Source organism: Salmo salar, chromosome 28, assembly GCF_965601325.2.
Source record: "Salmo salar chromosome 28, fSalSal1, whole genome shotgun sequence".
Classification (NCBI taxonomy): domain Eukaryota; kingdom Metazoa; phylum Chordata; class Actinopteri; order Salmoniformes; family Salmonidae; genus Salmo; species Salmo salar.
In genome coordinates this window covers 28056863-28200676 of record NC_138318.1, presented here as the reverse complement: position 1 = coordinate 28200676, position 143814 = coordinate 28056863, and the positions used below count along the sequence as shown (strand labels likewise).

The 143814-nt window shown below is 43.7% G+C and overlaps 6 protein-coding genes and 1 long non-coding RNA gene across 14 annotated transcripts; 2 read left to right on the top strand and 5 right to left on the bottom strand.

Annotated features, from left to right (window-relative positions):
* Nucleotides 1-2101: 2101 nt before the first annotated feature.
* Nucleotides 2102-16608, bottom strand: LOC106589760 (mitoferrin-2). Its single transcript, XM_014180087.3, has 4 exons — nt 16039-16608; nt 9468-9696; nt 7974-8030; nt 2102-4806 (listed from the first exon to the last, which is right to left on the bottom strand). The coding sequence occupies exons 1-4, from the start codon at nt 16378-16380 to the stop codon at nt 4247-4249; spliced, it is 1188 nt and encodes a 395-aa protein (XP_014035562.1). The 5' UTR covers nt 16381-16608; the 3' UTR covers nt 2102-4246.
* Nucleotides 16609-25290: 8682 nt separating this feature from the next.
* On the bottom strand, nt 25291-75904 carry LOC106589757 (uncharacterized). Of its 6 annotated transcripts, none has more exons than XM_082970546.1 (18): nt 75650-75900; nt 66907-66951; nt 66673-66756; nt 58668-59142; nt 58084-58389; nt 57128-57185; nt 56488-56644; nt 54706-56152; nt 54213-54292; nt 51568-51678; nt 47833-48000; nt 42222-42324; nt 41709-41938; nt 41340-41604; nt 32351-32671; nt 30692-30856; nt 30419-30487; nt 25291-28652 (listed from the first exon to the last, which is right to left on the bottom strand). In XM_082970546.1, exons 4-18 carry the CDS (start codon nt 59067-59069, stop codon nt 28161-28163), a joined length of 4374 nt encoding a protein of 1457 aa, XP_082826672.1. In that variant the 5' UTR covers nt 59070-59142; nt 66673-66756; nt 66907-66951; nt 75650-75900; the 3' UTR covers nt 25291-28160. The 6 variants fall into 6 exon arrangements, with proteins under 6 accessions (XP_082826672.1, XP_082826673.1, XP_082826670.1 ...); XM_082970547.1 differs by lacking the exon at nt 75650-75900 and adding an exon at nt 74685-75641; XM_082970544.1 differs by lacking the exon at nt 66673-66756.
* Nucleotides 75905-76040: 136 nt separating this feature from the next.
* Nucleotides 76041-87394, bottom strand: LOC106589759 (phosphoglycerate mutase 1). The gene is made up of 4 exons (XM_014180086.3): nt 87093-87394; nt 84470-84744; nt 78989-79169; nt 76041-78483 (listed from the first exon to the last, which is right to left on the bottom strand). Exons 1-4 carry the CDS (start codon nt 87229-87231, stop codon nt 78314-78316), a joined length of 765 nt encoding a protein of 254 aa, XP_014035561.1. The 5' UTR covers nt 87232-87394; the 3' UTR covers nt 76041-78313.
* Nucleotides 87395-90474: 3080 nt separating this feature from the next.
* Nucleotides 90475-105001, top strand: LOC106589758 (phosphatidylinositol 4-kinase type 2-alpha). Its single transcript, XM_014180084.3, has 9 exons — nt 90475-91030; nt 94138-94338; nt 94523-94654; nt 98641-98794; nt 98926-98987; nt 99354-99453; nt 101171-101304; nt 101511-101570; nt 102891-105001. The coding sequence occupies exons 1-9, from the start codon at nt 90707-90709 to the stop codon at nt 103050-103052; spliced, it is 1329 nt and encodes a 442-aa protein (XP_014035559.1). The 5' UTR covers nt 90475-90706; the 3' UTR covers nt 103053-105001.
* Nucleotides 105002-106682: 1681 nt separating this feature from the next.
* Nucleotides 106683-118574, bottom strand: LOC145865616 (uncharacterized). Its single transcript, XR_014383045.1, has 2 exons — nt 118421-118574; nt 106683-111690 (listed from the first exon to the last, which is right to left on the bottom strand). It is a non-coding gene; the product is annotated as an uncharacterized LOC145865616 (long non-coding RNA).
* Nucleotides 118575-120590: 2016 nt separating this feature from the next.
* LOC106589755 (MARVEL domain-containing protein 1) lies at nt 120591-121918 on the top strand. Its single transcript, XM_014180073.3, has one exon. It carries the CDS (start codon nt 120844-120846, stop codon nt 121330-121332), a length of 489 nt encoding a protein of 162 aa, XP_014035548.1. The 5' UTR covers nt 120591-120843; the 3' UTR covers nt 121333-121918.
* Nucleotides 121919-132803: 10885 nt separating this feature from the next.
* LOC106589754 (ZP domain-containing protein) lies at nt 132804-142769 on the bottom strand. Of its 3 annotated transcripts, none has more exons than XM_045710235.2 (9): nt 142559-142769; nt 139653-139698; nt 139213-139485; nt 138896-139080; nt 137437-137697; nt 136731-136870; nt 135021-135117; nt 134592-134781; nt 132804-134382 (listed from the first exon to the last, which is right to left on the bottom strand). In XM_045710235.2, the coding sequence occupies exons 2-9, from the start codon at nt 139687-139689 to the stop codon at nt 134258-134260; spliced, it is 1308 nt and encodes a 435-aa protein (XP_045566191.2). In that variant the 5' UTR covers nt 139690-139698; nt 142559-142769; the 3' UTR covers nt 132804-134257. The 3 variants fall into 3 exon arrangements, with proteins under 3 accessions (XP_045566191.2, XP_014035547.3, XP_045566192.2); XM_014180072.3 differs by having other exon boundaries at nt 139210-139485; nt 142559-142767; XM_045710236.2 differs by having other exon boundaries at nt 139210-139470; nt 142559-142767.
* Between the last annotated feature and the right edge of the window lie 1045 nt (nt 142770-143814).

Sequence of the window (143814 nt, the reverse complement as noted above, 5' to 3'; positions counted from 1 at the left end):
AGGAAGGGGGAAAACCATGATCATCACAAGTATAGTGGCTGAACTTTAATGCACATTCCTCAATCATTTCATCAATAATGTTATTGTCCAGGATGAGAAATTCATGAATTGATTGACTACATTGGTAATATTCTATTGTTCTGAATGTGGTCTGTTACCAGTCACACACTCCAGTATAGGCTGCTGAGGGGAGAACGGCGAATAATGGCTGGAACGCAGTGGGGTAAAGTACTTAAGTAAAAATACTTTATAGTACTACGTAAGTCGTTTTGGGGGGTATCTGTATTTTACTATTTATAATTTAGACATTTTTTACTTTTACTTCACTACATTCCTAAAGAAAATAATGTACTTTTTACTCCATACATTTTCCCTGACACCCAAAAGTACCAAAAATTACATTTTGAATGCTTAGCAGAACAGGAAAATGGTCTAATTCACTCACTTATCAAGAGAACATCCCTGGTCATCTCTACTGCCTCTGATCTGGCGGACTCACTAAACACACGTTTCATTTGTAAATTATGTCTTAGTGTTGGAGTGTGCCCCTGGCTATCTGTAAATAAAAAATAAAAATAAAAATGGTGCCGTCTGGTTTGCTTAAGGCATTTGAAATTATTTATACTTTTACTTTTGATACTTTTACTTATAGTATATTTGAGTAACTACATGTGCTTTTGATAGTTAAGTGTATTTAAAACCAAATAATTTTAGACTTTTACTCAAGTAGTATATTACTTGGTGACTTTCACTTTTACTTGAGTCATTTTCTATTTAGGTATCTTTACTTTTACTTTTAAGTATGACAATTGGGTACTTTTTCCACCACTGCTGGAACGGAAGAAATGGAATGGCATCAAACACATGGAAACCATGTGTTTGATGTATTTGATACCATTCCACCTATTCCGCTCCAGCCATTACCACGAGCCCATCCTCCCCAATTAAGGTGCCACCAACCTCCTGTGATACACTCACAGGTTAATGGAGACCCAGTTGCGTGTGGGTGTGTGAGCGATGCGGTTATGTTTTGGGTCGCAGGGTGAAAGTTCAGATCTGCACCTGTGCCTCAGCCTAAACAAAATACCTGTCACCAACAGACAGCCTTTAGAGCTGGTGTGTGTGTGTGTGTGTGAGACAGGGGAGCAAATACCTGAGCCGCGTGCAAGTCCACACACAAACACACACATTATTTTTTTACATAATAGCAACTGACCTGAATTATAATAAAGATAAATATCAGAGACACAAGCCTAGTTGCTAGACAGCCAGCCAGCCAGCCAGCCAGCCAGCCAGCCAGACACATCTCATGGGTGGCATGCATCAGACCCTTCATCCTCTTGACACGGACAAATAAACCCTACACACACATCAAATAACCTTACAATGGAAAACACAGGGGGAGATCCCTCTCTAACATCATCTAACTACTAATGGATTTATTTTCTTATCAGCAGGCTATCCAGGAAGTACTAAAAACGTTCTGCATTCCCCTGCCATATGTCTTACTATGACAGTAGAGATATATAGGTGACACAAAGTCAAAATTCTGTCAATCCTGTGTTTTGTATCATATTGTAAAGCTGATGTATATAACACTGTAAAAGTGTGAAAACATTTAATCAGTGTTATTTCCTGCTAGTTTCTGGTTGAAACTAGAATCTGTAATGGACCTTCTAATTGGCGGGTTTTGCAAGAGTGTAGTTTCAGCTTGCCTGGGACATCACCAAGCAGTACATTAGTTAATAGACCAATAACAAAGAGTTCCAAACCTCTGCCAATAACAGATCGTTTTCCCATCCCTAATCTGACCACTCCCAGCTAAATTCTTGCTTGAGGAATATTACATTTCTTTGTTGCAAATGTATAATTTTTTTTCTTCTTTTGAACCATTTTGATGTAAAACTATTACAGTTAGGTACATAATTGTTACCCAGAAATGATTTGATATCGATATAAAAACGGCCTTTAAGCTTTTGATCGCAGTATGTGAGATTCTACTGCATTGTTTTGTTGTTGCTTAGAGAGGAACGGTATATGTGTCTGTGTGTATGAAAACAAACAATGCAAACAGGTGTAACAGCACCTTTGGGCAACCTGAGGGAGTCTACTGCTTGATTTATTGATCAGACAGGATTACAGGGGACAGTCAGCCAGAGGTCATGAAGACTGATCAGCTGCATTCATCATCCACACACACACAGCTGAGGCCACATTGGCTACGTTTACACAGACAGCCCAATTCTGACCTTGTGCCCAATTATTGGCAAAAGATCTGATCCGATTGGTAAAAATACTAATTATTGTAAAGAGATCAGAATTGGGCTGCCTGTATAAACACAGCCATACACACTGAGTGTCATGGATAAGTCCCTTAATCAATTAAGATAGTTAATACACAACAGTATAATGACGTTACACCCCTAGCCACTGATCTAAGGCCAGTTTAACATTCTCTCTAATGGTTAAGTTAGTATTTCGGGAGAGGAAGCTGATCCTAGATCTGTGTCTAAGGGTTACTTCTACCTGAAGTCTTTAGAACAGCTTATTACACAAACGGATGACTTGTGCAGAAACCTTTCAACGGAAGTTCCCCTGAAACATGAGCTCTTTCCTTCTTGACCCTTTCGAGTCAAGGCCAGACCGTAACATTCCCATGATGTAAACATGTTTCTGTAGTGTGGATTTGACTCCATATTCTGTGCGTGTGCCAGTCGGCCTCTGTTGTTTTAGCCAACCTGTCCTGTCTAAACCTTCATGTGTTGTTTTTAATACAGGAACAGCCAGTCAGTCTAGGTAAAACAAGGGTGTGACTGTAAACTGAAGTGTGTTTACATTTGAGTTATTTTAGTCAAATGCAGAGCGACATACAGGAGCAATCAGGATTAAGTGCGTCGCTCAAGGGCTCATCAGTATATGTTTAACCTGGTCGGCTCGTGGATTTGAATCAGCAACCTTTCGGTTACTGGCCAAACGCTCTTAAGCGCTAGGCTACCTGCCGCCTGTGTAGGCTAACCCATCCAAGAATTTCCTCTACTCAAAGCAAAAGTACAAAGTGAGATTTGGGCAAACAACACCCACCCACGATCTCCTTACATCAGTGCAAATAAGGCAAGATGGAATGTATCTTCCAATGAAATGTCCATGGTGATTATTTCTATACACCAATCATATCGCTTTGGCTCTAAAGCAGTGAAAGCCAACCAGGGTTAGTGCTGTAGGGGGTCAGGAATCACTAGTTTTGACTCAGTAGTTCCTCTCACAATATATTTACTGTACTTTACAGCTTACTGGCAGCAATATATATATATATGTAAGTCTATATTTTGAGAGAAATTCCTGATTTCAAATCTCAAGAAGAGGACTCCCAGTGCGCCTCGACCAGTTCACGAAATTACAAACTGATACTAGATCTGGGGTTAAGGCGAACTTGTACCTGAAGCCTATAAACAATTGTCTGGGTTTACACAAATGCCCCCTAAAGGTCCACTGTCACTCACACCTGGTGAAATGATATTACTCAAAAGCTTTATTGGGATGGTCACAGTGCCCCCTGGTGGGGCTTACAGTGAACAACATTCTCATCCAGATACATTAAAACGCAAGAATTAACACTACAGGTAGACTCCGTAATAGAACATCATACAAAGCTGGGCGACTTCCTGCTAACACATAATAACAGCATCCAAATCTGCCAAGGTGACCACCACTTCTGGCTATTTCCAATCTGCGCCTCAATTAGGCGATCTTGTTGTTAATTTCCGAAAGCAGGAAGTGGCCAACTGTCTGTGTATGATGAGGTCATAGTCTGCCTTTAAGAACACTGACAGAACAGCTGTCGTCAAATTCATCCCAACAATAATCTATGAAAGGTGCTGGAAACTTCACAACAAAATCTGCTGGAGATTAGTAAAACAGAAGCATCTTTTTCAGGTTGACGTTTATGTGCGTTATATGGGTATAATACATCACGTATTCACTTCCATAGTTTATTGTAAATTCTCCGTTTCAAACAGTTTAGCAGGGATGTTGATGGTTGAGCCACTGATGGAAGTGTCTTATTGGCAGTCTGAACGGGGGGTAAATAACACGTGGGTATTGGTTGGTTTATGTGCGTATCGATTCTTCCTCATTTCTCCCTCGCTCTGAACACCTGCATGCTCCAAAGGAAAAGGAAGGAGGTTGATAGATTAAAAAAAAAGAAGAGATGGTGAAGAGAAATGGCTGAAAGAAAAAAGGACATTATTTATTTTTCCTCCCGCTGCTGCGCGACCCTCTTCTCGTGCTGGTGCTTGGTGATTCCGTACTTGAAGAACTCATAGACGGACCAGCTGATGGCTGTGGAGGGCATCTGATAGATCACCCTGGCCTGGACTCCTTTAAAGAACCCAGGCAGTCCGCCCAGCCTGTACACCGTCCGGAAGGCATGGGCCAGGCCTGTGATGTGTCTGTGTCCCGGCACCTGACCTCCACCCTGGCCTGCAGCGGGGACACCCACCAGGGACTCCTGGGTGTTGAGCAGGGTCTTGCAGACATCCAGAGGGGTGGTGGCTGCAGCAGCGATGGCCCCGGCCAGGCCCCCAGACACCATGTGTGAGGAGGGGTTGTACTGTCTGTGGGGGTTGAGCAACTCCTGGAGGTACTCGTAGGTCATGAAGTGGAGAGCCTGGAAGGGGACGTTCATTGTGAGCTGGGTGGTGTAGGAGCGGTAAAAGGCCCCAGGGCCCTCGCTCTGCCACACGGCACGCACACAGTCCATCACGCCGCGGTACGGAGAGTTATACATCTGCAAACGCTGCTTCACCACTGCACACGGAGAAAAAGAGGGAGGGAGGGAGGGAGGGATAGGTGAGTAGAGGGGAGGGAGGGAGGGATAGGTGAGTAGAGGGGAGGGAGGAAGGGATAGGTGAGTAGAGGGGAGGGAGGAAGGGAGGGATAGGTGAGTAGAGGGGAGGGAGGGAGGGAGGGATAGGTGAGTAGAGGGGAGGGAGGGAGGGAGGGATAGGTGAGTAGAGGGGAGGGAGGGAGGGAGGGATAGGTGAGTAGAGGGGAGGGAGGGAGGGATAGGTGAGTAGAGGGGAGGGAGGGAGGGATAGGTGAGTAGAGGCGAGGGAGGGAGGGATAGGTGAGTAGAGGCGAGGGAGGGAGAGATAGGTGAGTAGAGGGGAGGAAGGGAGGGATAGGTGAGTAGAGGGGAGGGAGGAAGGGAGGGATAGGTGAGTAGAGGGGAGGGAGGGAGGGATAGGTGAGTAGAGGGGAGGGAGGGAGGGAGGGATAGGTGAGTAGAGGGGAGGGAGGGAGGGAGGGATAGGTGAGTAGAGGGGAGGGAGGGAGGGATAGGTGAGTAGAGGCGAGGGAGGGAGAGATAGGTGAGTAGAGGGGAGGGAGGAAGGGAGGGATAGGTGAGTAGAGGGGAGGGAGGAAGGGAGGGATAGGTGAGTAGAGGGGAGGGAGGGAGGGATAGGTGAGTAGAGGGGAGGGAGGGAGGGATAGGTGAGTAGAGGGGAGGGAGGGAGAGATAGGTGAGTAGAGGGGAGGGAGGGAGGGATAGGTGAGTAGAGGGGAGGGAGGGAGAGATAGGTGAGTAGAGGGGAGGGAGGGAGAGATAGGTGAGTAGAGGGGAGGGAGGGAGGAAGGGATAGGTGAGTAGAGGGGAGGGAGGGAGGGAGGGATAGGTGAGTAGAGGGGAGGGAGGGATAGGTGAGTAGAGGGGAGGGAGGAAGAGATAGGTGAGTAGAGGGGAGGGAGGGGGGGAGGGAGGGATAGGTGAGTGGAGGGGAGGGAGGGAGGGATAGGTGAGTAGAGGGGAGGGAGGGAGGGATAGGTGAGTAGAGGGGAGGGAGGGAGGGATAGGTGAGTAGAGGGGAGGGAGGGAGGGATAGGTGAGTAGAGGGGAGGGAGGGAGGGATAGGTGAGTAGAGGGGAGGGAGGGAGGTGAGTAGAGGGGAGGGAGGGAGGTGAGTAGAGGGGAGGGATAGGTGAGTAGAGGGGAGGGAGGGAGGGATAGGTGAGTAGAGGGGAGGGAGGGAGGGAGAGGTGAGTAGAGGGGAGGGAGGGAGGGAGGGAGAGGTGAGTAGAGGGGAGGGAGGAAGACATAGGTGAGTAGAGGGGAGGGAGGAAGAGATAGGTGAGTAGAGGGGAGGGAGGGAGAGATAGGTGAGTAGAGGGGAGGGAGGGAGGGATAGGTGAGTAGAGGGGAGGGAGGGAGGGAGGTGAGTAGAGGGGAGGGAGGGAGGTGAGTAGAGGGGAGGGATAGGTGAGTAGAGGGGAGGGAGGGAGGGATAGGTGAGTAGAGGGGAGGGAGGGAGGGAGAGGTGAGTAGAGGGGAGGGAGGGAGGGAGGGAGAGGTGAGTAGAGGGGAGGGAGGAAGAGATAGGTGAGTAGAGGGGAGGGAGGGAGGGAGAGGTGAGTAGAGGGGAGGGAGGGAGAGATAGGTGAGTAGAGGGGAGGGAGGAAGAGATAGGTGAGTAGAGGGGAGGGAGGAAGAGATAGGTGAGTAGAGGGGAGGGAGGAAGAGATAGGTGAGTAGAGGGGAGGGAGGAAGAGAGAGGTGAGTAGAGGGGAGGGAGGGAGGGAGAGGTGAGTAGAGGGGAGGGAGGAAGAGATAGGTGAGTAGAGGGGAGGGAGGAAGAGATAGGTGAGTAGAGGGGAGGGAGGGAGGGAGAGGTGAGTAGAGGGGAGGGAGGGAGGGAGAGGTGAGTAGAGGGGAGGGAGGGAGGGAGAGGTGAGTAGAGGGGAGGGAGGAAGAGATAGGTGAGTAGAGGGGAGGGAGGAAGAGATAGGTGAGTAGAGGGGAGGGAGGGAGGGAGAGGTGAGTAGAGGGGAGGGAGGGAGGGAGAGGTGAGTAGAGGGGAGGGAGGAAGGGAGGGATAGGTGAGTAGAGGGGAGGGAGGAAGAGATAGGTGAGTAGAGGGGAGGGAGGGAGGGATAGGTGAGTAGAGGGGAGGGAGGGAGAGATAGGTGAGTAGAGGGGAGGGAGGAAGAGATAGGTGAGTAGAGGGGAGGGAGGAAGAGATAGGTGAGTAGAGGGGAGGGAGGGAGGGAGAGGTGAGTAGAGGGGAGGGAGGAAGAGATAGGTGAGTAGAGGGGAGGGAGGAAGAGATAGGTGAGTAGAGGGGAGGGAGGGAGGGAGAGGTGAGTAGAGGGGAGGGAGGGAGGGAGAGGTGAGTAGAGGGGAGGGAGGGAGGGAGAGGTGAGTAGAGGGGAGGGAGGAAGAGATAGGTGAGTAGAGGGGAGGGAGGGGGGGAGGGAGGGATAGGTGAGTGGAGGGGAGGGAGGGAGGGATAGGTGAGTAGAGGGGAGGGAGGGAGGGATAGGTGAGTAGAGGGGAGGGAGGGAGGGAGAGGTGAGTAGAGGGGAGGGAGGGAGGGATAGGTGAGTAGAGGGGAGGGAGGAAGAGATAGGTGAGTAGAGGGGAGGGAGGAAGAGATAGGTGAGTAGAGGGGAGGGAGGGAGAGATAGGTGAGTAGAGGGGAGGGAGGGAGGGAGAGGTGAGTAGAGGGGAGGGAGGGAGGGATAGGTGAGTAGAGGGGAGGGAGGAAGAGATAGGTGAGTAGAGGGAGCATTAGAAAGACAGAAGGATTGCCAGGTGTTTTTCCATCATCAGGGACCAGGAACACAGTCCAGAGAAAGAAAAATGAAATACCAAAATGATTGACCAAATAACAAAACTGCACAGTCATAACTTCCTTGAAGGCTTTAACAGATGTATTAAGGCTGTTCCAGTTAGAACCTGCCCCCCCCCCCCCCCCCCCCTTCTCTCAGTCTCCACCTAGCTAGCAGGGTAGAGTAAACAGGCTAGGCCCTAGAGGTACAAGGCGTGACACCTGCAGAGGGAGCTCTGACACAGTGCAGCAAACATCTCAGTCTCCTTTATACACCCCATGCGTCAGAAGGAGAAAAGCAGGTTGAAAGCACCTGTGTCCCTGGCCTTCACCCAGGGAAAGAGATTATTTATAGATGGAGAAATGTACCTTCAGATGGGTTCATGGCTGCGTCATGAAGCAATGTGGCTACACACCCTGCCGTACCTGCAACACACACACACACACACACACACCTCAACGGTGAACAACAACAACGAGAGAGAGAGAGAGATTGCAGAGAATGAACGAAAGAGCAGAGGAGAAATCCTCTAGTTCTCTCTAGTGGTAAAACAGGACATCATCACTGCTGATGGACCAGAGTCACAGACGTCTCTTCCTCTACTGGGCACGTCTGCAATCTCTTACCCTGCCGCTCCCCTGACCTGGGAAGAAGAGAGAATTTGAAAAAAGAAATAAAAGGAGGAAGGGAGAGACAGCTGACCTGGGAAGAAGAGAAAGAGCAGAGAACAGGGATAAATAGAGCAGGATTCTCTAGTACTTGCTTTGTCTGAACAAACTGTTTCAACTTTCTTGTCCTGCAAATTAGAACTGTGTGTGGACAGACCTTGATGGTAGCTACTTAGTTAACTCAGAGGACTGTTAGTCTGGTTCTAACTAGTCTGCTTTCCTTTGACATGCTCTCTAATAAAGCTAGTTAAAGCTCTATGGGTGACAAAGAATTTCTGCAGTAATAATAGTGTCTTTCTTTACCCTCTGAAGGTCTCTGACGAGTGGTGGACCCGGCCAGGGTAACATGACGTACAGTCAGTCTGAATCTGGCTGACTCGGCAGAATGCTGACCATTCAAACACGGTCATATCAGCCCCGTGGCCAGATAGATACCACTCCTACTGGTCTGTTGGGCCAGAGTTAGCACCCACCACCAGCTGATCAACCGCCAGAATGGCTGCTGATGTTTTCATCACACTGGTGGGTGGACCAACAAGTTAGTTTCAGGCCAATCAATCAATTCAAATGTATTTTATAAAGCTCTTTTTACATCAGCAGTTACACAGATACCCGACCTAAAACCCCAAACAGCAAGCGATGCAGAAGCACGGTAGCTAGGGAAAAACTCCCTAGAAAGGCCGGAACCAAGAGAGAAACCAGGGCCTGCTTGCTGTCTGGGTATGAGAGAGCCTGGAGTACAGCTCAAGCAGTAGCCCTGTCTACTGTCCACAGAATGGGGCTATAGGAACAATGTAGCACCACTCCTCAGCCACTCTGCTCCTGGTGGCAGGCTGACTCACTTACCCACCCACCCAACTCAGTGTCTGAGAGCAAGGTTCATCTAGGTTAGTCCAAGCAGCATCTGCTTAATGCCCAGGGTAGAAAAGAGCCTCTCCCTCTCTGCAGTGTGAACCAACATTAACTCTACAGGACTACACAACAAAAAGAATTCACTACTTGCTTGAGTTGCTAAAAATAATATCGGAAACATCAAATTAACTGAGTGTTTACAAGAAAAAAACAAGGTGATTTACTGTAGGTTGCATAGGAGAAGTACAGGCTTGGTATGCACACATGCATTTTGTGCGAGTGCTTTGCATGTATATGCCTTGTGTGTGCGGTGTTTGTGTGTGCGGTGTTTTCCCAGTATACCGTTGGCCAGATGGCTGTTAGCCCCGGGGTGGATGATGTCACCCAGACTCTTCTTCAGTTTCTCGTAGCAGGCGAAGTAGAGAGCATGCGCCGGTCCTGCCCCCACGGCCGTGGCATTCAGCCCTCTCATTGGTCGCCAGACACCCTCGGTGGTTATGATTCGCCGAAGCGCGTCCATCACATTCCGGTAGCGGGCGGCAGGCTCAGGCTGTAGGCTCTGCATTCGTGTCTACACAGGGGAGAGGTTAGAGGTCACACACCTACTGGTTTCCCAAGTCATAACCTAACCACACACTTCTCGCCATACCTTAATCCAACCAGAATGTTTAAATTACATTTGAGAAACTTCCATGTTAGAATTCAATCTTAGCAGAGGTGGGATGAATACACTAGTTGTAATATATTAAAAAAGCCAAGTCATGATACTGGCAGTGCTTCCACTTGCTAAATAGTTGCATGTGTGAACATTTTGAGTAGTGCCCATCCCTAGTGTTAAACAGAAGGAAGTGTTGAATAACGAGACCCAAGATCAGAGGGACATAAGCTGCCTTCCTGTAAGCTGCTTTCCCCCCAGCAGCACTCACACGCCCTGCCCTCACACACACTCCTTAGCACTGGGCCAGTGTCAAGGTTCAGGGTTCATCCTCTGTGAGGCTTAGGGTTGCACATTTTGGGGAATATTCAGAGGTGGAAACTTCTGTGAGAATTAACGGAAATATATGCTAATTAATATTAATACCATTTAAACTGTTGATTTTTTTGCATTGGATATATATACCATATCATATGGAGACATACACATAAACCTTTTACCTTATCATAAGTAGACATAATTACAAATTATTAAATCCTTCCAATAGAAATAAAAAAAACAATTTAGTTACGAATTGAACTTTAATTAAATGACTTGACTCTTCACATGGGATGATTTCACTGAACAACAAAAGAAAGGGAATATTGAATGATCCATTGCATCTCCCAAAAACGTTTTCAACATACATCTGTAAAATTCTAGTCTAGAAACTAAGGCTTTGGTTGTCTTCCTCTCAGGCTTCCATGTCTTCTCCCTGGACCTCCTCAGTCCACCTCTTGAACATCAGACTCTGAAGCCTCAACTTCACTGTCACTTTCCAACCTTGTTGAGGATGGCTCGTTGTCAGGCTCAAAAAGCCTCAAATTTACCCGGATCGCCACCAATTATTCAACCCTTGTATTGGTCAGCCTGTTGCGTGCTTTGGTGTGTGTTCCCATACAAGGACCAGTTGCGCTCTGAGGCGGCTGATGTTGGTGGGATTTGGAGGATGATGGAGGCAACAGGTGAAAGAGCCTCAGATCCACAAAGTCCCTTCCACCAGGTGGCTGATGAGATATGTTGGTACGACTGCCATATTGCATCGCCACCCCAAAGCCCTTGCTTGGAAGTGTACTTCGTACTGCCAAGAACCATCCAGGTCAAGGTGGCGAGACACGGTAGTGATGACACCGTAGGCCTTGTTGATCTCTACACCAGACAGGACGCTCTTGCCAGCATACTTGGTGTCCAACATGTACGCTGCGGTGTATATGGGCTTCAGGCAGAAGGATTCACGCTTTTTGATGCATTTCAGAACTGCAGTTTCCTCTGCTTGGAGCAACAGTGAAGTGGGCAGGGCAGTACGGATTTATTATATTACATCTGCAAGCAGAGTCTGAACATCAGACAGGATGGCATTGTCTCCCTCAATCCATGCAATGTCTACTGCTATAGGTTTCAGGCTGCTTACCACTCTCTCCCAAAATACATCATCCAGGAGGACCCTCTTGATGGGGCTGTCCATATCAGCGGACTGTGATATGGCCGTTTCTTGGAGAGACTCCTTCCCCTCCAGAAGACTGTCAAAGATGATGATAAAACCACTCCAAGGGTTGTTACTGTGCAGCTTCAATGTGGTGCTCTTATTCTTCTCACTTTGCTTGGTGAGGTAGATTGCTGCTATAACTTGATGACCCTTCACATACCTAACCATTTCCTTGGCTCTCTTGTAGAGTGTATCCATTGTTTTCAGTGCAATGATGTCCTTGAGGAGCAGATTCAATGCATGAGCATCACAGCCAATGGGTGTGATGTGAGGGTAGGACTCGTCCACTTTAGACCAAGCAGCCTTCATGTTCGCAGCATTCTGTCACCAGTGCAAATACCTTCTGTGGTCCAAGGTCATTGATGACTGCCTTCAGCTCACCTGCAATGTAGAGACCGGTGGGTCTGTTGGCCCTTGTGTCTGTGCTCTTGTAGAATACTGGCTGAGTGGTGATGTAGTTAATTATTCCTTGCCCACGAACATTCGACCACCCATCAGAGATGATTGCAATACAGTCTGCTTTCTCTATGATTTGCTTGACCTTCACTTGAACTCTGTTGAACTCTGCATCCAGAAAATTAGTAGATAAAGCATATCTGGTTGGAGGGGTGTATGCTGGGTGAAGAACTTTCAGAAATCTCTTCCAATACACATTGCCTGTGAGCATCAGAGGTGAACCAGTTGCATACACAGCTCGAGCAAGACATTCATCAGCATTTCTCTGACTACGTTCCTCCATTGAGTCAAAAAAACGTCTGATTCCAGGAGGACCATGAGCTGTTGCTATCGATAAGGTGTCTGATTCATAATTTTCACCTCGAATAGAAGTAGAGGGACTTTTGTCAGAGGTTGCTTGTTGTGAGCGCTGAGGGAACTTTATGCACTTGGCCAGATGATTCTGCATCTTTGTTGCATTCTTCACATATGATTTGGCAGTACTTGCAAATGTACACAGCTTTTCCTTCTACATTAGCTGCAGTGAAATGTCTCCACACATCAGATAGTGCCCATGGCATTTTCCTGTAAAGATTAGATTAAACAACTCCTTTGTAAGATACATGTTTTAAAATGAAACATGTATGGAAACAGATGAATTAACACTCCTCAGTTAGCAGGCTCAAGCAAGCTAAAACCCACATGGTAGCAAAAACTAACTAGCAGAAATTGTTAAAAAGTTAGAAATGATTTAAACACTTTGCTGTAGGCTACTATTTACTAGTTACCAAAAAATCATGTATGTTATATAAAATATATTCACCCCACCCAGTATTGTAATCAAAACTTACCATAAAGCATGTAGTCCTTGGCTCAGACAGTGTAGCTCTATAGCATCTCATTAGTGTGCAAGATCTTGAGAATCAGCTGTACATGTGATGGACGAGTGCACTACACATGATGGAAGAATGCCCTGTGCATGCAGAGGGTTGCAATACCATTGAATTTGGGATAGTTTAACCAAAATATGCCTCAAGACCTAGAATTGCGTTGTGTATCCCACGAAGGTTAACTGTTATAAGCTAACTTTTTTTCGATGAATTTAAGCAAAATTCCCCAAATTCCAGGGCTTAACTTCCCATGGAAAATGTCCAACCCTTTGCAACCCTAGTGGACAGTGTCAAGGTTCAACCTCTCTCTGTGAGGCTAGGGGCCAGTTTCAAGGTTCATCCTCTCTATGTGAGGCTAGGGGCCAGTGTCAAGGTTCATCCTCTCTCTGAGGCTAGGGGCCAGTGTCAAGGTTCATCCTCTCTCTGTGAGGCTAGGGGCCAGTGTCAAGGTTCATCCTCTCTCTGTGAGGCTAGGGGCCAGTGTCAAGGTTCATCCTCTCTCTGTGAGGCTAGGGGCCAGTGTCAAGGTTCATCCTCTCTATGTGAGGCTAGGGACCAGTGTCAAGGTTCAGGGTTCATCCTCTCTAGGTGAGGCTAGGTGCCAGTGTCAAGGTTAAGGGTTCATCCTCTCACTGTGAGGCTAGGGGCCAGCTAGTGCTGTGAAAAGCATAGAGGGTCTTCTAATAACATCCAAAGGAGAGGCCTGGGCTACAGCTGAATGGACAACACATGCTGATTGCTTGCTGCACTGTGTGTATGTCAGTGTGTTACAGGAACTGCAAAGCACTGTGGAATGCCGGGCCTGTAAGAGAGAGCAGACTCCTACACGTCAACCAACCATAATGTAGCAGTACCTGGATTGGTTTGAAACCTTCAGAACATCGCCATCTTTTAAGAGAATTGATGTCAATGTTTAAATGAGACTTCGGTATGAATCAATGTTAAAGGAAATGAGAACAGTTCTCTCAGCCACGACACACGGGTATATGTAGCCTATGGTTGTGTATTGCAGAGAGCTTAGCTTGTCTGGAAAGAGCCTTTCTAACCTCAACCTTTGGAATGAGTGTAAACAACGAGCTGACATGATCTCTACTGTGCAATCTGTGTGACAACCACTGCAAGCTATTTTCCAAGGATTATTAACTGTGTGTGTGTGTGTCAGTGTTAGTCCACTGGGGTCAGCTGTCAGCTTGAGCTAGGTCCCCTCTGTGGAGATCTGCTAATGTGTTTATAAGTAGAGACCGTCAATGCCATGTTGTTTGACAGTGACATGATTTATAGATCAGTGAGTCTGTGTCTCAGGCTGCCCTTCCTGTGCAAGCAGACCGTTTCACTGTCTGGGCTGCACCTCAATACTCTAAAGAAACATCCTTTCCTAGTCTCCTTTACTTTGTCTGCGCGCACTTGAAAACGCAGTATATGTGAAAGAAACACGGTGGCTGGATGCCAACTGGGAACATGCTTTGTTTCGACTGTCCTGTTCTTTCATGTCGGTGAAAAGAGAGGAGACGGGGGGAGGAAGCCATTTTAGACTACTGAGACGAAGCCGTGTGAGCAGCACCTGGATCAGAGGTAGGAAATACAGCTGGGAAAGACAGATGAATCTCCTCTTTGTTCTGAGAGAGCCCTGCTCTCCCACCTGACACTAACAGCTGACTCGTCTCCCTACCTGACCGCTCTGACTCCGTTGCTCTGTCTCTGCTAACTGCATAGTTGTACACAATGATCGCGGTCGACATTGCAGCTGTCTACAAATCTCCCTGAATCATAAATAACCACTCAATATTATTTGTAGATCAGTCAGTCACAATTTACCCATGATACATCACAGTTTTGATGCTCGCGTACGCCACCAATCATTTCCATCAGTGACCAACTCATGACTCTCTCTACAGGGACCACATAATATACCAGACAAAACGCTTGGCTCTCATGTGCTACAGCTCTTTGCAGAGCAGACCTAAATCAGTGAGTGGGCTGTCAAAACAGCATAGGCCAATGTAATTTAACACATCTTGTTTACATAACGCCCAAGTCATCCAGGCTAAGCACTTCAACACGAATTTAAAGTCTTATAACAATAAACAGAACTATGGTTCTAAGAGTGTGCAGTGGTAGAGCCAACCTGTCAGCCTAATTCTGCATAATGAGCACAACATAGAAGCATTGTGCTCTTAATCCCAGAACATCCAGCCCTGTATTTTCTGTAAACAAAGAACAGTTCCACCCCATCTAAATGCTGCCAGGTAGCAATTAGCATTGCAAGAGTTCGTTTTGCATGGCCCGATGCCCCGGGTGTGCGGAGATTCCACATTGTACACCATTGGCTTCTACTGATCTCCTTCCAACCGGGGAACCGGGCCATGCAAAACGAACTCGCCCATTGACAATCTCAGACAGACTATTTGCCAGAATCCAGGGTGCCTGTACTAACCTATCGGTTCTCTTCTTGAATACAGGGACAGTTTGGAAATACAGGGAGTTACACCTAGAAGCCATATGCATGCTAAACGCAGTTTGGAACGTTTTCAAATGTAACGTTAACTACTAATCGATCACATACTCGTCACCGAGCCAGCTAGTGGGTGACGGTGGTGGGCAACAGTGCGCGGTTCATGTGATGTGTATACATGTACAGGAAATGGGGCACACGTGCGGCTTCATTCTACCTAACTGTCTCCTTTCTCAAAGCGAATTATAACTTTGCGTGTTATTAGTATGAAAAACTACCTGGGGAGGTGCACACTAATGGCAATAGGGAATATAGTCAATTGCATTAGGAAAATGTTCAGCCTAAACCCATTATATCAGACGCCAACTAAATAGCTGGCTACAGTACAAGATAATCATCATTCACCTCTAGGCTCCAGCCGATGCACAGCCAGAGGCCGACCTTGCTGTTTTGGTTAGCTAACAGCTAAAATGGCTAACGTTAGATAGCAACGGCAATATACACTTCCTAAAAGTTTACCTTTCAATTTTATTGAAATTCTGTATGGCAAAGTTAGGTTAATGAATATGGCGATTCATTATGTGACAAATCTAACTTGTGTGCACTGCAGTAACTAACTAGCTAGGTACCGTTACCTAATCTAGCAAGTAGAGTAGGCGCGATCCACTGAAATTCGCAGTGGATGGAAGTTAGCTCGTTAGCATGCTAAGTTAGCGTCCTAGCTGAAATGTTAGCCTGTCTGTTTTCGACCTTGCCTCATATGTGCTGTGACTGACAAACTTATTGACAAGGTGGCCACCAATCGGATTCGCATGATTGCTGAAGCCACATCATGACGAGCAAAGTAATTTCCAACCCTCCAATGCAATGTGCCCAAACTCCAAGACCAGTCGGTTAACTATCTAACGTTAACTAGTTAGCGGCTAACGCTAGCCCAACATAGCCTACCACGTTACCTTGACACAGTCGATGGGGAACATCAGGCAATGCTCCATGATCCCAGCCACTGCTCCTGCAAACATGTGGGTGCTGGTGGAAGCGCCTTGCGGCAAACCCTCGTACTCCGGCTCCGAAGCATCTGCTATTTCAGGAGGGCCGTCGCTAAACTGAACAGTCTGGATCTCTGTCTCGCCTCCGATCCGGGGAGACAAATTCCCAACGAGGCTCTCCGACACTCCCCAGATCCTTCCACTGAACCATCGGACCTCTGCGCCGGCTGAGGCTCCAGCAACCCCGGCGTTCCCGCCTGCTGTCTCCGCTGTCATCCGATGCCTTCTCGGGAAACCATCCGCTTCCATTGGAATCTCGATGGACAGTCTTTACTTTATGCCCCGATGGCACTCCGTCTAAGGCGGTTTCGTGTTCGCGTACCGTTGATCGTTTTTTACATTCCCGTCCCAGATGTTTACCGGTTGTACACCGTTTCCACGCCCCGCCTCCCTCAGTCCCCACAGCGGACAAGTCCACGCAGTGTTTGGGAAAATGCTAGCCTCTGCCGAAACCCCAACAACCGGATGTTCCGGTTTTCATGGGAAGTGGAAAGAGAGCCTGTGACGCGACGGCCGCTTTTGGACGTTAACATAATGTGGTTGGTTGTCTGGTATAGCTAGTTGTCTGGTAGAGCGACTTGCACTAACTGTAAGTCGCTCTGGATAAGAGTGTCTGCTAAGTGACTAAAATATAAATGCAGGCTAAACGTTAAAGAATCAGTAATTTGGGTATATATATTTGGGCACTTTTTCGCCACTTTTCTACAAAATCTTTAAAGGATACATAAATATGGCATACTTGGGCCATTTTGTTGTGTTTTCCAGACCCCTTCAAACATTTTAAAAACTGGCCCTTTAGAGTATAATATGTTAAATCTGCAATGGAGCTATACATTTACATTTACGTCATTTAGCAGACACTCTTATCCAGAGCGACTTACAAATTGGATATAGCTAGACATCTTTATTTAGACTCTTACTTACTTTGTGTAAAGGCTGAAAGGTCTCATCATAAAAGCGTTTAGTTCAAATGGGTTACCTGTCTCTCTCTGCTGGACATAATGCATTCCTATGAGATTTTACCCAAAGTGACATGTACAGGGTAGGTTTTCTGTCACATTTCTAGAACCTTTTCATAAACGACTTCTTTAGACATGCCCTAGCTGTGTGTCAAATTTGGTGGACTATCACAGTTTAAACAAATTCACGTAGCTGCTGGGCTATAGTCGAAAGGACCTCAATATGACCTCCATGAAATGAAGGGCTTAAGAGTACTTTATGATCAGAAGTATTTTCTATGGCCTCCCGAGTGGCACAGCGGTCTAAGTCACTGCATTGCAGTGTTGCGGCGTCACTGTAGCCTGGGGTTCAATCCCAGGCTGTGTCACAACCGTTCGGGACCGGGAGTCCCAAAGGGCAGTGCACAATTGGCCGAGTGTTGTCCGTGTTAGGGGAGGCTTTACTTGGCTCATTGCGCTCTAGCGACTCCTCGTGGCGTGCCAGGCGACTGCAGGATGACCTCGGTCATCAGTAAAACAGTGTTTCCTCCTACACATTGGTGCTTCTGGGTTCAGTGAGCAGGTGTCTCTGGGGTATGTGGGACGCTAGCACCCGCGGGACACACTATTCAACAGCCAGTGAAATAGCAGGGCGGCAAATTCAAAACAACAAAAATCTCATCATTCAAATTTCTCAAACATACAACTATTATATCCCATTTTAAAGATACACTTCTCGTTAATCCAACCACATTGTTAAAAAAGGCTTTACGGCGAAAGCATAACCAGGGGCGAAAATCTGATATCAACTTTGGAGGGGACAATTACGTTAAATTTTCTCAATGAGGGGGACACCAAAAGTAGTGCTGTAACACATAGCCTACGTTTAATATGGTAAATGTATATTGAGGAACCAAAGAAATAAGGTGTTTGCCGTACTCCTAACTACCGGTACCCAAAACTACACAACTAATCACAACAGCAATACCATTGCCTTTAACAAATCTTAGTTCAGTCACCAGTTTAAGTTGAGAGTGGGGGTATCCATGGCATTTTCCAATTATGTTCCTATTTTACAAGTCAAAAAAATTGGGAACCTTTCATAATGTTGCCAAACAAAGACTCAACAAACTTACCTGAGACTCCCTGTCTCTGCCAGTCTGTCCCTGCATATCTGTCCCCAACTCTGCTGTCTGTGTGCCATCTGTTGCCTGCTCTGCCTAATGACATCATTGTGAAACATTTCCATTAGAATTTCATTTCTTTCTTATGAACATTTTATCAACTAGTCTTTGAGATATTAGGCTACTAGGGTTCTTGCTTTGCGTTTTGGTGTACTGAAAAATACTCTGATGTCCGTCTTTTTTCTGCCATTTTTCTACCTGGTTGGCTACACACACACAATATGTAGGTTATTTACAGTAGGAGATGGGCTTCTATCATCTTATCTTCTATCATTCTATATGGGCTTCGATCTAAAAGGTAGCTAGCAAATGTGAAACGGATTGCAGTGACAAGAGTTGACAGCTGTATGAGTTCACCATTTACACAACATATGCTGCAACCTTTTGTAATTTTAATAGTTTGTTTCATATTGGCTGGCTTCCAACAATAGCTGAATTTGCAAAGCAAGCGAGCACCAATTCAGTGGTGTTTGCTATAATCTTTGCTACCCGTGTTAAATAAAGGTGAAATAAAATATATAAATAAAAGTTCCCTTGCGACAATTTAGCTTTTGCAACGAGACCATTAAATATATTTAAAACAATGGTAGAAGAGAGTGTAGTTCTGTTCAGTTTATCGCTAACCTTATCACAGGGACTTTGAAGCACTAACTTACATGCATGCTGATCTTGGAATAAACTGACGATAGCAAAGATTCCATCTTTGACGAGGCCACATAAATGGAATAGGTACTAGCTAGCTTAATAGTTAATATTTGCGCGCTAGCTCTGCATATTCAGCTAGTGTGTGTGCGCGATTGACTGGATTAACCTCACGTCAGTTACGTGCATTGAGTGCCTTTCAGACAGTAGATACGACCTCTACGTTACCTCGCAAGCTAAGGAACTGGCAGTGGATCAAACCATTGTGAGGCAAAGGGTGGGGGGGTTGCAATCTTTTGAAACTTAAAAACGCGCTATTAAGTGTCTATAATCAGCACAATTGCTTTCATTGCGTATTATTAATATTATTTAAATTACATAGTTATGTTTCAGTGATATATTGGGGGGGACAAATCATATTTTTCCCAGGATGGGGGGTCGTGTCCCCCCCGCCCCCCCCGTGATTTCCGCCCCTGAGCATAACATTAGATTATGTTAGGACAGCGCTGAGACAAGAAAAACCACACAGCCATTTTCCAAGCAAGGAGAGGCGTCACAAAAACCAGAAATACAGCTAAGATTAATCACTAACCTTTGACGATCTTCATCAGATGACACTCCCAGGACTCAATGTTACACAATACATGTATGTTTTGTTCGATAAAGTTCATATTTATATCCAAAAACCCCATTTTACGTTGGCGCGTGATGTTCAGAAAATGTTTTGCCTCAAACTTCCGGTGAATGAGCACATCAATTTACAAAAATACTCATCATAAACGTTGATACAATTTACAACAGTTATTGAAAGAATTATAGATACACTTCTCCTTAATTGGGGCTAGGTGGGACGCTAGCGTGCCACCCGTGGTGCACTCCATCAACAGCAGGTGCATTTCAAGAGCGGCAAATTTGAATCCAAATAAATGTCCAAATTCAAATTTTTCAAAAATACAACTATGTTACACCATTTGAAAGATAAACATCTCCTTAATCTAACCACGTTTTACGATTTCAAAAAGGTTTTACGGCGAAAGCATAAATTTAGAGTATGTTAGGACAGTACATTTACAAGAGTTGTGTGTAATGTTTTGTCAAGTCAAAGACAGGGTCACCAAAACCATAAAACCAGCTAAAATGATGCACTAACCTTTTACAATCTCCATCAGATGACACTCCTAGGACATTATGTTAGACAATGCATGCATTTTTAGTTCTATCAAGTTCATTTTTATATCCAAAAACAGCGTTTTACTATGGCATTGATGTTGAGGAAATCGTTTCCCTCCAATAACCGGCAGTCAAGTCAGCGTCAGAAATTAAATAATTAAAATTAGAAAACATTGGTAAAATATTATATTGTCATTTAAAGAATTATAGATTTACATCTCTTGAACGCAATCAACTTGCCAGATTTAAAAATAACCTTACTGGGAAATCACACTTTGCAATAATCTGAGCACTGCGCCCAGAAAAATACGCGTTGCGATACAGACTAGACGTCATGTTGGGGAGATCTAAAATCGAAAATACTATGTAAATAATCCATTACCTTTGATTCTCTTCATCAGATGTCACTTCCAGGTATCACAGGTCCATAACGAATGTAGTTTTGTTCAAAAAAGCTCATCATTTATGTCCAAAAATCTCCGTCTCGTTAGCACATGATGTAAGCCAGCCGGACTTCTCGTCATGAACGAGGGGAAAAAATATATTTCCGTTCGTTCAAACATGTCAAACGTTGTATAGCATAAATCATTAGGGCCTTTTTTAACCAGAACATGAATAATATTCAAGGTGGACGAATGCATACTCTTTTATAACGTATTGGAACGAGGGTACCCAACATGAACTAGCGCGCCAGGTGTCTAATGGGACATCACCGTTCCATGGCTCTTGTTCGGTCAGATCTCCCTCCAGAAGACTCAAAACACTTTGTAAAGGCTGGTGACATCTAGTGGAAGCAATAGGAAGTGCCAAAATATTCCTAAACCCCTGTGTTTTTCAATGGGATAGGTTTAAAGTCAATACAACACATCAGGTATCCACTTCCTGTCAGAAAATGTCTCAGGGTTTTGCCTGCCAAATGAGTTCTGTTATACTCACAGACACCATTCAAACAGTTTTGGAAACTTTAGAGTGTTTTCTATCCATATATAATAAGTATATGCATATTCTAGTTACTGGGTAGGATTAGTAACCAGATTAAATCGGGTACATTTTTTTTATCCAGACGTGCAAATGCTGCCCCCTAGACCCAACAGGTTAATGCAACCGCTGTGTCAGATTTCAAAATAGCTTTATGGCGAAAGCACATTGTTCAATATTCTGAGTACAGAGCTCAGCCATCAAAGCAAGCTACCCAGCAATCAAAGCAAGATACCCACCAAGTTCTGGGGTCAACTAAACTCAGAATTAGTATTTTAAATATTCTCTTACCTTTGCTGATCTTCGCCAGAATGCACTCCCAGGACTCCCACAAGAAATGTTCATTTTGTTTGATAAACTCCATATTTATGTCCAAATACCTCCGTTTTGTTCACGCGTTCAGATCACTATTCCAAAGGCACAATGCGCGAGCGCAAAAAAAGTAAAAAAGTTCCATTACCATTCATAGAAACATGTGAAACGATGTTTACAATCAATCCTTAGGGTCTTTTTATCATAAATATTCGATAATATTCCAACCGGACAATAGCGTATTCATTACAGAGGAAAAAGGAGGAACGGCGTGCCTGCGTGACCGCTCAGTAAACAACTCATTGGTCTCAGGCAGTCTACTTGTTGAGTCAGCTCTTATTCTCTCCCCAGTAACAGTAGAAGCATGAAACAAGGTTCTAAAGACTGTTGACATCTAGTGGAAGCCTTAGGAAGTGCAAAATGAACCCTAAGTCACTGTTTACTGTATAGGCAATCACTTGAAAAACTACAAACCTCAGATTTCCACACTTCCTGGTTGGATTTTTATCAGGTTTTTGCCTGCCATATGAGTTCTGTTATACTCACAGACATCATTCAAACAATTTTAGAAACTTCGGAGTGTTTTCTATCCAAATCTATTAATAATATGCATATCCTACCTTCTGAGCCTGAGTAGCAGGCAGTTTACTATGGGCACGCCTTTCATCCGGACGTCAAAATACTGCCCCCTACCCTAGAGAAGTTAAGAAGCTCAGTTTGGCGAGTCATGTTTCAGAGGACGCATGACTCGACCTTCGCCTCTCCCGAGCCCATTGGGGAATTGCAGCGATGAGACAAGATTGTAATATTGCAAAAAGGGGGTAAAATTACAATAAAGAACTATTGTCTATATTATATGTGGGGTTTATTTAGTGGGTAGATAACACTACAAAGTCATTTTGATATTGTTTGGAATGATTTTACCCTATTTTCGTCTAGAATGTGGCTGCAAATACAGATTTCACCCCCTCAAGCCCCCCCGGAAACTGCTTTCTCAAAGCTAAGGATCCGGATCACGTTCTGCGCTTTTGTTATTTTATGCACACTGCATAGCTGCTGCTCACACTCCCCCTCTTACGTTTCTCTTTACTCACCAGCCTCTCTGAACCATAATGAAGTAGCCTATCTCTACCTCATATTTCTGAACAGTTGAAAAAAAGATACTGCCGATTTGAATGAACATTCCAAAAAATATTTGAAGGCTATACAACCTTCTCTGTCAGTTGTAACGGATATTGCATTTGCACAATAATTGCTGCAAAGAAACCACTACTAAAGGACACCAATAATAAGAAGAGACTTGCTTGGGTCAAGAAACATGAGCAATGGATATTAGACCGGTGGAAATCGGTCTTTTGTGAGACAAGCTAAAACTAAAGTAGGAAGTAGCAGTGACTCACTCAATACGGAAGTGGTCAGATGACACGGACACTACGCTACAGGACTGTTTTGCTAGCACAGACTGGAATATGTTCCAGGATTCATCCAATGGCATTGAGGAGTATACCACCTTAGTCACCAGCTTCATCAATAAGTGCATCGATGACATTGTCCCCACAGTTACCGCATGTACATATCCCAAACAGAAGCCATTCATTACAGGCAACATATGCACTGAGCTAAAGGCTAGAGCTACCGCTTTCAAGGAGCGGGACACTAATCCGGACGCTTATAAGAAATCCAGCTATGCCCTCAGACGAGCAATGAAACAGGCAAAGCGTCAATACAGGATTAAGATTGAATCCTACTACACCGGCTCTGACGCTCGTCGGATGTGGCAGGGCTTGCAAACTATTTACGTAAACCCAGCCGTGAGCTGCCAAGGGACGCGAGCCTAACAGACATGATAAATGCCTTTCATGCTCGCTTCGAGGCAAGCAACACTGAACAGTGGGTTAACTGGCTGCAGCTCACTGTTCAACACCATAGTGCCCACAAAGCTCATCACTAAGCTAAGGACCCTGGAACTAAACACCTACCTCAGCAACTGGATCTTGGACTTCCTGACGGGCCACCACCAGGTGGTAAGGCTAGGCAATAACACTTCCGCCACACTGATCCTCAACATGGGGGCCCCTCAGGGGTGTGTGCTTAGTTCCTTCCTGTACTCCCCGTTCACCCATGACTGTCTGGCCAAGCACGACTCCATCACCATCATTAAGTTTGCTGATGACAAGATTTGGCACTATGCATTCAGGTAGGTAGCAATCTCTTGGCATCCTCCAAACCGAGATTCGTCAATCGGACTGCCAGATGGTGAAGCTTGATTCATCACTCCAGAGAATGCATTTCCAAAGTGTTATGAAATGTAATGTCATATCATATTTTTTATTGTATGTACCTGCCTTAATGTTGCTGGATCCCAGGAAAGGTAGCTGCTACCTTGGCAGGAGCCAATGGGGACCCTTAATAAACACCAGGAAGATTACCTGCTGCCTTGATCAATAGCTAACGGCCACATAATCATCTCCTCCACCAGACTTCTCTCTGCCAACATGGAAACAGAGCTGCTTTAACTTAACACTATTATCTCCTCTAGTCCCTGAGAGGACCTTCAAGGCAGTGCAGTGTTGAATCTCTGCCGACCAAGGGGAATGAAGTGTTAATTTCTGCTTACAAGAACAAAAACCACTGGTTCTGATCAAGTTAGAGTTGATTGTGTGTTGTCCAAAGGCACTCCTTAAAGGAATACCAAGCCGGAGAAGGGTCATCATTCTCCATTGACCCTAATGTCTCTCTAACACACTAACATGTCCTGGGAGAGTAATGTTACAGGAGACTAGTGGGAAACCTTAGATCGCTTAGACCCCCCCCCCCAGGACGACAGGAGTTATTTTACACAGCATAAGCAAAACAAGACAGAAAATTCACATTACACTGCCTGAAAATTAGACGATAACCTGTTTACGTCCTGCTGTTTGGTTGTTTTTGCACATTCAGTGAACACTTCCTTGAGTTACAGAACAGATACCTTCCGCGTGGGTTCTCTGTATTCCCTTGGCTGCTGCATTGTTAGCTGGCATCTTACCTATTATTGTATTGAACACAGGCGTTGGACTACTGAAGATGCTGATGGAGCTCAATGTGACACATTAAGAAACCATCTTCTATTATGGAGACTCTCGAGGTGGGCCCTTCACTTAAGATGGTTTCCTTTAGTGCTCTTATGGAAGATGTCTGTCAGGGCTGTCATGATTTTATGTGGTCCTGGATGGCTCAGTTGCAACGAGATTATTGTGTATTCCTGGGACCACCCATAGTTGAAATGTAGACACACTTGACTGGAGGTCGCTTCGGATAAAAGCCTGCTAAATGTTATATTATGTGCATGATTTGACGTCTGGCAACTTCAGGCCCCTGAATTTTTCCACTGTTAACGAAAGCGCTTTAGATATGCTAAATACGACTAAAATAGGTCATAGAAATGGTTAGAATGGAGTCAAGGCTTACTGGAAAATACTTATCTTACTAACAAAAATATGTCACCAACATTTCTGCATCAACATGCCGTTCACCTGAAAATATATTTATTTAAACCTATTTTCAACATTGTGAAATCTTCTTCTTTAACTGGAATTAAAAGTTGAAATCGCTCAGTCTACTGGTTTGTCTAGTCACTGGCTGATTCAGAATCAGAAACAAATACTGTCATTCAAAACTATTTATAGGATTGTGTCAGTGTTATACGAAGCTAAACATTGAAATCACACCATGATATACAGTAGGTCAGTGAAATTGTTGAGTGAATAATGTGGATTTGGCCTACGTTCATTCCAACTGCAGTAAAGCGTTCCATGTGTAGACTATGCCCATTTGCTTATCGGTCTGAGATGCCGTCTGTGTATTCGGGGCCTGTATTGAAGTGGAGGACATCGTTGGTTTTATGTAACAGCTGCACCACCATGTGGAAAATAATAAAATGGCAAACAAGGATATATATTTTTTAAACTGTACACCTATTATTTATAGCCTTTATAGCCATGGATATCAATCACATTTTATTTGTTTGTCTCCTTTTGCAAATACCTTTATTACAAAGTGCAACCCGGTCCTATACCCAACACAGAGCGAACAGAAAGAAGCGACACCTTGCAGGAGTTGAACAACCCAAACACACACACCAAAAGTTGTGGCTACAAAATAGGATGACAGCAATCTTGAAGATGTTGCAGCACAGATGACAGGTGAGATATGTAGAATCCATAAAGGACTCATCTTTGTATCTGGCCATTGAGGCCATCTCCATTTTGAAGTCGTACATTTTCTTCACGATAGGCTGATACAGTGCCTTGCAAAAGTATTCACCCTCCTTGGCATTTTTCCTATTTTGTTGCATTACAACCTGTAATTTAAATAGATTTTAATTTGGATTTCATGTAATGGACATAAACAAAATAGTCCAAATTGATGAAGTGAAATTAAAAAAAATAACTTTAAATTTAAATGGAAAAGTGGTGTGTGCATATGTATTCACCCCCTTTGCTATGAAGCCCCTAAATAAGATATGGTGCAACCAATTACCTTCAGAAGTCACATAATTAGTTAAATAAAGTCCGCCTGTGTGCAATCTAAGTGTCACATGATCTGTCACATGATCTCAGTATAAATACACCTGTTATGAAAGGCCCCAGAGTCTGCAACACCACCAAGCAAGCGGCACCATGAAGACCAAGGAGCTCTCCAAACAGGTTAGGGACAAAGTTGTGGAGAAGTACAGATCAATGTTGGGTTAATTTTGTTTATATCTGAAACCTTGAACATCCCACAGAGCACCATTAAATCCATTATTAAAAAATATAAAGATTATGGCACCACAACAAATCTGCCAAGAGAGGGCTGCCCACAAAAACTCATGGACCATGCAAGGTGGGCATTAATCAGAGAGGCAACAAAGAGACCAAAGATAACCCTGAAAGAGCTGCAAAGCTCCACTGCAGAGATTGGAGTATCTGTCCATAGGACAATTTTCAGCTGTACACTCCACAGAGCTGGGCTTTATGGAAGAGTGGCCAGAAAAAAATAAGCAAACACATTTGGTGTTCACTAAAAGGCATGTGGGAGACTCCCCAAACATATGGAAGAAGGTATTCTGGTTAGATGAGACTAAAAGTAAGCTTTTTGGCCATCAAGGAAAATGCTATGTCTGGCGCAAACCCAACACCTCATCACCCCGAGAACACCATCCCCACAGTGAAGCATGGTGGCGGCAGCATCATGCTGTAGGTATATTTTTCATTGGCAGGGGCTGGGAAACTGGTCAGAATTGAAGGAATGATGGATGGCGCTAAATACAGGGATATTCTTGAGGGAAACCTGTTTGTCTTCAAGAGATTTGAAACTGGGAGGGAGGTTCACCTTCCAGCAGGACAATGACCCTAAGCATACTGCTAAAGCAAAACTCGAGTGGTTTAAGGAGAAACATTTAAATGTCTTGGAATGGCCTAGTTAAAGTCCAGACCTCAATCCAATTGAGAATCTGTCGTATGACTTAAAGATTGCAGTATACCAGCAGAACCCATCCAACTTAAAGAAGCTGAAGCAGTTTTGCCTTGGATAATGGGCAAAAATCCCAGTGGCTAGATGTGCCAATCTTAGAGACATACCCCAAGAGACTTGCAGCTGTAATTGCTGCAAAAGGTGGCTCTACAAGGTATTGACTTTGGGGGGGTGAATAGTTATGCAGGTTCAAGTTCAGTTTTGTCTTAATTTCTTGTCTGTTTCACAAAGAATATTTTGTATTCAAAGTGTTAGGCATGTTGTGTAAATCAAATGATACAAACATCCCAAAAAAATCTATTTTAATTCCAGGTTGTAAGGCAACAAAATACGAAAATTGCCAAGGGGGGTGAATACTTTTGCAAGCCACTGTAACTCTTGATGACCCGGTTGGACATGACTCCAACAGGGTCACCATGAGGGATTAGCCAGTGAAGTTGGAAGGCCCACCCAGTTGACTGCATTAAAATGGTGGAAGCGAATACTGCCTTTTGGCCACTAAAGGCCTCTATCATCCTCTATGGGAGCCTCTCAACTGAATACCCCTTGCACACCCTCTCTCCTCGCATTCTCAAAACCCATTGGAGGAAAAGGTCAGAGGGGAGGGACCTCTGGCTTTCTCATTCAATGGGTTTTGAGAAGGTGAGGAGATGCTAACATAGTCAAGGGCCGATAGCCGATAGACTAGGAATGGGCTAATATCAGCCCCAAATACCATCCCAACCGATTGTCGGTCAGTCTTTAGTTGGCAGCACTTTTTACTATTTTCTTCACATTCATCATCCCTATTTGGCATGGTCAAGTTCCTTATTCTATACAGGTGTGAAGAGAAACTATTTCTACTCCATAACAACGGAAGTGATACATGTGTGTGTACATGTCTTTTGCATTGTTCAACAAAGTACCTGAAAGAAATCACGTGATGTTTGTTCACTTGAAGTGATTTACCTGAGAAAGTGGAACATGTAGACAGTTGAGTCCCAAATGGCACCCTGCTCCCTATATCATGCCCAAAAGTAGTGCACTACACACACAGGGAATAGGCTGGGGTGCCATTTTGGATGCAATCTTGGTCCAGAGTCTAGACGACAGGCAGTGGGTCTAGACAGGCACAATTCTATATGGAAGCAGCCAGGTTATCTTCCATTGCATTCTTCTTTGGTTTCTCTCTGCCTCCTTCCTTCATATAATCTTCATCTTTCCTTTCTGTGCTTCTCCCAGTCGCTTCCTTCTGTTCTGTGCTTCTCTCTGCTTCCCTTGATTCTCCACCTCTTTGCCCCATCTCTGAATCTTTCTGTAAATTGCCTCCTCAGTCTCTCCCTTCCGTCTGTTCTTTCCTTCTCTCCTCCACCGCTGCTTCCCTCTTTTCTGTGACCCTCTCCTCCGTCTCTACTTCTGTCCGTTCTGCCTCCATGTCTTCCATATTTGATTCCTCATCTGAATCCTCTAGCGTAAGTTCCAACCTCTCCACCATCTCATCCATCTTTAGGAATGCATCTTCCTCCTCTCCCTGAATGTCCTTTTCTTCCTCAGCTTCCTCCATGACAAAGTGCTTTTCTGGTGTCTTCTCTTTCTCTTCGTTCTCATCCTCCATTGCCAAATTCTTCACAACAATCCTCTCCACCTTGTCTTGTCCCTCTCCGTCCACCACCTCGTCCCCCTCATCTTCTCCTTCCACCTCCATGACCCTGTCCTCCTCTCTCTCTTCCTCCCCTTCTCTCCCCCTGTGGGAGTGTTGGCTCTCCTGGCTGCTGCTCACAGCATCCTCAGGCGGAGGCTGCCAGAAGTCATACAGTTTATCCTGGAGGCAATACACACATTACTATAAAACATATCACATTGCTATCAAAGACATCACTACAGCTTACCCTGTAGGGAATAATCATAACATTATTCTAACACTTTTACTCTGCAATAATAAACACACAGCTCTGCGATACTATAGTTACTTCCCCGAACTAACTAACTACACACATACAGTATCAGTCATAAGTATGGACACACCTACTCATTCAAGGGTTTTTCTTTATTTTACTATTTTCTACATTGTAGAATAGTGGTGAAGACATCAAAACTATGAAATAACACATGGAATCATGTAGTAACCAAAAAAAGTAAACTTTTTTATATATATATATTTTAGATTCTTCAAAGTAGCCACCCTTTGCCGTGATGACAGCTTTGCACACTCTTGGCATTCTCTCAACTAGCTTCACGAGGAATGCTTTTCCAACAGTCTTGAAGGAGTTCCCACATATGCTGAGCACTTGCTGGCTCCTTTTTCTTCACTCTGCGCTCCAACTCATCCAAAACCATCTCAATTTGGTTGAGGTCGGGTGATTGTGTAGGCCAGATCATCTGATGCAGCACTCCATTACTCTCATTGGTCAAATAGCCCTTACACAGCCTGGAGGTGTTTTGGGTCATTGTCCTGTTGAAAAACAAATGATAGTCCCACTAAGCACAAACCAGATGGGATGGCATATCGCTGCAGAATGCTGTGGTAGCCATACTGGTTAAGTGTGCCTTGAATTCTAAATAAATCACTGACAGTGTCACCAGCAAAGCATCCCCACACCATCACACCTCCTCCTCCTCCATGCTTCACGGTCGGAACCACACATGCGGAGATAATCCGTTCATCTACTCGGTTGGAACCAAAAATCTAAAATTTGGACTCATCAGACCAAAGGACAGATTTCCACTGGTCTAATGTCCACTGCTCATGTTTCTTGGCCGAAGCAAGTCTCTTCTTATTATTGGTGTCCTTTAGTAGTGTTTCCTTTGCAGCAATTAGACCATGAAGGCCTGATTCACACAGTCTCCTCTGAACAGTTCATGAGATGTGTCTGTCACTTGACCTCTGTGAAACATTTATTTGGGCTGCAATTTCTGAGGCTGGTAACTCGAATGAACTTATCATCTGCAGCAGAGGTAACTCTGGGTCTTCCTTTCCTGTGGCGGTCCTCATGAGAGCCAGTTTCATCATAGCGCTTGATGGTTTTTGCGACTGCACTTGAAGAAACTTTAAATTCTCGAAATGTTCTGGATTGACTGACCATGTCTTAAAGTAACGATGGACTGTCATTTCTCTTTGCTTCTTTGAGCAGTTCTTGCCATAATATGGACTTGGTCTTTTACCAAATCGGGCTACCTTCTGTATATCCCCCTACCATGTCACAACACAACTGATTGGCTAAACCACATTAAGGAAAGATATTCCACAAATTAACAAGGCACACCTGTTAATTGAAATGTATTCCAGGTGACTACCTCATGAAGCTGGTTGAGAGAATGCCAAGAGTGTGAAAAGCTGTCATCAAGGCAAAGGGTGGCTATTTTGAAGAATCTAAAATGTTAAATATGTTTTGATTTGTTTAACACGGTTGGCTACTACATGATTCCATATGTGTTATTTCATAGTTTTGATATCTTCACTATTATTCTACAATGTAGAAAATAGTACAAATAAATACAGATTGATTCCAGGCTTTATCTATACACACACACAATCTAGCTATGGCTTTATGTACTGTAGCTGTACTGTATCTATCTATGCATGTCTACCTGGAGAGGCCTGGTTCTCTGGACCAGCACCTGCCACTTGGTGTAGATCCTGGCCACAAGGTCCTTCACCTGGAGGGAGAAAGAGTGAGCGATGAGGAAGAGAGAGCGAGAGGTGGAGTGGATGAGGAAGAGTGCGGAGAGAGAGGAAGAAGAGGAGAGAGAGAAAACGAGGGGGGTTAAGAGCTGTTTAACTAGAGATAATATCACCATTAATGCATTTATGTGGGTTACAGTTCCCATAGAAATGTTGCCTATATGGAAGTGACTACATACCTTGCTCCTGTAAAGCATCTTCTCACTTTCCCTGATGTCACTTTTGATGTGTTTCTCCAGCTCAGCACTTAGCAACAACAACTGGTTCTTTTGCTCCGAAGGGAAGAACTCAAAGTTGGTGGCTTCGTTGGCCAAGGCCAGGAGGCTGTAGCATAGGTAGTAGGCCTGAAAACAACAATGTGTTCATTAGACACCAAACGGAAGAAAACAGGGATGACTTTGACTATTGGTCTCATATTATATATATATATATATATATATATATATATATAGTTGAAGTCGGAAGTTCACATACACCTTAGCCAAATACATTTAAACTCAGTATTTCACAATTCATGACATTTAATCCAAGTAAAAATTACTTGTCTTAGGTTAGATAGGATCACCACTTTAGTTTTAAGAAAGTGAAATGTCAGAATAATAATGATTTATTTCAGCTATTATTTCTTTCATCACATTCCCAGTGGGTCAGAAGTTTACATATACTCAATTAGTATTTGGTAGCATTGCCTTTAAATTGTTTAACTTGGGTCAAACGTTTCGGGTAGCCTTCCACAAGCTTCCCACAATAAGTTGGGTGAATTTGGCCCATTCCTCCTGACAGAGCTGGTTGTAAATGAGTCAGGTTTGTAGGCCTCCTTGCTCGCACACGCTTTTTCAGTTCTGCCCACAAATATTCCATAGGATTGAGGTCAGGGCTTTGTGATGGCCACTCCAATACCTTGACTTTTCTGTCCTTAAGCCATTTTTTCACAACTTTGGAAGTATGCTTGGGGTCATTGTCCATTTGGAAGACCCATTTGCAACCAAGCTTTAACTTCCTGACTGATGTCTTGAGATATTGCTTCAATATATCTACATAATTTTCCAACCTCATGATGCCATCTATTTTGTGAAGTGCACCAGTCCCTCCTGCAGCAAAGCACCCCCACAACATGATGCTGCCACCCGCGTCCTTCACGGTTGGGATGATGTCCTTCGGCTTGCAAGCCTCCCCCTTTTTCCTCCAAACATAACGATGGTCATTATGGCCAAACAGTTCTATTTTTGTTTCATCAGACCAGAGGCATTTCTCCAAAAAGTACGATCTTTGTCCCCGTGTGCAGTTGCAAACCATAGTCTGGCTTTTAGCCTATCAGAAGCTTCTAAAGCCATGACATAATTTTCTGGAATTTTCCAAGCTGTTTAAAGGCACAGTCAACTTAGTGTATGTAAACTTCTGACTCACTGGAATTGTGATAGAGTGAATTATATGTGAAATAATCTGTTTTTAAACAATTGTTGGAAAAATTACTTGTGTCATGCACAATGTAAATGTCCTAACCGACTTGCCAAAACTATAGTTTGCTACAAGAAATTTGTGGAGTGGTTGAAAAACAAGTTTTAATGACTCCGACCTAAGTGTATGTAAACTTCCGACTTCAACTGTATATGCACTTCCCTTACAAACCACTGTCGGTTGTGTGACCTAATGAACACAACCCTAGTTCTCCTGATTTAACCGGACAACGGGTGTAGTCACTTGGAACCAAGCAAACAAACCTATGCTGGGAGGGACTAGCTGCTGCTCTTGTCTAAAAATAAACTCTTATTTTGTTGCAAAACAAATTCTGTTGCAAAATGACCCTTATATACCCTGGTAAATAACCCTTTGTTGACCTGCTGGTCCAGGGAGGCACAGTCCTCTTCCTCCCGCTCTCTGTGTGTGTGGTGAATCCTCCTGTAGCGGGAGGTGGCCAGCCCCCGGAGGAGTGAGGAGGGCCGCATTCGGGAGAGATATGGACGCAGGTCTGACAGCTGGAACTCTGTGTTGGAGGGAATGTAAGTGCATCTGTTGTTCAGCAGCTTGGAGATGGCCGACACACTGAGGTGTCTCCTGAGTTGCTTGCCGCGCATGCTGTCTGGCAGGAGCTCAACCAGCCAGCGAAGGTTGTGGTGGTCCTCAGTCAGGGCAATCAGTGACATGCAGATCCTGGGCAGCTACAGGACAGGACAGGAGATGAATCAACATCAACAATCAGACAGGAGAAACACACACAGTGAGATGAGTTTACCTAACAAAGGAAAGAAATGGTGACAAGCACCATACCAGTGTCTACATAGTGAGCTCTAAAAGTATTGGGACAGCAGCTAGGTTTCCATCCAATTTGTGACAGATTTTCATGGGAATATAAAAAAAATCTGCATAGAATAACATGCTCATTTTCCACCAGAGATGTGTTTCCATCAAACTAACCTTTTGCGGATAAAAGGCTGTGCGCGATGACGTAGTGCACATAAAAATGACTTTTGCAGTTAAATTACAAGTGAAATGGGTTTCCATAGGGCCTCCCGAGTGGCGCAGCGGTCTAAGGCACTGCATCGCAGTGCTTCTGGGTTAAGTGAGCAGTGTGTCCAGAAGCAGTGTGGCTTGGCGGGGTCATGTTTCAGAGGATGCATGGCTCTCCACCTTCGCCTCTCCCGAGTCCGCACGGGAGTTGCAGCAATGGGACTGTAAATACCAATTGGATCCCACGAAATTGAGGAGAAAAAAAAGGGGTAAAAAGTAACATTTTATTTTTATATAAAATAAACAAATGAGTTTTCATTGCATTTTCAACTTTACTGATGGTTTTGTAACAAAAACTGTTGCATTATATTGCAAATGTGCCCACTCTAGTCTTGGCACATGCACTTTAACCAACAGCTCGCAGATGCAGTGCGGGCCTTCATGCATGATGAGAATATTATGGACACAAGAGCAAGATTATTTGTATTTGTCAAACGGCAGCTAAGCATTGACGATCATGTCACCAGAATAAGACCCTCGATATTCAGTGGAAAAGAGCATCAAGCTCATCACCTTGCACTTTCACCTAACTTAGTTCATCTGTAGCCTAATAAACAGCATGGTTTACAGATTGGTAGTGGGAGGACCACACAACATCACGTGACTCCAAGTTTACTTAAATATGATGGTTATATTAATATTTGCTCATAAAAGCACTGCCATTTCTCACAATTTATTTTAGACACAAAAAGATCCCACCATGTCAAACAAACAAATTGTCTGTTGGCATTTATAAAATTGTACTGGCATTTCCTGTTTCCATCAGCCCGGTCGTGACTGACTTTTCCATGCGTCAGGTAATTCATCCGCATGAAATGGTTGGATGGAAGCCTGGTTAGTGACACATTTTGCGGGTTTTGGCTCTGGTCTACAGCACTTTGGATTTGAAATGATACAAAGTTAAAGGCACAAATATCATATCCACTAAAAAATGCTAACCTCTCCTGTTCTTGTAATGGTGAGAGGTAAGCATGTCTTGGGGGGATGCTATAAAATGCTAACCTCTCCTGTTCTTGTAATGGTGAGAGGTTAGCATGTCTTGGGGGATGATATAAAATGCTAACCTCTCCTGTTCTTGTAATGGTAAGAGGTTAGCATGTCTTGGGGGGATGCTATAAAATGCTAACCTCTCCTGTTCTTGTAATGGTGAGAGGTTAGCATGTCTTGGGGGATGAATTTTGTGCATCTGTAACTTTCTCACTCATCATTATTCACGATTCAATCAAGACTATCCGTAATCATGGTAGCATCCACATTAATGTAGAAGTGTTTAGAAACATATTCTATTCTTATTTAGAATAAAAGTGACTCCAAAATGTCACAATACATTATTTACCATTAATTTCTATTGGAAACAAAATAATCTCAAACACAAACAAAACAAACAGCAAATGTATCCAACAAGTTTGCAGTCAAGCTTGATGTAAATCATTGTGCGCTATGAATATGGGACCAAATATTACACTTTTGACTACTTTAATACACAAGAGAATTTGTCCCAATGCGTATGGTCCCTGAAAATGGAGGGGGGGGGGACTATGTACAAAAAGTATTATAATTTCTAAATGGTTCATCCAATATGAATGATAATACCCTCAAATGAAAGCTGACAGTCTGACCTTTAACCTCATCCAAAGTGCTAGAGTACAGAAACAAAAAACATGTAAAAACGGTGCATGTCTACATTCTGTCGTTAAAAAGGTCCTATTCCAAGACATAGAGATGGATTAAAAGTTAAACTTTTTTTTAAATCCCATAGAGATCCTCTTAAATTACTATTGTAATTCCTAATTCAATGTCAAAATCTGTAATGAGTTTCTATCCAGGGGGAGGGCATTCCCACGCCCCGTCATCATCAGTTTAAATGTTTTTACTTTAGATTACATCGAATTGCACTTTTTAACGTTATCTTTTTTTACTACAAAACTTAGAAATTTGCCATTTTCATGTACTGTATGTAGACACTGGTATGGTACCAGAGATAATGAATATGATGTTGAAAAGTGGTGGACTGTCCCCTTTAAAGGCCTTCTAAACCTGCATGGTTCTCGGCCCCTGGCTAAAACAGGCCCTGGGCTTATCTCGAATTAACACAAGCATTTGTTACCCCTGTGCTAAGGACTCACACTTGTTTTACATAGACCTGGGCTAACGTACAAACAATACGCGACAAATACATCCTATCTCCGACATGCGTCCAATGTTACGTTCTATCTAGAGTCCTTTTGTTTTGTTTTACCTCTTCAGTGGCCACAATGTCAGTGGTGACATCACTGTGTCCTCTGGTGTAGGGCTAAATTGATCACATGTGCAAAGAAAGCCATCTGTGGCCCCAGTCCAGGCTCTAGCACTGCATTTACTTGGTTCTTGGCATTCTCTGTGGTGGTTGGGATATTGCTATTGGGCCTCTCTAGCTTCCACTCTGCTACTGCTCCTAGCAGTACCTGCGCCAGATTTGTGTTTCTCTCATAGTCTGTGGAGCACCGGACTTCACATCTCCCACTCCTCTGGTGTAGTGAGCAGTCACAATCACGTAGCTTTCTGTTACCCTGGAGGTCCACTCCTCTGGTGTAGTGAGCAGTCAGTCACATAGCTTTCCTTTACCCTGGAGGTCCACCCGTCTGGGGTGAGGGCAACAGAGGATGCCTTGGATAATTCATCGACAATTTTAATATTTTCTTGTTCATAAAGATCTGGCATGATTTTCATGCTGAAGTGGGTGCGGCAGGGGATTTCGTAGAATGGCTCAAGCACTTTCACCATATTTTTAAACCCTTTGTTTTCCACAACAGAGTATGGCCTCATGTCTGCAGTGATAAACATCCCAATAGATTTGGTGATGGCTTTAACCAGGTCTGATTCTGCAGCAAAGGGCTGCTTAAATGTCGCGGTGAGAAATTGTCTCTTGGCTGAGTTGGCTCCTGTCACTGACACACCAGGGTGATGACGCTTTAAGTGTGGCCATGCTCAATCTATTTCCATGATCATACGGCTTTCTTGTGACACAATGCCTACACTAGAAGTCGACCGATTAAATCGGCATGGCCGATTAATTAGGCCCGATTTCAAGTTTGCATAACAATTGGTAATCTGCATTTTTGGACGCCGATTATGGCCGATTAGATTGCATTCCACGAGGAGACTGCTTGGCAGGCTGACCACCTGTTACGCGAGTGCAGCAAGGAGCCAAGGTAAGTTGCTAGCTAGCATTGAACTTATCTTATAAAAAAACTAATAAATTTTTACATAATCACTAGTTAACTACACATGGTTGATGATATTACTAGTTTAACTAGCTTGTCCTGCGTTGCAAATAATCAATGCGGTGCCTGTTAATTTATCATCGAATCACAGCCTACTTCGTCAAACGGGTGATGATTTAACAAGCGCATTCGTGAAAAAAGCACTGTCGTTGCCCAAACCTGCATATTTAGTTAAAAGAAATTCATGTTTGCAGGCAATATTAACTAGGGAAATTGTGTCACTTCTCTTGCGTTCAGTGCAAGCAGAGTCAGGGTATATGCAGCAGTTTGGGCCACCTGGCTAGTTGCAAACTGTGTGAATAATATTTCTTCCAAAAAAGACCGTAATTCATTTGCCAGAATTTTACATAATTATGACATAACATTGAAGGTTGTGCAATGTAACAGCAATATTTAGACTTATGGATGCGGTTCCATATTTCACTGAAAGAATAAACGTTTTGTTTCCAAAATGATAAAATGTTTCCGGATTTGACAATATTAAACGGGTATGTGGGACGAAATCGTCCCACCTAGTCAACAGCCAGTGGAATCGAGTGGCGCGATATTCAAATACCTTAGAAATGCTATTACTTCAATTTCTCAAAACATATGACTATTTTACACCATTTTAAAGACAAGACTCTCGTTAATCTAACCACATTAATCTAACCACATAACCGATTTCAAAAAGGCTTTACAACGAAAGCGAAACATTAGATTATGTCAGGAGAGTACCCAGCCAGAAATAATCACACACCCATTTTTCAAGCTAGCATATAATGTCACAAAAACCAAAACCACAGCTAAATGCAGCACTAACCTTTGATGATCTTCATCAGATGACACTCCTAGGACATTATGTTATACAATACATGCATGTTTTGTTCAATCAAGTTCATATTTATATCAAAAAACAGCTTTTTTCATTAGCATGTGACGTTCAGAACTAGCAAACATACCGAAAACTTCCGGTGAATTTACTAAATTACTCACGATAAACGTTCACAAAAAACATAACAATTATTTAAAGAATTATAGATACAGAACTCCTTTATGCAATCGCTATGTCCGATTTTAAAATAGCTTTTCGGTGAAAGCACATTTTGCAATATTCTGAGTAGATAGCCCGGCAATCACGGCTAGCTATTTTGACACCCACCAAGTTTAGCCCTCACTAAACTCAGAATTACTATTAGAAAAATTGGATTACCTTTGCTGTTCTTCGTCAGAATGCACTCCCAGGACTTCTACTTCATCCACAAATGTTGTTTTGGTTCAAAATAATCCATAGTTATGTTCAAATATCCTCTGTTTTGTTCTTGCGTTCCAGACACTATCCGAACGGTGACTCGCGGACGCGTATCGTGACAAAACATTTCAAAATATTCCATTACCGTACTTCGAAGCATGTCAAACGCTGTTTAAAATACATTTTTATGCGATTTTTCTCGTAAAATAGCGATAATATTCCGACCGGGAGACGTCTTTTTCGTTCAAAGACTGAAAATGTAAAATGGCCTCTTCACGTGCACGCGCACACCCGTCTCATTGTTCTCAGATCGACCACTATCCAAATGCGCTACTGTTTTTCAGGCAGGGGCTGCAAAGTCATCATTCAACGTTCTGGTGGCTTCTGAGAGCCTATGGGAGCCTTAGAAAGTGTCAAGTTACAGCAGAGATCCTCTGTTTTCGATAAAGAGAGTATAGAAGGCCAAGAAATGGTCAGAGAGGGCACTTCCTGTTTGGAATCTTCTCAGGTTTTGGCCTGCCATATGAGTTCTGTTATACTCACAGACACCATTCAAACAGTTTTAGAAACTTTAGGGTATTTTCTATCCAAATCAAACAATTATATGCATATTCTAGTTTCTGGGCAGTAGTAATAACCAGATTAAATCGGGTACGTTTTTTATCCGGATGTGAAAATACTGCCCCCTACCCTAGCGAGGTTAATGACCCAAGGCTCATATTTCTGTGTGTTTATTATATTATCATTAAGTCTATGATTTGATAGAGCAGTCTGACTGAGCGGTGGTAGGCAGCAGCAAGCTCGTAAGCATTCATTCAAACAGCACTTTCCTGCTTTGCCAGCAGCTCTTCGCAATGCTTGAAGCACAGCGCTGTTTATGACTTCAAGCCTATTAACTCCGAGATTAGGCTGGCAATACTATAGTTCCTATTAGAACATCCAATAGTCAAAGGTATATGAAATACAAATGGTATAGAGAGAAACAGTCCTATAATTCCTATAATAACTACAACCTAAAACTTCTTAACTGGGAATATTGAAGACTCATGTTAAAAAGGAACCACCAGCTTTAATACACTGCTCAAAAAAATAAAGGGAACACTTAAATAACACAATGTAACTCCAAGTCAATCACACTTCTGTGAAATCAAACTGTCCACTTAGGAAGCAACACTGATTGACAATACATTTCACATGCTGTTGTGCAAATGGAATAGACAACAGGTGGAAATTATAGGCAATTATCAAGACACCCCCAATAAAGGAGTGGTTCTGCAGGTGGTGACCACAGACCATTTCTCAGTTCTTATGCTTCCTGGCTGACGTTTTGGTCACTTTTGAATGCTGGCGGTGCTTTCACTCTAGTGGTAGCATGAGACGGAGTCTACAACCCACACAAGTGGCTCAGGTAGTGCAGCTCATCCAGGATGGCACATCAATGCGAGCTGTGGCAAGAAGGTTTGCCCGGTCTGTCAGCGTAGTGTCCAGAGCATGGAGGCGCTACCAGGAGAAAGGCCAGTACATCAGGAGACGTGGAGGAGGCCGTAGGAGGGCAACAACCCAGCAGCAGGACCGCTACCTCCGCCTTTGTGCAAGGAGGAGCAGGAGGAGCACTGCCAGAGCCCTGCAAAATGACCTCCAGCAGGCCACAAATGTGCATGTGTCTGCTCAAACGGTCAGAAACAGACTCCATGAGGGTGGTATGAGGGCCCGACGTCCACAGGTGAGGGTTGTGCTTACAGCCCAACACCGTGGAGGACGTTTGGCATTTGACAGAGAACACCAAGATTGGCAAATTCGCCACTGGCGCCCTGTGCTCTTCACAGATGAAAGCAGGTTCACACTGAGCACGTGACAGACGTGACAGAGTCTGGAGACGCCGTGGAGAACGTTCTGCAACATCCTCCAGCATGACCGGTTTGGCGGTGGGTCAGTCATGGTGTGGGGTGGCATTTCTTTGGGGGGCCGCACAGCCCTCCATATGCTCGCCAGAGGTAGCCTGACTGCCATTAGGTACCGAGATGAGATCCTCAGACCCCTTGTGAGACCATATGCTGGTGCGGTTGGCCCTGGGTTCCTCCTAATGCAAGACAATGCTAGACCTCATGTGGCTGGAGTGTGTCAGCAGTTCCTGCAAGAGGAAGGCATTGATGCTATGGACTGGTCCGCCCGTTCCCTAGACCTGAATCCAATTGAGCACATCTGGGACATCATGTCTCGCTCCATCCACCAACGCCACGTTGCACCACAGACTGTCCAGGAGTTGGCGGATGCTTTTGTCCAGGTCTGGGAGGAGATCCCTCAGGAGACCATCTGCCACCTCATCAGGAGCATGCCCAGGCGTTGTAGGGAGGTCATACAGGCACGTGGAGGCCACACACACTACTGAGCCTCATTTTGACTTGTTTTAAGGACATTACATCAAAGTTGGATCAGCCTGTAGTGTGGTTTTCCACTTTAATTTTGAGTGTGACTCCAAATCCAGACCTCCATGTGTTGATAAAATGGATTTCCATTGATTATTTGTGTGTGATTTTGTTGTCAGCACATTCAACTATGTAAAGAAAAAAGTATTTAATAAGATTATTTCATTCATTCAGATCTAGGATGTGTTATTTTAGTGTTCCCTTTATTTTTTTGAGCAGTGTATGTTCTCATGTTCTGAGCACATATTGCACTTTTACTTTCTTCTCCAACACTGTTTTTATTTATGTATTATATTAAGTTAAAATAAAAGTGTTCATTAAGTATTGTTGTAATTGTCATTATTACAAATATATATATAAAAATCGTCCGATTAATCGGTAGCGGCTTTTTTTGGTCCTCCAATAATCGGTATCGGCGTTGAAAAATCATAAATCGGCCGACCTCTAGTCTACACACCGTAATGGTATTGTCCACCACCCTTCTTCCGTCATCATATTTGACAGGGAAGCCTAAATGCTCCCATAAATGAGACTAAAATGAAGCGGGAGGCTTTTCCAGTTCCAGCCATAGCTGTCACTGGTCTTTTTTTCTTCTTTGCTTTTTGCAACGTGAGCATCCAGGATTGAGTCGTTGGGATTCAACATGCCCCGTTCACGTGAACAGTAAACACAACTGCTTTAAAAAAATATATCAAAATCAACCTTTAGGCTTCAGAGTAAAACACAACATCGAGATTTAGCCAACTATTACTTTAGAAAGTAACAGCAGCAGTAAAACTGTATTTCACACTATGATGGTTCAACTTTGCAATTGATCTGCGGTTCACATGCGTGCTGAGCCGTGGGGGGTGATCCGTATGGATCACGGATCATCTACGGTCCGTTACACCACTAGTCATGGTTCACATGCGTGCTGAGCCGTGGGGGGTGATCCGTACGGATCAACTACGGTCCGTTACACCACTAGTCATGAGCATATGTAGATTAAGTGAAAGTGCAGCTTTTGTGATTGGACCTAGAAAATTCTTGACCCTGTTTCATACGGGCTATTTTGGCACCGTGTTTTAAAAAAAGTCAGTGCTAACCCTGCTCCGGAGCAGAGCCAGCTAGCCCTGGGCTAAGGATGGTGCTAGCCCTGGGCTAAGGATGGTGCTAGCCCTGGGCTAAGGATGGTGCTAGCCCACTTTACAATGTGTAAGAGTGAACACTCCCTTAGCCCTGGGCTTATTTAGACAGCAAATAATTGGATGGTGGAGACAAGCAAGTAGGAGATGAAGTTAGAAACTCTTGAGGCGGGGATTGAACCCACAACCATTGGGGTTGAACATGTACACGTTTTACTACGGCACCACGCAGAAGCCACAGAAGAAGAAAGAAATGAAACGGTTGACTGACTGACCATGATGTCCATGTCCCTTATGCTGTTGACCAGGTTGTGCAGTAGGGAGCGGAGGTGCTCAGTGGGCTGGAGGGCGAGCTGCGTGTCCAGGCCCACTCTGCTCACCACCGTCAGGAGTAACAGCAGGTCTCGGTCACTGTAGGCCCGCGGGCACAACGACGTACAATGACCCATGTACTTGATGACATTGTCAAAGTTGTGTTCAGGGAAAGTTCTGAGCTCCTTCTTGCTGGACAGGCTCTCTGTGCTGATCTGGAGGCCCTCTCTACATATACACACAGGTGGTTATTATTTGTCTATCAGAAAAACAGTATGAACAAAGTAGTTATTGACACACACACACACACACACACACACACACACACTAACATCAGGTCTCCCTCAGTGAAGGGGGGTTGTAGGTTCTCCAGGGGGAAAAGGAAGACGAAGGGAATCCCCATGTTCATGAAGACCAGGGTCATGTCTCCAATACTGGGCACCCACACCTCAAACCTCTCACTCTGATTCAGCACCATGTGTTCAGCAGCAGAGCAGGCAATATCTTCAAGGGCCTTTAGTACCTGATGACAGGTCAGCCTGTCTGAGTGGACTGACATCATCTACAGGAGGAGGGAGGGAGAGAGAAAGAGAGAGGCTGACTTTTTGTCTGTCTTTAATGAGCCATCCTCATTTGATTAAAAACACTTTAGTACCCCCCTGTTAGTCCTCCCTCCTATGTTAGTCCCCCCCCACACAAAATAAAGAGTTGCGTACCACCAAACCACCAGAGAGAGAGAGCGACATCAATACATTGATCAATTAAAATGAAGCAATTATACAAACAAATCAATCAATTTGATTAGTATAGCGCAGGGACAGGTAAAAGGGGGTGTAGAGTAGTACCTGGAAGAGCCAGCGGGTCACCTGGGGAGGGCAGGGGGAGGAGCAGTAGGCTCTCTGGAACAGCTGGGAACTGACCTGGGTCCTGAACTGCTCTGGAGAGGACCTGAGAGACACAGAGGGAACGAGAGATGGGAGAGAGAGAGGGGAAAAAACACACCAGAAAGAGATGAGAGAGAGATGGGAGAGAGAGAGAGAGATTTGACTAGTGTAATGTTAGCTAGCTACATAGTTGTCTTTGTATCAAAATAAAGGCGTAGTACAGAGTAACTATCGAGGTTAGCTAGCCAGCTACATTTTCTAACAGTCTACAACGCGCCCACTGCTAGCTAGCTAACCCTACCAGCTAGCTGTATCATTTTTAGTCAATAAGATTTTTGCAACGTAAGCTTAACTTTCTGAACATTTGAGATGTGTAGTCCACTTGTGTAGCTAGCAGGACTGACTTTGTGTTAGCTAGCCAACGTTTAATTACTTCTGCGTTATGAACTAGACACGGACACGAATGATCCATTGGTAGCTTGTTGTTACCAAGTATTGGTGCTAACCGTGTGTTATAGGATGCTAGCATGCTAGTTAGCTACGGCGTCATAGGACACGGTGCACTAGGTGGGTTTTCACGGAAGAATACTGTACCAAGTTATCTAGCGGAATAAACTAAGTTTGAGCCTATTCCTGGAAACATTGAACCACTGTAGTTTACATCAATTTGAATTTGTAGTGGTAGCTAGAAAAGTTATATTTTAGCGTTTTAGTGCTTCAGTGAATTGTTAGTGAGGGAGGCCCTGCTCTCTCGCTTCCCCAGTTGTTTAGTTAATTTTATGCCAATCTCGTTTGCATTAGCGTAGCCTATCAACCATGTGTTGGTCTATCCCTGTTCTCTCCTCTCTGCACAGGCCATACAAACGCTTCACATTGCGTGGCCGCTGCCACTCTAACCTGGTGGTCCCAGCGCGCACGACCCACGTGGAGTTCCAGGTCTCCGGCAGCCTCTGGAACTGCCGGTCTGTGGCCAACAAGGCAGAGTTCATCTCAGCCTATGCTACCCTCCAGTCCCTCGACTTCTTGGCGCTGACGGAAACATGGATTACCACAGAAAACACTGCTACTCCTACTGCTCTCTCCTCGTCTGACCACGTGTTCTCGCACACCCCGAGAGCATCTGGTCAGCGGGGTGGTGGCACTGGAATCCTCATCTCTCCCAAGTGGACATCCTCTCTTTCTCCCCTGACCCATCTGTCTATCTCCTCATTTGAATTCCATGCTGTCACAATCACTAGCCCATTCAAGCTTAACATCCTTACCATTTATTGCCCTCCAGGTTCCCTTGGAGAGTTCATCAATGAGCTTGACGCCTTGATAAGTTCCTTTCCTGAGGATGGCTCACCCCTCACAGTTCTGGGTGACTTTAACCTCCCTACGTCTACCTTTGACTCATTTCTCTCTGCCTCCTTCTTTCCACTCCTCTCCTCTTTTGACCTCACCCTCTCACCGTCTCCCCCTACTCACAAGGCAGGCAATATGCTTGACCTCATCTTCACTAGATGCTGTTCTTCTACTAATCTCACTGCAATTCCCTCCAAGTCTCCGATCACTACCTTGTATCCTTTTCCCTCTCGCTCTCCTCCAACACTACTCACTCTGCCCCACTCAGATGGTATTGCGCCGTCGCAACCTTCGCTCTCTCTCTCCTGCTACTCTCTCCTCTTCCATCCTATCATCTCTTCCCTCTGCTCAATTCTTCTCCAACCAATCTCCTGATTCTGCCTCCTCAACCCTCCTCTATTCCCATTCTGCATCCTTTGACTCTCTATGTCCCCTATCCTCCCGACCGGCTCGGTCCTCCCCTCCTGCTCCATGGCTTGACCACTCATTGCGAGCTCACTGAACAGGGCTCCGGGCAGCCGAGCGGAAATGGAGGAAAACTAGCCTCCCTGCGGACCTGGCATCTTTTCACTCCCTCCTCTCTACATGTTCCTCCTCGGTTTCTGCTGCTAAAGCCACTTTCTACCACTCTAACTTCCAAGCATCTGCCTCTAACCCTAGGAAGCTCTTTGCCACCTTCTCATCCCTCCCCCTCCCCCCCCTCCTCCCTCTCTGCGGATGACTTCGTCAACCATTTTGAAAAGAAGGTCAACGACATCCGATCCTCGTTTGTTAAGTCAAACGACACCGCTGGTCCTGCTCACATTGCCCTACCCTATGCTTTGACCTCTTTCTCCCCTCTCTCTCCAGATGAAATCTTGCGTCTTGTGACGGCCGGCCGCCCAACAACCTGCCCGCTTGAACCCATCCCCTCCTCTCTTCTCCAGACCATTTCTGGAGACCTTCTCCCTTAACTCACCTCGCTCATCAACTCATCCTTGACCGCTGGCTACGGCCCTTCCGTCTTCAAGAGACCGAGAGTTGCACCCCTTCTCAAAAAACCTACACTAGATCCCTCCGATGTCAACAACTACAGACCAGTATCCTTTCTTTCTTTTCTCTCCAAAACGCTTGAACGTGCCATCCTTGGCCAGCTCTCCTGCTATCTCTCTCAGAATGACCTTCTCGATCCAAATCAGTCAGGTTTCAAGGCTGGTCATTCAACTGAAACTGCTCTTCTCTGTGTCACGGAGGCTCTCCGCACTGCTAAAGCTAACTCTCTCTCCTCTGCTCTCATCCTTCTAGACCTATCTGCTGCCTTTGATACTGTGAACCATCAGATCCTCCTCTCCACCCTCTCCGAGTTGGGTATCTCCGGCGCGGCTCACTCTTGGATTGCGTCTTACCTGACAGGTCGCTCCTCCCAGGTGGCGTGGCGAGAATCCATCTCCGCACCACGTGCTCTCACCACTGGTGTCCCCCCCAGGGCTCAGTTCTAGGCCCTCTCCTATTCTCGCTATACACCAAGTCACTTGGCTCTGTCATATCCTCACATGGTCTCTCCTATCATTGCTACGCAGACGACACACAATTAATCTTCTCCTTTCCCCCTTCTGATAACCAGGTAGCGAATCGCATCTCTGCATGTCTGGCAGACATATCAGTGTGGATGACGGATCACCACCTCAAGCTGAACCTCGGCAAGACGGAGCTGCTCTTCCTCCCGGGGAAGGACTGCCCTTTCCATGATCTCGCCATCACGGTTGACAACTCCATTGTGTCCTCCTCCCAGAGTGCTAAGAGCCTCGGCGTGACCCTGGACAACACCGCTAACATCAAGGCGGTGACCCGATCCTGTAGGTTCATGCTATACAACATTCGCAGAGTACGACCCTGCCTTACACAGGAAGCGGCGTAGGTCCTAATCCAGGCACTTGTCATCTCCCGTCTGGATTACTGCAACTCCCTGTTGGCGGGGCTCCTGCCTGTGCCATTAAACCCCTACAACTCATCCAGAACGCCGCAGCCCGTCTGGTGTTCAACCTTCCCAAGTTCTCTCACGTCACCCCGCTCCTCCGCACACTCCACTGGCTTCCAGTTGAAGCTCGCATCTGCTACAAGACCATGGTGCTTGCCTACGGAGCTGTGAGGGGAACGGCACCTCCGTACCTTCAGGCTCTGATCAGGCCCTACACCCAAACAAGGGCACTGCGTTCATCCACCTCTGGCCTGCTGGCCCCCCTACCTCTGCGGAAGCACAGTTCCCGCTCAGCCCAGTCAAAACTGTTCGCTGCTCTGGCACCCCAATGGTGGAACAAGCTCCCTCACGACGCCAGGACAGCGGAGTCAATCACCACCTTCCGTAGACACCTGAAACCCCACCTCTTTAACCTGTTGGGGCTAGGGGGCAGTATTTGCACGGCCGGATAAAAAAACGTACCCGATTTAATCTGGTTACTACTCCTGCCCAGTAACTAGAATATGCATATAATTATTGGCTTTGGATAGAAAACACCCTAAAGTTTCTAAAACTGTTTGAATGGTGTCTGTGAGTATAACAGAACTCATTTGGCAGGCCAAAACCTGAGAAGATTCCTTACAGGAAGTGGCCTGTCTGACAATTTCTTGCCCTCCTTGATCATCTCTAACAAATACAGGGGATCTCTGGCATGACGTGACACTTCCTACGGCTCCCATGGGCTCTCAGAAGGCGGGAAAAAGCTGAACGATGTAATTCCATCCCCAGGCTGAAACACATTAGCGCGTTTGGCAAGTGCTCTATCAGAGGGCCATTAGACTGAGGCTCGTGCATGAGGGGATAGCATGCTTTTACTTTCACTCTCTTTGTAATAAAAAACGATTTCCCGGTCGGAATATTATCGCTTTTTTACGAGAAAAATTGCATAAAATTGATTTTAAACAGCGGTTGACATGCTTCGAAGTACGGTAATGGAATATTTAGAAATATTTTGTCACGAAATGCGCCGTGCTCGTAACCCTTTACCCTTTCGGATAGTGTCTTGAACGCACAAACAAAACGCCGCTATTTGGATATAATAATGGATTATTTGGGACCAAACCAACATTTGTTATTGAAGTAGAAGTCCTGGGAGTGCATTCTGACGAAGACAGCAAAGGTAATAACATTTTTCTTATAGTAAATCTGACTTTGGTGAATGCTAAACCTGCTGGGTGTCTAAATAGCTAGCCCTGTGATGCCGGGCTATCTACTGAGAATATTGCAAAATGTGCTTTCACCGAAAAGCTATTTTAAAATCGGACATAGCGAGTGCATAGAGGAGTTCTGTATCTATAATTCTTAAAATAATTGTTATGTTTTTTGTGAATGTTTATCGTGAGTAATTTAGTAAATTCACCGGCAGTGTTCGGTGGGAATGCTAGTCACATGCTAATGTAAAAAGCTGGTTTTTGATATAAATATGAACTTGATTGAACAAAACATGCATGTATTGTATAACATAATGTCCTAGGGTTGTCATCTGATGAAGATCATCAAAGGTTAGTGCTGCATTTAGCTGTGGTTTGGGTTTATGTGACATTATATGCTAGCTTGCAAAATGGGTGTGTGATTATTTCTGGCTGGGTACTCTGCTGACATAATCTAATGTTTTGCTTTCGTTGTAAAGCCTTTTTGAAATCGGACAGTGTGGTTAGATTAACGAGCGTCCCACCTAGCCCATAGAGGTTAAGGAATACCTGGGATAGGATATAGTAATCCTAACTTCTAACCCCCCCCCCCCCCCCCCCCCCCCGCGAGAGCGAGAGAGAGAGAGAGAGAGAGAAACACCAGAGAGATGGGAGAGAGAGGGGGGGGGGGAACACCAGAGATGGGAGAGAGAGGGGGGGGGGGAACACCAGAGATGGGAGAGAGAGGGGGGGGGGAAACACCAGAGATGGGAGAGAGAGGGGGGGGGGAAACACCAGAGATGGGAGAGAGAGGGGGGGGGGGAAACACCAGAGATGGGAGAGAGAGGAGGAAAAAACACACCAGAGAGATATGAGAGAGAGAGAGAGAGAGAGAGAGAGAGAGAGAGAGAGAGAGAGGGGAAAAACACACCAGAGAGATGGGGGAGAGAGAGAGAGAGGGGAAAAACACACCAGAGAGATGAGAAAAACACACCAGAGAGATGAGAGCGAGAGAGCGGAGGAAAACAACAGAGATGGGGTGATGGGGCAAGAGAGGAGAGGACTGAACATTTCCTCTCAGTCACACACACACACACCTTACCAGAGGATTGTTTTCTGTGTGGTGTCACACGGGGTGACGTTAGAGCGTCTCAGCTGCAGTGTGTGTTGGCTGAAGAGACGGCCAAAGTTATCCAGGCTGAACACCGCTTCCCCGGGGTGCAGGTCCTGGATGGCACTAGACAACACCGAAAAACGCTGCAGGAAATCCCTGGGGTTGACAAGAGATACACACATAGAAGTGTGGGATTGTGGTTATTAGTCCTCCTCTTGTGTGTGTGTGTGTGTAGTTACCTCTGCTCCTAGGATAAAGGGAAATTACATTTACATTTTAGTCATTTAGCAGACGCTCTTATCCGGAGCGACTTACAGTAGTGAATGCATACATTTCATTTCATGCATTTTTTTGTATTTTTTTTGTACTGGCCCCCCGTGGGAATCGAACCCACAACCCTGGCGTTGCACACACCATGCTGGCGTTGCAAACACCATGCTCTACCAACTGAGCCACAGGGAAATGGGGAACCTAGACAGTGGGGATACCTAGACAGTTCAAACGAAGATGTCCGCTGCATTTTTCTGCCTTAATCGACGTCATCGGCGCCCGTAGAGCAGTTGTTGTTAAGTGCCTTGCTCACGGACAGAACAGCAGATTTTTCCACATTGCCCGGCTCAGGGATTCAAACCAGCGACCTTTCGCTGTTAAAACCTCTTAGGGGTAGGGGGCAGTATTTTCACGGCCGGATGAAAAACGTACCCAAATTAAACTGCCTGCTACTCTGGCCCAGGAGGTAGGATATGCATTATTATTAGTATTATTAGTAGATTTGGATAGAAAACACTCTGAAGTTTCTAAAACTGTTTTAATGATGTCTGTGAGTATAACAGAACTCATATGGCAGGCAAAAACCTGAGAAAAATCCAACCAGGAAGTGGGAAATCTGAGGTTGTAGTTTTTTCAAGTGATTGCCTTTACATATACATATACATTATTTATACAGTGACTTAGGGTTCATTTTGCACTTCCTAAGGCTTCCACTAGATGTCAACAGTCTTTAGAACCTTGTTTGAGGATTCTATGGTGAATTTGAAGGGAATAACAGACCAAGGAAGTAGGTGTCCCATTATAAGGCATGGGTTCAGTCACGCGCGTCGCCTTGGGAGCGAGCTGAGTTCATATTCACTCCTAAAGAGAACGGATTTGTCCAGTTGGAATTTTATTGAAGATATATGTTAAAAACAACATAAAGATTGATTCTATACATCGTTTGACATGTTTCTACAAACTGTAGTATAACTTTTTTGACTTTTCGTCTGGACTAAGTAAGCACGTGTGTTGTGGATTTGGATAGTGAACCTAACGTGCGAACAAAATGGATGTATTTGGACATAAAGATAAACTTTATCGAACATTTATTGTGGAGCTGGGATTCCTGGGAGTGCATTCTGATGAAGATAATCAAAGGTAAGTGAATATTTATAATGTAATGTCTTAGTTTTATTGACTCCAAGATGGCGGGTTTCTGCTTGCTTGTTGTTGGTGTCTTCTGGGCTGTACTCAGATTATTGCAAATTGTGCTTTCGACGTGAACCTTTTTTGAAATCTGACTAAGCGGTTGCATTTAGGAGAAGTGTATCTATAATTCTGTGCATAACACTTGTATATTGATCAAAGTTTATGATGAGTATTTCTGTAATATGTGTGCTCATTCACCGGCAGGTTTGGAGGGAAAACATTTCTAAACATTACGCGCCAAAGTAAAATGGGGTTTTTGGATATAAATATGAACTTTATCGAGCAAAACATACATGTATTGTGTAACATGAAGTCCTATGAGTGCCATCTGATGAAGATCATCAAAGGTTAGGGCTTAATTTTAGCTGTATTTCTGGTTTTGTGACATCTCTTCTTGCTAGGAAAATGGCTGTGTGGCTTTTCTTGTTTAGGTGGTGTCCTAACATAATCTAATGTTTTGCTTTCGCCGTAAAGCCTTTTTGAAATCGGACAATGTGGTTAGATTAAGGAGAATCTTATCTTTAAAATTGTGTATAATACTTGTATGTGTGAGAAATTCTAATTATGAGATTTTTGCTGTTTTGAATTTGGCGCTCTGATTTTTCACTGGCTGTTGTCAAATCGATCCCACTAACGGGATCCGCCTGTTAAGGGGTCACTAAGAGGCTACCTGCACTCTGTTTTCTGTACGCTCCACTTTTGTGTTTATATGGATGTACAGTACCAGTCAAAAGTACTGGGTTGACTTAATTTGTACTATTATGTACATTATAGAATAATAGTGAAGACATCAAAACTATGAAATAACACATATGGAATCATGTAGTAACCCCAAAAAAGTGTTAAACAAATCTAAATATATTTTATATTTGAGATTCTTTAAAGTAGCCACCCTTTGCCTTGACAGCTTCGCACACTCCTGGCATTCTCTCAACCAGATTCATGAGGTAGTCAACTGGAATGCATTTCAATTAACAGGTGTGCCTTCTTAAAAGTTAATTTGTGGAATTTCTTTCCTTCTTAATGCGTTTGAGCCAAATCAGTGTGACAAGATTGGGCTATCTTCTGTATACCACCCCTATTTGATAAAAGACCAAGTCCATATTATGGCAAGAACAGCTCAAATAAGCAAAGAGAAACGACAGTCCATCATTACTTTAAGACATGGAAGGTCAGTCAATCCAGAAAATGTCAAGCACTTCAAATGAAGTCGCAAAAACTATCAAGCGCTATGATGAAATTGGCTCTCATGAGGACCGACACAGGAAAGGAAGACCCCGAGTTACCTCTGCTGCAGAGGATAAGTTCATTAGTTACCATGCTCAGAATTTGCAGCCCAAATAAATGCTTCAGAGTTCAAGTAAGAGACACATCTCAACATCAACTGTTCAGAGGAGACTGTGTGAATCAGGCCTTCATGGTCAAATTGCTGCAAAGGAAACCACTACTAAAGGACACCAATAAGAAGAAGAGACTTGCTTGGGTAAAGAAACACGAGCAATGGACATTAGACCAGTAGAAATCTGTCCTTTGGTTATATGAGTCCAAATTTGAGATTTTTGGTTCCAACCGCCGTGTCTTTGTGAGACGCAGAGTAGGTGAACGGATGATCTCCGCATGTGTGGTTCCGACCGTGAAGCATGGAGGAGGAGGTGGGATGGGGCTAAATCCAACCAGCATGGCTACCACAGCATTCTGCAGCAAAATATGCCATTCCATCTGGTTTGCGCTTAGTGGGACTATCATTTGTTTGTCAACAGGACAATGACCCAAAACACACCTCCAAGCTGTGTAAGGGCCATTTGACCAAGAAGGAGAGTGATGGAGTGCTGCATCAGATGATCTGGCCTCCACAATCACCCAACCTCAAACCAATTGAGATGGTTTGGGATGAGTTGGACTGCGGAGTGAAGGAAAAGCAGCTAACAAGTGCTCATCATATGTGGAAACTCATTCAAGACTGTTGGAAAAGCATTCCAGGTGAAGCTGGTTGAGAGAATGCCAAGAAGGTGCAAAGCTGTCATCAATGCAAAGGGTGCCTACTTTGAAGAATCTAAAAATATTTAAAGATTTTTTTAACACTTTGTTTTGGTTACTACATGATTCCATATGTGTTATTTCATAGTTTTTATGTCTTCACTACTCTTTTACAATGTAGAAAATAGTTTAAAAATTAAAATAAAATAAAAACCTTGAATGAGGTGTGTCCAAACCTTTGACTGGTACTGTATGTTTTAAGTGTATGTGTGTGTGTGTAGTTACTTTTGCTGCTGTGAGATAGCCTCCTCAATGTTATCCTCCTCCTCTTCCTCAGCCAATCTCAGCAGTTTCTCCTTACAGGAGAGTTGCAGCTTGGCTTCTATCTCCTTAGACCTAGGGAGAATAACCACGACATAGCACACATTGTTATGACATAGAACTTGTTTAATTCTTAATCCTGGCCGTTGGGGGGGGTTTCTAAGCTGACATATGGAATTGTTTTAAGATGGTCATACTATGGATCATTTAGCTATTTGATTTAGAATTTTTAGGTAAATAACAAAATATATATATTTGATAAAATATTGAATTTGGCATTTACTACTATAGCCCAGAGAAAAGGCATTGAAAAACACATTCATAAATGGGGGGAAAAAATACAGTCAAAAACTAAATCATGAGAAACAAGGTTTTGAAGTGTTTGTTCTATATCTAAGAGACATAAGAAAGCTCAGGAAATATATCGATTTTTTACACATATTTAACCCCTTTTGGGGTAGGCACAAAACTACCTTCATCCTCCCATTCCTTTTTTAAAACGGTACAGGTTACCTTCAGACGACACTTGTGGGGGTCATAGAACAAAACGGCGAACACCATCGTGTTAGTGAAAGTCTCCCCTTTCCACAGTGGGGTCACATTAGTATTTAGCCCAAACGGTTTGGACGCTACAAACAGAAGTTGGCACATCGACTGTAACGACTTCAGACCCCTGACACTTGTGGGCGTCGTAAAGCAAAACTGATACAATCATCATGTTTGTGAGAGTCTCCCCTTTCCATAGTCATCATAGTTTTAGGTCAAACAGTTCAGACGCTCCAGACATTATTGTGATAAGACGGATTTTTGGGATGTCTCATGGTCTGACAAACACCTCTCTAGCTCTGTCACCTTTCACCACAGATGTCTTCTGGTCTGAAACACCTCTCTAGCTCTGTCACCTTTCACCACAGATGTCTTCTGGTCTGAAACACCTCTCTAGCTCTGTCACCTTTCACCACAGATGTCTTCTGGTCTGAAACACCTCTCTAGCTCTGTCACCTTTCACCACAGATGTCTTCTGGTCTGAAACACCTCTCTAGCTCTGTCACCTTTCACCGCAGATGCAGAAGTGCAACATCGGCGGATGCGGTGAATTGAGATGCATCCAATGTAAAAAAACTGATCTCTCCAGTTTAACAGATCTCTCCAGTTTAACAGATCCCTCCAGTTTAGCAGATCTCTATCTAAACTGACTGATTTTGATGGAGATTGTGTTTATTATGTTACTTAGACTGATGTAGCATAATAAACTCAGGTGCATCAATCGACTCTAGGCGGTTAAGCAATGAGGAGACCTCTCCATCACCTTAGACCTGGGGGGAATAACCACGACAGTGTTGTGACATAGTACTCATACAATATGATATACAACTCTTGTTTAAGTAATGCAGAGACCTCTCCATTACCTTAGACCTGGGGGGAAACAATAAGGACAGAACAAAGTCACGTTTCACAGCAATGTGTCATCTCACAACGATGATACTGTTATTTATTGTTGTGCCTCGTCTCTCACAAAAGCTTTCCAGAACTTGAAAAACGTATTTTTATACTGTTCAACATACCTTGTGTCAATTGAAGCTTATCCCCAATACTGACAAAACTAAACTAAAGGTGTTTTCTAAAACAAGAAATAGACCTCTGAACATTTGACCTATTACTACCTGTCAGGGCAAGGAGATTGAGACTAACTTCATATAAATATCTTGGAATTTTAATTGATGACGGCCTCTCTTTTAAATTGCATAGTCAACAACTTCCAAAAAAATTGAAGCTGAAGTTGGGATTTTATTTTAGGAATAAGGCCTGTTTTTCTATTGAAGCCAGAAGGAGGCTAGTATCAGCTACATTTATGCCTTTACTAGACTATGGGGATATTTTATATATGAATGCTTCCGCTCAGTGTTTGAGATCAATTGACACCCTTTATTATGGCACTTTGAGATTTATTTTAAACTGCAAAACCCTTACGCACCACAGCACTTTATATACCAGGGTTGGCTGGCCTGCTCTAGTCACTCGTAGGCTCAGTCACTGGTATACTTTTATTTATAAAGCCATTTTGGGTTTACTACCATTTAATTTGAGCATTTTTACTGTTCAGAAATGTGGTGGGTACTCTCTTCGTTCGCTGGACTTTATCCTGCTAACTGTTCCAAATGTCCGAACTGAATTTGGTAAAAGGGCTTTTATGTACTCTGCGCCATCGGCTTGGAACGCAATGCAAAACACTTTTAAACTGGAAGAACTTGTCCTGATTGGTGTTTTTAAATCACTGATGAAGGACTTTGAGACTGATTCCCTGACCTGTCAATTTTTTTTATGTGCTGTTTTATGATTTCTTTTATACACTTGTGAATTCTATGGTTTTTACTAGATTACTTGCAGTTTTTCATGTTGTCTGTCTGTAATTGTGTAATGACTTGGTGCTGCCTATCTTGGCCAGGACGCTCTTGAAAAAGAGATTTCAAATCTCAATGAGCCCTTCCTGGTTAAATAAAAATACAAAAATGGCACGTTGTCATTTTAAAGCAATGCAGTGATTTCTCTATCTCCAAGACCCACATGGAGAAAATAGCACTATAATGTCACTTATGATAAAGCAATACCTTTGAATGCCCTCCTTTTCCTTCAGCATCTCATCCAGGTTGTTCCTGTAACTGGTAGATTTCGCTTTAGATGAAGAAGTCTGCCAGAGAAAACATCACATCAACGTGATCACCCCATTGAGACAGGTAATACTAGTGTAAAACACTGTACCAAACACTGTAGCATTGTTAGTGACGACTTGCGATTTGTAGTCCACAATTTTACGGCATTTCAAATGAGTCCTTTGAACTTTTCTAACCTTCTACAGTAAGTTACAACCAAACCATATAAATGCCATTATAGAAAGTAGCTCCTTACAGACTGGTTATAGTGGCTATACTGGACCGCATTTAGGCCTACATCAAAACTGGAAAATTACAATAAGTGAATAAAACATTTTAACAAAGAATGGTGATTAAACCTCGAACATCAAATGGAACCCTATTCCCTATGTAGTGCACTACTTTTGACCACGACCCATAGGGACACAGCCCTAAGAAAGTTGCATCTTACTGGTTGGCTGTGGTGTGGGAGCCCAACGAGGATGCTGGGTGCAGGGATGGTTCCTTTTTCTGGGGTGTCTGGGGGCCAGGCGCTACGGTCCAGGATCTGCTGCAGGGACGGCAGCTGGTCCTCGTCACTGCTGCTGCTGGTCTGGGATAGCGCCAACTCTAGCCCCAGGCTCAGGTCGAGGCCTAGGCTCAACTCCACATCCAGAGGGTCCTCCTCCAGACTCTTACAGGAATTGTTCTTGTTGCTTCTTTGTTCTCCTTCCTCAAGGAACGATAAACTCTTATGGACCTTCTGGTCTGAGGATGAGGACTTTGCAGAAGCTGAGAGGGGGATAGTTTTCAGAACGGAGGACTCAGTCTTGAGGTAGGCATTTTCATCCTCATCCATAGGTGACACCAACTCTGCTGAAGCAATACCAGGAGATCTCGTTTTCAGTCCCGAGGTGACATCCTTAGGGGACGAGGGTTTCCCTGAGGAAGATAAAGTGCTGGTGATGGCTCTGTACAAGCCAGTCTCTAGTTTGGTCAAGTCATTCCTGCTCAACTCCAGCCTTACAAAGGAGGAGTAGATTTTGGGGTCCAGGAGTAGCTTACAGGGGTCCATTGCAGTGTCCGTACAGGAAGAGATCTTGGGACATGGGATTCGCTGTGAACGGGATATTGGGGGGATTTCTCTAGGGCTTGTTACATAGGGGGACCCCGGTCCCATACTAGCATCACTGACAGTAGCCAACACAACAGACAGAGGAACCTTGTTGTGTACAGAGGGTGACCTGTCTCCTCTCTGGGGACTGGGGGAAAAGGTAATCGCTGTTCTAGACAGGCTAGAGGTTATGGGGTCAGGGGTGAAAAGGTCATTGAGGTCATCCGGCAAGGCAGACGTTCTCCGGGGGCGAGAGACATGTCGCTTCTTTTCCAACGCGTGATGGCGCCTAGAACTAGGGCAGCTCGAGTCCGAGCTCTGAGATTTCGAGTCGGGTTTGGGTGTTCTCCCGTCGGGACGACCTGTCGGTTCTCTTCCTCTACTCTCTCGCTTTCTGGTCTCTTTTTCTCTACTGCATTCTCCTCTACTAAGGATTGTGACTTGCAGGTTGGCTGGGTTGCCAGATTGGCTGTAGCGGTTGCCTTTTTGAGGATTTCTAACACTGTAAAAAGATTGAGTGTTGCCAGATTGGTGATTCATTCTCCTGTATCCAGCCTGAGGGTTGCCGTTATCCTTCACACTATTGCAGCATGGCGTCTGTCCATGGCCGGTGCAGCGATTCCTCGCAGGCTTGGGTGTGGAGAGTGGATAGGTAGGGACAGTCCTCCTGTCTCTCTCCATCCCTTCCTCTGTCTTCTTAGGGCTGAGACTCTCCTTCAACCTTAGAGTAGGACTTGAGCTCAGATTGTTCTTCATGAAGACTTTCTTCAGGTAGGATGGGTTGGGGCTGGTGGACATCTTAGAACTAGGAGTAAGGGGTCAAATGAAATCAAATGTATTCATAACAGAGCACTTAGCCATCACAAACCAGGCTTTACAGAGATCACAATCAGTAAAATCTCTGGCTTTTCAATTGATTATATTATATTAATTGATTCTTGTAGAAGGCCTTATGAGCTTAGTTAGCACAATTATCTAAACGATCATAAGCCAAAATATAAGGTTAGCTCACTCCATCGTCCATCTTTCTGGAGTCATTTCCAGCTACTACACGTCATACAAAGTTAGCCCTAATAGTAACTGCCGAAGGGGACAAATAAAGTTGCATTGAATGAAATGTCCACCCCTCTGCCCCCCCACCTGGCTGTTCCATCGGGTGGGTGACCGGTACGGATAGGGCCTGGGATATAGTCCTCTGGACGAAGTCTCTTTTTAGCCATGTCCTCTCCTCTTCCTCCGCTTCTCTCCTCCAAGTCTGGCTGTCTGAGTCTCTTCAGAGACAGGGATCTGGTGCCTCCTGGTGGGAAAAATCATAAATCAACATTCACAGTAAATAGAATATTTCATATAAAGTTCAACAAGTAAAATACTAGAGAACAAGTACGTGGGTTTTTACAAGGCCCCTCAACAGATGACAAAATATTACATGAATTGTGAAGTTAATTGTGATAAGCCCTTTTTCAAGCCCTTTGGCTCACGTAACAGAGAGGCCCACTAGATAACTAGAAAAAAGTGCACTTCATACAAAGTTAGCCTGAATTTGCATAGTTTACTACTCTCAACAAATCATTAGTCAAATGGCAGAAGGGGCATCAGAAACTACTATACATGTCTGCATCAGCATTGTTACTGTACAAAAAGAACAACATTGAAACGTATCATTTGGAGATGGTTAACCTATTGATGTGTTTATAGACTCATTTTACAAGGGTTAAGGATTCTAAAATAGGTCTATGATGGGCTTGTTATTTACATAAGAGTTAGTAGGTCTAATTTGTACCTGGAGTGAACCACTTGTTAGAGGGAGTGGTTCCTCTGTGGTCCAGGGAACCACGACTCTGTGGAAAGACCGAAAACAGAAGAGAACCAAATGTCAACATCATTGAATTGTCATTATTGACGTGCCTGTGTGAGGTGAGAGTGAGACAGTTTAGATTATATTCTATGTGTTCGTATCTGCTGAGGACGCAGACTTTCAGGATCAATGAAGTACAATACATGGTCAAAAGTATGTGGACACCTGCTCGTCAAACATCTCATTCCAAAATCATGGCCATTAATATGGAGTTGGTCCCCTCTTTGCTGCTATAACAGCCTCTACTCTTCTGGGAAGGCTTTCCACTAGATTTTGGAACATTGCTGTGAGGACTTGCTTCCAAGCCACAAGAGCATTAGTGAGGTCGGCACTGATGTTGGCGATTAGGCCAGGCTCGTAGTCAGCGTTCCAATTCATCTCAAAGGTGTTAAATGGGGTTTTGGTCAGGGCTCTGTGCAGGCCAGTCAAGTCATTCCACACCGATCTCGACAAACCATTTCTGTATGGACCTCACTTTGTGCACGGGGGCATTGTCATGTTGAAACAGGAAAGGGCCTTCCCCTAACTGTTGCCACAAAGTTGGAAGCACAGAATCATCTAGAATGTCATTGTAGGCTGTAGCGTTAAGAAACCCATTTCATGAAGCTCCTGACGAACAGTTCTTGTACTGATTTCTTCCAGAGGCAGTTTGGAACTCGGGAGTGAGTGTTGCAACCAGTGCCTGACCTCACTAATGCTCTTGTGGCTGAATGGAAACATTTCCCTGCAGCAATGTTCCGACATCTAGTGGAAAGCCTTCCCAGAAGAGTGGAGGCTGTTATAGCAGCAAAGGGGGGGACCAACTCAATATTAACGGCCATTGTTTTGGAATGTGATGTTCAACGAGCAGTTGTCCACATACTTTTGGTCATGTAGTGTACCTGCTGTGGATTGACAGGGATGCACATGGTGGGTGACAGTGGACCACCAAGAATCATTGTACTCTCCTTCCCGTCTCCTCCTACTTTGTACTGGCAGATAGACCGGAGAGACTGTGAGAGCTTCTGGGAGAAGTGGTGCCTGCGCTCTGGTGGGCTACTCCCCGGGCTCCGGAGGTCCACGTAAGGGGAAGGTAGCGGCTGGCTGCTCTGCCCCGGTCTGGAGGTAACAGTTGGGGGCACAGAGAGCCTGCGGGGCTGGGCAACAGGGAACGGAGGTCTAGAGCTCCCAACATCACTGGATCCAACCTATAAGTGTGTTGGATAGACATGAGGTAAAGCTGCTGTGAGATTGTTATGCCAATGGAAAGTAGATAGATACTTAATTTGCTGTATGTAGGGATCAGGGTAGGGGTCAACTCCATTTCAATTAAAAAAGTAAACCAAATTCCAATTTTCCCCACTGAAAAGCATTGAAGAGAGTTGGAATGGGAATTACAGTGCACTTCCTGAATTGACTGGGATTGACCCCAACCCAAATAGGGATGTGATCAGAGAAAAGAGAACAAACTCAAAAGAAACTCTACCTTGAGTTTCTTGTTCATGTCTTCCCTCAGCACCGCTCCATAGTCTCTCCTTCTGCTGGGGGGAAGGGAGGAGGGCGACAGTGGGTTGTCCCTTCCCATACCACCCCTAGTGTTAAAGGTCATGCCCCTATAGGGGTTAGGGGTCACAGGGCTGTGGGAATGCTGGATTTTCCTGATTTGGATGTTTGTAAAGTTGGCCGGGCCATCGTTGGCTTCACCCCCATCTCCAACCCCGGAGGCTCGGTGGTGTACCCCTGGCAGGTGGGGAGGGTGAGGAGGCAGGCCAGGAGCGGGCTTTGCCCTGAATTTGTCCAGTTCGGGGCTGGTCAAGGGTAGCACCCGTTTGGGCAGGGGGTAAGTGTTGGGGTTGGACAGGTGTCCGGGGGGCTGAGAGGGTTTCATTTCGGTCTCCTGGAGGGAGGAGAGGCCGGTGAGGGTGTAGGATGAGGAGACCCCAGAGGGATGACGTCTTTGACTGCAAACACAGGTGGAAAAGGGATACAGGTGTGAGCACATAGACCAACAGAAATATAATCCAGCACCATATGGAGGAACCATCACTTCCCATTTCACAGCAAGTTTGCTCAAAGGGAAAATACACACTGTATTAATGCAGGTTAACAGCCCCAAAGCATTTCTTGGCCCACCACCATACGATGAGCAACAAAATATTAGGGTTGTCACAATACCAGGATTGCGATACTACGATACCAGATTTTCCATGGCAAAAAAGAAAACACAAATTAGACTGAACTCTATAGCCCTATATAAAGCTACTTTAATGTTAAATTGTGGGTGCTACAGCTTGCAGAAAAAACAAATGTGACTCTAGATTGTCAGCTCGATGGTGAGAGATTTTGGCTTGCCTACGGTCTGTGGACCGACCAAGGTCCACTGTCACCCAGAAGGCTGTGTCCATGACATCTCTCCTGCACAGCACACGGTTCTGGTCAACTACTCCAATATTGACACCATCGTCACTCACGTAGGTTTTAACAACCTTAGTTTTCGGCGAACTGAGGAAGGACTACAACATTTTTTAAAGCCCTCGCTGGCACAGGGAAGATAATTATCTCTGGCCCCCTCCCGTGCTACCGAAGGGCTTCTGGACGTTTCAGCCGACTCTTTGCCCTAAACGAGTACCTGAAGAAACTTTGAGACGTGATTCACCCTAACTGCAGGGGTTCCGGGACTATTTCCAGCAACATGGCAAACTGTTTCACAGACTGACAGACAGGGTCTGGCAGTGCTCCAGTTCTCCCTGTCAGAATAAGCAACAGAGGACTTAGAAAGCATATCAACTCCTGTAGAAATGGCACTACGGTTATTGTGAGTAACCTAATTTATGTTCCTTTAACTCCACCTTCTGTCATCTACCATTCTGATAGATTGGAGACTGTCAAAAAACGTGGTTGTAACGTTAATAGGTTTGGTTACCTCTAGACAGATGCCCCAGGGGCAGTGGCCCACACTCATTGAATGTCACTTTTAAATGTTAGAGCAATCACCAGTAAAACCTCATTACTGACTGCAAAGTTGACTGGATGTTTCTCACTGAAACACGGCTGTCTTCAGGCTGTCGAGCTGCTCTTATTGAAGCCCCCCCCGGGCTAAAGCTTTTCATACTCATCAGAAAAGGGAAAAAGGGTGGGGGGGACAGACACTGTTTTTACTAATGCTCTCAACTGTAAGGACATTTCATTTGGATACTTTGGTTCTTTTCAGCATCATGCTATACTGTTTAAATGTCATTGTGTTGGGAGATTTTATATTCATGTTGACAAAGAGAATTTATGAATCTTTTGAGCTCTATGGACTTTATCCAACATATTACTGGGCCCAGACATAAGCACCGCCATTCTCTGGACCTGGTTATTACCAAGAGGCTTTCTACTGGGCCCACCCATAACCACAGCCATTCTCTGGACCTGGTTATTAACAAGAGGCTTTCTACTGGGCCCACCCATAACCACAGCCATTCTCTGGACCTGGTTATTACCAAGAGGCTTTCTACTGGGCCCACCCATAACCACAGCCATTCTCTGGACCTGGTTATTACCAAGAGGCTTTCTACTGGGCCCCCCCATAACCACAGCCATTCTCTGGACCTGGTTATTACCAAGAGGCTTTCTACTGGGCCCACCCATAACCACAGCCATTCTCTGGACCTGGTTATTACCAAGAGGCTTTCTACTGGGCCCACCCATAACCACAGCCATTCTCTGGACCTGGTTATTACCAAGAGGCTTTCTACTGGGCCCACCCATAACCACAGCCATTCTCTGGACCTGGTTATTACCAAGAGGCTTTCTATTGGGCCCCCCCATAACCACAGCCATTCTCTGGACCTGGTTATTACCAAGAGGCTTTCTACTGGGCCCACCCATAACCACAGCCATTCTCTGGACCTGGTTATTACCAAGAGGCTTTCTACTGGGCCCACCCATAACCACAGCCATTCTCTGGACCTGGTTATTACCAAGAGGCTTTCTACTGGGCCCACCCATAACCACAGCCATTCTCTGGACCTGGTTATTACCAAGAGGCTTTCTACTGGGCCCACCCATAACCACAGCCATTCTCTGGACCTGGTTATTACCAAGAGGCTTTCTACTGGGCCCACCCATAACCACAGCCATTCTCTGGACCTGGTTATTACCAAGAGGCTTTCTACTGGGCCCCCCCATAACCACAGCCATTCTCTGGACCTGGTTATTACCAAGAGGCTTTCTACTGGGCCCACCCATAACCACAGCCATTCTCTGGACCTGGTTATTACCAAGAGGCTTTCTACTGGGCCCACCCATAACCACAGCCATTCTCTGGACCTGGTTATTACCAAGAGGCTTTCTACTGGGCCCACCCATAACCACAGCCATTCTCTGGACCTGGTTATTACCAAGAGGCTTTCTATTGGGCCCACCCATAACCACAGCCATTCTCTGGACCTGGTTATTACCAAGAGGCTTTCTACTGGGCCCACCCATAACCACAGCCATTCTCTGGACCTGGTTATTACCAAGAGGCTTTCTACTGGGCCCACCCATAACCACAGCCATTCTCTGGACCTGGTTATTACCAAGAGGCTTTCTACTGGGCCCACCCATAACCACAGCCATTCTCTGGACCTGGTTATTACCAAGAGGCTTTCTACTGGGCCCACCCATAACCACAGCCATTCTCTGGACCTGGTTATTACCAAGAGGCTTTCTACTGGGCCCACCCATAACCACAGCCATTCTCTGGACCTGGTTATTACCAAGAGGCTTTCTACTGGGCCCACCCATAACCACAGCCATTCTCTGGACCTGGTTATTACCAAGAGGCTTTCTACTGGGCCCACCCATAACCACAGCCATTCTCTGGACCTGGTTATTACCAAGAGGTTTTCTACTGGGCCCACCCATAACCACAGCCATTCTCTGGACCTGGTTATTACCAAGAGGCTTTCTACTGGGCCCACCCATAACCACAGCCATTCTCTGGACCTGGTTATTACCAAGAGGCTTTGTATTGGGCCCACCCATAACCACAGCCATTCTCTGGACCTGGTTATTACCAAGAGGCTTTCTACTGGGCCCACCCATAACCACAGCCATTCTCTGGACCTGGTTATTACCAAGAGGCTTTCTATTGGCATATCCTCTATTGTTGATGTTGCTTTATCTGATCACCACTGTGTGTTCATTACTACCTTGTTGCCCATAGCACAGGGTAATACTGAACACATTATTAAACACTAGAGTGTATGAACAATAACTACTCCACCACCTATTCTGCCTTCCTCTTGTGATGATTCAGTTGATAACTTTAATAACAAATGAAGGGTAACCATTGATGCCATAGCTCCAGTAAAGTTGAAAAAGGCCACATCCAAATGGAGACTGAGGAAACTAATAAATTAAGGAGAAATTGCAGAAAGGCAGAGCGGAAGTGGAAATCAAAGTTGCACGTCCATTAAGATACTCCGAGAGCAACTTGGCATATAATGCATTCGGTAAGTATTCAGACCCCTTGACTTTTTCCACATTTTGTTATGTTACAGCCTTATTCTAAAATGGATTAAATAGTTGTTTCCCCTCATCAATCTACACACAATACCCCATAATGACAAAGCAAAACAGGCATTTAGAAATTGTCCCAGATTTATATACAAAAAAAATGGAAATATCACATTTACATAAGTATTCAGACCCTTTACTCAGTACTTTGTTGTAGCACCTTTGGCAGCGATTACAGCCTTGAGCCTTCTTGGATATGACGCTACAAACTTGACACACCTGTATTTGGGGAGTTTCTCCCATTCTTCTCTGCAGATCCTCTCAAGCTCTGTCAGGTTGGATGGGGAACGACGCTGCACAGCTATTTTCAGGTCGCTCCAGAGATGTTCGATCGGGTTCAAGTCCGGGCTCTGGCTGGGCCACTCAAGGACATTCAGAGACTTGTTCTGAAGCCACTCCTGCATTGTCTTGGCTGTGTGCTTAGGGTCGTTGTCCTGTTGGAAGGTGAACCTTCGTCCCAGTCTGAGGACTTGAGTGCTCTGGAGCAGGTTTTCATCTAGGATCTCTCTGTACTTTGCTCCGTTCCTCTTTCCCTTGATCCTGACTAGTCTTCCAATCCCTGCCCTGAAAAACATCACAACAGCATGACGCTGCCACCACCATAGGGATGGTGCCAGGTTTCCTCCGGACGTGAGGATTGGCATTCAGGCCAAAGAGTTCGATCTTGGTTTCATCAGACCAGAGAATCTTGTTTCTCATGGTCTGAGATGCCTTTAGGCTAACTCCAAGCAGGCTGTCATGTGCCTTTTACTGAGGAGTGGCTTCCGTCTGGCCACTCTACCACAAAGGCCTGATTGGTGGAGTGCTGCAGAGATGGTTGTCCTTCTGGAAGGTTCTCCCATCTCCACAGAACTCTGTCAGAGTGACCATCGGGTTCTTGGTCAACTCCCTGACCAAGGCTCTTCTCCCGCAATTGCTGTTTGGCCAAGCGGCCAGGCCCAGGAAGAGTCTTGGTGGTTCCAAACTGCTTCCATTTAAGAATGATGGAGGCCACTGTGTTCTTGGGGACCTGCAATGCTGCAGAAATGTTTTGGTACCCTTCCCCAGATCTGTGCCTCGACACAATCCTGTCTCGGAGCTCTAAGGACAATTCCTTCGACCTCATGGCTTGGTTTCTGCTCTGATATGCACTGTCAACTGTGGGACCTTATATAGACAGGTGTGTGCCTTTCCAAATCATGTCAAAATCAATTTAATTTACCACAGGTGGACTCCAATCAAGTTGTAGAAACATCTCAAGGATGATGAATGGAAACAGGATGCACCTGAGCTCAATTTCGAGTCTCATAGCAAAGGGTCTGAATACTTGTGTAAATAAGGTATGTTTTTCATTTTTAATAAACGTGCAAACATTTCTAAAAATCTGTTTTCGCTTTGTCATTATGGGGTATGGTGTGTAGACTGAACATTTCTTTTTTTTTCTTTTTTTTTTTTAAATAAGGCTGTAATGTAACAATATGTGGAAAAAGTCAAGGGGTCTGAATACTTTCCAAATTCACTATTTAACAAGGCAATTAGAAATGGCAGCCGGACTAATTTTTCTAAATTGATCACTAATAATCAGAATAATTCTAGTGCTCTTCTCTACCATTGATGGCCTGATAAATCCTACCCCCCACAACCTATGTGAACTTTTCTCCACATCTAAATGTGATGAGTTTGCGGCATATTTCAGAGATAAGATAACCAACATTAGGCTGGGTATCAGTCAAGCTAGACATGATGAGAAGTTAGATGATATTTGTCCTAGCCTACCATGCAAAGGCACTATGGATTTATTTTCCCTCGTTGACACAGACATGCTCAGGAAAGTGATATCACAACTTAAGCCTTCAACCTGCCTTCTGGTTCCTATCCCCACCACCTTATTCAAAACTGTTTTTAATTGCATATCTGAAGAAGTGCAAGCTATTGTTAATCACTCCCTGTTCCCAGGCACTTTCCCCACTGCACTAAAAACTGCTATGGTGAAACCCCTTCTGGAGAAAAATTGTCTAGATTATTCAGCTTTTAGCAATTTTCGGCCAATCTACAACCTTACATTCTTAAGCAAAATTCTGGATACATTTGTTTCAAACAAGTAAATTATTTTTTAAGTGCCAACTGTATTTAAACAAAATCCAAATCTGGTTTTCCGGCCCACCACAGTAGAGACAGCATTAGTTAAAGTAGTACATGATCTTAGAGCCAACAGATGCCAAACAGCTCTCTGTCCTTGTACTCTTGGATTTAAGTGCTACATTCAACACTGTTGACCATGATGTCCTTCGGGACAGACTGGAGAGGTGGGTTGGTCTCTCCAGTCCAGTTCTAAATCGATATATTACCTATTTAACCGCTCAAGAGTTTTTGTCACCCGTGGTGAACATAACACAGAGAAAATACATATCACAGATGGCGTTCCACAAGGTTTGATGTTGGGTCCGGTACTGTTCAGTTTCTATGTTACCCCTTAGCAGCGTTATCAGAAAGCACAGCATCGTCACTGTTACGCAGACCATATACAACTTACAATTTGTGTCACTAGAGGATTTTAGCTTCACGGATAAATTATTAGACTGTATTTGTAATTTAAATACTTGGATGGCTCACAACGTCCTCCAGCTAAATCAAGACAAGACTGAGGTACTTATTGTTGGAGCAAAAGCACAGAATCTGTAAGCACAGTTTAATTCACAGGCAATAAATATAAAACACCAGGTAAAAAAACCTAGGTGTTATTTTAGATTCTGAACTCAATTTCAAATGACACATTAGGAATGTAGCTTTTTACCACCTGAGGAACATTGCCACGGTCTGGCCGTTTCTGTCTCAGGCTGATGCAGAGAGACTCATTCATGCTTTCATTACAAGCAGGCTTGACTACTGTAATGCTCCTGTCTGGTCTACCCAAAAAAGCCATTGGTCAACTGCAAAACATACAGAATGCTGCAGCACGGGTACTAACAAAGACCAGACAGAGAGCACACATTACACAGATTTTAAGGTCTCTGCACTGGCTGCCTGTGAGTTTATAATTAATTTAAAGATTATTATTGGTTTTTAAATCAATCCATGATTGTGCACCCCAATACATACCAGACATGCTTTTCAGTTATGTACACAGTAGGTCCCTCAGGTCCTCTGGCACTGGCCTTTTAACTATCCCAAAGCTTAAGACCAAGAGGCATGGAGAGGCAGCTTTTAGTTATTATCCCCCCAGCCTCTGGAATAGCCTGCCAGAGAACCTGAGGGGGACCAAGAGGCATGGAGAGGCAGTCTTCAGTGATTATGCACCCAGCCTCTGGAATAGCCTGCCAGAGAACCTGAGGGGGGCTGAAACTGTGGACATATTTAAAAGAGATCTTAAAAACACACCTTTTTAGCTTTGCCTTTCCTTAAGATGATTTTTAGTAGTTCAGTTATTGTTATTCTTTAGTTTTTTTATCCTCTTATGTTTGTTGTGTAGTACATATTTCAGTTATTGTGTTGCATTCCATGTCTGAAATGTGCTGTAGAAATACATCTCGATTTGATCATTCTGTTTGTTTCTAACATTAGGACTGTTTTCCTCAAGAAATCTGCTTCATGATTTGTTTCCTTGCTACGATACTTCTGAATATTGCGATACTGGTATCGTGACAAACCTACAAGATATTAATGATAACTTTTCAGAATCCAGGGCAAGTGAGTGAGTGATAGTTTTGAGGTCGAGCTTAGAAGAACCTTGTAGGCTATATAGTTAGTTGTGGTTATTGTGCTGAGTGATCAAACAAAATCCACACAGAGAGTGAGAAACAGCCAGAGAAAAACAGACAGACACACCCACACTACACTGTAGCAGCAAGGGTTTTGACCCAGTTCAAAGGTTAGCGTTAGCAGAGTCAAATGATCCAACGATGAAGCATTATGCTGTAGCCTGTTAGTGCTCCATGCCACAACTCAATACAAACTCGGTTTCTCACCCGCATTGGTGAAGTACTGCCTAAGGCTACTCATCCTTCTAAATAAGTACCATCTCACTCCTTTACATTAGCATGGGGCAGCTCCTAAGTCAGTCACACAAAGCAGCAGGTGTCAGTCATCTGTGTGTGGAGCCAAATCACTTGGGTTTAACTACAATATTTCAGTGTGTGTGTGTGTGTGGATACAGTCTCATAACAAGTTCAGTGTTGTTTCATCAGTTCTCAAGATCTTACATCCACCAGTAATGCTTTTTCGTAGAGAAGTAGTCTGCAATTGATCTGCAAAAAAAGACAAAACAAAAGTCAATCGAGAAGTAATTTCCATAAAAAAACATTATGCTTTGAGTCAATTAAACATAAACAAGAAATATTGCATACAACAAATCATTCATACAACGGAAAGACAAACTTACCCTTTGAATTTTATTTAACTAGACAACTCAGTTAAAAACAAAATCTTATTTACAATGACAGCCAAACCCGGGCCAATTGTGCGCCGCCCTATGGGACTCCCGATCACGGCCGGATGTGATTCAGCCTGGATTAGAACCAGGGACTGTAGTGATGCCTATTGCACTGAGATGCAGTGCCTTTGACCGCTGCGCCACTCGGGAGCCCCAGACCTTGACAAGGTAGATGGGCTAGCTACAACCGTCAGACTGTTTTTTGCGGGCTAGCTGGCCTCCGCCCAGTACCCTGCTCTGAACTTAGTCACTGTTACTAGCAAGCTACCACCCGGTACTCTACACTGCACCTTATAGACTGCTGCCCTATGTACATAATCATTGAAAACGTACTTTAATAATGATTACATACCGTTTTACCAAGTTCATATGTATATACTGTATTCTAGGCAAGGCTCATCCTACAGTGCATTCAAAAAGTATTAAGACGCCTTGACTTTTTCCACATTTTGTTATGTTACAGCCTTATTCTAAAATTGATTAAATTGTTGTTTTTCCTCAATCTACAACCAATAACCTATAATGACAAAGCAAAACATATTTTTTTTTTACATTTTGGCAAATTTATTAACAATAAAAAACTGAAATATGACATTTACATAAATATTCAGACCCTTTACTCAGTACTTTGTTGAAGCCCTTTTGGCAGCGATTACAGCCTTGAGCTTTGTCAACATGAATATAAAAATCTCCCAACACAAAGATTTTTAGCAAAGTTCTCAAGGACAATAGACAATAGTTCAGAGAGATCCGTAAAGCCAGTGTTCCATTACTTTGGTGGCCTATACAGGGTTATAGCCAGCCCTGCTGGCTGACATTTAAACAGTATAGCATGATGCTAAAAAGACCCAAAGTCGCCGAATGAAATCTCCTCACAGCTGAGAGCATTAGCAAAAAGAGGCTGTCCCTCCCACCCTTTTCTGATAGAGTATGAAAAGCTTCAGCCCGGGGGGGAGGGGCTTCAATAAGAGCAGCTCCACAGTCTGAAGACAGCCATGTTTAGTGAGAAACATGCCATCAACATGAACACTTAAGTAAATGTGATATTCCCATTAAAAAAATATATATATAAAAAATATGAATAAATTAAATCGCTGCCAAAGGTGCATCAACAAAGTACTGAATAAAAGGGTCAGAATACTTATGTAAATGTGATATTTCAGCAAAAATGAATAAGGCTGTAAAGTAACAAATTGTGTAAAAAGACAATGACAAAGCAAAACAGGTTTTTAGAAATGTTTGTAAATGTATAAAAAAACTGAAGTATTACATTTACATAAGTATTCAGACCCTTATTTCAGTACTTTGTTGATGCACCTCTGGCAGCGATTACAATCTCGAGTCTTCTTGGGTATGACGCTAAAAGCTTGGCACACCTGTATTTGGGGAGTTTCTTCTATTCTTCTCAGCAGATCCTCTCAAGCTCTGTCTGGTTGGATGGGAGCGTCGCAGCACAGCTATTTTCAGGTCTCTCCAGAGATGTTCGATGGGGTTCAAGTCTGGGCTCTGGCTGAGCCACATTTAGAGACTTGTTTCGAAGGCACTCCTGCGTTGTCTTGGCTGTGTGCTTAGGGTCGTTGTCCTGTTGGAAGGTGAACCTTCGCCCCCAGTCTGATGTCCTGAGCACTCTCGAGCAGATTACGAGCTAAATAACTTGTATGCTCTCTTCGAGGCAAGCAACACTGAAGCATGCATGAGAGCATCAGCTGTTCCGGATGACTGTGTGATCACGCTCTCCGTAGCCGATGTGAGCATGACCTTTAAACAGGTCAACATTCACAAGGCCGCAGGGCCAGACGGATTAACAGGACGTGTACTCCGAGCATGCGCTGACCAACTGGCAAGTGTCTTCACTGACATTTTCAACCTGTCCCCGACTGTCTAATACCAACATGTTTCAAGCAGACCACCATAGTCCCTGTGCCCAAGAACAGCAAGGTAACCTGCCTAAATGATTACCGACCCGTAGCACTCACATCGGTAGCCATGAAGTGCTTTGAAAGGCTGGTCATGGCTCACATCAATACCATTATCCCTGAAACCCTAGACCCACTCCAATTTGCATAGCGCCCAACAGATCCACAGATGATGCAATCTCTATTGCACGCCACACTGCCCTTTCCCACGTGGACAATAGGAACGCCTACGTGAGAATGCTATTCATTGACTACAGCTCAGTGTTCAACACCATAGTACCCTCAAAGCTCAACCCTAAGATAAGGACCCAGGGACTAAACACCTCCCTCTGCAACTGAATCCTGGACTTCCTGACGGCCTGCCCCCAGGTGGTGAGGGTAGGTACCAACACATCTGCCGCACTGATCCTCAACACTGGAGCTCCCCAGGGGTGCGTGCTCAGTCCCCTCCTGTACTCCCTGTTCACCCACGACTGCAGGCAGGACTCCAACACCATCATTAAGTTTGCAGACCTAACAACAGTGGTAGGCCTGATCACCGACATTGACGAGACAGCCTATAGGGAGGAGGTCAGAGACCTGGCCGGGTGGTGCCAGAAAAACAACCTCTCCCCCAACGTAACCAAGACAAAAGGAGATGATTGTGGACTACAGGAAAAGGAGGACCGAGCACGCCCCCATTCTCTTCGACGGGGCTGTAGTGGAGCAGGTTGAGAGTGTCAAGTTCCTTGGAGTCCACATCACCAACAAACTAGAATGGTCCAAACACACCAAGACAGTCGTGAAGAGGGCATGACAATGCCTATTTCCCCCCAGGAGACTGAAGAGATTTGGCATGGGTTCCCAGATCCTCAAAAAGTTCTACAGCTGCACCATCGAGAGCATCCTGACTGGTTGCATCACCACCTGGTATAGCAACTGTTTGGCATCTGACCGCAAGACGCTACAGAGGGTAGTGTGTATGGCCCAGTACGTCACTGGGGCCAAGATTCCTGACATCCAGAACCTCTATACCAGGCGGTGTCAGAGGAAGGCCCAAAACATTGCCAAAGACTCCAGCCACCCTAGTCATAGACTGTTCTCTCTGCTACCACACGGCAAGTGGTACCGGAGCGCCAAGTCTACGTCCAAAAGGCTTCTTAACAGCATCTACCCCCAAGTCATAAGACTCCTGAACAGCTAATCATTGTCCCTCCCCCACCCCCATTTTTACGCTGCTGCTACTCTCTGTTTATTATCAATGCAGTCACTTTACCTCTACCTACATGTACACATTACCTCAATTACCTCGACTAACCAGTGCCCCCACACATTGACTCTGTATCGGTACCCCCTGTATATAGCCTCACTACAGTTATTTTATTGTTGCTCCTTAATTATTATAATTAATTTTTTTACTTCAGTTTATTTTAGTAAATACTTAACACTTTTTTGTCTTAAAACGTCTTTGTTGGTTAAGGGCTTGTAAGTAATAATTTCACTTGTTGTATTCGGCGCATGTGACAAATAACATTTTATAAATCAAGGATTTCTCTGTTCTTTGTTCATCTTTCCCTCGATCCTGACTAGTCTCCCAGCCCTGCCGTTGAAAAACATCCCCACAGCATGATGCTGCCACCAGCATACTTAACCTGGAACCATCCCTACGGTGTCCTCCAGACGTGAAGCTTGGCATTCAAGCAAAAGAGTTCAATCTTGGTTTCATCAGACCAGAGAATCTTGTTTCTCATGGTCTGAGATGCCTTTAGGTGCCTTTTGGCAAACTCCAAACGGGCTGTCATGTGCCTTTTACTGAGGAGTGGCTTCAGTCTGGCCACTCTACCATAAAGGCCTAATTGGTGGAGTGCCGCAGAGATGGTTGTCCTTCTGGAAGGTTCTCCCATCTCCACAGAGGAACTCTGGAGCTCTGTCAGAGTGGCCAGCGGGTTCTTGGTCACCTCCCTGACCAAAGCCATTCTCCCCAAATTGTTCAGTTTGGCCGAGCGGCCAGGTCTAGGAATTGTCTTGGTGGTTCCAAACTTCTTCCATTTAAGAATGATGGAGGCTACTGTGTTCTTGGGGACCTTCAAGGCTGCAGACATTTTTTGGTACCCTTCCCTAGATCGGTGCCTCGACACAATCCTGTCTCGGAGCTCTACGGACAATTCCTTCGACCTCATTGCTTGGTTTTTGCTCTGACATGCACTGTCAACTGTGGGACCTTATATAGACAGCTGTGTGCCATTCCAAATCTTATCCAATCATTTGAATTTACCACAGGTGGACTCCAATCAAGTTGTAAAAACATCTCAAGAATAATCAATGGACTCAGGATGCACCGGAGCTAAATTGAGTCTCATAGCAAAGGGTCTGAATATTTACGGAAATAAGTTATTTGAAAATAATTCTAAAAACCTGTTTTTGCTTTGTCTTTATTGGGTATTGTGTTTCGTTTTTTTATTTAATCCATTTTAGAATAAGGCTGTAACGTAACAAAATGTGGAAAAGTGAAGGGGTCTGAATGCTTTCCGAATGCACTTTAAGTACTTCTGTACACCTTTTCTAATCATATACTGTCCATACTGTCTATACACACCATCATATACACATATTCCGGACTCTGACATTGTTCGTTCTGATATTTTTAAATTCATGTCTTAACATTTTTGGGATTTGACTGTATTGTCAGGTATTACTGCACTTTTGGAGCTAGAAACATAAGACATTTGCTACACCTGCGTAAACGTCTGCAAAATATGTATACGTGACCAATACAATTTTATTTGATAACATTAACAAATATGGTCAGACTAGCTACATTATCTATATTGATATTATGTCCCAGTGGGAACTAGGAGCTTCCGATAACTCCGACACCATGTGAACGCAGCATATGTATACTCAAAATCAGTCAAACCTCTCTCAAATTTCTGGAGAAACCAATCAGCGGCTGAAAAGTGTCAAGATACATGCTGCGTTCACATGCTAGTCGGAACTAGGAAACTCAAATGTCTGACTTGCTAACTAGTTGTAGACAGTTATATAATTTCAGAGTTACGACTAGCACGTGAACGTGGCAATAGACAAGTGTGATGATGGCTAATGCTGCGTTCAAAACAACTGGGAACCCAGAAGTGGAAAATCTCCAACTTCAGTGCATTCAAAACAAATGGGAACTCTGAAAAAAACGATTTGAACAGTCATCCAAGTCGGAATTCCAACAGTGGAACTCGGGCCTCTTTCTAAGAGGTCTGACTTTCTGACCTAAAGATCACTGACGTAATGATTTGACCTCGTATTTTTACATTTTACATTTTAGTCATTTAGCAGACGCTCTTATCCAGAGCAACTTACAGTAGTGAATAAATACATTTCATACATTTTTTCCCCACGTACTGGTCCCCCGTGGGAATCGACCCCCTAAAACCCTGGCGTTGCAAACACCATGCTCTACCAACTGAGCCACACGGGACCACAGAGTTCCCAGTTGTTTTGGGAATTACCACCATAGGCTGTTGTGACTGGCATGCAGGAAAAGTGGTGCCAAATATCATATCGCATGCTTGTAACTTATGGTGCCTTCATGACAACTGGGAACTCTGGAGAAAAAAAACAAGGTTGAATCATGAAGTCAGTGATCTTTAGGTTGGAAATTCGGGCCTCTTTGCCGACTTGGAATTCCGAGTTGGATGACCGTTTAAAATGTATTTTCACAGTCTGAGCCACGCTCTGAGTATCCAGTTGTCTTGAAAGCTCTTTAGTTGAGGTTTCCCAGATCCCAGTTGTTTTGAACTCAGTATTAGTAGCTAGGACTCTTGGTGCTTACAAGACAACTGGGAACTAAGAAAGAAACTAGGTCAAATCATGATGTCAGTCATCTTTAAAGGAAACAACTCACCCAGAGGCGGCGCTCCTAGTGGCCGGAGACTTTAATGCAGGGAAACTTAAATCAGTTTTTCCAAATTTCCATCAACATGTAAAATGTGTAACCAGAGGGAAAAAAATTCTAGATCACCTGTACTCCACACACAGAGACGCGTACAAAGCTCTCCCTCCATTTGGTAAATCCGACCACAACTTGATCCTCCTGATTCCTGCTTACAAGCTAAAAATGAAAGCAGGAAGCACCAGTGACTCGGTCTATAAAAAAGTGGTCAGATGAAGCAGATGCTAAACTACAGGACTGTTTTGCGATCACAGACTGGAACATGTTCCAGGATTCTTCCGATGGCATTGCAGAGTACACCACATCAGTCACTGGCTTTATCAATAAGTGCATCGATGACATCGTCCCCACAGTGACTGTACGTACATACCCCAACCAGAAGCCATGGATTTCAGGCAACATTCGCACTGAGCTCAAGGGCAGAGCTGCCGCTTTTAAGGTGCGGGACTCTAACCCGGAAGCTTACAAGAAATCCTGCTATGCCCTGCGACGAACCATCAAACAGGCAAAGCGTCAATACAGGGCTAAGATTGAATCATACTACACCGGCTCCGACGCTCGTCTCATGTGGCAAAGCTTGCAAAATTGTCAAAGACCTCAGCCACCCCAGTCATAGACTGTGCTCCCTACTACCGCATGGCAAGCGGTACCGGAGTGCCAAGTCTAGGACAAAAAGGCTTCTCAACAGTTTTTACCCCCAAGCCATAAGTCTCCTGAACAGGTAATCACATGGCTACCCGGACTATTTGCATTGTATGCCCCCCCCACCCCTTCTTTTTACGCTGCTGCTACACTCTGTTTATCATATGCATAGTCACTTTAACTATACATTCATGTTCATACTACCTCAATTGGGCCGACCAACCAGTGCTCCCGCAAATTGGCTAACCGGGCTGTCTGCATTGTGTCCCGCCACCCACCAACCCCTCTTTTACGCTACTGCTACTCTCTGTTCATCATATATGCATAGTGACTTTAACCATATCTACATGCACATACTACCTCAATCAGCCTGACTAACCAGTGTCTGTATGTAGCTTCGCTACTGTATATAGCCTGTCTTTTTACTGTTGTTTTATTTCTTTGCTTACCCATTGTTCACCTAATACCTTTTTTGCACTATTGGTTAGAGCCTGTAAGTAAGTATTTCACTGTAAGGTCTACACCTGTCGTATTCGGCGCACGTGACAAATAAACTTCGATTTGATCTTCAGGGTGGAAAGTCAGAACTTCAGAAAGATGTTCCGAGGATGACCTTAAAAATGATTTCTCCCAGTCTGAACTCGTATTTTTACGAGTTCCCTGTTGTCTTCTATGAACATACAGAGCATCTGACAGTAATAGACAATCACACACAAGTCGACGTGTCCATTTGCTGAAAGTCAATATGCATGTTCACAAAGCAATGTCTCACTCGTCAATTTACCCGGAACATAATGAAATGGGAACAGATTATTTAAATACAAATTAATTGAAGCTGATTTCCTGGTGTTTTTAGTCTTATGTCCAACAATGAAAACAAAATGTTTTTTTGGGGGGGGCAAATAAAACCACCCGCAGGCCGCCAGTTGGGGAACCCTGGCCTAGTGGGAAGCTAGCAAGCTTTCTAACAAGCTAACAGTCTAGCTTGCTGCCGTCGAGTTTCTGTTGCACAGGAAGTGTAAGGACTAAGGTAACTCAATGAAATGCAGCTAACTCGTTTCTTACCTCCCATTTCCTTTAGATCGTATTTTATTTCATTATGACAGAACAAGTTGTCCGTTAAACGCTAACCTTGCTATGTTATTTGTTTCCTATCAGGATATCATGGTGCTTTCAAGACAACTGGTAACTCGAGAGAGAAAGAGAGAGCGAGAGAAAAAAGAGGTCAAAATCTGACATCGTTTATATTCAGGTCGGAATGTCGGAGCTCTAGAAAGATGTTCGCGTTTCCGACTTGGAATTCCAAGTTGGATGACCGTTCAAAAATATTTTTCCCAGTCTGACTTCGTATTTTTACGAGTTGTCAGTTGTCTTCTAGGAACATACAGAGCGTCTATTTGTGTTCCTAGGTTGTCTAAAACACACTGAAGTCGGAGATTTCCGAGTTCCGGTTTGTTTTGAACGCGGCATCTGACTGGCGACCTGTCTGTCCATTTGCTTAAAGTCTATACATATGTCCACAAAGCAATGTGTCCTACTAGTCAATTTACCTGGACTTTGTATTAGAGTCCTTCTGAAACAACTTATTAAATCGTCTAGAAAGCAAAACATGTATATGTTGCTAGTTTGCTACTGTACTCTAGAAACCATCTAGTGTCGACTTGTTGAACCAAATAAACAACAGGTGTGGAGCTTAACGAGACGTTACTTACGGGCCCTTCCCAACAATGCAGAGAACCCCAAAAAACAAATAGAAAAATATCTAATAACAAGGAATAAAAACACAATCATGAGTAACGATAACTTGGCTATATACACGGGGTACGTTATTCAAACTCCCGATAATAACATATAGTTAACTAGGTTGGTGTTACCCAGCAGTTTACACATCTGTGTGATATTACTAGTTAATTCTCTAACAAGCCCCGATTTGACACGCTAAGACTGTCTAGCTTGCTGCTGACTAGTTTCTGTTGCAAAGGAAGTGTTAAGGACTAAGGTAACTTAATGAAATGTAACTGCATTCTTACCTCCTATTTCCTTTAGATTTTTCTCTCTCATTATGACGGAACAAGTTATCCGTTAAACTAACTTCGCTATGTATTTGTTTCCCATCAGGATATCAAGAGAACTGTAAAACCACAACAACAAAAGTTTCCGATTTGGGAGACCGTTCAAAAGGATTTTTCCCAGTTGGGACTCTTTTTCTCTGAGTTCCCAGTTGTTTTGAACGCGATATATGAGAGAGCTTTTCCTTTCTATCACTCTCCAGCCAGCTGTAAAGTCACTGAAGTTATACCTGACATTTTTGTGATGGAAAAACACGTCACGTCCTGGCTGGCTGCACAGGTGTGCCATTGAGAGGCCTACTAAACCAGTGTCCTTAGATTTCTATAATAAAAAAGATACAGACCAAATACATGTTTTTATTTTTCCACACATTTATTGGTTCAGCACAGGCTTCAGAAACAGTGCATTACAATGAAGTTGAACACTAATAAATAACCTTTTATTCCAAAGGATTTTCCTTTCAGTCAGAAGATTGGCAACAATGTCAAAGGAGAATGTCTTGGGAACGGCTGGGGAAAAATAGAACAGGCATATCCTATAGGAATGGGTACTTGCATTGCAGTTTTCCCACTTAGAGGTGTTACAAACAGAAAAGGTAAACGTCATCAAGTTATCCCACCAAAGTAAAATGAACACAAATCTTTTCAGAGTAGAAGAGTGGTTCTAGCAGCAGACAGGGTAGTTAAGGTAAACTTAGTATGGGCCTATTCATAGGTTGTGGAATGCTCACAAAGTTGAAGATAATAATGAAACGTATATAAACAAATCAGCTCGCTTGGACGTGGAAGAAGCAAGTAGGTCTGTTATGTGCAATCTATTTCTATCTGCATCTATGAATGTTTAGTCCTGAATGCCACTGATGTAGGCTAAAGCAGAAACAGACCGACAGTGCAGGTACCAAACGTTTGATCCCACTGACAAAACAGTATCAATGGGACACACTACTCAAGAGGAAATGGGATGGAAAAACATGTTAAACAGCAGTACATGACACATAGAAGCACCATCCAAGGCTAGGAAAGGTTTTCAGTCAACTTCTGATGTGGTTTTACAGTGAATTGTAAAAATACATGACACACAGAAGCAACATCAAGGGAGTGGGGCAGGGGAGAAAGAGCTATTCGGTCTCTGCCACAGCTCTTAAAAGCCTCTACAGGATCGGTGTCCCTATACTGGGACAGTTGAGCTAACATGCGCTAATGTGATTAGCATGACAGTTGTAAGTAAAAGCAAACTTTCCAGGACATAGACATGTCTTATATGGGCAGAACACTTTCATTAATGTTGATCTAACTGCACTGTCCAATTTACAGTAGCTATTACAGTGAAATAATACCATGCTATTGTTTGAGGAGAGTTCACAGTTATGTACTTGAAAATGTATCAATAAACCAATTAGGCACATTTGGGTAGACTTGATACAACATTTTGAACAGTAATACAATGTTTCATTGGATCAGTCTAAATCTGTGCACATACACTGCTGCCATCTAGTGGACAAAATCTAAATTGCACCTAGACTCCTAAGTCATATAATGGCCTGGCTCTTGCATTTCAAAGATGGAATAAAACAATTTTGAAAAAGCATGTTTTTTTCTTCTTTGTATTATCTTTTACCAGATCTAATGTATTATATTCTCCTACATTAATTTCACATTTCCACAAACTTCAAAGTGTTTCCTTTCAAATGATATCAAGCATATGCATATCCTTGCTTTATGTCCTGAGCTACAGGCAGTTAGATTTGGGTATGTCATTTTAGGCGAAAATGTGAAAAAAAGGGTCCGATCCTTAAGAGGAGATGGACACTGTCTTCCAACGTCTGATGTGGTTATACAGTGAATTGTGCAACCAGACAGGGCAGAGGAAAATAAAAAGTGAAGAACCAGTACAACCGTGTGTGTTGTGCAAATATGAATTATTTCTCCCTTCTTGTGGTTTTAACTGTTTCATTTGGCTTTTTTTTCCTTTTTTTTTTCTTTGGGTATAAAATCACATTACTGTTTACGTTTTTAAGTGCAAAAATTCTATAACATCTAAATATATACTATTTTCTAGCGAAACTTGGAAGTACAATAACGCAAGACCAACTATTTTCAAATAAATGAGGCTTCATCACCACATTCGTAATCTCAGTGATCCATCGTCAAATAGGGGAACCCCTTTTTTTGGTCATACAGAAACATTAATAAGCCAGTGGAATGATGACTGTGATTTGATAGTCAGTGGTCCCCATATAAGTAGCTTGGTCAATAAATATCCACTTATACTAACTTATTAGTTACTTTATAATTTTTTTTTTTTTTTTTTTACTTTCTATGCAGAGTAGAGTTGAATATGAACACACATTCTTAGTGCCTGTTTGTTGGACTACATGAACAGAGTGTGTGAGAGCTCCTTTGAGAGCTGTAGTATTGTTGACCCTCTACTCCGACCCATATCCCTTTACCCCTACTCTGTGCCACATGGAGTAGAATGAAGCTTCCCACAGAGAATGATCTAGGGTCAGTTATACATGCTTCCTTCCTAAAGAAAGGTTGGGAATTGGTGGGAGGCTGAAATCTGATCCTAGATAAGAGCAACTTCCTACTGCATGATACACAAAGTGCGCCCTCTCTCTCCCTCTACTTCTTGGCTTTGCCCTGGGCTGCCACGGCCTCCATAGCCTTCCTGACGGTCTCCTCATCCCCCAGGAACTGCATGGGTTTGACGGGCTTCAGGTTCTTGTCCAGCTCGTACAGGATGGGGATGCCTGTGGGCAGGTTCAGCTCCATGATTGCCTCCTCTGACATACCTGCAGGGGGCAGCACAGAGCAGAACGTGATTGACAACATGCTGTAAATCATGTAAATTAAAATATAATGACAAAAGAAAGTGTATACAACAAAAAATAAGGAGCACACAGATGGACACTTACACAGGAGGGTTGAGGTGCAACATATTTCAGTGTGCGATTTTTTTCAATATCATACAATCGATATGTGCTGATTAGAATGTGTAACACCTCAGGCCTGAAAATACGATACTACCACAGGTACTTCCTAGAAACTTCCTAGAAACCAATCACGGTTCTCCAATTCCACTCCAGGGGATAATTGGTGTGTTCAGGCTTTTGTTTCAGCCCAGCACTAACACACCTGATTTGACTAATTGTGACCATGAACAGTTTGATTTAAAAACTGGTGTTCATTTTCCAAAAAGATGCATTAGTACTAGGCTGTAACAAAAACCTGCACACCAGCTCTCCAGAGCCAAGAGGTTAGAGATATTCACTGTTCTAAGCAGTTCCCACTACCTACCCTCGAGGTGCTTGACAATGCCCCTGAGGCTGTTGCCGTGGGCAGCAATGAGAACCCTCTTGCCCTGTTTGATCTGGGGAACAATCTCGTCGTTCCAGTAGGGCAGTGCCCGGGCGATGGTATCCTTCAGGCTCTCACAGGACGGAAGCTGCTCCTCCGACAGGTCGCCATAACGACGGTCCTAAAGAAAATATAGTAGGTCAACAAACAAACAAATGCCTAACAGCAACCTGGGCCTAAAGCCTCATACAATCATATTGCTTTCAATTAAATCACATTTATAAAGCTCTTTTTTTACATCAGCAGTGGTCATTTTAGGCTTTATTTTACACACGCAGCCCAATTATAATCTTTTACCCAATTATTGACAGAAGAGCTGATATGATTGGTCAAAAGACCAATTACACTGAAGAAAATTATAAAACAACATGTAAAGTGGTCACATATTTAATGAGCTAAAATAAAAGATACCAGAACATTTCTATACGCACAAAAAGCTTATTTCTCTCAAATCCTGGACACAAATCTGTGCCCCTGCCCAGTCATGTGAAATCCATTGATTAGGGCCTAATTTATTTATCTCAATTGAATGACTTCCTTATATGACCTGTAACTCAGTAAAATTGTTGAAAGTGTTGCATTTATATTTTTGTTCAGTATAGTAAAAAAAAAATATCAGAATTGGGCTGCCTGTGTAAACGCAGCCAAAGTGATTTTACAGTAACCCGGCCTAGACACCAAAGAGCAAGCAAAAGGCACATTGGCTCAGAAGAACTCCCTAAAATAAATACATCTTTGTTTATTCCCTAGAGAAGTAAGAAACGTTCAACTGTCCAGTGCTTTCAGTTCTATGTACAGTCGTGGCCAAAAGTTTTGAGAATGACACAAATATTAATTTTCACAAAGTTTGCTGCTTCAGTGTCTTTAGATATTTTTGTCAGATGTTACTATGGAATACTGAAGTATAATTACAAGCATTTCATAAGTGTCAAAGGCTTTTATTGACAATTACATGAAGTTGATGCAAAGAGTCAATATTTGCAGTGTTGACCCTTCTTTTTCAAGACCTCTGCAATCCACCCTGGCATGCTGTCAATTAACTTCTGGGCCACATCCTGACTGATGGCAGCCCATTCTTGCATAATCAATGCTTGGAGTTTGTCAGAATTTGTGGGTTTTTGTTTGTCCACCCGCCTCTTGAGGATTGACCACAAATTCTCAATGGGATTAAGGTCTGGGGAGTTTCCTGGCCATGGACCCAAAATATCGATATTTTGTCCCCCGAGCCACTTAGTTATCACTTTTGCCTTATGGCAATGTGCTCCATCATGCTGGAAAAGGCATTGTTCGTCACCAAACTGTTCCTGGATGGTTGGGAGAAGTTGCTCTCGGAGGATGTGTTGGTACCATTCTTTATTCATGGCTGTGTTCTTAGGCAAAATTGTGAGTGAGCCCACTCCCTTGGCTGAGAAGCAACCCCACACATGAATGGTCTCAGGATGCTTTACTGTTGGCATAACACAGGACTGATGGTAGCGCTCACCTTGTCTTCTCCGGACAAGCTTTTTTCCGGATGCCCCAAACAATCGGAAAGGAGATTCATCAGAGAAAATTACTTTACCCCAGTCCTCAGCAGTCCAATCCCTGTACCTTTTGCAGAATATCAGTCTGTCCCTGATGTTTTTCCTGGAGAGAAGTGGCTTCTTTGCTGCCCTTCTTGGCACCAGGCCATCCTCCAAAAGTCTTCGCCTCACTGTGCGTGCAGATGCACTCACACCTACCTGCTGCCATTCCTGAGCAAGCTCTGTACTGGTGGTGCCCCGATCCCGCAGCTGAATCAATTTTAGGAGACGGTCCTGGCGCTTGCTGGACTTTCTTGGGCGCCCTGAAGCCTTCTTCACAACAATTGAACCGCTCTCCTTGAAGTTCTTGATGATCCGATAAATGGTTGATTTAGGTGCAATCTTACTGGCAGCAATATCCTTGCCTGTGAAGCCCTTTTTGTGCAAAGAAATGATGACGGCATGCGTTTCCTTGCAGGTAACCATGGCTGACAGAGGAAGAACAATTATTCCAAGCACCACCCTCCCTTTGAAGCTTCCAGTCTGTTATTCGAACTCAATCAGCATGACAGAGTGATCTCCAGCCTTGTCCTCGTCAACCCTCACACCTGTGTTAACGAGATAATCACTGACATGATGTCAGCTGGTCCTTTTGTGGCAGGGCTGAAATGCAGGGGAAATGTTTTTGGGGGATTCAGTTCATTTGCATGGCAAAGAGGGTCTTTGCAATTAATTGCAATTCAGCTGATCACTCTTCATAACATTCTGGAGTATATGCAAATTGCCATCATACAAACTGAGGCAGCAGACTTTGAAAATTTATATTTGTGTCATTCTCAAAACCTTTGGCCACGACTATATACATTGAATAAGTCAGACAAATGATTTGCATTATCCAAATGTTTAGCCTATGAAGATCAGTTGGCCAATGCACCTGTACTCTCTATCTCTGATAGTCCTATGTGGCAATTTAACACATCACAACCACTAACCCCTGTCAATACAGATGACGCATTCACCAATCGATTCTGATCTCAGCTTAACTTTGAACTTTACCGTCTTACATCACACTCCTCTGAAATACATTAACTCAGAGAGTTGAAACACAACACCAAAAGACCCTGTTCTATATAAGAGCACCATGAATTAAAAAAAATACTTCAAACATGTATGCATGTATGACCAGGCGAGGCAGAAGCCATTTTGTTTTAATGGTCAGGAGGACTAACCACCAGTATGCTTGAGGAAATGCTGCCCCTGTAGATTGTATCCAGTCCTGATCATAGCAACTTAATTTAAAGATCATTACTTCAATCAAATCGATGATTACAGTTCAACAATAAGTGCTAAGATGGAACGAAATCCTGCACACAACAGCAGCTCTCCCGGACTGGAGTTGGCCCTCCCTGCCCTTCCCTGGCCTGTGGTCTTCCCATGGGACCTGGTGGTGCAGACAGAGGGCACAGACACATAGGATGTATCCCAAATGGCACTCTATTCCATATAGTGTGCACTACTCCTCTAGTTAAAAGTAGTGCACTATATAGAAAATAGGGTGTCATTTGGGAGACACCCATAACCTAAAACACTCTCCTCAGCATAACACACAGCCCATACTAGCCTCTACTGCTGCCCCTCTGTTTAGTCACGGTAATTAGGCTTCTCCACGCTCTGATGCTGCTGATGGTCATTAGTAGCCTACCAAACTTTAACTGTCTGGTACTCAGCACTCTATTGTCCCTCTAATCACTCTGACATCAATGCAAATGTAATCAAATCTAATCAAACACTTCATGAGAGCCCATGAGCTCATGTTGGGCAACATTTCTATAGGCTATGCAATTGCATGACAAAAAAAGAGTTTTGATGGCCTCTATTAAAAAGAAGAGGATCCCATCAGCTTTCTATAGGCTAGGCCTACTATATTTATTTATTTATCAACTTTCCTGATATTAGGCACACTGCTTTGCAACAGGAGTACAGCCTACTTGGCTGGCCTGAAAATGAACTATGGGGAAAGCGTCCTCCATACACTATTTAAGTGCATAGATTTTTTTTTTGTTGGTCCATTCTAAATAAAAACGAATATCACACATATATTATTTAGTATATGTAAAGACAAAACTAAAAATTAAGAATAGTCTGATGGGTGGCAATATTAGCCTATCACTTGTGAATGATGCCCAGCTTGTACATTAAGGCAAGAAACAGCACATAGCTCTTTTTTTGCTACTTTTTCAAATCAGTTGCACACCTCATGTGGCCTAGCCCATAGGCCTATATGTTTTGATACGGTTTGTACCACAACTAAAGTGGCCAAATAACTTCTTAAAATGAAGCACATTAATCCACTATATAACCGGTGAAAAGCCTAACTGGCATACATAGGCTGCGTGTGAGTTTCAAGTTCGGGGAAGATAATTGTCACCATAAAAATGCACCTTTATAATAAAGCATTACATGCGTAATCACATTTGCAGTCACTTTCAATAAGAGTTTTTTCCCGCTAATTGATTGCATTTTGGAACATTCTCGCTTTTGCGCATATGTGAAAAAAATATCCTAATAGTTTATCAAAATGTTAAAATAAACGATCATCCTCATTGCTTTAAATGTTTTTTTGATGCGAGTTGTATTCATTTGGGATCTATCATATCCCACAACTGTCCCAGACCATGTTTTGAATATTTATTTAATGGCACAGAAGGACAAGTTGACCAAAAGAATAGGACAACTTTTGTACTATGGGGGATATTATATTGACACAGGCTAGTGTTTTGGCTGTTTGTTAGGCCTACTCCGCTTGTTGGCTGATAAAAGTAGGATAAATGTGGACAGTTCTAACATCTTCAATATGCACCTCAGAATTCCATAAGAGTGACGCGAGCAGTTGCGGCCCTGATGTGTCGGTCTTCATTCACTTGTAGCCTACTTCTTAGATGAAATGCCTGTGAGAAGGACCCAATCACGGGACGGGCATTGGCTATATCTGAAAGAACCGTGCTTTAAAAAGTTTTGGCCACCAAAGGCATGGATTTTTATATGGGGCATTTCAGTCACACAAGGGGGATGCCGCCGGTAAATTCAAGGCCTGGTGAGAATATTATCAAGTTCTTGTCAAATTGTGAATGAGAGACTGATAAAGTGTGTGCAGCTTGTGACTTTTTTCAAATCATCATTAGAGTCCCATCATGCAGCCTTAGAATGTATTAAACATCAAAACATATAGCCCAACATTTGTATCACAACTAAAGTTGCATAAATATCTCTAAATGAAGCATATAGAAGGACCAGTTTCTTTGTTAACAGCTCAACACAGAATAGCTGCATGTGCTCACTTCCTTTGAAATCGTTTGGAGAAAATATCCTTTCTATTTTATTATGCTATGTTCAATTGTATTCTTCATACTATAAAATAATGCCACAGAATTCTAAGCAAATCTTGTCTGCTAAATGAACTAGTGTAGCCCACAGGCATATGGCATAGCCAGATCAGGGCCTAACATAAGGACAACTCAGAGTATGCTATTCTGTTCTTCTGAAAAAGACTACATTTTCTTCATATCATGTTTATTTAGACCTGTCTAAAATAAATAATGGATTTATTGTGAAGGTGTAGGCTATATTAAATCGCTTTTTTAGACTTTTAAAAATGTATATGTTCCAAAGGTCTTCATCAGTGGCTTGTAGGCTATTTGTGGAAGCCAGGAGATGCTAAATATGTTTATGCTAATTAAACAGTAAATTACTGTGAGACAGGCAGTTATTTGCTTGACAATCACCGCCACAGCCCTAAACAAGACTGCCACTATAGGCTCTTCCCAATGTGAGTGAGCCTAAAGACAGATGCATGAATTATGTTGATGTCTGATGCCATATCAGGTCAATTCTCCCCCATGTTAGTGAGTGTGTCCCTCACCTTGCTGATGATGGTGTAGAAGTCGTGGTCCGGATCCATAGTGGGAGGAGGGATATCGAAGCTCCGCCTCCAGATCTTCACCTGAGCCTCTCCGTGCTTGGCGGCAGTCTCCGACTTGTTTAATCCTGTCAGGCCCCCGTAGTGGCGCTCGTTGAGGCGCCAGGTCCGGTGGACAGGAAGCCACATCTGGTCAATGCTGTCCAGACACAGCCACAGAGTGCGGATGGCCCTCTTTAGGACTGAGGTGTAGCACAGGTCAAACTCATAGCCAGCATCTGAGGAAGAGAAAGGATGTGTTCAGGGTTTGATTCAGGTTGATTTTGGTGGGTGGTTGGACAGCTATGTAAGCTACTGTATATGCAAGCAACATCTCTGGTCAAATTCAAATCAAATCATCAGGGTTACTAGAAGCCTAAGTTTTGGGCCAAATATGTCTAAACTTGAGTCAGAAAGCCAGATATTTCCCTAACCAACACACTGAGTAAGGTTTGATTTCATTCATTGCATGAAGCAGCACGTCTAGAACGTCATGTTCACATCCTTTGGAAGAGCTGTGACGTCAAAAGCAGTGGAGGCAGGATCTCCGTTGCTCATTCGTCCATAGTAAAAGGAGGCTGAACTAATAGGCGGAGCCCCACCATAGATAGCAATACCACAAAACAAGAAATGGGTTAGTTATAAAAGTCACACCCAAGTCATTTCCTAGTTCAAGTCTAGGTCGAAAATATAAGATTGTCATCTTCAACCTAGACTTGAACCAGGAAGTAGCTGGGACTTTCATAGGGTATGGAATGAGGGCATGGTCGAGGTGGAAACAAGGGGTACAGACACAACCGTGGTAAACTTGATTTGACAGTCGCTGGACATTTGGACCTTCAAACCTCAATAGCTTGTAAACGGTTTGAGCTACAGACCTCAAGTTAGGCTCTTTATGAAGGAAGAAAGGTGTACAACATTGCACATGTCTAGCTTCCAGATTCCAATCAGAGCATCACAATATCATGCCAAGGTTGTAGGCAGGCTGCCACAAGGTCTATGCAACTAGTTAGGGACCATCAAAAAAGTGCATGATCACAATATTAAAATTCTGAACACATCACCTAGAAACTTCAAACTGTTCAGAAGGGATGGACACATGCTGCACATCCTTTGTCCTCCTCACAAAATGTTTTTTATATTTTTTATATTAAAATAAGACAGTATCTAACCACATTTCCACAATCTCTCAAGATGAAAGAATCATATTTCTCCACTCCTGTCCCCGAGTCTAAATTTTGCCTACATTTGGTGCATAATTTTATTGCAACAAATGCTTAAATTCTGCAGGAGTTAATATTAAGGCTATGTGAGAGGTTATAGACCTACAGTCAGTGTCCAGATTTCAGTTTACATTTAACCCATCTGAACAGTAAACTATTGACTTGACTTACGCCTACTTAAAGTCCACATCTTGTGCCTGTCGAATTTGTATTGCCCCTCACAATCACACATAACTGGCACTTTTTCTGCCAGTTCCCAAAGGCATGTAAATTGGAGTGTAGGCTATTTGGCGTGAGTGTACAGTTAAGCCCTAAAGTTTAGGCTTATGCTCTAATGCCAGAAAGGTTATTATTTCAGGCTAAATGTAGCCTATAAATAACAGTAATTATACATGTATAGGTTTTTATTTCATTATTTTAGGCTAAATGTTTTTTTAACTAGGCAAGTCAGTTAAGAACAAATTATTTACAATGTGTAGCCTATAAATAACAAGAATGAAACATTTATAGGTTTTTATTTCATTATTTTAGGCTACATGTAGCCTAGAAATAACAATAAATATAAATGTATGGATTTTTAGGTGTTTTATATTTATTCAACCCGCACACCACCCACCTGCCCCTCATCTACACAATATTGAATGACCCTTAACGGATAGGCTACGTCGGGGACTGCGGGTTGTGAGTCAACCCGCGCATCACTAATGCATAATAATGTTAAGACCGAGCATCAAGATTTTAATAAAACTCTCCCTACAGAAGACGCCTTCGTCCAACGACTCGTGTGTAGCGTAATGGAACGTAGTGTCACGTTCAAGGGATTGCATAGGACGTGCAGCAGACTGCCTACATCGTTGCTGTGAGATGATTTAAAAGCTCGGTCGAAATCGGGAGGAAATAAAATAAAAGCATTTTTTCCCTCCATAAAGACCCTACCAGCCTGAGGTCTGTAGCGCAAACCGTTCACGGGCAATTGAGGTTTGAAGGTCCGGCGAATATCGAACAATCAAACCAACTTCACCACGGTGGGGAACAGCCACCAAAACACCTCCATCCTATGTCAAAATCGACGAGGTCATCACGTGACACTGCTGGTATTGGTAACAAGTGTTTTCACAACTACAATTTCTATAGTGAATAGACATCAAATAAGATAGTTAAGCTTCCTTCAGGCAGCAAAATGGCCAACTGGGCTGGCACTACAGGCTTCCAAAATACTGTAGGGCTAGCAGCTGCGACAGATACTTCAAATAGATTATGAAAATGTACAATCAAAGTCAATGTCTTTAGTGAGGAAACATTGTGTTTGTGTCTGATATAAAGTCAGTAGCTAGCTGGTCAAATAAAAAAGAACAAGATTCCACCTTTCAGGGCCTGTCCTCCTCTCCTCGCCTCCCGTTCTCCAGTCTCACTCAGATCAGCGTCAAACCAGCCGCAGAATCGATTATCCTGGTTCCAGTTGCTCTCTCCGTGGCGGATCAACACCAGCTTGTAGGCGGCCATAACTGATATATTCGTTTGCGTTGATTAAGCTCCGAAAATTAGGAATAAACGGCACTGTTCAAACGGAAAAAACAGCAACAGAATGGATGGACATGGACAGATATCTCTGACGCTAGCAGATACGAGTGATGCGATTGGTTTTTTTTCTCGCTCTTTGTTTTACAGCAGTCTAATAGGATCCCCCTGCGGTACTTCCTGCATATTCCTAGACCAATGAAATAGAGGACAATTTCTACATCGTTACAACACTGTATATATACATAATGACATTTGTAATGTCTTTATTCTTTTGGAACTTCGGTGAGTGTAATGTTTACTGTTCATTTTTATAGTTTATTTCACTTTTGTATATTATCTACCTCACTTGCTTTGGCAATGTTAACATATGTTTCCCATGTCAATAAAGTCCCATTACCTCCAATATGGTTTTTATGACCTTCATAGGGAACACTTGAGGGAGTTATTTTACACTGGCCCGGGTTGAACCGCGCAAAAAAACACTCACGACATCGGCTAAAGCGGAAGGGAGGAGCGCCCTTCTCAAATCTGCGCCGCTTGGTCATTTTGTCAACAAGCAGCATACAGCATCTCGTTTCCATAAAATAAATGTTTGAATTTTCTAACTATTTTTCATTGGGACGGCAGGTAAAGCATTTTTATCAAAAGCAATGACTTTTTATGGAAAACACAGAACCCTACTAATTAGCCTACTACACGTGATTAATTACGTCACTTTTGTTTTGAGCGGGGCAGCCGGTTTATGCCCAGGAGGAAGCCCGATTCCTAATCGAATGCAAAACACGCTTTTACGGGCGCCCGTTCGAGATTAATCGAACCCCCTCGTTGTAGGTTGGATATTAGTTACCGCTGGTTCATTTAGCCATTATCGGGGAAATTAATGTGAAAAGAAAGTGGTTTTGGGAGAAACGCCGAAAATAAGGTCTGTTTAACACAGCGTAAGGAAATATATGCCTACATTTTGTTCTGAGTTAATATCAGTCAGTTAAGATGACCTTTATGACGCCTTTATGTGCGTGTTTCAATGACACGGCTAGGGGCTGTTCTTAGTATGACGCAACACGCAGGGGCGAAAATCTGATATCCACTTTGGAGGGGACAATTACATTACATTTTCTCAAGAGCAATTCCTGAGGGGGACACCAAAAGTAGTGCTGTAACACATAGCCTACATTGTAATATGGTAAATGTATATTGAGGAACCAAAGAAATAAGGTGTTTGCCATACTCCTAACTACCGGTACCCAAAACTACACAACTAATCACAACAGCAATACCATTGCCTTTAACAAATCTTAGTTCAGTCACCAGTTTAAGTTGAGAGTGGGGGTATCCATGGCATTTTCCAATTATGTTCCTATTTTACAAGTCAAAAAAATTGAGAACCTTTTATAATGTTGCCAAACAAAGACTCAACAAACTTACCTGAGACTCCCTGTCTCTGCCAGTCTGTCCCTGCATATCTGTCCCCAACTCTGCTGTCTGTGTGCCATCTGTTGCCTGCTCTGCCTAATGACATCATTGTGAAACATTTCCATTAGAATTTCATTTCTTTCTTATGAACATTTTATCAACTAGTCTTTCAGATATTAGGCTACTAGGGTTCTTACTATGCGTTTTGGTGTATTGAAAAATACTCTGATGTCCGTCTTTTATTTTTCTGCCATTTTTCTACCTGGCTGGCTACACACACAGTGTGTAGGTTATTTACAGTAGGAGATGGGCTTCTATCATCTTCAATCATTCTATATGGGCTTCGATCTAAAAGGTAGCTAGCAAATGTGAAACGAATTAAAATGACAAGAGTTGACAGCTGTATGAGTTCACCATTTACACAACATATGCTGCAACCTTTTGTAATTTTAATAGTTTGTTTCATATTGGCTGGCTTCCAACAATAGCTGAATTTGCAAAGCTAGCGAGCACCAATTCAGTTTCAGTGGTGTTTGCTATAATCTTTGTTACCCGGGTTAAATAAAGGTGAAATAAAATAAATAAATAAAAGTTCGCTTGCGACAATTTAGCTTTTGTAACGAGACCATTAAATATATTTAAGACAATGGTAGATGAGAGTGTAGTTCTGTTCAGTTTGGACTTCAGTTTATCGCTAACCTTATCACAGGGACTTTAAAGCACTAACTTACATCATCTGCATGCTGATTCCATCTTTGACGACGCCACATAAATGGAATAGGTACTAGCTAGCTTAATAGTTAATATTTGCGCGCTAGCTCTGCATATACAGCTAGTGTGTGTGTGCGCGATTGACTGGATGAACCTCACGGCAGTTACGTAGCAAGCTAAGGAACTGGCAGTGGATCAAACCATTGTGAGGCAAAGGGCGGGGGGGTCGCAATCTTTTGAAACTTAAAAACGCGCTATTAAGTGTCTATAATCAGCACAATTGCTTTCATTGCGTATTATTAATATTATTTAAATTAAATAATTATGTTTCAGTGATATTGGGGGGGACAAATCATATTTTTCCCAGGATGGGGGGGTCGTGTCCCCCCCGTCCCCCCCGGGATTTCCGCCCCTGGCAACACGGAGTGCCTGAACACAGTCCTTAGCCGTGGTATATCTGCCATATATCACAACCCCCCGAGGTGCCTTATTGCTATCATAAACTGGTTACCAACTTATACCATAGGTATGACAAAACATTTATTTTCACTGCTCTAATTAAGTTGGTAACCAGTTTATAATAGCTGGTTACAAACTTATAGAAATTGTAGATTACAGTTATGTAAAACTTAATAAAGCTCAGTGACACTAGCAAGAGCAGTGTGCAGGTTTCTGCTTTTTTCTCATCCTATTTAACTGTTACCATGCACCTGCAACAAAGATATCTCATATGTGAAAGTGCCTTTTTGTAACATATCATCCCAAATGGGTGATGGACATCCACAAATGATTACATACCACGAGAAATGGACTCTCCCGGATTTACATACAGAATAATATGAAATGCTCTGAGACCAGGTTGCTCTACTACAAAGTGACTACTACCACATTTCAGTGGAATCGAATGCAACCACTGAATTTTGACTGAAAGTGATGAAGAATTGGAAATGTAATGATAGAACACTTGAGAAGTAATTTTAACTACCAGCGCCCAATCTTGCCTGATTTATCACATTCATTTGATCAGTGGGGTGATCAGAATATCGATCAGAATCATCGATTACGTTATGCATATTTTATTTCACAGATTTCACCACACAACAAGCGTTCCCTCAGAAACGGGCGGTACTACGAACGAGGAGGCTGGGCAGAGGAAACGCCAATTGCAAGTCTCTATTCCGAGTGGGTGGGTCTTTATGCAGAAGATGACGGTCATGTTTTGTTTGAAAGCTTGGAATCAACAGCATCGAAACAACACCTCGTCTGATTCCCTCATCCTGGCGCCTATCTGTCCATTTACCGGCCGCTGTAATACCCGAAATCCCACGCTGAAATGGACGAAACGAGCCCCCTCGTCTCTCCTCTCCAGGACTCCATAGATTACAACTACTGCCAGAGCGAAGCCACCGGTCCAAGAACTCCGGGTTCTGTGGTGCGAGTGTCGGCGGGGAGCCCTGGACGCAGCCGGGAGAGACAGCCGCTGTTGGTCAGGGACAGAGGGAACTCTCTGCGGGATCCACACAGGAATGAGTTTCCAGACGACCCGGAGTTTCGGGAGATCGTGAGGAAAGCAGAACAAGCCATAGAAGAAGAGATCTTTCCAGAGATCATCTGCCAAGGATCTAGTGGTAGTTACTTCGTGAAAGACTCTCAAGGGGTGAGACGGACTAGCTTCGTCCCGCAACTAGCTTTTTAAATGACCATTTATATAAAGTATTTTGACTTTTTAATGTTACAAGTCATCTGTAACATTAAAACAGACAAGCTTCTTCTAGCTAGGACTGCTAGTCTTTCGAGAGAAAAATGTACACAGACAGACAGACTGACTAACGGATGGATGGATGTACAGACGGACTGACAGACAGACAGGCAGGCAGGGAGACTGATGGGGAGAGGATGCAATCTGTCATTTTTTTTTTTAAACGCCCTTTGTTTTCAAGTAAGCCTTATAGCTCAGTCTTATGCAGCAGCACCAGCACATGATTTTGCTTACACTGTCTGTCTGCTCTGCCAACCTGCTGTTGCTGATTCTAGCTCTGACAGTGTAGTGACGTCATCATGTTCTGTATTGACTTCCACCAGCTGCAGCATCTCTCTGCAGTGTTGCTTTTTGGGTGATGTGACAGTTGAGGTGAGCAATTTACACATGATGGTTTCTAGCCATAGTAGACCTTGCTGTATAGTAGATATGGGATGTAGTTCAACCATGCCAGGCTGGGGCTGTGGCCTGGCATCATCACAGAGCCCAGTGTCATTGGCACAGTGGCAGTCAGGGTGGGAAAAAACCTCTGTGGGCTGCCAGCCCCATGGTGGTGTGACGCATGAAATAGAAAGAAGTTGCCCCCAGACCTTGATCTAAGGATAAGGACACTGTAAGATCCTAGACATGCCTTGGGGCAACTTCTATTAAAACCAGTGTGGTGCACAGTGCACAATCTTTCAAAGATTAGCTGTCACTATCAGCTCTCGGGCCTAGCAAATGTGCTGACGTCCCTGTATAGAAAAGGTTGAGACACTCATATACAGGAGGCCTATTATATAAGGCAGGCTGGGAGAGAGTATTATGCTTTTTTCACATGTTAATGTGATCTGCTGTAGACCAGCTCTCCATTTTCTCTCCAGAGGTAGGACGAGTAATCAGCATCCTCACACTTTCTGAAGAAGATGGATACTCCATTTCCGTTCCCTAGCCTGCCTCTCTCTCTCTCTCTCTCTCCTTTCAATTCAACACAAACACATTTCTGTTACTCTCCTATGGACCAGTGGCTATTAAAGGCAACAGATATAAACTTACAGGGTTGCATAGGCTGCGTTCCAGGGCATCTTTACTGTTGTCGTGCCGTGCATATGTAGCAGAGGTGAGATGGACTCACAATTTTATGAGGTAGTCCTCCCTGCTAGCGATTTTACAAATCTTGGTCACCCTCGGCCCAAGAGAGAATTTTCTCTTGGTCTAATAGTTAAGACGCTGGTTTTGACCAATAGACCAGGGTTCAGATCCCTGGCCGACATCCAGGTCACAGCCCCAGCCTGGCATGGTTGAACTACATCCCATATCTACTATACAGCAAGGTCTACTATGGCTAGAAACCATCATGTGTAAATTGCTCACCTCAACTGTCACATCACCCAAAAAGCAACACTGCAGAGAGATGCTGCAGCTGGTGGAAGTCAATACAGAACATGATGACGTCACTACACTGTCAGAGCTAGAATCAGCAACAGCAGGTTGGCAGAGCAGACAGACAGTGTAAGCAAAATCATGTGCTGGTGCTGCTGCATAAGACTGAGTTATATGGCTTACTTGAAAACAAAGGGCGTTTAAAAAAGCGGGAGACCAGGGTTCAGATCCCACTCATGGCACATGCACTACATGACCAAAACTATGTGGACACCGTCAAACATTTAATTCCAAAATCATGGGCATTAATTATTATATATTGAACCTTTATTTAACTAGGCAAGTCAGTTAAGAACATATTCTTATTTACAATGACGGCTTAGGGACAGTGGGTTAACTGCCTTGTTCAGGGGCAGAACGACAGATTTTTACCTTGTCAGTGCTGGGATTTGATCAAACAACCTTTCGGTTACTGGCCCAACGCTCTAACCACTAGGTTACCTACCGCTATGGAGTTTGTCCCCACTTTGCTGCTATAATAGCCTCCACTCTTCTGGGAATGCTTTTCACTAGATGTTGGAACATTGCTGCAGGGACCTGCTCCCATTCAGGTCCGGGCTCTGTGCAGGCCAGTCAAGTTCTTCCACCGATCTCGACAAACCATCTTTGTATGGGTCTCACTTTGTGCACGGGGCATTGTCATGCTGAAACAGGAAAGGGCCTTCCCCAAACTGTTGCCACAAAGTTGGAAGTGCAGAATAGTCTAGAATGTCATTGTATGCTGTAGCTTTAAGATCTCCCTTCACTGGAACTAAGGGGCCTATCCCAAACCATTATTCATCCTCCTCCAAACTATACAGTTGGCACTATGCATTTGGGCAGGCAGCGTTCTCCTGGCATCCGCCAGACCCAGATTTGTTTGTCGGACTTCCAGATGGTGAAGCAGGATTCATCACTTCATCACGTGATTCAGCCAACACATTTCCACCACTCCAGAGTCCAATGGCGGCGAGCTGTACACCACACCAGCCGACGCTTGGCATTGCGCTTGGTGAACTTAGGCTTGTGTGCGGCAGCTCGGCCATGGAAACCCATTTCATGAAGCTCCAGACGAACAATTCTTGTGCTGATGTTGCTTCCAGAGCCAGTTTGGAACTCGGTAGTGAGTGTTGCAACCGAGGACAACAATTTTTCTGTGCTACGCACTTCAGCGGTCCTGTTCTGTGAGCTAAGCCACATCAATGTGGTTCCAGAGATGTTAAACACTTCTCCAGGTGTTGTGAGACATGATCTTCTGGCACAGTCAGCGAGACTGTATTAAAGACGACCTGGAACGTGCCCATAGACTACAAAGCTAGCCTCAGTCTCTGTGCTTAGCCTCCTGTGTGGCTCCCTCCACAGTCGATCATGTGAGGAAACTCAAGTTAATCCGATTGACTTTAATGGCTTGCAAAACTATTCCAATTCCAGCTTGTTAGCCCCATCCTGCAGGTTCTGCTGCACCATGAATCGCCCTCTTTGATTGGCAAATGTTGTGTTATGTCACTTTCTCTGACATTACCACTCTCTCTCTTACTATGGGTAAAGAATATTAGTAGAGGGTAACAAGTACCAATAATAATCCCCTGTCTGTCTGTGTGTAGAAGGTCATCGGTGTGTTCAAGCCTAAGAACGAGGAGCCGTATGGTCAGCTGAACCCAAAGTGGACCAAGTGGCTCCAGAAGCTGTGTTGTCCCTGTTGCTTCGGACGGGACTGTCTGGTCCTGAACCAGGGCCATCTGTCTGAGGCAGGGGCCAGTCTGGTGGACCAGAAACTACAGCTCAATATTGTGCCCCAGACCAAGGTAGGGGGGGTTACAGGCAGACATGCATGCATTCACACACACGCTGTCAGTCATACACACACACACACACACACACACACACACACACACACACACACACACACACATAGGGTATGAACAATAAATGATCTTTCTCTCCCGTTCATCACTATCTCGCTCTCTCTCTCGCCTCTCTCTTCTCTAGGTGGTGTACCTGGCCAGTGATACGTTTAACTACAATGCTATAGACAGAGTCAAGTCTCGGGGAAAGAGGCTAGCTCTGGAGAAAGTTCCCAAAGTTGGACAGCGCTTCAACAGAATAGGCCTCCCTCCTAAGGTAGGTTCAACTGCCGCCTGGAGTTCCGAACCTACAACTGGGCAGTGTTCATTCGGCATGAAATGGGAGAACGCAATCTAAAACAGCTTGAAACAGTGAGGCATTATCTGAACTTGTCCAACAAGAAACACAGATTTTGTACAATATTTAGAAATGTTTTGCAACAGTGAACACAATGCTGTTATGGTGCTTCTGTCTCAGCTTTAGCCAACACTTAATGCGTCATACATGCCACATGTAGCGTTGATGACTAATTCAACCAATCAAGGGCTTGAGGAGCAGTTGATGAATTGAATCAGGTATGTTAATGCTGGGTTAGAACCAAAGCCTGCAATCCCCAGGACTACAGTTGAAGAACACTGCCCTAAAGTAAATAATACGGTAAGCCTTAAAGGGGCAACTTACAATTGAAACAATAACAAAGCGGGTACCCCGCCTCAGTTTTGTTAAAAAGCTGAGGGATCAGGCCTGACTAAATGTAACCACTCTAAAATGCATAATCTGAGCTATTGATGTAAAGACCGACCATCTAAGATATCAACATTTATAGTTGTAAGCATGTTGAGGCTAACATTTACGTTTACAATGTTTACAAACATGGGGTAAAACAAGCTTATACACTGCTCAAAAAAAATAAAGGGAACACTAAAATAACACATCCTAGATCTGAATGAATGAAATAATCATATTAAATACTTTTTTCTTTACATTGTTGAATGTGCTGACAACAAAATCACACAAAAATAATCAATGGAAATCCAATTTATCAACCCATGGAGGTCTGGATTTGGAGTCACACCCAAAATTAAAGTGGAAAACCACACTACAGGCTGATCCAACTTTGATGTAATGTCCTTAAAACAAGTCAAAATGAGGCTCAGTAGTGTGTGTGGCCTCCACGTGCCTGTATGACCTCCCTACAACGCCTGGGCATGCTCCTGATGAGGTGGCGGATGGTCTCCTGAGGGATCTCCTCCCAGACCTGGACAAAAGCATCCGCCAACTCCTGGACAGTCTGTGGTGCAACGTGGCGTTGGTGGATGGAGCGAGACATGATGTCCCAGATGTGCTCAATTGGATTCAGGTCTGGGGAACAGGCAGGCCAGTCCATAGCATCAATGCCTTCCTCTTGCAGGAACTGCTGACACACTCCAGCCACATGAGGTCTAGCATTGTCTTGCATTAGGAGGAACCCAGGGCCAACCGCACCAGCATATGGTCTCACAAGGGGTCTGAGGATCTCATCTCGGTACCTAATGGCAGTCAGGCTACCTCTGGCGAGCACATGGAGGGCTGTGCCACCCCACACCATGACTGACCCACCGCCAAACCGGTCATGCTGGAGGATGTTGCAGGCAGCAGAACGTTCTCCACGGCGTCTCCAGACTGTCACGTCTGTCACGTGCTCAGTGTGAACCTGCTTTCATCTATGAAGAGCACAGGGTGCCAGTGGCGAATTTGCCAATCTTGGTGTTCTCTGGCAAATGCCAAACGTCCTGCACGGTGTTGGGCTGTAAGCACAACCCCCACCTGTGGACGTCGGGCCCTCATACCACCCTCATGGAGTCTGTTTCTGACCGTTTGAGCAGACACATGCACATTTGTGGCCTGCTGGAGGTCATTTTGCAGGGCTCTGGCAGTGCTTCTCCTGCTCCTCCTTGCACAAAGGCGGATGTAGCGGTCCTGCTGCTGGGTTGTTGCCCTCCTACGGCCTCCTCCACGTCTCCTGATGTACTGGCCTGTCTCCTGGTAGCGGCTCCATGCTCTGGACACTACGCTGACAGACACAGCAAACCTTCTTGCCACAGCTCGCATTGATGTGCCATCCTGGATGAGCTACACTACCTGAGCCACTTGTGTGGGTTGTAGACTCCGTCTCATGCTACCACTAGAGTGAAAGCACCGCCAGCATTCAAAAGTGACCAAAACATCAGCCAGGAAGCATAGGAACTGAGAAGTGGTCTGTGGTTACCACCTGCAGAACCACTCCTTTATTGGGGGTGTCTTGCTAATTGCCTATAATTTCCACCTGTTGTCTATTCCATTTGCACAACAGCATGTGAAATGTATTGTCAATCAGTGTTGCTTCCTAAGTGGACAGTTTGATTTCACAGAAGTGTGATTGACTTGGAGTTACATTGTGTTGTTTAAGTGTTCCCTTTATTTTTTTGAGCAGTATATTTTAGGTTCTGATGGGGTACAACAGTTGAACTAAGCGCAGGAGGCGAAAGTATTCACCCCCTTGCCATTTTTTCCTATTTTGTTGCCTTACAACTTGGAATTTATTTATTTTTGGGGGGTTTGTATCATTTTGATTTACACAACATGCCTACCACTTTGAAGATGCAAAATATTTTTTATTGTGAAACAAACAAGAAAGAAGACAAAAAAACAGAACTTGAGCATGCATAACTATTCACCCCCCCAAAGTCAATACTTTGTAAAGCCACCTTTTGCAGCTATTACAGCTGCAAGTCTCTTGAGGTATGTCTCTATAAGCTTGGCACATCTAGCCACTAGGATGTTTGCCCATTATCCAAGGAAAAACTGCTCCAGCTCCTTCAAGTTGGATGGGTTCCGCTGGTGTCCTGCAATCTTTAAGTCATACCACAGATTCTCAATGGATTGAGGTCTGGGCTTTGACTAGGCCATTCCAAGACATTTAAATGTTTCCCCTTAAACCACTCGAGTGTTGCTTTAGCAGTATGCTTAGGGTCATTGTCCTGCTGGAAGGTGAACCTCCGTCCCAGTCTCAAATCTCTGGAAGACTGAAACAGGTTTCCCTCAAGAATTTCCCTGTATTTGACGACATCCATCATTCCTTCAATTCTGACCAGTTTCCCAGTCCCTGCCGATGGAAAAACATCCCCACAGCATGATGCTACCACCACCATGCTTCACTGTAGGGATGGTTTTCTCAGGGTGATGAGAGGTGTTGGGTTTGCGCCAGACATAGTGTTTTCCTTGATGGCCAAAAAGCTCAATTTTAGTCTCGTCTGACCAGAGTACCTTCGTCCATATGTTTGGGGAGTCTCCCACATGCCTTTTGGCAAATACCAAACATGTTTGCTTATTTTTTTGAAGCAATGGCTTTTTTTCTTGCCAGCTCTGTGGAGTGTATGGCTTAAAATGATCCTATGGACAGATAATCCAATCTCAGCTGTGGAGCTTGCAGCTCCTTCAGGGTTATCTTTGGTCTCTTTGTTGCCTCTCTGATTAATGCCCTCCTTGCCTGGTCCATGAGTTTTGGTGGGCAGCCCTGTTTTGGCAGGTTTGTTGTGGTGCCATATCACTTCCATTTTTTTTAATAATGGATTTAATGGTGCTCTGTGGGATGTTAAAAGTTTCTGATATTTTTTTATAACCCAACCCTGATTTGTACTTCTCCACAACTTTGTCCCTGACCTGTTTGGCGAGCTCCTTGGTCTTCATGGTGCCGCTTGCTTAGTGGTGTTGCAGACTCTGGGGCCTTTCAGAACAGGTGTATTTATACTGAGATCATGTGACACTTAGATTGCACACAGGTGGACTTTATTTTACTAATTGTGTGACTTCTGAAGGTAATTGTTTGCACCAGATTGTATTTAGGGGCTTCATAGAAAAGGGGGTGAATACATATGCACGCACAACCTTTCAGTTTTTGATTTTTTAGAATTTTTTGAAACAAGTCTTTTTTTTCATGTCACTTCACCAATTTGGACTATTTTGTTTATGTACATTACATGAAATCCAAATAAAAATTCATTTAAATTACATGTTGTAATGCAACAAAATAAAAAAAACTCCAAGGGGATGAATACTTTTGCAAGGCACTGTAAGTTATATTTTTCAAGAATCAATGATTATCATTCCTTTATAAGTCCAAAAATGGATGTAGCTACTGCGGATTGCCCCTTTTTAAAGCCTGCAGGTATAATAATGTAGAACTTCCTATCAGCATGTATGAGCCTTTGCCTTATAATAATCCATTTTCCTCCATGGCTCAGGTGGGATCATTCCAGTTGTTTGTGGAGGGCTACAAAGACGCAGACTATTGGCTAAAGCGGTTTGAGGCAGAGCCTCTTCCAGAGAACACCAATCGGCAGCTGCAGCTTCAGTTCGAGAGACTGGTGGTCCTCGACTATATAATCAGGAACACAGGTGTGTGCAAGAAACAGAGAAGCTAGTGTTTCTGTATTTCATCGTCAGGAACACCGGTATGTGTGTGTGGAAGGGAGGATGAATAACTGAATTAGATGCATTGTAGCTTGATGCTGTGTTGATGCTTGCAGATCGGGGGAATGACAACTGGCTGTTAAAATACGACTGTCCAATGGACACAGAAAGGAACCGGGTGAGTAGACTTACAAAATACAATTTGTATTGCTCTACCAACTGTGGCTCAGTTGGTAGAGCATGGTGTTTGCAACGCCAGCATGGTGTTTGCAATGCCAGCATGGTGTGTGCAACGCCAGGGTTGTGGGTTCGATTCCCACGGGGGGCCAGTACAAAAACTTTTTTAAAAATGCATGAAATGAAAATGAAATGTATGTATTCACTACTGTAAGTCGCTCTGGATAAGAGCGTCTGCTAAATGACTAAAATGTAAACGTAAGATTTTGACTTGTAGCATTAGTTTTATAGGAGTTATTAAAGAAAGTGTGAAACTGGAATGTCACATTCTTATTGTCGCTCCGTGTGTGTGTGTGTGTGTGTGTAGGAGACAGACTGGGTGGTGGTAAAAGAGCCCATTATCAGACTGGCAGCCATAGACAATGGTCTTGCCTTCCCAATCAAACACCCTGACTCCTGGAGAGCCTGTGAGTGTCTCTCACACACATACGTGTGTGTTGGTATGTATGTGTGTGTTGGTATGTATGTGTGTGTTGAAGTCGGAAGTTTACATACACTTAGGTTGGAGTCATTAAAACTCGTTTTTCAACCACTCCACAAATTTCTTGTTAACAAACTATAGTTTTGGCAAGTCGGTTAGGACATTTACTTTGTGCATGACACAAGTCATTTTTCCAACAATTGTTTATAGACAGATTATTTCACTTATAATTCACTGTATCACAATTCCAGTGGGTCAGAAGTTTACATGCACTAAGTTGACTGTGCATTTAAACAGCTTGGAAAATTCCAGAAAATGATGACATGGCTTTAGAAGCTTCTGATAGGCTAATTGACAACATTTGAGTTAATTGGAGGTGTACCGGTGGATGTATTTCAAGGCCTACCTTCAAACTCAGTGCCTCTTTGCTTGACATCATGAGAAAATCAAAAGAAATCAGCCAAGACCTCAGAAAAAGTGTAGACCTCCACAAGTCTGGTTCATCCTTGGGAGCAATTTCCAAACGCCTGAAGATACCATGTTCATCTGTACAAGCAATAGTACGCAAGTATAAACACCATGGGACCACGCAGCCGTCATACCACTCAGGAAGGTGAGGTGTTCTGTCTCCTAGAGATGAACGCACTTTGGTGCGAAAAGTGCAAATCAATCCCAGAACAACAGCAAAGGACCTTGTGAAGATGCTGGAGGAAACAGGTACAAAAGTATCTATATCCACAGTAAAATGAGTCCTATATCGACATAACCTGAAAGGCCGCTCAGCTAGGAAGAAGCCACTGCTCCAAAACCACCATAAAAAGCCAGACTACGGTTTGCAACTGCACATGGGGACAAAGATCATACTTTTTGGAGAAATGTTCTCTGGTCTGATGAAACAAAAATGGAACTGTTTGGCCATAATGACCATCGTTATGTTTGGAAGAAAGAGGGAGGCTTGCAAGCCGAAAAACACCATCCCAACCGTGCAGCAACTGGGGTGGCAGCATCATGTTGTGGGGGTGCTTTGCTGCAGGAGGGACTGGTGCACTTCATAAAATAGATGGCATCATGAGGTAGGAAAATTATGTGGATATATTGAAGCAACATCTCAAGACATCAGTCAGGAAGATTAAAGCTTGGTCGCAAATGGGTCTTCCAAATAGATAATGACCCCAAGCATACTTCCAAAGTTGTGGCAAAATGGCTTAAGGACAACAAAGTGAAGGTATTGGAGTGGCCATCACAAAGCCCTGACCTCAATCCCATAGAAAATGTGTGGGCAGAACTGAAAAAGCGTGTGCGAGCAAGGAGGCCTACAAACCTGACTGAGTTACTCTAGCTCTGTCAGGAGGAATAGGCCAAAACTCACCCAATTTATTGTGGGAAGCTTGTGGAAGGCTACACGAAATGCTTGACCCAAGTTCAACAATTTAAAGGCGACGCTACTAAATACTAATTGAGTGTGTATGTAAACTTCTGACCCACTGGGAATGTGATGAAAGAAATAAAAGCTGAAATAAATCATTCTACTCTACTATTATTCTGACATTTCACATTCTTAAAATAAAGTGGTGATCCTAACTGACCTAAGACAGGGAATTGTTTAAAAAAACAGTTTAAATGCATTTGGCTAAGGTGTATGTAAACTTCTGATTTCAACTGTATGAGAGGAACTCACACTACTTCATTCCTCCTCTCTGTAGATCCATTCTACTGGGCGTGGTTATCTCAGGCTAAGGTTCCTTTCTCTGAGGAGATTAGGGACCTGGTTCTGCCAAAACTGACCGACCCCACCTTCATCAAAGACCTGGAGGAAGACCTCTACCAACTCTTTAAGGTTAGCAGGGGGTTTAATTTGCCTGTCCCCAGATATTTGTATTTCTGCCAGCTCTTATGGACAGCACAAACTTAACCTGGGACCAAGATTTTCATGGCCTTGATGTCACAACAAAGTTCTACTCTACTCCATTCTGTCATCCTCACAACACTTCTTGCATCATGCCAACGTTATTAAAGTAACATCTTGTCCTGTGTTCTCTACAGAAGGATCCAGGCTTTGACAGAAGACAGTTCCACAAACAGATAGCTGTGATGAGAGGACAGGTGAGTTGGTGGGGGAATACCTGGACATCTGAACAGTGTCAGTATTTGTCATTGTCTTCCTACTCAAATTAAATTGTGTTGGTCACATACACATATTTAGCAGATGTTATTGTGGGTGTAGCGAAATGCTTGTGTGCCTAGCTCCAACAGTGCAGTATTATCTAACAATTCACAACAATACACACATCTAAAAGTAAAGGAATGGAATTAAGAAATATATAAATATTAGGACGAGCAATGTCGGAATGGCATTGACTAAAATACAGTAGAATAGAATACAGTATATACATATGAAATGAGTAAAACATTGTGTAAACATTATTAAAGTGACCAGTGATTCCATGTCTATGTACATAGGGCAGCAGCCTCTAAGGTACAGGGTTGAGTAACCGGGTGGTAGCCAGCTAGTGATGGCTATTTAACAGTCTGATGGCCTTGAGATCACTATGGAGATCACTACAGAGCTATAGTCAGTGAACAGCATTCTTACATAGGTATTCCTCTTGTCCAGATGGGTTAGGGCAGTGTGTAGTGCGATGGTGATTGTATCGTCTGTGGATCTATTGGGGCGGTATGCAAATTACAGTGGGTATAGGGTGTCAGGTAGATGTGATATGATCCTTAAATAGCCTCTCAAAGCACTTCATGATGAGAAGTGAGTGCTACAGGGCAATAGTCATTTAGTTCAGTTACCTTAGCTTTCTTAGGTACAGGAACAATGGTGGACATCTTGAAGCAAGTGGGGACAACAGGCTGGGATAGGGAGAGATTGAATATGTCCATAAACACTCCAGACAGCTGGTCTACACATGCTCTGAGGACACGGCTAGGGATGCCGTCTGGGCCGATAGCCTTGCGAGGGTTAACACGCTTAAGTCTTACTCATGTCGGCCACGGAGAACGAGAGCCCACAGTCATGGGAGTGGGCCGCGTCGGTGGCACTGTGTTATCCTCAAAGCGGGCAAAGAAAGTGTTTAGCTTGTCCGGGAGCAAGACGTCGGTGTCTGCGACGTGGCTGGTTATCCTTTTGTAGTCTGTGATTGTCTGTAGACCCTGCCACATACGTCTCTTGTCTGAGCGGTTGAGTGGCGACTCCACTTTCTCTGTACTGACGTTTTGCCTGTTACACTAAGTGTGTGATGCTGAAGCTGTGTTTCTGTCACCAGATCTTGATTATGTAAATGTTTCTGTGTGTTTGCTTCCATCAGTTTGTGTAAACCTGTGCTGAAGCTCTGTGTTTGTCACCAGATCTTATATATGTGTGCTTGCTTCCATCTGTTTATGTTAAACTATGCTGAAGCTCCATATGTCTACCACCAGATCTTGAACCTGAGCCAGGCCCTGAAGGAGCGTAAGACCCCCCTACAACTGGTCCAGATGCCCCCAGTCATAGTGGAGACAGCCAGAGCACCACAGAGAGCCAATAGTGAGTCCTACACACAGAGCTTCCAGAGCAGGAAACCCTTCTTTACCTGGTGGTAGAGGAGGATGCCAAGTAGAAAAGGAGGTAAGAGGGGGAGTGAGGAGAGACTCGAGATGGAGGAAGACTGTATAGCACTGGAGCAGAAAGAGAGGATGGTGAGAAGCGAGACAGATGAAGAGTAGGGAGGAAGAATGGACCAGATTGAGAGACTGGAGAGGAGGAAGAAGCGCAACGTTCAAAAACATCTGCCTTACTTCAGTTTCATCAGCAAATAAAGCTCTTCCCTGCTCAAAGCCAATAGGAAGCCAGATATGTATATACCTTCCCTGGAACCCATCAGACACAGTTGTGCTGTAACTACAGACATGAGAGAGAGTAGTGTCAAAATTCAGAACGAATGTATCTTACAAATGATCTTTTTAAATAAATATAAAGGGGTAAAGAATGGTATGTTAAGACAGTTGGGTAGCCCTGCATTGGTAGTTGGCTGAAAGAGATGATTATAAAGACCCACAACTGTGAAAGGCTCCCACTGTGGCAGAGGTTAGGTTCCCATTGCCAATCGATGGTTGTATTTATTGTAACCAGTCACTGAAGGAGAATGCTAAGTATTTTTTTCTATCGTTACAAAATGTCAACATATGGTAGTCCAATCAAATTCAAGTGCACAGAATACCTTTTTACCTAAGGTTAAACATTTTAGCCCCAACTGGTCACTTTCCTTACCAAGTTACAGCCTTCTAGCATCTCTTATGGCCACTGAAGCATGACATTACCATGAACAGTATGGCCTGTAGCTAGCAAGCAGAGAAGAAGTCAAGTGTCCTGATATTTGTAGCTATAATCTTTATGGTCTGTTAGGGTTGCAACATTCCAGTAACTTTCTCAAAGTTACTAGGTTTTTCAGAAATCCTGGTTGGAAAATTACAGATTTCCTGCTTTTACCCTTCTGATTCCAGGAATCTTCCAACCAGAAAACCTAGGAATGTTGTGAAAGTTACTGTAATTTTGCAATCCTATGGTGGTATGTATGCATGTATGCTGCGGTCAGACATTCAGCATATTGGGCCTTATTTGAATGAGTGTCTTCCTTTGACCCACAAGAGCCTGACCACAGGAGGTTGGTGGCACCTTAATTGGGGAGGACGGGCTGGTGGTAATGGCTGGAGCGGAATGGTATTAAATAAAATGTTTCCATGTGATGCCGTTTGATGCCGTTCCATTTACTCCATTCCAGCCATAATTATGAGCTGTCCTCCCCTCAGCAGCCTCCACTGAGCCTGACTGAAGTAGCCTGGTTAAACCAGAATGAACGCAGCGCTCACCATTGTTTCACTTCATGAGTGCAGTGTTAAATATGGGTTAACCAGGCTATGACAGAAGGACCATGTTACAGGTGGTACTAACTACTCATACTGGGATTGAAGTTTGTACTGCAGATTGAACTGGGCCATGTTCATTAGGGCACACCGTGGGAAAATTTTTTGCAACAGAAAACAAAAATAAGCATGTCTTATTGGACAAGGCCAGATGGTACCTTCTGATTTCACTCCATTTTGGACACTTTTTATCCATTTAGTGCCTACTGAACTTAAACCAGGTAACAGTGTTGTGTTATGGGCATCTGCATGTGATGGCAGCCCTGTGGCGCCACCTATGGGACGACTGCAATGTACTCTGTCTCAGAAACGCACATTGCCTGTTTCCTCACATCTTGTTTATTTAATTGTACATTTCCTGCTGTAGTAACCAAACTGTTCTACTGATGTATTGTATTGACAATGCACAGGAGGTTGGTGGCACCTTAATTGGGGAGGGGCTCGTGGTAATGGATGGAGCGGAATGGGTGGAATGGTATCAAATACATGGTTTCCATGTGTTTGCCATTTCATTTACTCTGTTCCAGCCATTATGAGCTGTCCTCCCTCCGCAGCCTCCACTGATATGATTTGTACTGTATGTAATGTATTAAAGAATGAAATGCATAAAGAATTGTACTATTCCATTATCAAGGTTTCTTGTACTTTTCTTGCCTCATAGGTTGCATCCTGATTTTTCTACCCTTCTCCCAAAGTGTGCACTTGCACACTTTTCTAACATGGATTTAGCCATCGTGGAAACTCAATCCAGCCCATGCTTACACCAATCCCGTTTTTAAATCCATGACCGGGAGTGTCCAATTGCTGACTTCTAGAGAGGGCGGAGAATTGGGAGGCAGACTTGGTTGATTTATTTGAAAGGAATGTTGACCAAATCAGATCATTATTATGTATTGACTTCATCTTAGCCTACTATTTCCAGATAAACACCAGATAAAAAGGCAGGCAGATAAATAAAGCGTTACCTTTCGGTCTGCTGGTGTATGTCATTACACAGTTCAGTCGTGGACACTTGTGGCGGGCGAGCCACAGAAGAGTAATGTTATTCTCTGATGTCTCATTTTAACACGATCTGAAAGTTTTATAGAGAACCAAGGATTTGTTAGATTTTTAATTTTTTTTTACTGAAGATTGTGTTTGTTTCATATGATTTTGTTTAGCTTTTTGTGTTGTGTGTTTTTCATGTATAGTGTAATTGATGTGTGTATATAGATGGGTATAGCGAAATTGATGTGTGTGTGTATATAGACGGGTATAGTGTAATTGTTGTGTTCGTGCAGGGCTCATCCGTGAAAGAGACCACGGTTAAAAATGTAAAAAAACAGTGACTGTGTAGCTGAGCTAGCTGGCTTCTGATGCCGTTGGTTTCTGAGTAGAAACCGGTCTAAAATGTCAAGCGACACAAGCTCAACTGAGAGCCTGTGTGGGTACTAAAGGAGGAAACAGCGGTTCTACTGAGAGCCTGTGTGGGTACTAAAGGGGGAAACAGCAGATCTACTGAGAGCCTGTGTGGGTACTAAAGGGGGAAACAGCAGATCTACTGAGAGCCTGTGTGGGTACTAAAGGGGGAAACAGCAGATCTACTGAGAGCCTGTGTGGGTACTAAAGGGGGAAACAGCAGATCTACTGAGAGCCTGTGTGGGTACTAAAGGAGGAAACAGCGGTTCTACTGAGAGCCTGTGTGGGTACTAAAGGGGGAAACAGCAGATCTACTGAGAGCCTGTGTGGGTACTAAAGGAGGAAACAGCAGATCTACTGAGAGCCTGTGTGGGTACTAAAGGAGGAAACAGCAGATCTACTGAGAGCCTGTGTGGGTACTAAAGGGGGAAACAGCAGATCTACTGAGAGCCTGTGTGGGTACTAAAGGAGGAAACAGCAGATCTACTGAGAGCCTGTGTGGGTACTAAAGGGGGAAATAGCAGATCTACCTAGAATGTCTAAATGTTGACTTTCTTCTAAATCTCTCCTTTCCAGTTGAAATCAACAAATTTTCCTTTACTTTCTTTCTGTTGATGCACCTTGACATTTATGGTTCAAGGTTTGGTACGGGATGCTCATATGCAGTGCGAAAGAGTCACATGAGACAAACGAGTGTTTGGAACAACAGAGGCCATCAAATCTCCAGTTCCCCATCTTGTAGATCCAGTTTCAAATCAAATTGTATGAGTCACATGCGCCGAATACAACAGAGGTAGACCTTACAGTGAAATGCTTACTTACGAGCTCCTAACCAACAATGCAGTTTCAAAAAAACACAGATGAGATAAAGTAATTAAAGAGCAGCAGTAAAATAACAATAGCGAGACTATATACAGGGGGGTACCCAAATCAAATGTATTTATATAGCTCTTCTTACATCAGCTGATATCTCAAAGTGTTGTACAGAAACCCAGCCTAAAACCCCAAACAGCAAGCAATGCAGGTGTAGAAGCACGGTGGCTAGGAAAAACTCCCTAGAAAGGCCAAAACCTAGGAAGAAACCTAGAGAGGAACCAGGCTATGAGGGGTGGCCAGTCCTCTTCTGGCTGTGCCGGGTGGAGATTATAACAGCACATGGCCAAGATGTTCAAATGTTCATAAATGACCAGCATGGTCAAATAATAGTAATCATAGTAGTTGTCGAGGGTGCAACAAGTCAGTAACACAAGAGTAAGTGTCAGTTGGCTTTTCATAGCCGATCTTTGAGAGTATCTCTACCGCTCCTGCTGTCTCTAGAGAGTTGAAAACAGCAGGTCTGGGACAGGTAGCACGTCCGGTGAATAGGTCAGGGTTCCAGCAGGTCTGGGACAGGTAGCACGTCCGGTGAACAGGTCAGGGTTCCATAGCTGCAGGCAGAACAGTTAGAACTGGAGCAGCAGCACGGCCAGGTGAACTGGGGACAGCAAGGTGTCATCAAGCCAGGTAGTCCTGAGGCATGGTCCTAGGGCTCAGGTCCTCCGAGAGAGAGAAGGAAAGAAAGAAAGAAAGAGAGAATTAGAGAGAGCATATTTAAATTCACACAGGACACCGGAAAAGACAAGAGAAATACTCCAGATGTGACAGACTGACCCTAGCCCCCCGACACAAACTACTGCAGCATGAATACTGGAGGCTGAGACAGGAGGGGTCAGGAGACACTGTTCCCATACATAGTCAATGTGCGGGGCCACCGGTTATTTGAGGCAGTATGTACATGTAGGTAGAGTTATTGAAGTGACTATGCATAGATGACAACAGAGAGTAGCAGCGGTGTAAAGAGGGGTGGGGGGGGGGTTGGCACTGCAAATAGTCTGGGTAGCCATTTGGCTTGGGGTAGAAGCTGTTTAGAAGCTATATATATATATTTTTTTGAGCAGTGTATATATATATATACACTGCTCAAAAAAATAAAGGAAACACTTAAACAACACAATGTAACTCCAAGTCAATCGCACTTCTGTGAAATCAAACTGTCCACTTAGGAAGCAACACTGATTGACAATAAATTTCACATGCTGTTGTGCAAATGGTATAGACAACAGGTGGAAATTATAGGCAATTAACAAGACACCCCCAATAAAGGAGTGGTTCTGCAGGTGGTGACCACAGACCACTTCTCAGTTCCTATGCTTCCTGGCTGATGTTTTGGTCACTTTTGAATGCTGGCGGTGCTTTCACTCTAGTGGTAGCATGAGACGGAGTCTACAACCCACACAAGTGGCTCAGGTAGTGCAGCTCATCCAGGATGGCACATCAATGCGAGCTGTGGCAAGAAGGTTTGCTGTGTCTGTCAGCGTAGTGTCCAGAGCATGGAGGCGCTACCAGGAGACAGGCCAGTACATCAGGAGACGTGGATGAGGCCGTAGGAGGGCAACAACCCAGCAGCAGGACCGCTACCTCCGCCTTTGTGCGAGGAGGAGCAGGAGGAGCACTGCCAGAGCCCTGCAAAATGACCTCCAGCAGGCCACAAATGTGCATGTGTCTGCTCAAACGGTCAGAAACAGACTCCATGAGGGTGGTATGAGGGCCCGACGTCCACATGTGGGGGTTGTGCTTACAGCCCAACACCGTGCAGGACGTTTGGCATTTGCCAGAGAACACCAAGATTGGCAAATTCGCCACTGGCGCCCTGTGCTCTTCACAGATGAAAGCAGGTTCACACTGAGCACATGTGACAGACGTGAAAGAGTCTGGAGATGCCGTGGAGAATGTTCTGCTGCCTGCAACATCCTCCACCATGACCGGTTTGGTGGTGGGTCAGTCATGGTGTGGGGTGGCATTTCTTTGGGGGGATGCAAAGCCCTCCATGTGCTCGCCAGAGTTAGCCTGACTGCCATTTGGTACCGAGATGAGATCCTCAGACCCCTTGTGAGACCATATGCTGGTACGGTTGGCCCTGGGTTCCTCCTAATGCAAGACAATGCTAGACCTCATGTGGCTGGAGTGTGTCAGCAGTTCCTGCAAGAGGAAGGCATTGATGCTATGGACTGGCCCGCCCGTTCCCCAGACCTGAATCCAATTGAGCACATCTGGGACATCATGTCTCGCTCCATCCACCAACGCCACGTTGCACCACAGACTGTCCAGGAGTTGGCGGATGCTTTAGTCCAGGTCTGGGAGGAGATCCCTCAGGAGACCATCCGCCACCTCATCAGGAGCATGCCCAGGCGTTGTAGGGAGGTCATACAGGCACGTGGAGGCCACACACACTACTGAGCCTCATTTTGACTTGTTTTAAGGACATTATGTCAAAGTTGGATCAGCCTGTAGTGTGGTTTTCCACTTTAATTTTGAGTGTGACTCCAAATCCAGACCTCCATGAGTTGATAAATTGGATTTCCATTGATTATTTTTGTGTGATTTTGTTGTCAGCACATTCAACTATGAAAAGAAAAAAGTATTTAATAAGATTATTTCATTCATTCAGATCTAGGATGTGTTATTTTAGTGTTCCCTTTATTTTTTAGAGCAGTATATATATATATATATATATACACATACACAGTTGAAGTCAGAAGTTTACATACACCTTAGCCAAATTCATTTAAACTCAGATTCCTGACATTTAATCCCAGTAAAAAGTCCCTATCTTAGGTCAGATAGGATCACCACTTTATTTTAAGAATGTGAAATGTCAGAATAATAGTAGAGAGAATTATTTATTTCAGCAATTATTTCTTTCATCACATTCCCAGTGGGTCAGAAGTTTACATACACCCAATTAGTATTTGGGAGCATTGCCTTTAAATTGTTGAACTTGGGTCAAACGTTTTGGGTAGCCTTCCACAAGCTTCCCACAATAAGTTGGGTGAATTTTGGCCCATTCCTCCTCACAGAGCTGGCGTAACTGAGTCAGGTTTATCGGCCTCCTTGCTCGCATACGCTTTATCAGTTCGGCACACAAATTTTCTATAGGATTGAGATCAGGGCCTTGTGATGGCCACTCCAATTACCTTGACTTTGTTGTCCTTAAGCCATTTTCCCACAACTTTGGAAGTATGCTTGGGGTCATTGTCCATTTGGAAGATCCATTTGCAACCAAGCTTTAACTTCCTGACTGATGTCTTGAGATGTTGCTTCAATATATCCACATCATTTTCCTGCCTCATGATGCCATCTATTTTGTGAAGTGCACCAGTCCCTCCTGCAGCAAAGCACCCCCACAACATGATGCTGCCACCCCCCTGCTTCACGGTTGGGATGGTGTTCTTTGGCTTGCGAGCATCCCCCTTTTTCCTCCAAACATAATGATGGTCATTATGGCCAAATTGTTCCATTTTTGTTTCATCAGACCAGAGGACATTTCTCCAAAAAGTATGATCTTTGTCCCCATGTGCAGTTACAAACCGTAGTCTGGCTTTTTAATGTCGGTTTTGGAGCAGTGGCTTCTTCCTTGCTGAGCGGCCTTTCAGGTTATGTCGATATAGGACTCGTTTTACTGTGGATATAGATACTTTTGTACCTGTTTCCTCCAGCATCTTCACAAGGTCCTTTGCTGTTGTTCTGGGATTGATTTGCACTTTTCGCACCAAAGTATGTTCATCTCTAGGAGACAGAACGCGTCTCCTTCCTGAGCGGTATGACAGCTCCATGGTCCCATGGTGTTTATACTTGCGTACTATTGTTTGTACAGATGAACGTGGTGCCTTCAGGCGTTTGGAAATCGCTCCCAAGGATGAACCAGACTTGTGGAGGTCTACAATTGTTTTTCTGAGGTCTTGACTGATTTATTTTGATTTTCCCATTATGTCAAGCAAAGAGGCACTGAGTTTGAAGGTAGGCCTTGAAATACATCCACAGGTACACGTCCAATTGACTCAAATTATGTCAATTAGCCTATCAGAAGCTTCTAAAGCCATGACATTATTTTCTGGAATTTTCCAAGCTGTTTAAAGGCACAGTCAAATTAGTGTATGTAAACTTCTGACCCACTGGAATTGAGATAAGTGAAATAATCTGTCTGTAAACAATTGTTGGAAAAATGACTTGTGTCATGCACAAAGTAGATGTCCTAACCGACTTGCCGAAACTATAGTTTGTTCACAAGAAATTTGTGGAATGGTTGAAAAATTAGTTTTAATGACTCCAACCTAACTGTATGTAAACTTCCGACTTCAACTATATGTATGTATGTATGTATGTATGTATGTATATATATATATATATATATAACCTTTTATTTAACTAGGCAAGTCAGTTAAGAAATTCTTATTTACAATGACGGCCTACCCCGGCCAAACCCGGACGATGCTGGGCCAATTGTGCACCGCCCTATGGGACTCCCAATCACTGCCGGATATTATAGAGCCTCTTGCACTGAGAAGCAGTGCCATAGACCGCTGTGCCACTTGGGAGCCCAGCTGGGTCCTCCGCCGTGAACAACTCCTGCAGCTGACACAGATTCACGGTCACCTGTTTACCCACGGTAAATAAATTGCATACATAATTGGCAGTTTTATTTATTTAGACTCTTTTCAACCAGGTAAGTCATTGAGAAGTAAGAACACATTCTCTTTTACAGTAACTACAGCTGGCAGATTGAATGATTCCTAACCTTGATGCTTACCCTAACCTCACCTCCTTAGTTCTAACCTTACCTTAAAAACTTTCACCTGTCAATCCCTATGCTGAACCTTTACCTTTGGCTCTGCCGACTGAATATCCACATCTTAAATAATAACAAACTCACCCCGTCAGAGATGTTCCCTGAACCCGCCTTCCTACTCCTCCACTCTGGCAGACACCAGTGTGGAGGGCCCCGCCACCGTGGAGGAGGGAGACGGAGATGCTGCCTCCGCATCCATCCTCCCCAGCGGAGAGGCACCAAGAGTGGTGAGAAGATCCTGACAGATGGGCCTACCTGTGGAGGATATGAAAGGTTAGGGTTAAGGGCTAGCACTCACTCGTTGCATTTGCATTGTTTTCATGTGAGTTTGTTTCTAGGGGCAACTTGATCTTACTCAGAGGAATGACTGTGCTAGTTACAGACTTAGGATGGTGTGACTGAAGCATGTCCTGGCCAAGGAGAAACTCTGGGCCCTTATTTGTTTACTGGCCAGGTTATGGTTTAGGAAAACCTCCAGGCCCTTTGTAAGGGAAACACAGTGGGGTGCCAGGCAAGCTGCTGCCAGTCTACCTGTCCTTGATTGTTTAATCCTGCTTTGAGCAGCAGATAGAGGAACCCGGTCCATCCAGTCCCAATGACTATTACACTGCAGATGGTAAGAACCAGTCTACCGATACTGTAACTCTGGTAAGAACCAGTCTACCGATACAGTAACTCTGGTAAGAACCCGGCTACCGATACAGTAACTCTGGTAAGAACCAGTCTACCGATACTCTGGTAAGAACCAGTCTACCGATACTGTAACTCTGGTAAGAACCAGTCTACCGATACAGTAACTCTGGTAAGAACCAGTCTACCGATACAGTAACTCTGGTAAGAACCAGTCTACCGATACAGTAACTCTGATAAGAACCAGTCTACCGATACAGTAACTCTGGTAAGAACCAGTCTACCGATACAGTAACTCTGGTAAGAACCAGTCTACCGATACAGTAACTCTGGTAAGAACCAGTCTACCGATACAGTAACTCTGGTAAGAACCAGTCTACCGATACAGTAACTCTGGTAAGAACCAGTCTACCGATACAGTAACTCTGGTAAGAACCAGTCTACCGATACAGTAACTCTGGTAAGAACCAGTCTACCGATATAGTAACTCTGGTAAGAACCAGTCTACCGATACAGTAACTCTGGTAAGAACCCGTCTACCGATACAGTAACTCTGGTAAGAACCCGTCTACCGATACAGTAACTCTGGTAAGAACCAGTCTACCGATACAGTAACTCTGGTAAGAACCCGTCTACCGATACAGTAACTCTGGTAAGAACCAGTCTACCGATACAGTAACTCTGGTAAGAACCAGTCTACCGATACAGTAACTCTGGTAAGAACCAGTCTACCGATACAGTAACTCTGGTAAGAACCAGTCTACCGATACAGTAACTCTGGTAAGAACCCGGCTACCGATACAGTAACTCTGGTAAGAACCCGGCTACCGATACAGTAACTCTGGTAAGAACCAGTCTACCGATACAGTAACTCTGGTAAGAACCAGTCTACCGATACAGTAACTCTGGTAAGAACCAGTCATCTAATTAAGTCTGCTAGTCACACATGAAGAACTGGCACAGTGGCAGGCAGTGTAATGGTATTAGCAGAGTTATGTAAGGTACAGTAGTTACCTGGCTGTGTCACTAGGTCAACTGTAGCCTACTGGATGAAAGTAGGGCTCCGCTCCAATATCCACACTAGAATTCCATTTAAAAAATATGCCCAATACATTGCTCCATGTTAAGTTGTATGTTAGTGTGGTTATTTGGAAAGTAGCCATTCTCTCTCTCCACCATATGGAATTAGAAAGCATTTGATCTAATTCAGTTAATTCAGATTGTATGATAGGCCTGTCTACTGTGTTTCTGTTGAGGTTCTAGAATAGACGGCAACCTGAGAAAGTCACTTTAGAATGTTATGCACCGAAGGTGACTCACATCAACACATCAATAATTTAATTGAAATGTTGCACTAAGTAAAATATTGCATTAACCCTTGAACTGTCTCTTCTTGAAAAACAATTCACCTTAAAATTCCTATTACTAACAACTCAAATAAGAACTTCCCATTGTTTTTTTTCCAACTTCATGTTTATTTTGGAAATAACAAGAGTTCTACTAGGAGGTTGAGTCAAAGGAAGGTCATACCAGCAATGCCATATTTGAATGGAAATTTGCATAGCATTTGTGACCGACCACCTCGATTTGAAAGTGTTTTTATTTTTAATTTTTACATAGGATAAGAGATTCAGAGCTAGAAAATAGTATATCATACACTGCAGTTGAGGAACAAATGGGAAAGTAATTCTGCTTTTAAAGTTGATAAACTCGTAACCCCACTTTTGAGAAAATGGCCTTTGAATATTTTGGTACACCTACTGGAGAAGTCTTCTTTGTCTACACCCATTCAGAATCGTTCACACCCTCTTAAGCCTTAGCCCCACCCATCTCTTTAATGATTCACATGTGAGACCATGTGCTAAACAGTGAGTACGGTAGTTTTCTAACAAAAGATTTCAAGACTTGAGGCCGGTTTATACTACTTCTATCGACATGTCTGTATACAGTTGTCGCAGTGACATCATGAACATTCTATTGTCGTCCAACATCAAACATGTCGTTATGAAAAAGTATAAACACAAGAACAACAGGCTGCATGACAACATGCAGCCTGGGAGTCCAAAATAGAATAACTGTTGTTTTTTAACACCTATAAACCCATCTGTTTAAAAATGGATTCCGTATATGTCAATCTAGCAAACCAGGCAACTAAAATGACATTTTACCCCTTTTTTGTGATATCCAATTGGTAGTTACAGTCTTGTCCCCATCGCTGCAACTCCAGTACGGACTCGGGAGAGGCGAAGGTCGAGAGCCATGCGTCCTCCGAAACATGACCGTGCCAAGCATCACTGCTTCTTGACACACTGCTCACTTAACCCAGAAGCCAGTCGCACCAATGTGTCAGAGGAAACACTGTACACCTGGCAACCGTGTCAGCGTGCATGCGCCCGGCCCATCACAGGAGTCGTTAGAACGCAATGGGACAAAGACATCCCGGCCGGCCAAACCCTCCCATAACGTGGATGACGCTGGGCCAATTGTGCGCCGCCTCATGGGTCTCCAGGTTGCAGACAGCTGCAACACAGCCCGGGATCTAACCTGAATCTATAGTGACGCCGCTAGCATTGCGATGCAGTGCCTTAGAGACCGGGCAACAACCTCTCCCTCAAAGTCAGTGAAACAAAGGAGCTGATCGTGAATTGCAGGAAACGGAGAGCTGAGCACACCACCATTCACATCGACAGGGCTCTAGCTGAGCGGGCCGAGAGCTTCAAGTTCCTCTGTGTCAACATCACTAAGGATCCATCATGCTCCAAACACACCAACAAAGTCGTGAAGAGGGCACAACAACGCCTCTTCCCTGCAGGAGTCTGAAAAGATTTGTCATGGGCTCTCAGATCCTGAAAAAGTCCTACAGATGCACCATTGAGAGCATCTTGACTGGCTGCATCGCTGCTTCATATGGAAACTGCATGGCATCCGACGGCAAGGCACTACAGAGGGTAGTGCGGATGGCCCAGGACCTCTATACCAGGCGGTGTCAGAGGAAGGCCCTAAAACTGTCAAAGACTCCAGCCACCCAAGTCAAATACTGTTCTCTCTGCTACCGCACGGCAAGAGGTACCGATGCTCCAAGTCTGGAACCTACAGGACTCTGAACAGCTTCTACCCCCAAGCCATAACACTGCTAAATAGTTAGTCTGGGTAGCTATTTGGTTAACTTCTATATTTAACTATCTGCATTTACCCTTTTTGTGCTAAAACAAATTGGACAGAAGAGCGCAGTGACTTTCAACATGGCAGGGTCATAAGATACCACCTTTCCAACAAGTCATTTCGTCAAATTTCTGCCCTGCTAGAGCTGCCCTGGTCAACTGTAAATGCTGTTATTGTGAAGTGGAAATGTCTAGGAACAACAACGACTCAGCTGTGAAGTGGTAGGCCAAACAAACTCACAAAGGGACCGCCGAGTGCTGAAGCGCATAGCACGTACAATTAGTCAGTCCTCGGTTGTAACACTCATTACCCAGTGAGTGTTGGAGCAGGGAAACACGTTCTCTGAAGTGATGAATCACACTTCCCCATCTGGCAGTCCGACGGATGTATCTGGGTTTGGCAGATGCAAAGAGAACGCTACCTCCCTGAATGCATAGTGCCAACTGTAAAGTTTGGTGGAGAAGGAATAATGGTCAAGGGCTGTTTTTCATGGTTCGGGCTAGGCCCCCTTTGTTCCAGTGAAAGGAAATCTTACTGCTACAGCATACAATGACATTCTAGATGATTCTGTGCTTCCAACTTTGTGGCAACAGTTTGGGGAAAGCCCTTTCCTATTTCAGCATGACAAGTTCCATACAAAAATAGTTGGTTGAGACTGGTGTGGAAGAACATGACTGGCCTGCACAGAGCCCTGACCTCAACCCCATCGAACACCTTTGGGATGAATTGGAACGCCGAACAGCCAGGCCTAATCGCCCAACATCATTGCCCGACCTCACTAATGCTCATGGCTGAATGGAAACAAGTCCGCGCAGCAATGTTCCACCATCTACTGGAAAGCCTTCCCAGAAGAGTGGAGGCTGTAATAGCAGCAAAGGGGAACCAACTCCATATTAATGCCCATAATTTTGGAATGAGATGTTCGACCAGCAGGTGACCACTTACTTTTGGTCATGTAGTGTATAACCCTCAATGACCTTGTACCCCTTGTAAATAACCACATTATCATTACTCATTGTGTATCTATTATTACATGTTTTACTTTTATTATTTCTCCATTTTCTTTCTCTCTGCATTGTTGGTAATCATTTCAATGTTAACCCACACCTGTTGTTTACGAAGCATGTGACAAATACATTTGATAGGTGATCTTTCTTAAGGCTAGGCGTCCCGCTAGCGGGACAACTTCCGGTGAAACTGGAGGGCGCGCAATTCAAATAAATAATCCTAAAAATAATGGATAGTAAACATTTAGGAACATACAAGTGTCTTATATCGGTTAAAAACGTACATTCTTGTTAATCTAACTGCACTGTCCGATTTACAATAGGCTTTACAGCGAAAGCATGCATGCGATTGTTTGAGGACGGCGCCCCACATCAAAATATTTTCCCACTGGTTTCACAAATTCACAAATAGCGATTAAATATTCACTTACTTTTTGAAAATCTTCCTCTGATTGTCATCCAAAGGGTCCCAGCTACAACATGTTGTGTTGTTTTGTTAGATAAAATCCTTCTTTATATCCCAAAAAGTCTTTAGTTGGCACCATTGATTTGAGTAATCCGATCGTTCAACATGCCAAGATAGGATTCCGAAAATCTTCCCCTAAACTTTGTTTCAACAACTCAAAATACGTTTCTATTTAATCCTCAGATACCCTAAAATGTAATTAAACTATAATATTTCACACGGAAGGAAGTATGTTCAATAGGAAAACGATATTAGTAGGTGCGTGTCCTCTTCCTCGCACGCATACATGAATTTCCAAGTCTATCCCTGTGGTAAAACGCATTATTCTTCCTCATTTTGGAAGAAACAAGCCTGAAACCTTGAACATAGACTGCTGACACCCAGTGGAAGCCATAGGAATTGCATCCTGAGAGCTAGATTTCAGAATGACCCTATACTTTCCACTGTAAGAGCATGGGCTCTCAAAAAAGAAAATTCTGGATGGTTTGCCCCTAAACAAGGCAGTTAACCCACTGTTCCTAGGCTGTCACTAAAAATAAGAATTTGTTCTTATCTGACTTGCCTAGTTAAATAAAGGTTAAAAAATGCACAGATAGGACTCCAGTAATTATGCTGCAATAGTTTGTGTCGGTGGGCTAGGGTCAGTCTGTTATATCTGGAGTATTTCTCCTGTGTCCTGTGTGAATTTAAGTATGCTCCCTCTAATTCTCTCTCTTTCTCTTTCTCTTCTCTCAGAGGACCTGAGCCCTAGGACCATGCCTCAGGACTACTTGGCCTGATGACTCCTTGCTGTCCCCAGTCCACCTGGACGTGCTGCTGCTCCAGTTTCAACGGTTCTGCCTGCGGCTTCGGAACCCTGACCTGTTCACCAGACGTGCTACTTTGTCCCGGACCTGCTGTTTTCGACTCTCTCTCTCTACTGCACCTGCTGTCTCTAACTCTGAATGATTGGCTATGATAAGCCAACTGTCATTTACTCCTGAGGTGCTGACCTGTTGCACCCTCTACAACCACTGTGATTATTATTATTGACCCTGCTGTTCATCTGTGAACGTTTGAACATCTTGGCCATGTTCTGTTATAATCCCCACCCGGCACAGCCAGAAGAGGACTGGCCACCCCTCAGAGCCTGGTTCCTCTCTAGGTTTCTTCCTGGGTTCCTGCCTTTCTAGGCCTGGTTCCTCTGTAGGTTTCTTCCTAGGTTCCTGCCTTTCTAGGGAGTTTTTCCTTGTGACCGTGCTTCTACATCTGCATTGCCTGCTGTTTGGGGTTTTAGACTGGGTTTCTGTATAGCACTTTGGGACATCGGCTGATGTAAAAAGGGCTTCATAAATACATTTGATTGATTAATTGATTGATTGACTGCAAATTTCAACCATATGTGTATCAAAGCATCTGGTCATATGTACACAGGTTTAATTGGCATGCAGATATGTGACAATCAAAGACAATTATGCAGTTTTGCAAATATGTCCAAGAAAGTCTGAAAAAGTAAACGTGTTTGTTTATTTTTCTTTTGTTAGTCTGCATCAAAACATACATATTTGGACTCCTTTTGTGTAAAGGTATGAGGCCAGAAACTACTGTGCATTTCAGCTGCAAACAAAGGGTTTTGGAAATTAGTCTTCCACCCAGCCAATATAGGTCAAGGATAGTCTCGTGCGTAAAAGCCGAATACACAACTCTGGAATAACAAATACTATAGGAAACACGGTCTTACCCTAAAACGATAGTGTCACGTTGTTCTTATGCTTTTTCCAATATCATTTGCTCTATGTTATTTTGTTCTGTCCTGCACTGCGGTATATCCGGTCAATTATGGATAATAAAGGACCTTTGACTTATCGATAGCTCTGTGCACTTGGTGTTGTTGTCAATTGGCCGCACTCTGTAGTTTTGTCATCTCGGGTCGACACCACTGTGCATATCTACCAATGAGAACGGACATGGTAATTAACCCCACCTTATAGGGCCGGATGGAATGTTTTCTCGAGCAATCAGAGTTTGTGGGCGGGGCAGGGTGTGAAGATCCGCCCCTCGGCCACGTAGTTAATCTATTGACGTCAATGCTCCTGGCAAGAAGCAGTGTGTGAGGGGCTTGACGATTATGTGTGAGACAAAAATCACTCCCCTACAGCGTGTGTGTGTGCCTTTGCCTGCTTGGGTACGGAATGTCCCTGTAGTGTATGGCATCTCCCTGTGCGCACTAACTTCCCACTTTCACAGCAGGTTACAAGATTGCAAGAGTTGAATGCACTCATGACATAAAACGGTATAATTGTGCATCATCTACAAGGGACATGGCGTCATGCTGACATTTAGAAACCCACGTGAACTCGTCATCTTTAGGTTGCCATTATGTGTTCTGCCCTGAAGTCAACGCACTCAGCAACCGATGGAAGACTATTGATTACTGCACGACTTTTGGCTTCATGACCCCCAGCCTGACCTGACCTAATCATATCTACAATGATCAGACTGACATGTTGCATCATATCTTGGAAGGCTATAGTGTAATGTGTATTACCTATGCCCTGTGTGTGTGTTATGTGATGTGTGTATGACCTAGTTAAATAAAGGTTAAATATTTTTTTCCAATTTTTAATGGCATATAAAATATTGTGTACAATTAGGCTATGTGTGTTGTGTGTTTGTTCAGTGTAAGTCTGTATGTGTGTGCGTGCGTTCACGCGTGAGCATGCACAGTATGTCAAATCAAATCTGTGTGTGTGTGTGTGTGTGTGTGTGTGTGTGTAGGCCACCAAGGGGCAGCAGAGTGCATCAGAAGGATTAGTAACCTCGGAAGGTTTATAGTGTAATGTGTATTATCTATGCCCTGTGTGTCTGTGTGTGTGTGTGTGTGTGTGTGTGTGTGTGTGTGTGTGTGTGTGTGTGTGTGTGTGTGTGTGTGTGTGTTATGTTAAGGGGCATCAGAGTGCTTCAGAAGGATTAGTAACCTCTTGGAAGTAACCTACTGCTGGAGATTATTTGAGAACCAGGGGAGGAGCCTTTCACTAGCGAAGTGTCTCCTCATAAAACAGGAAAACAGACTCACTAAACATTTCTGACACTCAGCCAACTCTCAAGATTCTTTCAAGGCAAACAGTTATTATTGTCTGCTCTATTCTTATGCATCACATTCCAAGGTTTTGGCTCCACTCTGAAAACAGCATGTTTGTCTCAGCCACATAATGTTGTCTTTTTGACAACTTGGCAGGAAAAAGTGTATGGTTTAGTCAAACTCTGTCATCCTTTTAATCAACTTCAATACTGCCAGCTAACCAAACACATTGTTGTATTAACGTTGTCAAGAAAACTGTTTCAGGAGTGTGAACACATTTAATGCGCTTAAAGAACAGAGATTGATGAGGAACAAAGAGATTAACATGAATCAAACAAACTCTCAGCAAACTCTGTCTCTCTCAATTCAGTTCAATTCAATTTAAATTCAAGGTGCTTTGGCATGGGAAACATATGTTAACATTGACAAATAATCTCACACACACACACACGCACACACACACACACACACACACACAATAGGACAGGCAGAGAGTGAGAGAGAGAACAAACACCATTGTAAATACAACCCATATTTATGTTTATTTATTTTGCCTTTTGTACTTCAACTATTTGCATATTGTTACAACACTGTACATAGTCGTAATATAATATTTTAAATGCTTATATTATTTTGTGAGTGTGATGTTTACTGTTCATTTCTGATTGTTTTCCACTTTTGGTTATTATCTATTTCACTTGTTTTGGCAATGTAAACATATGTTTCCAATGGCAATAACGTCCTTTGAATTGAATTGAGAGGAGGAGCGGTCTTTGAATTTGAATCCGTCCCCCTTTCGGTTTCCTACCCCAACCCCCGAGAGAGACGGAGAGAGAGAGGGGGGGGAGTGGAAAGGAAACGGAAAAGACGAAACACACACAATCCTCCTAATTTCAAAACCCCGGGCTGTGCAGAAGAAAAGACAACTCGCTGACAAATTGTACACTTCTAACCACCTATTTATTTGTCAATCTACCCTCCCTTTTACTTTTCCGTTTTTTTCTGTCCTTATTATCAGTCGGTGGTAGATTGAACTCCCCTGCTCTACTAAGTAAAAGGTCCCAGTGTTCGCTGGAGCAGAGATGCCCCCCCAGCCGGAGGTGAGCACAAATTTCCGGGACTTCCTCAAGAGTTTTCTCGGCATCATCCGAATTCTCCAAATCCTATTCGGAGCTGGACTATGGGTCACAATCGCGGCCAACAAATACGAAGGCTCCATCCACTTCGTCCTGTTCGTGGCAGTCCTCTTCTGGCTCCTCACCCTCGCCGCCTTTTTCATCACTCTCCTGGACAAGCAGGACCTCGTCCCCATCTTGGGAGGGGACCGGTGGTTGCTTAGCAACCTTGTTCACGACATCGCGGCCGCGGTGCTGTATCTACCGGCGATCGGCGTCATGATCTACAAAACGGAGCGGTACGCATACTGCAACCTGGAGCAATACAAACACAACTGCCTGTATAAAGTCTACCTGGCTGCCGCCGTGTTCGCATGTCTGGGCGCTGTGGTGTATCTTGTCTCGGCGGTGTATATGGGATGTAGGAAGTGCCGGGGTGAGCAGACGGTGGTTTGAGAGAGAGAGAAGGGAGGACAGAGGGGAACAGAGTGGACTGGTGGAGGGAGGCAAGAGCTTTCCCTGGATAGGGGAGAGGGCACGGGTGGAGAGGGGGTATTTTATGTCCTCCAAAACTGAGTGTCTTCTTGGCTCAAACTCCTACAGGTTTGTCCATATTCTGTTCCGTAATTTAAAGTCAGTATCATTTCAGTAGCTTACCAAAGTATATATTTTATATTTTTGTCTGTGTTTTTTTGTTGGACTATAATACTTTTTTGGTAGGCCTACTCCAGTGTTTTTGTTTTGACTGACAACATTCCAAAGCTCTGAGAAGTCCAGTCCAGGCATGGACGTGCTATCTGTGCCTTTAAAAACAAATACCTTATGCTTTTCAGCCTACAACAAGCTGTAATAGCAAGGACATGAGATTATATGCCTTTGATATGAAAATAACTGCACCATATTTGTTGCTAATGTTTTTAAGTGTTTTTTTTAGCAAGAAAGAATCCTTGTCTATATCAAAAACAAAACCAACTCTGTTCCTAATTAAAGTGTCCTTCATGTTAAGACCAAATGTTGATGCATTAAAACCAATGTCAGGGTTCTCTTCTTTGGTAATAACACTGTCATTAATGATTTCTGCTTGTAGGGCCAGATATGATTTATAGAAGTATCTTATTGCTAGCACTATTATTATCATTATTTTGCAGTAATAAGCCTAGGCCCAGTGCTTGTCTTGGGCAGGAGTTCACTGGAGCTGAGTACCAGCATCAATGTTCTGCTGCTTGAGCTCCTGTTCCTATTATAGAATATTAGCTCAAAAGCATTATGGAGCTCCTGCACCTACATATAAAGTGTACCGGCACACATAATGAGTACCGGAACCTATTTCAGTCCAAGTCAAGCATTGCCTACAGTAATCCTGTTTGTTTTCAATAATAACAATTTCCAGAGTTTTTTCTAATCTGAAAAGTATGCCTCTGCAAACTCTGTCTGGCCCTACTTTTATGTGTGTGTGTCTATGTGAGTGTGTGTGTTCAAGTGCAGATTATGGTGATGGTTTCCCAAACGAGAGCCAGATTGGTGTGGGGAGCAGATTGGGGTGGGGAGCCCTCAGCTACTTCCTGTCTGAGACAAACTGGCTTAACCAATCAGCAGGGGTGGCTGGGATGCCACACAGCCACATGAAAGACAGAAGAGTGTGTGCCTTTACCCTGTAATCACTGCCTCTGTGACTGGAACTGTGTATGTGTGTGGGTATGTATTTATGTGATTATTGTTATATCTGAGTGTGTGTGTGTGTGTGTGAGACAGAGAGAGAGATAAAGATCATAGTGATTGGGAAAGTGGCAGTTCTTACAGGAATTAACGGTGGGGGTTTAGGGTGTGTATGTGGAGGGGGAGGGAGGAGAAGGGTTGATGATTAGTGATGTAGAAGTGGTCTGCAGGGAGATGAGATGAGTAGTGGTCTATTCCTGGCAAACACACATTTCCTGCTAACTTCCTCCTCAGAGAGCAAAAAGAAACAAAGCATGACAATGAAGCAGAAATAAATCCAGCCACAGAGTGTATGACACAGCCTAAACCTAGTGGACACATGTTCTGTGCTGAGCCAGAGAGACATGAAGGAAGAGATGTGAAAATGTTGGAACAGGACCCATGTTCTGTGCTGAGCCAGAGAGACATGAAGGAAGAGATGTGAAAATGTTGGAACAGGACCCATGTTCTGTGCTGAGCCAGAGAGACATGAAGGAAGGGAAGGATGTAGGAAGCGATATTTACATTTTGGAACAGGACCCATGTTCTGTGATGAGCCAGAGAGACATGAAGGAAGAGATGTGAAAATGTTGGAACAGGACCCATGTTCAGTGCTGAGCCAGAGAGACATTATTAAGAAAGGGAGGGATGTAGGAAGCGATTTTTACATTTTGGAACAGGACCCATGTTCTGTGATGAGCCAGAGAGACATGAAGCAAGGGAGGAAGGAAGCATTGTGAAAATGTTGGTTGCTGAGCCCTGAGTAGACTAGAGGACATGAAACACAAGATGGAATGGTAAGGCTAATGTTGAACAGATGCATTGCAGGGATATAAAGTATGTGTGTGTGTGTGTGTGTGAGAGAGAGAGAGTCATAAGTGATGGGTCTGCAGCACAGGCCAAGCAAACAGCTCAGATAGAAACAAAGTAGATCCTTCCTTCCTCAATAAGACCTGCTAACTCCACCCCTCCTACACTCACAACTTCAATCAGTAACAAATACCTTTCATTTGATCCCTTACAATGGTCCTCTTCCCAAATGTACAGTTATGTGCATCTGATTTGTTTTTGGGGAAACGGACAGCTTTGCTTGTGTTCCATAAAGGAGTTGTCGTTTTCTCAAATTTTCTCTCCAGTCAGAAGCAGATATTTTGACTCAGCCATGTATGGACTGACTGTAAGAGCAAGACACTGTGCCTCAGAGCGTCTGCCAAGGAACTAAGTGTAATGTGTGTCGGAGCTGCTGCCTAGTGTTTCAGAACATGGGTGAGTGAGAGAGAGAGAGAGAGAGAGAGAGAGAGAGAGACATTGGACAGATGTGGAATAGAGTGAGATTATGTTTTACCATCTTAACTAAGAAATAAAGAAGGGGATTAGGACAGAGACGGAGGGAGAAGAAGAAAGACGGGGACGAGAGAGAGATAGACTGTGAGGAAAATATAAAGAGTGAGAGAGAATGAGTGAATGAGAGCATTTGTGACAGAGAAACCCTGGGAGAAGGGCACTTCAACACATATAAAGCCAGACAGATTAGTTAGAGTGCCAGCCCAGTGATATTTACTCTGGCTACTCAACCAGAGAGACATTTCCTGTATGGACTCAAACTGGACAAGAGTAGACTGGGCGAGACCAGTTAACACTTTAATGGTCTCGATCTCTCTCAATTAAATTAAATTCAAAGGGGTTGGGAACATATGTTTACATTCCCAAAGCAAGTAAATAGATAAAACAAAAGTAAAATAAACAATAAAAATGAACAGTAAACATTACACTCACAAAAGTTCCAAAGGAAAAGAGACATTTCAAATGTCATATTATGGCTGTACAGTGCCTTCGGTAAGTATTCAGACCCCTTGACTTTTTCCACATTTTGTTACGTTACAGCCTAATTCTAAAATGGATAACAAAAAAAAGAAGCTCAGCAATCTACACACAATAACCCATAATGACAAAGCGAAAATAGGTTTTTAGAAATTTTTGCACATTTATTAAGAATAAAAAACTGAAATACCTTATTTACATAAGTATTCAGCCCCTTTGCTATGAGACTCGAAATTGAGCTCAAGTGCATCCTGTTTCCTTTGATCATCCTTGAGATGTTTCTACAACTTGATTGGAGTCCACCTGTGGTACATTCAATTGATTGGACAAGATTTGGAAAGGCACACACCTGTCTATATAAGGTCCCACAGTTGACAGTGCATGTCAGAGCAAAAACCAATGCATGAGGTTGAAGGAATTGTCCGTAGAGCTCTGAGACAGGATTGTGTCAAGGCACAGATCTGTGGAAGGGTACCAAAACATTTTTACATCATTGAAGGTCCCCAAGAACACAGTGGCCTCCATCATTCTTGGAAGAAGTTTGGAACCACCAAAACTCTTCCTAGAGCTGGCCTCCTGGCCAAACTGAGCAATAGGGGAGAAGGGCCTTGGTCAGGGAGGTGACTAAGAACCCGATGGTCACTCTGACAGAGCTCTACAGTTCCTCTGTAGAGATGGGAGAACCTTCCAGAAGGACAACCATCTCTGCAGCACTCCACCAATCAGGCCTTTATGGTAGAGTGACCAGACTGAAGCCACTCCTCAGAAAAAGGCACATGACAGCCACTTGGAGTTTGCCAAAAGGCACCTACAGACTCTCAGACCATGAGAAACCAAGATTGAACTCTTTGGCCTGAATGCCAAGTGTCACATCTGGAGGAAACCTGGCACCATCACTACGGTGAAGCATGGTGGTGGCAGCATCATGCTGTGGGGATGTTTTTCATTGGCAGGGACTGGAAGACTTGTCAGGATCGAGGCAAAGATGAACAGAGCAAAGTACAGAAAGATCCTTGATGAAAACCTGCTCCAGAGCACTCAGGACCTCAGACTGGGATGAAGGTTCACATTCCAACAGGACAACGACCCTAAGCACACAGCCAAGACAACGCAGGAGTGGCTTCCGGACAAGTCTCTGAATGTCATTGAGTGGCCCAGCCAGAGCCCGGACTTGAATCCGATTGAACATCTCTGGAGAGACCTGAAAATAGCTGTGCAGCAACACTCACCATCCAACCTGACAGAGCTTGAGAGGATCTGCAGAGAAGAATGGGAGAAACTCACCACATACATGTGTGCCAACTTGTAGCATCAAACCCAAGAAGACTCAAGGCTGTAATCGCTGCCAAAGGTGCTTCAACAAAGTACTAAGTAAATGGTCTGAATACTTATGCAAATATGATATTTCAGTAGAATTATTATTTTTTAATTAGCACACATTTTTCTAAAAGTCTGTTTTCACTTTGTCATTATGGGGTATTGTGTGTAGATTGCTAAGGATATTTTTTTATTCAATCCATTATAGAATAAGGCTGTAATGTAACAAAATGTGGAAAAAGTCAAGGGGTCCGAGTACTTTCCAAAGGCACTGTATATGTTAAAGAGCGTGGGGCTCAAGCTGCATCCTTGTCTCCCCCCCACGGCCTTCTGGAAAGAAATGTGTGTTTTTTGCCAATTTTAACCATGCACTTGTTGTTTGTGTACATGGATTTTATATTGTCGTATGTTTATCCCCAACACCCCTTTCTATCAATTTATTTAGCAGACTCTCATGCCAAATTTTACATTTAACCTTTATTTAACTAGGCAAGTCAGTTAAGAACAAATTCTTATTTACAATGATGGCCTACACCGGCCAAACCCGGACAATGCTGGGCCAAATGTGCGCCGCCCTATCGGACTCCCAATCACGGCCAGTTGTGATACAGTCTGGATTCGAACCAGGGTGTCTGTAGTAACGCCTCAAGCACTGAGATGCAGTGCCTTAGACCGCTGTGACACTCGGGATCTCAACAAAGCAGCAGGTAGCCTAGTGGTTAGAGTGTTGAGCCAGTAACTGAAAGGTTGCTAGATCGAATCCCCGAGCTGACAAGGTAAAAATCTGTTGTTCTGCCCCTGAACAAGGCAGTTAACCAACTGTTCCTAGACTGTCATTGTAAATGAGAGTTTGTTCTTAACTGACTTGCCTAGTTAAAGCAAAAATCAACAAAGCATGAGAAGATTTTGCCTTTGTTTGTTTGTCAATTAGGGTGTGCAGGGTGAATATGTGGTATGTGGTATGGTAAATATAGCCAATTGGAAATTTGATCAGGGGTAGAAGGGGCATAAACTGGGTTCTATAGGGTCTGGCTAGGGTTTGTTTGGGGAAGGGTCGACTGGTTGGGGTGGGGATGTGTCTCTCTCTCCATGTCCCCTCTACCTGTCTTTTCTCTATCTGTCTCTCCCCGTCTGTCTCTTCCTGTCTGTCTCTCCCTGTCTGTCTCTCTCAAACCCCTAAAAACTAGTGCAGAGTGAAACAAGTCCTAAAGGATAGGGAGAGACAGTGAAGTACTGTATCTTACAAAAAATATTACTGTTGCTATGGACTGACATCAACTAGCTGAATGACTGATAGGGATGTGTTGTCGGCCATTTTCTGCCAAGAAATATAAAATGGACTTCATCATTCCAAATGGCCCACAATGACTCGACTGTGATTCACAGCTATAATTACATCACTGGCAGGCTTTCTGATTCAGAGTGGTTGGGTTAAATGCGGAAGATACATTACGGTTGAATGCATTCTGTTTTGCAACTGACTAGATACCCCCTTTCCCTTTCAGTATCTTCAAGAACATGAACAAAGTGCCATCTGTCTCTCTATTTGGGAATTTCTGTGCCCATATTAACGAATCATACCCAGAGTAGGAGTGCTGATCTAGAATCAGTTTAGCACTTTTTCTCACAATGAATAAGATACGCTTTATGAACATGGGCCCTCATCCTAGATCAGCTGTACCTGGGTCTGTGCAGAAGAAAAAACAACTGACAAATGTTACACTTCTAACCACCTATTAAGCAATCTATCCTCCTTTTTTCTATATTTTATTTGAGTCGGTGTTAGATTGAAAGCCCCTGCTCTACTCAGTAAAAGGACCCAGTGTTTTCCAGAGCAGAGATTCCCCCCCCCCAACCAGCCGGAGGTGAGCAAACATTTCCGGGACTTCCTTAAGACTTTTCTCAACTTCATCCAAATCCTCCAAATCCTATTCTGAGCTGGACTTTCGTCTTGTTCGTGGCAGTGCTCTTTCTGGCTCCTCAACCTCACCTCCTTCTTCATCACCCTCCTGGACAAGCAGGACCTCGTACTCATCTTGGGAGGGCAACCTAATTCACGACATGGCAGTCGCGGTGCTGTATCTACCAGTGATTGGCGACATGATCTAGAAGACCAGGCGGTACGCATACTGCAACCTGGAGCAATACAAACTCTACTGCCTGCCTGTATAAAGTATACCTGGCTGCCGCCGTGTTTGCATTGTGGTGTATTTTGTCTCGGTGGTATATGTGGGCTGTACGAGTAAGGGATGGGGGACTAGGGGAGGGAGGCAGGAGGTCTCCCAGGATATGGGAGAGGAGGGGGGGTATTTTCTGGACCCCAAAGATAAGGGAGTGTCCTCTTGTCTTCTTGGTTCAAATTCCTACAGGTTTGTCCATATTTTGTTCTGTAATTTAATGTCAGTATTAATTTATTAACTTCTCAAAGTATATCTTTTATAATTTAGTGTGTTTTTTTATATGGCAGCAAGCTATCAACCAAAAAACTATTTTTTAAATTTGTTTTTGGGGGGGGGAGGGCGTGACAAGAATCATTTTTGGTAGGCCTAGTCCAGTGTTTTTGTTTGGACTGGCAACAACATTCCAATGCTCTGAGCAGTCGTCAGGGCATGGGCGTATTATCTGTGCCTTTACAAACACATCACTTATGCTTTGCAGCCTACAACAAGCTGTAATGGCAAGGACATGAGATTACATGCCTTTGATATGAAAATAACTACACCAAATTTGTTGGCAAGAAAGAATCCATGTCTATATCAAAAACAAAACCAACTCTGTTCCTAATTATTCCTGAAATGTCCTCCATGTTAAGGCCAAATATATTAAAACCAATGTCACTGAACACCAGAGACAGGGTTCTCTTCTTTGGTAATAACACCCTCATTAATTAACATTCTACATTTGACATTTTTTTGTCAGTGCAGAGAGCCTCCGAGACATAGAGAAGAGCAGTCTCAGTTGAGTGACCTGTCTTGAAGCCTGACTGGTTAGGGTCAAGAAGATCGTTCTGGGAGAGATAACGAGAAAGTTGATCAGAGACAGCACGCTCAAGTGTTCTGAAAAGAAAAGAAAGAAGGGATACAGGTCTATCGTTTTTGACGCCAGATGAGTCGAGTGTTGGTTTCTCGTCAGGAGGGGAGAGACTCAGGCCATATTGAAGTCAGAGGGGACGTAGCCAGTAGTCAGAGATGAGTTGATGAGGGAAGTGAGGAATGGGAGAAGGTCTCCAGAGATGGTCTGGATAAGGGGATGGGGTCGAGCAGGAAGTTTGTCGGGTAGCCAGACCTCACTAGTCGCAGGATGTCATCTGGAGAGAGAGGGGAGAAAGAGCTCAAGGTGTAGGGTAGTTCTGTGTGAGTGAGATCAGTGGGCTCAATCGCTGGGAAGCCACTGAAGAGTTGTGCCTTTACTCTGTAATCACTGCCTCTGTGACTGGAACTGTGTATGTGTGTGGGTACGTATTTATGTGATTATTGTTATATCTGTGTGTGTGTGTGTGTGTGTGTGTGTGTGTGTGTGTGTGTGTGTGTGTGTGTGTGTGTGTGTGTGTGTGTGTGTGTGTGGAAGAGAGAGAGAGACATAGAGAGGACAGCAACACAATTACACTCAACCAAATCATGAAAAAACTAAAAGTGAATTACTTGACACTTTGGAAAGAATTCACCAAAAAACAGCACAAACTAGAATGCTATTTGGCCCTAAACAGAGAGTACACAGTGGCAGAATACCAGACCACTGTGACTTACCCAAAATTAAGGAAAGATTTGACTATGTACAGACTCAGTGAGCATAGCCTTGCTATTGAGATGGGGGAGAAGGGTTGATGATTAGTGATGTAGAAGTTCCTGGGAAACACACATTTCCTGCTAACTTCCTCCTCAGAGAGCAAAAAGAAACAAAGCATGACAATGAAGCAGAAATAAATCCAGCCACAGAGTGTATGACACAGCCTAAACCTAGTGGACACATGTTCTGTGCTGAGCCAGAGAGACATGAAGGAAGAGATGTGAAAATGTTGGAACAGGACCCATGTTCTGTGCTGAGCCAGAGAGACATGAAGCAAGGGAAGGATGTAGGAAGCGATATGTCTTTTTCTGTCTGGTTTCTCTATCTGTCTCTGAAATCCCTGGACACTAGTGCAGAGTAAAGCAAGTCCTAAATGATAGGGAGAGACCCAACATCATAGATACTATGGACTGACATCAATTAGCTGAATGACTGATAATGATGTCTTGTCAGCCATTTTCTGCCAAGAAATCTGAAACGGACTTCATCAGTCAAAATGGCCCACAATGACTCAATAATGATTCACAGCTATAATTACATCACTGGCAGGCTTTCTTCAAGAGCATGAAGAAAGTGCCATCTGCCTCTCTCTCTTTGGGAATTTCTGGGTCTGTACTTACAGAGCGTATTCAGAGTAAAAGTGCTGATCTAGGATCACACACTTTATGAATATGGGCCCTGCTCTTAGATCTGCAATACTACTATAAGACACTTTCTGAATACGGGCCTTGGTTCTGTGTACAGGGGCACCGGTTAGTTGAGGTAATATGTACATGTAGGTAGAGTTATTAAAGTGACCATGCATAGATGATAACAACAGAGAGTAGCAGTGGTGTAAAAGAGGGGGGCAATGCAAATAGTCTGGGTAGCCATTTGATTAGATGTTCAGGAGTCTTATGGCTTGGAGGTAGAAATTGTTTAGAAGCCTCTTGGACCTAGACTTGGTGCTCCGGTACCGCTTGCTGTGTGGTAGCAGAGAGAACAGTCTATGACTAGGGTGGCTGGAGTCTTTGACAATTTTTAGGTCCTTCCTCTGACACCGCCTGGTATAGAGGTCCTGGATGGCAGGAAGCTTAGCCCCAGTGATGTACTGGGCCATTCGCACTACCCTCTGTGGTGCCTTGCGTTCGGAGGCCGAGCAGTTGCCATACCAGGCAGTGATGCAACCAGTCAGGATGCTCTCGGTGGTGCAGCTGTAGAACCTTTGAGGATCTGAGGACCCATGCCAAATATTTTCAGTCTCCTGAGGGGGAATAGGTTTTGTCGTGCCCTCTTCACTACTGTCTTGGTGTGCTTGGATCATGTTAGTTTGTTGGTGACAACATGGAACTTGAAGCTCTCAACCTGCTCCACTGCAGCCCCGTCGATGAGAATGGGGGCGTGCTCGGTCCTCTTTTTCCTGTAGTCCACAATCATCTCCTTTGTCTTGTTCACGTTGAGGGAGAGGTTGTTGTCCTGGCACCACACGGCCAGGTCTCTAACCTCCTCCCTGTAGGCTGTCTCGTCGTTGTCGGTGATCAGGCCTACCAGTGTTGTGTCATCGGCAAACTTAATGAAGGTGTTGGGGTCGTGCCTGGCCGTACAATCATGAGTGAACAGGGAGTACAGGTGGGGACTGAGCACACACCCCTGAGGGGCCCCTGTATTGAGGATCAGCTTGGCAGATGTGTCGTTACCTACACTTACCACCTGGGAGCGGCCCATCAGGAAGTCCAGGATCCAGTTGCCGAGGGAGGTGTTTAGTCCAGGGTCCTTAGCTTATTGATGAGCTTTGAGGGCACTATGGTGTTGAACGCTGAGCTGTAGTCAATGAATAGCATTCTCACATAGGTGTTCCTTTGTCCACGTCTACGTGGGAAATGGCTGTGTGGAGTGCAATAGAAATAAATGAACAAAAAAACAATCGGTTGGGGACACGTAGTATGTCAACCGTCTTCTCTGGCACCATTTTACATTTTATAACCTACAGAAGTAAATTAACATAGTTATTTGCAACGGTGTCCATTCTATTCGCTGCTTGAATCAACGTGGTCTTTACAGGACTTTCTTTCTCAACTGTTTTGACCGACAAAGTAATCCATTAAAAGTAAAAACCATTCGAGACCTCAACTCTCCCCCTCGAGATGAGTTCCACTGAGTTTTTTCATTGTTCGTCACTAATCTGGGACTGATTTAGACCTGGGATACGAGGTGGGTGCAATTCATTATCAGGTAGAACAGAAAACCAGCAGGCTCCAGAGCTCGTAAGGTCAGAATTGAATACCCCTGCACTGGAGCATCAAACAGGCTGTGATGAGGGTTGACTAATAGTTAGCATTTTCCTAGCCTGGTAGCCAGTTTGTTTTTGCTAATACTATACTTAGCATGTTCCTAGCCTGAATGCCAGTCTGTTTCTGCTAATAGTTAGCATATTCCTAGCCTGTATGTCAGTCTGTTTCTCCTAATAGTAAGCATATCCCTAGCCTGTATGCCAGTCTATTTCTGCTAATAGTTAGCATTTCTCTAGTCTGGATGCCAGTCTGTTTCTGCTAATATTTGGCATATCCTAGCCTGGATGCCAGTCTGTTTCTGCTAATAGTTAGCATATCCCTAGCCTGTATGCCAGTCTGCTTCTGCTAATAGTTAGCATGTCCTTAACCTGGATGCCAGTCTGTTTCTGCTAATAGTTAGCATATCCCTAGCCTAGATGCTAGTCTGTTTCTGCTAATAATTAGCATATCCCTAGCCTAGATGCTAGTCTGTTTCTGCTAAATTAGCATATCCCTAGCCTAGATGCTAGTCTGTTTCTGCTTATAGTTAGCATATCCCTAGCCTGGATGCTAGTGTTTCTGATTCAGCCCACTCCTCTGTCATTGTCATGTTTGAATAGAGAGCTATAGAGCTGGCTTAAGCAGAACCAGATTTGCATTGCTATTGCCCTCTTTTCCCTCCCCTCTTCTATGTATTAGTGTGTCGGTAATGTCTGACTACATAAAGCAAACAAAGTGAACAATCTGGAGTGCTCAGTTTATGATATTGGGTGCTGTAGCCCAGAAGTAGCCAAAAAGCCATGATGTAGACTTGCTTAGTACCCATAATCCTGTAATATCTCTCTCACTCCCATTTTGCACCTTGATGTATTTGATATCATTCCACTGATTCTGCTCCAGCCGTTACCAAGAGACTGTCCTACCCAATTAAGGTGGCACCAACCTCCTGTGCTGGGGTCACTTCTAAGAGCCTGGATTTTAGTGGCAGAGGCCAGATTCAGTTGTGATTAAATCTTTGACATGGTCATAGGTAAGGGAAAGGGAGAAGCCAACAATGTGTGAAACATACTGTACCAAACATTTAATAATCTCCCATTTGTCATTCGATTTTACCATCATTCTTATCAATGAGACAATTAAAAGAGCAACAGAGAGTATTTAGTCATTAATACAAAGCACAGGAGGCTGCTGAGGGGAGGACGGCTCATAATAATGGTTGGAATGGAGTGAATGGAATGGTATCAAACACATGGAAATCATATGTTTGATGTGTTCGATTACCATTCCACTGATTCCGTTCCAGCCATTACTATGAGCCATTACTCTAGCCCACCCTCCCCAACTAATGTGCCATCAACCTCCTGTGATACAAAGTGTTCCTCCAAAAAATGTTAATCCTTCATTTTTCCCAATTCACTAAATATTACAAGAAATTACAGATATAGTTAGATTCCAAACCACCTCAGATAGCTTTGAAAGGAGCGATATGTAATATTTTTTACATTGTAATTTCAGAACATTTCCTTAATATACAGTATCTACAGATATGTCTGGGCCCAACATTTTTATTGGGCCCACACAAAATTGTATTCTAATGGTACAGTCATCTTATTGGTCAACAATCAAATCTATTGTTGTCCTATTGACTGGGGCCAGCAAATCTCTTGCTGTCAAATTGACTGGTGCTAAGCAATTTCTACATGTTTGATGCTTGCCCTTTACTGGCCTCAGTCAATTTGACAACAAGAGATTTGCTGGCCCCTGTCAATTTGACAACAAGAGATTTGCTGGCCCCTGTCAATTTAACAACAAGAGATTTGCTGGCCCCTGTCAATTTGACAACAAGAGATTTGCTGGCCCCTGTCAATTTGACAACAAGAGATTTGCTGGCCCTTGTCAATTTGACAACAGACGGTCCGTCTTTTGTTGAGCAATAAAAAGGCTGGCACCACTTGAATGCAATTTTCTTTGGGCCCAATAACATTTTGGGGAATTTTTTTGTGTGAAACATTATTATTCCACTATTGCTGGAGATATATTAAAGGCCCTGTGCAGTCAAAAACTTGATTTCCCTGTGTTTTATATATATTTTCACACTATGAGGTTTGAATAATACTGTGAAATTGTGAAAATTATGATCAAGTCCACCTGAAACTTCCGCTTGTTTTAGCCTTCCATGGTAACATCACCTTGTGGTAAATTAATTAATAGACCAATTAGAAATAGAGTTCCAAACCTCTCTGCCAATAACAGTTCATTCTCAGTTTTCTCCTCCCTATTCAAACAACTCCCACACAGTCCTAGCAAAATTCTTGCTTGAGAAAAAACTTCTTTTTTTTTTTAAACAATCACAGTAAGGTACTCAATTGTTACCCAGAAATGATATTGATATAAAACTTCTGCATTGGACCTTTAAGGACTTTTTCTGAAATTACAATGCAAAAATATTACATATAGGTCCTTTAAGTGCAGTAAATGTAATGATTGTTAAAAAGAAAACATGTAAAAGTGTGTCAAGGTTGATATTTATCCTTTGACTCCCTGGATCTGTACATGACCACTCCACACACCATGGCGACTGCTGCCAGGAAGCTGCCAGCGATGAACAACAAATTCAGGTTCAAAGTCACATCAGCAGCTGGAGAGGGAAAAGGAATTTATTGAAAGGGTGTTTGCCTACTCCACTATTAGTATTTCCTCAATGCAAAAGGGATTGTAATGTAGATATGCATTTAACACATTATCTACAGTTGTTGGCTAAATACTTTATCCCACCAGATTTAAAGTATTGGGGCCATATATCTAAATCTGACTAAATCATTCATTTGACCAGATTTTCAGAATTACCTTTGGTATCGGCTCTCCTCCTCACACGCAAAGGCCCCTGGGAGATGTAGTGGGGGTTGGTCTCCAGGGTGGCCTCTCTCTCTTGGCGATGCTGGGGAGTTGTGGCCGTAGTGCCATTGATGCAGCCCTGAGCACAGCGGGTGTTGGTGTTCCCCGTCTCACACAGGACCACTGCACAGCTGATGAAAACCTGGAGGCGTCACAGGTCACAATCAAGCTCATGGGAAATTAGAAACAGAGGTGACTGAATTGCAACTCAAAACACAAAATCTGGTAGAGATTAACTTTACTGAAGTAATGCAGTCTCTACTTATATAAAAAAGGGTGGCTTGAATAGGTAAAACAACTTCAAACACATAGCCCACCCAGTCAGGCAGTGTAAGCCAACCAGGTGCTCCTTAACCCACCTTAGTACATCACTGTATTTACCTGGTCATGCATACCAATGAATTTGAAAGCTTCCATTGCAAAATGGAACTGGGATTGGGAACTAGAGTAGATCTGAACAGTTTCGTCCTTCTTGCAGCTGGGGAAAGAATATACGGTAAGTTAGTGGGTCATTCCAAAAATGCAATGTTTCACCTGGAAGGGGCGCTGCAATAAACTAAGTCTGTGTCCCGAATGGCACCTTATTCCCTACACAGTACACTACTTTTGACCAGAGCCCTATTTGGGATGCACACTATATGTGAGCATACACAACAGTGAAGCAATGACTTATAGGGAAACTAGCCCAAAGGCTGGCAGATGGTGATATTGAGTTGTTTCATCTGTCTAAATGCACTGTATGCAGCCGGCTATACACTCGTATCCCCTATAGACTGATTCGTACCTAAAACATTCTCCATTCAGGCTGTAATGGTGTCAATTTCCTCCTTAACTCGATTTAATGGCGAGAAAGCTGGAAAAAAAACGGGGAAAATATGCATACTTTCTTCATGAAACACCACTTTCCACCACCATGCTAGAGTGGCTAATGCTACTTCCTGATATTGCACCCCTCGTTCAGTCTTGGGTGAATTCATTATGGGAACCGTTTACCGTTTAAGAACCAAACGAAAGCAAACAGAGCAAAATGAGAGTTTCAATTTGACAAATTCAGCTCGATCTCTCCCTGTTTCGTTCCGTTTGCTTCTATTTAAGAAACGTTTTGCAACTGAATCGGTGGAAGGAATATGCCCCAGGGGTAAACAACAGACTGCTGCAATCTGATTTGCTGAAAGCAATATGCAACATCCGGGAATAGCATTCCTAGGCATTAGCCACTCTAGAATGAAGGTGGAAAATGGTGTTTCATAGAGAAAGTAGGCTTTTTTTTTTTTTTTTCCGCCTTCTCACCATTAAATTGAGTTAAAGAGGAAATCAATGCTTTTGCAGCCTGAATGGAGAATGTTTTATGTAAGAACAAGTCCATGGGGGATACGAGAATATAGCCGGCTGGATACACTGCCTGTGGACGCTTAGATGAAAAGACTCAGTATCGCCATACAGTATGCCGGCCTTTGGGCTATAGGGAAACCAAACCATCTGTGTTGGGTGTGCGAACATTGCAAAATAAATTAACTGTACATATTACATAATATTTTCATCCACACTGCTTGTGGTACGAGCGCTAGAACTTGGTTCTGTTTGAGACACTCGACGCGCTTCAAGTCCTACCTCTTCCATCTACTCATTGGTTTTCACGAGCATGCAAACCCATTTGGGTGCTTGCAAGGGGAATGAAGTGAGATTAATCCATGATAAATAACTAACAACGAACTAAATTTCCCGTTTTATCTTTGGATTAATCGTCAGAGTAGAGAAACACATGATTTTGTATGTCCCCGTGTAAAAATTCTACACAGATCCAGCCATACAGTATCTACAAAGATCCAGGACCGTATGCATTTCAGGAAAAATGACAACCCAATGTTCATCTCCCAGGACAAACTAGTTAGCAACAGCAAGCTAGCTAAATGTCCATGAATGCTTCATGTGTGTTTCAACTTGCCCCCAAATTAATATAGTTTGTTCACCGTTGGTTTATGTATTTTAAACTGCGTGTTATGATTGCGTCAAGGGTGGATAGACAAAATCAACAGGTGCCCACGTAACACTTGTGGCCGGTTTGGTCAGGTCTTAGTGTTTGTCACTGACCCGTTTTGGATGATGCTGTAGTGCTCTGGGTCGTTGGGGTTGTCTGTTGGCGTGGCCATGCATGACTCCACAAACATTTCAGTGTTGGGGACCGAGGACGTGGACGTGATCTCCATGTAGACCATCTCTTTCAGTTCCACCTGGAACCACAGAGAAGACGATGTTGTCCTATGACACTGATCTAAGGTCAGTTTGTTAGTTTTACTGCCTTCTACCAACCCATAGAGTCAAGATTTGGGTAAGGTAAGCTGATTCTAGATCTGTGACATAACCAATTAGCCTGTACATTGGCTAGGATATTTGCAATATTTATTAGTTAACTCAATATAGCTATATTTACGTCAGGAAAGTAGATCATTTTGAATTTTTGTCATTTCGCAGATGTTCTTATCCAGCGTGACTTACAGGAGCAATTAGGTGCCTTGGTCAAGGACACATTGAGAGACTTTTTTAACCTTGTCGGCTCGGGATTCGAACCATTGACCTTTTGGTTAAAGGCCCTAAGTTCTTATCCACTAGGCTGCCTGCCCCCCTACAGCAGCAAAGACGATGCAATTTCTTGTTCTATGAATCTGGGCTGTCTGCATGAATCAAGATCGTGTTAGCCCACTGATCTAAAACCTAATGGGTCTGGATCTTAAGGTGTCAGGCTAGGTAACACATTAAGCAAGCATAGTTCGGTGACCTAGTTGCGCTACATACACACCTCCACTGGGTAACTGGATGGATCCACCATCCTGTTGAAACTACTACTGTGGTAGAACTCAAACTGGTAGGTGAACTTCCCGAAGCCCTTCTCTCTGAAAATGTACGGAATCTTGTGGGCCAGGAATTCCAGGCTCACGTTGCCCTTCTTGGGGTAGACGCACCAGAATTCGATCTCCATCTCCTCCCCCTTGGTGATCACGGCACTGGAGTCCTCAAAGGAGGTGATCTCGTTTCTGAAGATTAGGTTGTCCTCTTCCTCCTGAAAAGCAACATATTTTGCTTTAATTGATGATCACTGTCAGAGTGATATAAATGGCAAAGATCTGGTTGAAATAATACGTCAAATATGTAATACTGTGCTGATATAGGATCAGACTCTCCTTCCAGACTCATATTAAGCATCTCCAATCCAAAATTAAATCTAGAATCGGCTTCCAATTTCACAACAAAGCATCCTTCACTCATTCTGCCAAACATACCCTCGTAAAACTGACCATCCTACCGATCCTCGACTTCGGCGATGTCATCTATAAAATAGCCTCCAACACTCTACTCAACAAACTGGATGCAGTCTATCACAGTGCCATCCGTTTTGTCACCAAAGCCCCATACACTACCCACCACTGCGACCTATATGCTCTCATTGGCTGGCCCTCACTTTATACTCGTCGCCAAACCCACTGGCTACAGGTTATCTACAAGTCTCTGCTAGGTAAAGCCCCGCCTTATCTCAGCTCGCTGGTCACCATAGCAGCACCCACTCGTAGCACGCGCTCCAGCAGGTATATCTCACTGGTCACCCCCAAAGCCAATTCCTCCTTTGGTCGCCTTTCCTTCCAGTTCTCTGCTGCCAATGACTGGAATGAACTGCAAAAATCTCTGAAGCTGGAGATTCCCATCTCCCTCACTAGCTTTAAGCACCAGCTGTCAGAGCAGCTCACAGATCACTGCACCTGTTCATAGCCCATCTGTATACAGCCCATCTATCTACCTACCTCATCCCCATACTGTATTTATTTATTTATTCTGCTCCTTTTGCACCCCAGTATCTCTACTTGCACATTCCATCTTTTGCACATCTACCATTCCAGTGTTTAATTGCCATACTGTAATTACTTTGCCACCATGGCCTATTTATTGCCTTAATTCCCTTATTTTACCTAATTTGCACTCACTGTATATAGACTTTTTGTTTTCTTTTTTTCTTCTGTATTATTGACTGTATGTTTTGTTCATTCCATGTGTAACTCTGTGTTGTATGTGTCTAACTGCTATGCTTTATCTTGGCCAGGTCGCAGTTGCAAATGAGAACTTGTTCTCAACTAGTCTACCTGGTTAAATAAAGGTGAAATAAAAAAATTAAAAAATTCAATTTTAGATCATAATGAATATGATTATAGGGACAGGGAGGATCTGATTCTGGATAGGCACTTATTTTTGTGAATACAAGTCCAGACCTCCAGCTGGGTGCCACAGGTGTTGAGGGCCAGGGTCCTGAAGACGTGGCTGCTATTGGAGCTCAGGCTGCAGGACGGGTCATTAAGACGCAGGTGGTCCTCATAGAGACCCACGATGGAGGCCTTCTCCACAGCCACCGTCATGCTGGTCTCGTTGCAGACCACACTTGCTTTGGAAACAGTCACTAAAATGAGGATATGAGAGGATGCTATTCTTGTCAGAGAGTAGAGATCTGCTCAGGCAGTTTAACATTACACAGATTCACAAACCAGAAAAGCATTGCGTTTGCACCAGTTTTTCTCAGTAGACCTACCACCTGTAGTAGGGAGTGTTGTTGTTTGGGGTTGGGTAGTAACAGGTTCCGTTGTTTGGGGTTGGGTAGCAACAGGTTCCGTTGTTTGGGGTTGGGTAGCAACAGGTTCCGTTGTTTGGGGTTGGGTAGCAACAGGTTCCGTTGTTTGGGGTTGGGTAGCAACAGGTTCCGTTGTTTGGGGTTGGGTAGCAACAGGTTCCATTGTTTGGGGTTGGGTAGTAACCGGTTCCATAGTTTGTACCATGGTTGTGGCTTTTGTTACTGTAGGACACAGCCCTGAAAATATTAATTGAAACACATGTGCAACAGATGGTTTAAATTGTCAAAAGAACACTTCCTAATTTATATATAATTTCTATTAAATGTATTCGACAAAATAATGATGTATTATTTATTAAGTCGGTAATGCAAAAAACATTAAATTATGTTATTCCTTTACTGACCTGATAACAGAATGATCAGGAACACGGTTTTTTTCATGGCTTCACACTATGTAAAGTAAGGGAGAAACAATGCATCAAATGCAAAGTTGCTATACTGGACTAAAGGGCAAAATTGACATTTGGATTGTTATTATTAAGTATTTCGGGATGTCTTACACATTTTCAGATTCATTTTATGTTTCTCTTAGCTCACTCCCCATACCAGTAGTTGCGCAAGATAATTACGTCATCAAACATGGCTTCCCACTACCAGAGATGGGCAGTGAGCTTCGGGAAAAGTTGGATGGAAACATTTATTTTACCGTGCTGCACACATTTTACAATCAGAGTGGACTGGATTTGTTTTTCAGAAAAATACCACAGACCAGGGATGTTTAATTTGCGGGGTTCGTCAATTAGCATTCAATGACTAAGAACCAGTGCAACGTAATAAAAGTGCACGTTGTTCGAAGGAGTGAAGAAGGCTGTGATACAGTATGGTAGCGGCGTTCCTTAGCCAAATTAGCATCTAAATTCAAATTACTTTTGAGTATAATGGTGACAATAACCACATTTCATACACATTAATTACCTGACACATTAAAAAGTCACAACCAATTTGTTTGTTCGACATGGTGGGATCTTTTTGTGTTGGTATCTGTGAGCGGTTGGTTAAAGTGCATATGCCATGACCAGAATGGGCACATTGGCTATATAACACAACAGTTTTTGAGACCAAACCATCAGTAGAGTTGAAAATGCTGGAAAACCATTTAACTTTTTCATTTGGTACATGGGAATTTTGTGGCAGAAGTTATTTTTATGTGCCCTACATCATCACCATCATCACACAATGCCTTTTAGCCGCAATAAGTTTGTTTGGTGGGAAAATGCACATTGTTTTAGGCAGATTTGAGAATATTTGCAAAAAAATCTATCGCAAATTGGATTACACCTCTTAAATCATGTGAAATACCCCTCTTTTACGTTGCTGCGGCTCTCTGTTTATCATCTATGCATAGTCACTTTAACTATACATTCATGTACATATTACCTCAATTAGCCCGACTAACCGGTGCCCCTCCACATTGACTCTGTACCAGCTCTATATAGTCTCGCTACTGTTATTTTCACTGTCATTTTACTGTTTTCTTTTTCCTTCTCTATTGTTCACCTAATACCTTTTTATTTATTTTTTTACTTAAATTGCACTATTGGTTAGGGCCTGTAAGTAAGCATTTCACTGTAAGGTCTACACCTGTTGTATTTGATGCACGTGACAAATAAACTTTGATTTGATACACCCATGCAATGTATTTTGACTATTTTAGCTGGGCTTGCTAGTAGAGCATTACACTCTGGGAAGTGAATGGCACTCTGGGAATAATAGTACACTGTAGACTAGGGTGAAATAGAGGTTGAGTTCCTGCCCGACTACATTGCAGACACATGCCAGATCTTACAACGCATGGATAGGTATTTAACATATGAGCTAACCACATATAGCAAAATCTGATGCCCGACGGCACAGTCGTTGACGTGGCACGCAACCAATGGGTGATGCAATGCAACGCCTGCAAATCCATGGGCAGGAACTCGACCAGAGGTTCTAAAAATGACTAATGTGACTGACAAAAGCAATAAAACACCAACATTTCTATCAAATCTTACAGTAGTGCATATACACTTACAGCATAACTGTTTTTATTGTGATGAAATTGTCCTTGAAGTAACTGGATTATCAATGGTATTGATTTATCATGTTAATTATGTTCTGGTGCCATTTGGGCAATTTAAAGTATTGATTGGGGACTTATTTGTAGAGGAATGTAACAGTTTCTGGGTGATTTGTGATGATGTATTTGCGCTTCCTATGACTGGGTTTTTGTATTTTAATGTGTACATACATACATACATACAGTACCAGTTAAACATTTGGACAACCTACACACTTTTCTTTATTTTTACTATTTTCTACATTGTCAAATAATTGTGAAGACATCAAAACAATTAAATAACACATATGGAATCATGTAGTAACCCAAAAAGTTCTAGACAAATCAAAATATATATTATATTTGAGATTCTTCAAAGTAGCCACCCTTTGCCTTGATGACAGCTTTACACACTCTTGGCATTCTCTCAACCAGCTTCATGAGGTAGTCACCTGGAACAACAGTCCATGAAACCCTGGAATTAGGTGTGTCCACATTTTCGACTGGTACTGTAGATATAGTTTTGGTATAATGGGTATTTTTTGTATAGGAGACCTAGTTCTCAATATGTCTTCCCTGTTAAAAAAGGTTAAATAAAAAAACGAATTATAATACAATAAATAATATGAATAATGTAGTGTTAATTTATCCTGGTGGATCCAGAATGAACACCCCTTGCTGATGAGGATGATGATAATGAAGAGGATGATACTTATAACTGTATTAAAATAGTGTTACAGTTACGTTCACTGAAATGTTTTTTGAAAAATCTTGAGCATTTGATATTCTAACTAATTCGACTCTACTGTATTGCAATGTCAGAAGACTGTAATTGTGCTTTCTGCCACACAGGGTTCTGCAAGCGTCACGTCACAGGAACAAGAAAGTTCACTTATTCATCTACAGCAGTGGAGGCTGGTGGGAGGAGCTATAGAAGGATAGTTGTAATTTCTGGAATGGAATAAATGGAATATGACGTTTGATTCAGTTTCAATAATTCCATTACAGCCATTACAATGAGCTCATTCTCCTATAGCTCCTCCCACCAGCCTCCTCTTGTATACTTTACAACTATATTGATTTGAATTGTATTGTATTGACGTTTAATATAAATATAGTATTGAACATGCTGGCTTTTTCAATGGACTCACAGATTGACTTTAATATGATAGTATCAATGCTGAACTTATTGTAATGATGGTGAAGTGTTACCTTCAGTTAGATATCACAGCTGGTGACTTATTCTGTCACTCTGGATCACTTTGTCTGTCGTCTCTCTGGATCACTCTCTCTGTCGTCTCGCTGGATCACTCTCTGTCGTCTCTCTCCGTCTTTCCGTGTCTCTATATCTGTATCACTGTCACTGTCTATCTCTGTCTTTCTCTGTCAGACCAGCTCTGTCTGGAGATGAAAGCTCCTCTCCTAAAATATCAATCAGATACCAGTTTGTTCACATGCCATCTATCTCACATGATAATCATTCTGTTTGTGAAGTGAAGTGTGGAGTCAGTCTGTGTGTGTGTGTGTGTGTGTGTATGTTTCTATGTGTGTTTCTGTTGGTGCTTGTGTGACGGAGTGTGAATGGTCCTTGCCCCACACAAACACAGAGTACAAATGGTTTTAGTCAATTACCGATCAGCCACTGTCCATTGTGAGCATTGTTGGAAGTTGATAACGCAGCTTGTCAACTTTGAGCATACAGTATATGGGCTCTGACCTTTCTTGGCATGGGGCTGTGTAGCAGGAAGTCTTTATATGGGCATAGGGCCGTGACAGCCGCTTTGCACACCTGCTCAGTGAACTTCATACACATTTTTAATCTGAAAATGCTAACGTTTGGTCTACCAAACCAAAGTATGGATTGCAGTTACTCCTTAGAGTCGCAAGGTGCAAGGCTACCAGAAAAATGACCGAAAACAAACAGTGTAGCTATTCCCTCTGCAAGGCAATCAAACAAGCTAAGCATCAGTATAGAGACAAAGTAGAGTCGCAATTCAACGGCTCAGACACGAGAGGTATGTGGCAGGGTCTACAGTCAATCACGGACTACAAAAATAAAACCAGCCCCGTCGCGGACCCCGATGTCTTCCTCCCAGACAAACTAAACAGCTTCTTTGCTCCCTTTGAGCACAATACAATGCCACCGACACGGCCCGCTACCAAAACCTGCGGGCTCTCCTTCACTGCAGCCAATGTGAGTAAAACATTTAAACGTGTAAACCCTCGCAAGGCTGCCGGCCCAGACGGCATCCCTAGCCACGTCCTCAGAACATGCGCAGACCAGCTGGCTGGTGTGTTTACAGACATACTCAATCAATCCCTATCCCAGTCTGCTGTCCTCACATGCTTCAAAATGGCCACCATTGTTCCTGTTCCCAAGATAGCTAAGGTAACTGAGCTAAACAACTAGGACTCACTTCTGTCATCATGAAGTGCTTTGAGAGAGAGGAGTCAAGGATCATATCACC

What these genes read in the sequence shown, in the direction of transcription:
- LOC106589760 (XM_014180087.3), bottom strand. Translation starts at nt 16,380, where the DNA reads ATGGAAGCGGATGGTTTCCCGAGAAGGCATCGGATGACAGCGGAGACA. An exon ending in TAACAGCCATCTGGCCAACG is followed by an intron (nt 8,031 to 9,467) that starts GTATACTGGGAA and finishes TGTGTGTTGCAG; the next exon opens with GTACGGCAGGGTGTGTAGCC. An exon ending in AGCCATGAACCCATCTGAAG is followed by an intron (nt 4,807 to 7,973) that starts GTACATTTCTCC and finishes CTCCGTGTGCAG; the next exon opens with TGGTGAAGCAGCGTTTGCAG.
- LOC106589757 (XM_014180080.3), bottom strand. Translation starts at nt 59,069, where the DNA reads ATGAAACCCTCTCAGCCCCCCGGACACCTGTCCAACCCCAACACTTAC. An exon ending in CCACCCGATGGAACAGCCAG is followed by an intron (nt 56,153 to 56,487) that starts GTGGGGGGGCAG and finishes CCTTACTCCTAG; the next exon opens with TTCTAAGATGTCCACCAGCC. An exon ending in ACACAGAAAACAATCCTCTG is followed by an intron (nt 42,325 to 47,832) that starts GTAAGGTGTGTG and finishes TGTGTCTCTCAG; the next exon opens with GTCCTCTCCAGAGCAGTTCA.
- LOC106589759 (XM_014180086.3), bottom strand. Translation starts at nt 87,231, where the DNA reads ATGGCCGCCTACAAGCTGGTGTTGATCCGCCACGGAGAGAGCAACTGG. An exon ending in AGGAGGACAGGCCCTGAAAG is followed by an intron (nt 84,745 to 87,092) that starts GTGGAATCTTGT and finishes TCTCTTCCTCAG; the next exon opens with ATGCTGGCTATGAGTTTGAC. An exon ending in CATTGTCAAGCACCTCGAGG is followed by an intron (nt 78,484 to 78,988) that starts GTAGGTAGTGGG and finishes TGCCCCCTGCAG; the next exon opens with GTATGTCAGAGGAGGCAATC.
- LOC106589758 (XM_014180084.3), top strand. Translation starts at nt 90,707, where the DNA reads ATGGACGAAACGAGCCCCCTCGTCTCTCCTCTCCAGGACTCCATAGAT. An exon ending in CTATATAATCAGGAACACAG is followed by an intron (nt 98,795 to 98,925) that starts GTGTGTGCAAGA and finishes TGATGCTTGCAG; the next exon opens with ATCGGGGGAATGACAACTGG. An exon ending in TAGCTGTGATGAGAGGACAG is followed by an intron (nt 101,571 to 102,890) that starts GTGAGTTGGTGG and finishes GTCTACCACCAG; the next exon opens with ATCTTGAACCTGAGCCAGGC.
- LOC106589755 (XM_014180073.3), top strand. Translation starts at nt 120,844, where the DNA reads ATGCCCCCCCAGCCGGAGGTGAGCACAAATTTCCGGGACTTCCTCAAG.
- LOC106589754 (XM_014180072.3), bottom strand. Translation starts at nt 139,689, where the DNA reads ATGAAAAAAACCGTGTTCCTGATCATTCTGTTATCAG. An exon ending in AACACTCCCTACTACAGGTG is followed by an intron (nt 139,081 to 139,209) that starts GTAGGTCTACTG and finishes TCCTCATTTTAG; the next exon opens with TGACTGTTTCCAAAGCAAGT. An exon ending in TACAGCATCATCCAAAACGG is followed by an intron (nt 135,118 to 136,730) that starts GTCAGTGACAAA and finishes TTCTTTCCCCAG; the next exon opens with CTGCAAGAAGGACGAAACTG.